At 44.3% G+C, this 144,179-nt stretch overlaps 5 protein-coding genes across 8 annotated transcripts in view; 3 read left to right on the top strand and 2 right to left on the bottom strand.

Moving 5' to 3' along the window:
- Positions 1 to 1,273: 1,273 nt before the first annotated feature.
- cort (cortistatin) lies at positions 1,274 to 3,338 on the top strand. The gene is made up of 2 exons (XM_036534192.1): positions 1,274 to 1,606; positions 2,827 to 3,338. The coding sequence occupies exons 1-2, from the start codon at positions 1,502 to 1,504 to the stop codon at positions 3,061 to 3,063; spliced, it is 342 nt and encodes a 113-aa protein (XP_036390085.1). The 5' UTR covers positions 1,274 to 1,501; the 3' UTR covers positions 3,064 to 3,338.
- An 18,295-nt stretch (positions 3,339 to 21,633) lies between these two features.
- Positions 21,634 to 32,648, top strand: masp2 (mannan-binding lectin serine peptidase 2). Its single transcript, XM_036534219.1, has 11 exons — positions 21,634 to 21,707; positions 21,985 to 22,201; positions 23,395 to 23,572; positions 24,578 to 24,709; positions 27,251 to 27,447; positions 28,989 to 29,136; positions 29,612 to 29,730; positions 29,886 to 29,964; positions 30,285 to 30,410; positions 30,699 to 30,773; positions 31,167 to 32,648. The coding sequence occupies exons 1-11, from the start codon at positions 21,697 to 21,699 to the stop codon at positions 31,949 to 31,951; spliced, it is 2,067 nt and encodes a 688-aa protein (XP_036390112.1). The 5' UTR covers positions 21,634 to 21,696; the 3' UTR covers positions 31,952 to 32,648.
- A 4,961-nt stretch (positions 32,649 to 37,609) lies between these two features.
- Positions 37,610 to 48,147, bottom strand: dffa (DNA fragmentation factor, alpha polypeptide). Its single transcript, XM_036533509.1, has 6 exons — positions 47,828 to 48,147; positions 46,610 to 46,768; positions 44,422 to 44,579; positions 44,108 to 44,300; positions 42,438 to 42,565; positions 37,610 to 38,934 (listed from the first exon to the last, which is right to left on the bottom strand). The coding sequence occupies exons 1-6, from the start codon at positions 47,919 to 47,921 to the stop codon at positions 38,731 to 38,733; spliced, it is 936 nt and encodes a 311-aa protein (XP_036389402.1). The 5' UTR covers positions 47,922 to 48,147; the 3' UTR covers positions 37,610 to 38,730.
- Positions 48,148 to 48,849: 702 nt separating this feature from the next.
- pex14 (peroxisomal biogenesis factor 14) lies at positions 48,850 to 120,755 on the top strand. 2 transcript variants are annotated; one of them, XM_036533991.1, is made up of 9 exons: positions 48,850 to 48,921; positions 56,066 to 56,110; positions 81,038 to 81,122; positions 92,559 to 92,684; positions 97,909 to 97,994; positions 103,888 to 103,990; positions 111,339 to 111,436; positions 117,171 to 117,265; positions 120,213 to 120,755. In XM_036533991.1, the coding sequence occupies exons 1-9, from the start codon at positions 48,886 to 48,888 to the stop codon at positions 120,697 to 120,699; spliced, it is 1,161 nt and encodes a 386-aa protein (XP_036389884.1). In that variant the 5' UTR covers positions 48,850 to 48,885; the 3' UTR covers positions 120,700 to 120,755. The 2 variants fall into 2 exon arrangements, with proteins under 2 accessions (XP_036389884.1, XP_036389885.1); XM_036533992.1 differs by having other exon boundaries at positions 117,174 to 117,265.
- A 15,366-nt stretch (positions 120,756 to 136,121) lies between these two features.
- The window catches only part of casz1 (castor zinc finger 1), an 87,664-nt gene continuing 79,606 nt past the window's right edge, over positions 136,122 to 144,179 (bottom strand). Inside the window, exons 15-19 of one of the 3 annotated variants that reach the window (XM_036532538.1) lie at positions 143,747 to 143,918; positions 141,701 to 141,849; positions 141,070 to 141,301; positions 139,472 to 139,789; positions 136,122 to 137,689 (exon numbers count right to left, since the gene is read on the bottom strand). In XM_036532538.1, the coding sequence (XP_036388431.1) occupies positions 136,440 to 137,689; positions 139,472 to 139,789; positions 141,070 to 141,301; positions 141,701 to 141,849; positions 143,747 to 143,918 (2,121 nt within the window). In that variant the 3' untranslated portion in view covers positions 136,122 to 136,439. The remainder of the gene's footprint in view (positions 137,690 to 139,471; positions 139,790 to 141,069; positions 141,302 to 141,700; positions 141,850 to 143,746; positions 143,919 to 144,179) is intronic. The other 2 variants (XM_036532539.1, XM_036532540.1) reach the window with 2 other exon arrangements.

Genomic DNA, 144,179 nt, shown 5'->3' on the forward strand with positions numbered 1-144,179 from the left:
AAGAACAAACTACCATTCCATTTACATTGATTTGCGGTCATTAATCAGACACTCTTAATGACATATAATGTAAGACTGAAAAATGCATCTAATGAATTTTACAGGGAAAATAGAACAGAGAACAAAACAGAACACACAATGGGATGCACTGAACATTCTTTTTGTGCAAAGAACACAAATAGATGAAGGAAGAGGGAGAAGACGCAGAAGCAGGGAGCGAATCAGGTAATGTGTATGGATTCAAAATCACAATGGGTAAGAAAGGGACATCATTTAGATTGGAGGGGGTGGGGCCCATTCCTCCGCTGAATGACATAATGCCTCAAGGCCTGGGCGACTCACTTCAAGCAGATGACCAGAAGAGTACGAGACAAGAGTGCAGTAGGGATAAAAAAAAATAAAAATACAAGAGACAAAAAAGAGAAATTAATTAAAGGGACAATGTAGGTGGTTGTAGATCTGCCTCATTTTGAACGATGTGTTATTACTAAATTAATTGTGTGTAGTGATGTATGCATTACCACTTCTAAATTATGCCTCAGAGCTTTAATTCTCTCAGATGCTTATGGAAGATGAGATGCTAAAGAACAATTTCATTATCATTTGCATCATGTCTTACATTCTTTTACAGTTGGGTTGTGTGGCGTGTATTGCCTGAAGTACTTTAAACTGCTGTGTGCTGGTAGTTTTTTATGCTGTACGTGATTTGCAAGTCTAACAAAATTAGCTCATTTTGATTGCATTCACAGTGCACAAGCTATTTTGTATCAATGAAAAAATCTGTACTTACAACATTTTAGAATTCCCATAGAATACCAAAAATGTATATTATTATAAATGCTTCTCAGAGCCTGTGAGACTGGAAGTTTTTTTCACATGAATTCAGCACATTCACTCAAAAACCAACCATTTCATTTGCCTTGGAGACTTGGTGACTTGTTTGACCCTTGTTAGAAAAGTTACCCTATTTGTCCTCATTTGTTTTTGAGATCTCGAGCATCATTCTTTTTCTGTTAGGAGCATCTCTGCGACTGTGATGAATTTGCAGCTCAAATCCATTCAGATTAGTTAAAACGGAAAGGGTCGTTAGACAAGGGGTTAAGTGTTCCCTGGAATTTAATGTGTGACTTATCGTCACTTGATTTAGGTTTTTTTTTGTAGCTACCCCCCCAATCACCCTCCCCTCTACACCCACCACCCCCATTGCGTCAGCAGCTGTCTGGGGGAAATGGGGTATATAAGAGTCCAGCGCCTCATAGCTGGAGCAGAAGAAACTCCCTCAGTCTGACTTAGAGCAGCATCAGCAGCAGCAGCAATTAGCAACAGCATCTCTCCTGGGCTCCCACCGCACCTCTCTCACGCAGAGTCCTCCCGCACACTCGTCTGTCACTCCTTCACTCGCACAGCATCCTCTCTCCCTCTCTCTGTCTCTGTTTCTCTCTCTCTCTCTCTCTCCGGTCTCTCCGACTCTCTTCCATCACCAACCACTCCATCTCTCAGCATGCAGCTCCTGGCCAGTGTGGTGTCCCTCATGCTGGTTCTGTACAGCGTGAGAGCAGCAGCAGTGCTTCCTGGAGAGGAGAGGAGCCTGTCACATGCGAACAGGGTGAGTTCACAGCAGCCTGCCGCTGTCACTTACAACTATCCTCACCGCGACAGTGGTGATAACGATCATGATGAGTATCGTCACTATTTTTTTTTTCTTTATCGCAAAGCAGTAGTTGTGGTGGGAGGCTGTGCATGTACAAAAATGATATAAATGTTCGCTCAATGTGTTACACTATTGTAGAATGAAGTCTGGACAGGAAATTCGATCTTCAAAACTGTATGAAAATTAAATTTGAAATGAAAAAAAAGAGGAGTAAAAAATTCACCAAATAATGTCCAAATAATGAAAGTCAATCATCAAACGTCGTGGAAAGGAGTTATTTTATTAAACGAAAGCAGCGGTATAGTTGATCTACAGAAATGTTTTGGAGAGCACATCAGTGATGTGATTTGAAAAATAAACAATGCGAGTTGGAAGCAGAAATAGAATTTTACATTACACTGCGTTGTATAATATCTGCATTTCCATGTTTGATAATTTAATCAGGGAGACAAGTTAAAATTTTACAAGCAGGGTGTGTATCAGTTTAAATTTAAATGGCGTTTACTGTATTTTAAAAAAGTTAAATATCTCTGTTGAAATGAAAATAAATTAGTCCAAAATAAATCTGAATAATTAAAGTTTTGATAAAAAATGATGGATTATACCCAAGAGAAAAATTGTAGATACACATACAAGTTGAGAAAAATTGTGAGATGCACATACAATCTTCTATTTTACTTGAAAAATTGTGGGTATAAAACAATGCAAATTTTGCCTCTGCTTTTAATAGGGAAACAGTGGTTGGAGGGAAACATTATTCAGTCTGTTTAAACCTTGGCTTTTCAATATGGAAATCTTGCATGCGTCATATCAATTATTATATTAGGATTAATAAACAAGGCAATTTGAACAGACATTTCAGGACACACTCACATAAGGAAAAAACACACACAAACAAATATGCACATTTCCATTCTACAGTTAAGTGGAACACACAGCTGAAAGAGAAGATGATATGAACCATTGAAACTCAATGTCAGCCCTGTCAGTCAGAAACGTGCGTTAGAGTCAGAATGCTTGCGCTTTTGTTGGAATCTCCCAGGGTAGTTGTAATGAAGAGTCCCTGCGTTGGTCTTAAAGATGTGGGTGTGTGGGGATGACTCAGTGTTGTTTGTGCACTCACGGTCCCTCTGTCTGTCTGCCCCCCACCCCCCCACCCCCCCCCCCCGAAACAGGAGCTGAGCAAAGAGCGCAAAGAGATAATCCTGAAGCTGATCTCGGGCTTGCTGGACGGCGGGGACAGCAGCATGCTTCTGGGGGATGCTGCGGTGGCGGCGCCGGCCGACCTGGAGGAGCCCCTCGAGTCCCGGCTGGAGGAGAGGGCCGTCTACAACCGGTTATCACAGCTGCCTCAGCGAGACCGCAAAGCCCCTTGCAAAAACTTCTTCTGGAAAACCTTCACTTCCTGTTAACGAAGCCAGGCTACCGACCCCCCCCCCCCCCTCCACCCCCCCAGGCGCATTTCCCTTCTTCCCGTCCCACTTGACACGAACTGTGGCCGTCCTCACCTGTACATACCATCCGTGCTGTGCAGAGAGGGACCTCAATGGACTTCACTGACGCAGTCTGTTTTCTCTGAAGAGTAATGATGATTATTATATTTATTTATCTATTTTATTTATTGACTTATGATGACATCCAATAAAGCATTATTATGATACCCGTTGTGCAGCGTGAGAGCTGGTTCATTTGTTTCCATTTGTGCACACCATTGCATTAAAGGATTCCTGCCTCCTGGCTTTGACCATCAGCCTGTACTGCTTTCCTGTCCTTTGTGGAATCAGACATATTTTGCTCTTTTACACTCCTACCGGCCTGTTTTTGTGCTTCGATCTGGCCTTTTCTGTCACTCAGATGTTTCTATGTTAGCACTGACGGACTAAAGAACAGCAATGATATGATACACATCTGATAGTCACTACCTGTTGAAACTCAGAAGGTCTTAATAGAAATTTAGTCTCAATCATACATTCAATTTTTAAACCAGCATAGCAGTCATATTTCAAGGTCATCCAAATAAAACACAATAAATGGAAAAAATACACAATTATGATGGTTAAATCATGAATGGATAGCTGAAGAAAATGTGTATAGTACCACTTTCTAGGGACTGAAAACAGCATAGCACTTAGCAGATGCTGTAAACCTAAGGTAGAGAAATGTATTATCAACTCCTGTCTGAAAAAGTTCATTATATTCCACTCACATGATATCACACTGAACTGAATGGGCCCGTCTTGGACTATCAGGTATTTGGACCTGTACTACACCGTATGCTATTGGACTACACTTAGACCCGGGTGGCTATCACCCGTGATGACTGTGATAGGAGGCTGATACTAACAAATACTCACTTTAAAATACCTCAGGCTTCTGAGCTCTGAGGACTGAAATTTTGACACAAAGGAATGTGCACCAGTAATGAATAATTTACTCCAAGGTAGAGAACAACAGAGTTCAGGCCTCTCCTTGTTAGCATGTGTATGTGTGTTTTTCCTCTCCTGCGGTCTGGTCTGTCAGCTCCTCTCATCACCATCGGCAGCGTCGCGCTGACATAAATTGGAACGGGACCCGGCAAGGATGCCCTTGACCATGTGCCCTCTCACTGTTTCTCTGCGTGGATATTGATCAGGGAAATATCTCATGCTTGTTTGTCTTCTTTGGTGAAACTGACATCTCTTCCCCGATGAAAACCTTCGATCCCAGCCCGGTGTTGTAGCGAGAATAAGGTCCTTCACACAGTTAGGAACAGCACTGCCAGAGGCACAACTGCTGTACATGAGAATCTTGCTATAAGTTTATTACTTATCTAGTAACATGACTCATAATAATGTTCAAACTTTCGAGAGACTTGTTTTTGTCCTCTCATGAACTCTGCCGAACATCACTCCTCTCCTTTTCAGAGCTGGCTGGCAGCAACCTAATATCACAATCTGTGCTCTGAGTATCATGGTATGGTCATTTTCCATTTAACTTTCAATCCATGAGCACTCACAATCACACCTCCCCCAGATGGAAGGGCATTTATCCGCCGTATGGTGCTCTCCTCTGCGAACTTTAAAAGGGTGAGGCTCTGAGGTTGCACAGAATAATAACACAGGGCCAGGTGAAGGGATAGTTTTTCTTTTTTTATTTCTCTCTCTCTCTCCCTCTCTCTCTATTATATTAGGCTTATATATAAATATATATATATATATATATATATATATATATATATATGCCTGTATATGTCACATTTCCTTTTTCCTTTTTCAATAAGCCAGCAAAGCCACAACGTCTAAATCTGATCAGTGACCTCTTTCTCTCTCTCTCTCTCTGTGTGTGTGTGTGTGGATACATTCAGTTTCAGCATAGTTTTATTAAACTCCGACGACAGCAAAGCTTGGGACACACATACAAACACACACCCACACACACACACAGACACACACTCACTGATGTTGTGCCTTTATGGGTTCATCATTTTGCCAGCGATGACATATATACTAATATATTTCTTACATGTGTTAAGATAACCGAGATATACTCGCAGAAAAACTGGTGAAGAGTTAAGATTGTAAAACAAACCCGGGATGTATGCGCTTGGCATAATAATAATAATAATGAAACACAGCCGCTCTATGGGTGACAGAATGTGCAGTAAATGGATGGCTTGGAACAGGGCAGCTGTTCATGGAAAGATAATGACCAGTCCTCAGTGACCCCTCCAACCTGCTGTTCGATCCGTGCCTCCCAGGACCAACACAGGCAATTTGCGGTCGGCAGTTTTTTAAGAGGCGCAAGATGCGGAGCTCGGAGCATTATTAGGCCTGTGTGTGTGCCCTGGGTGCGCGCTGACTGTCGGCATTGCACTCACGCAGCTCAGAGTACAGCTGGGAGAGACCGGTGCGCGGAGAGGCTCCTGAACTCTGTCTCGGTTTGTCAGATGAAATGACTGCCTGTTCCCGCTACGAAAAGGGCCGCGCTCACCCAGTCTGCGCTCCCGCTCCCGCAAATTACAGGATCCGACTGTGACCCTGAAGGACGAGAGCTCTGCAAGCTTTGTGGGTGGGACCTATGTGCTTGACAGATGGGAGAATGCAAATTATATGGTCTTCTAACTATTACTTTTACTTTTTTTAAACACTCGAAACATGATGCCAATTAAAATACGCAAATGGTGTCACGAGGGCTTGGATGCACTAAGCCGGTCTGTGTTTTGCTTCCATCTGTTCTTGTGGCCATTTGAAAGCAAGTTCTCTGTTGAAATTTTATACATTTTAGCTACTTTCGCAAACAAACAAAAAATGCTAAGCATTTTGTTAAGAATACATGTTACTTTCCACACGACGGCGGTGGCGGCGTGGGTGCAGCACTCAACCATGTCCGTCTGTCCTGTGTAAGGAGCTGACGCAAGTTCGGATGCGGACAACTGTGTCCTGTAAGTACCGTCTTTCGCGGCCTTTTATTAGATGCACGTTGTACGCCTTCATTGTTGCTCTGTTTAAGAGCGTCTATCACATGACAAAAATGCAAATGTAGGTCCGGAGGCCGTGGATTCGTTTTCTGTTCTAGGCGTGAGGCACGTGCACAGAGACGTATTCAGCTGTTGCAATTTTTCGGGACATCTTACAGACAGCGAGGACGGCCGGGCCAGCCGAGGCCAAAGACATTCCCTTCTGTTCGCACCTTGTGTGTTCCTTTTACCCCTGACCCTTGCACACTGTTCTATCCGACCCCCCCCCCCCCCCCTGCAAGGTGAGCAGCTGACAGGTGCCGGGAATGGGAGAGATTAGCAGATTCATGTGAAATTTAGCTCAGAGCATTTGGAGACCAAAGACGGGAAATCGAGACTAAACCTTGTGAAATAAAGCACGAAAGGCTTGACTCTGATGACGGCCGAATCCTTCTTTTACGATAATCATTACTTTGATAATTGTCTTACATTATCGAAACAGATCCAAACATTCTCACTTCCTATTTTTTTGTATTTGTGAAAAGAAAGCAATCAATGATGAGAGCACATGCACTTGAATTTTACAAATGAACAAAGCTCTCACATTTGCAGGTGGCTAATCAAAGGGCACTCACTTTCTCCTCTGTCTGGTCTTTTGAATTTGCCAAGCTAAACCAAGCAGAAAGAGCTTTGTGAATTAGCACTCTTGATTAGAGGACTGATTCACCTACTGGGCCATAGCTGTCTATATACCTGATCTCTTACACTGTCTTAATGTGGAGGAAAAGCTCTGTGGAACTCACAGCAATACAGTTGGAGACAATCAGAAATCATTACACTCTTCCTCTCACACCTTAATAGGTACTGGATCAAGATAATTGTTTTCCTGTAACAGTAGCCTTTGATAGTACCTAATGTCCTGAGACAATGTTCCCTTGAGAGTGTACAGCTTAAGATAAAGAAAAAAACATTTTAACAAACCTTCAGTGACCGGAATGGACACTAATACAATTAATGAATTACCTTCAGCGCAGAGTTAGTTTAAAGCTACATCATTATTTTCTCCAATAAAAATCAGGCTCTCTCCATTGTAACAACAGGTGGAGCCACAAATAGAAAGCACCAAATTAATAGAAGGAACCTTATGTCATTAGTACCCAGGGGATAAAATAAAGGGAAACTCCAAGGATTGACGCTTAAGCATAAAATTAATTTCCCACTCAAAATATAGCCCCTGAGCATGCAATTAATATTGATTTTATAATTAGCATTGATTTCTTTGGAAGAGTTTTTAATTTAGAGTGTAACTTAGACATTTTTTTCCCTCAACAATGCCCAGCGAAACCTGATAAATCCACTGAGCTGGTTCCGAGCAGGAATGGCAGTCACACACTGAGCTGCAGTACAGTTTCAGCTTTACTTTTTTTGCCTCTCCAGGTCTTAGGCAAGGGGTGATTCTAATCGATGTTTCATGTTTCTGGGACTTATTTTACCGCACAAAAGGACTTGATGCCAGGGGAGCAGAAGTCCGCATGCTGTATGACCCTCAGCAATAAGCAGCTTGCGCTGAGTGAACATCAAAGCCTGTGCCTGCAAGGGAAGAATTTTGATTGGCTTGCTTTTGATCTGTGGGGAAAGAAAGCAGTAAAATGCTCCCACCTACCTCAGTAAATGAAATATATATATGTGTGTGTGTGTGTGTGTGTGAGTGACTGCGTGTGTGTTTGTGTGTGTTTAGAACACAATTTAAAGGTTTCTTTTCGTTGTTTGATTCCTCCTTCACCCCTACCTTCTCTAACCCACTACTTCAAAGCAGGCCCTAACAGGGGGGACCAGCACTGTCTAAGTTCCATTCCAAGGGAAACCAGAAGTAACTCGACAGTGACTTTGTTTTTGCAGTTCTTTGAATAAATATGAAACTGTTGCCAAGCTATGGAGAGAGATGTGTGGCTGTGACTTACTGCCAACTCCCGTTCAGTCACCAGTGTGAGACTGCTGCCAGTTAAGGACAACAATACGCCGCGGATACAGTTCAAGGTCACTCTTATCCAGAGCAGCTTATATATGTTACAGTTTTTACATGCTATCCAGTTATACTGCTGGACATTCACTGAGGGAATTGAACCTACAACCTTTTGGTTACAAACCCTGCTCCTTATCACTGTGCTACACTGCCGTCCGTTCTCAGTGTACTGGCAGATACAGACTCTCCCAACGATGATCCCTGCGTGACCTATGTAGGGAAAATACCCCAAAAACCAATGACAGTACATCATTTTGATAAAGCTCCATGAGACCTTTCTCTCACCTTAGTTAAAGCTATGTATGTCAAGCTCTTTCCAAATTTGTCTTCTGGTTGGCTGAGCATAGGATTCACACCTCATTTTGGTGTGCTTTGCTCTCAGTGCTTGTGAAAAGGCAGGACTTTGCCTGGGGCTATTCATTTAGCATACGCTTTGGATCTACTGTCCAAAGTAGAACAACGTTGTGTTCCTGAGACAAAAAAAATACCTCATGGTAGACAAATGGATTGTGAAGGGAAAGGTCTTTGAAAAGGGCAGTAATTGCTAAATTTTCCCAGGCCAGGAGTGTAATGTTTACTGTGTGTTAACAGGTTTGGCAGATTCTGAAACAGCAAAAGTCACCGGTCCAAGGCAGGTCTAATTCAGCAGCATTTTTTAGAAAAGATCGATGGCGTAGTTCATTTCGGTTAAGTGCGTTTAGTAAAAGATAAAGCGCTGGACAGGAATTTGTGTTGTAAAGCCAGTACCTTTTCACAGAAGCTTTTCGAAGGTGCCTGTAAGAAGGCGTGGTGGAAATCCATCATTTGTTTTTGCTTCATTTGGTTCTTGACTGGTATGAAAACGGGTGTTTAAAAACAAGGTCTGTGGTGCTGCTGGAGGACCTGGTAAAATATTTTCCCTCTGTGTAATTACATCCTTCGGTAGGTTCAAGCGCACTTACAGTGCATTAGTTCTGAGTTTCCAGTGTTACCACAAATTCATATTGCCCAGAGCAGACTTATTCATCTCAGTCAGACATGCTCGGTTTGTTTGGTTGTGACATTTGAGATCCCTTGGCTAAGAAAGCAGAGCACAGAACGCACTATGGGTGAGTAGTTAAGACATTTCCAAATCAAAAATGAAATGCCATCAAAAGGGGGGGAGGAAAAAAAAACCCTATTGCTACCAGTAATAGAAACTCCATTCTTGGTGCATTTGATTTATTTTGAATCATTCTGCAGAGATGCTCATTTCTCTTCATTAGTCAGCAGTATATGTGAACTCCCTCAGAGCGGGCCGGGGAACTTTGCTTCAGATCCCTGTGTGTTGTGTCCCTGGGCGGACGACAGAAGCTTTGCACTTTTGTGCAAAGGTGTTCGCGGCACTGACGCGAGGGCTAGATGGGATGTAATTGTAAGGCATGTTGTCCTTAACCCTGAGTAACGAATATGGAGCAGCAAAGAGCGTTATGTCTGTCTCTGTTTTCATGATCATGCTTTTTGTGAAACTTTTCTGTTTAATTAAAGTATACAGAGAAATGGGAAATAAAGCAGTGCTCGCTCTAATCTGTAACTCGGATCTTTAGGTGAAAGCACTCTGTTGTTGGAGCAGAAGACTCTGCGGACAGAAAGCAACAGGCAAGAACGAGAGTGTCCAGTGTTCTCTTCAATGCTTTCCCTGTTTTGGATTTAATTTTAACATACTTTTTTGATGTTTCTGTGAAGCCGCAATCTTCACAGACCATGTTTTTCTTCCCTTTAAGTGTATGACCATCTGTGTTCAGGGCCCCATTTCAAAAATGTACAGACTTACAGACTACAGATATATACACTTTTTCTCATCACTTTCATGCTTGTTGGTCAGGAAGCATGAGAATGTGTGTGTGGCTTGACAGGCATTGGATAATTGTTTATTGTTTAATTGATTTGCCAAACCCACCAGGGGATATAAATGAGAGGTGCAGCAAGAATGGTAGGATCAAATTTTGTTTGAGGTTCTCTCTTTGATTTCTAAAATGATGTTCTGGGTGGGTTTTTTTTGCTTTTGTGGTTGTATATTTTAGCTGTTGAAGTCTGTCCTATTTTATTTAAATTAAGCTCCTTTGACTTTTTAAGAAAGCTTTTTTTTTCTGTTTGAAATAATGGCCAGCCTCTTCACGGTTGTAGCCATTTTTTATCAAGCCTTCAGAGCACAAAATTACCATTTTAGGTGAAATTAAACACCTATCAGGAAATTACTTTGCTTTGCTGTGCATGATACCTTTGCACAAGTAAACAATTGTTAATATTCAATTAAACATAAGGACTGCTGGCACTAAATGGATATAATGCATTTTTTAATGTGTTTATCGCACCACTGCCCTAGTGGTTTTTTTTTTTTTTTTTTTTTTCCATTCTTTGTGTGCTTAAGAATGCCTTTTGCACTGTGTTCTCCAGATACTTAGCTTATTCTGGGTTTACAAGGGGAAACTCCAAGGCAATGAAGCTCCTGTAGCATTCCTCTGGTTTCCACATCAGCTACGGTGTGTGAGGTGTTTCAGGTCTGGTTAAATGAATTCACGCGGGATCGAAATTGTGGGGCCCCTGTTTCATGTCTCACACCCTGTGAGGGACAGGCCACTGATGCCACATAAATTGGAATCTGTGATGGTTTCAGGGTTCCCTAACTCAAGACATTTCCATAGCAACCACAGCCACCCTAAATGTACATTGTACCAAATGCTGATGCCGACTGCCGTTCACTATGTGCATGATTCCCCCCTCAAGTGTTGAACTCTGTCTTAAAACTGAAAGGGGTGGGACTGGAGCTGACTCTTTAGAAACATTTCTGCTTTGGAATGGCAGCAGTTGGGGTTGCTTTTAGCATAGGGTCGGCCATGGCGGGGCCCCTTGGGGAGCCGGTAGCCAGCAGAAGAGTGAATCTGGCATCTCCGTAGCAGGCGCTAACGAGCCCTGATGGGTTGGGGTGTGATTGTTTTGTTGCTCGGGACCGGCTTAAAGCATATCATTACCACGCCACGCTTGCGCCGCTAAAGCGATCACTGAGAAAATTAGATGTCACAGCTGTGAAGAAGGGGTGCAGGACACCCGTCTCCATAGAGACCCGGGCCATTACCGCCAGCACCTGTCCAGGGGGAGAGGCGGGGCCCTTCGGCGATGACGCAGTCAGACTGGGGGCCACTCACTCACCGATCCCATGAATCAGTTCTTTCATAAGCATGCTGGGGGACTCCAGTGAAAACTGACTATTACATCCCACCCATTTAGGGAAACGCGCAAGGCATATACTCTCTGAGGCCTCCCACTATGCCGTGATTATTTCCTGCTACATAGCACAATGACACGACTTGTAATTAGAAATGAATAAACAGCTATTTCTGCTTTGTTCATGACTTATAGAATATTCTTGGCTTTCAATAGCAGATGAATCCATTGGATGTTTTGTCTAAGTCTGAGATATGGACTAAAGAGAGTTTTTGTTAGATTTTTTTTTGAGATTGTGGAATGTGGGTTATAAAAAGCACACAGTGTAATGATATAAATTAAAATCTGTTTCTTTGTAAGCACCCCAAATAAGACGTATTTTATATGTTACATGTTTAATCTCACAATGTGTGGAGTTTTTTTTTTTTTGGATCTTGTTGCTCATGCTTGAGCAAATTACAACTCACAGAATGGTGAAAATAATTACTGAACTCTGTGGAAAGTTCTCATCTAATATTATGAATCACTTCGACTTCTATCTTGTATTCGATTTTTTGTGCATGTTTCACCCACGGCTGACATATCAAATTAATAGTAATCACATCCAAATGTCATTCCACGTTATTATTGTTATGGTTTGTAATGTTACACACATGGGGTTTGCGTTCTTTTCTTGGTCAGTGAAAAGGTCATCATTTGTGTTTCATTTGTTTCTGTTGTTAACAAAGCTGGCAGGCTCCATATGAAATCGAGATCTGCTCTGGATACAATCTCCCGACATTAAACTGTGTTAACCAAGTGGAAGAAATAAGCCTGCTAACTGTGAGAATGTTGTGGCTTGAGTTCATTCGTTGTTCTATTACGCTATTGTCTCCGAGCTCTATTTTTCTCTGTGGTGTAATTACAGCAAATGGATCGAAGAGAGAGATGTTGGGGGGGGCAGTATTGACCGCGCTGTATAAATACAGCACTGACCTGTATGAGGTGTACAATAAAGGCTTCAATCAGGCAACCGCCTCTCCCACGCGGGCATGAAATTAGCCCAGGGTCCGTGTGTCTTTGAAACTGTAATAGATGTGTTGATTTAGCACGGAATGAGACTCTTACACAGGCTCCCGGAATGCAGCCATCACTCAAGACCGTGTGAGGACAATAAAGGTGGGTGGGGTGTGGGGGGGGGGGGGTTAGTAAAACAGCTCTCCTGATTCGAAGCTCTTTAAATGATGAGCAAAATGATTTTGTTGCAAAATGAGAAAAGAGTGACAGATCGTGATCAATTCCTGATTCAAATGCCACCACAAACGACCAGGAGCGCTCTTAAGGGTTTCTTAATGATGTGTGACGTTGACATGGACACTGTAGGCATTGTTCATTTGTCAGCACCTCAAAGGATAGATCATTAGAGTCCTCCTGAGATCAAAGGTGTGTATATCAAATTCTGAGTATGGCAATCCATTTTTTCAGACGGTGTCCACTTTATGGCTTATTTGGATTAATTACCGCGGTTCAGTCTAAGGGAGTACCAGATGCAAAGAAAAAAAAGGAAAAAAAATTGTCACTCACAACCCCTTAGCTCTGCTCGGAAGCAGTGACTCTAACAGCTCTGACTCTAACATTTAAAATGACGGGCTCGCCAGTAAAGCATTGTAATGCAAATGAATTTCAAAGCACTCAGCAGGGGCGTGCATGTGAATACAGCCAAAACCGCAATATCGCATTTTGTCAATGAGGAGTAGAGTTGCTCACAGTGAGACGGGGGTAGGTTGTCTGTGTGTGTGTGTGTGTGTGTGTGTGTGTGTGTGGGTGTGGGTGGGTTGGGGGGGGCGCTGCTCTGCTGACCTTTCAGCCACAACCTGGAACTCACCGTTTTATCAAAGACAGAGGCAACAGCTGAGAATTCCTGGCCTGTCATTACAGAATAATCTCTGGTTAGGACGTTGATTGTCTGCATACTAATGATTTTAGGGGGCAGTGGGGACGGCGAGCACCTGTGGACCGTTTCTCATCATTGCCCGCCCGCTCCCATTCATTGACCGGTCCACATTCCTGTGTCAGACGAGTGAATTGGGGTCTCAGCCAGGCAGCCAGGATTCCACGCGGACAAGCGGCGGTGGCCATATGGGGATTCTAATCTATGAAAAAAAACAGGCATCAAGGACCAAATTGAAAGAGTAATAGGCTCCTGACGTCAGGGATGAACTTCAATGCAAAAGATTCAGCATCGATTTATCAGAAGTAATTCCCCATCATTAACTTTTGCTTTAAAAAAAAGAGGGCCAGGCGGCGGCCAGAGCAGGATGGAGATTTCCACTCTGCCACGCTCCCGCATGCCCTCCTCATTTGCTCTTCCTGGTGTGGCCGCTGGCCTGCTGTGTTCCCCCGTACGTCTCCACATCAACACTACACGCCCACCCCCCCCCCCCCCCCCCCCCCAAAAAAAAAAAAACGTCTAACAAATCACCCAAAGTTTCTAAAACTATGCAAGTGGAAAGGGAATGGGATGGCAGTGTGGCATAATCGTTAAGGAGTAAGACTTGTAACTGAAAGGTTGCCAGTTTGATTCCCCACGGGAAAACTGCTGCTGTACCCTGGGGAAGGTACTTAACCCACAATTGCCTCATTAAATATCCAGCTGTGTAAATGGATAACATTGTAAAAACCCGTAACCGATGTAAGTCTCTCCGGATAAGTGCGTCTGCTAAATGCCAATAATGCAGAGTAGTGAATACAGATCTAACATGATTTATTCCAGTGTTTATTACAGGTCTAGTTACAGTCAGCTGGGTATCTGGAATGCGTTTTTGATTTTATCCTTTCTTTCCTTGTTATAAACAATGTAACCATAAGCCACTGCAATTTGGACTGGCAGTTTAAGAGGTACCGTAACTTTCACTTGGCTGAGTTGGAGTGCAGTTTGCTGAGAGTAGGTAACACTTGGTTTTGCTCCTTTATCATGGGATGCTATAAAAAATATCTTTTTATACAGCTGAAAACATGGTGCTGTAGTATCCGCCGTCGTGTGAGATATATGTGTATATGTATATGTAAAAAATGTAATAAAATGTATCATAATGTATACATTACATATGCTTAATTACTAAAACCCCATGCGAAAAGTATATTGATGAATACCCATGTCTGTTTGACAGATCAGAGCCGCTTTGAGTTTCACTCGTGCAGCAGGCCTAACAGGCCTGGCTTACCGCAGATCCTGTGACATAAACACCTGTGACACTGTGTGGAAACACAGTGCCCTCTCGGGAGATCGTGACTGAGACCTCGGACAGCGTCTGCCACGTTCCGCTCGGACGCTGTGCAACATGGAGCAGCTTTGATGAAATCAGGCATTTCTGTTGGGTGAGAGACGGCAGTTTGGCAGCAGAAGGACATGAACCTTTGAGGTGTATGAGTCTGCAGTTCTCCAATGTCTCACCTGCTGTTATAGGTCAGATCAATATGACAGTCACAATAATGGTCTGTATTAAGATATTAGGGACACAATCTTGAGAGTGTTTATTGAATGTGTAAATGCCATGTATTTAAATTTTGAAAGAAAATAATTCATATGAAGTAGGAGCTCTGGTTTATTTTCTTACACAGGCTGAATCTGAATTACCCCCACCTCAAATCCAAACAGTAACAGCAAACATAGCTCTACATAAGACCAATTATTAACCAAAGTTAAAAACCAACCTTGGCCCTGTATGAAATTACTCAAGCTGCACAACAATATGTGGTTACACAGCAGTTCCACAGTACTCACCTGGATTTCCGTGGTACGTAACTGAGTACCACATACTTACACAGGTAGCTTATTGCCCTATCATCATCAAATGTGAGCAAACATGTTAACACATTTATATAATACATTACGCATTCAAAGCAGACTCATAAAGTATTAGATTCAAAAGTGAAAAAAAGCACGGGATTATGATGGTCTGGCTGTTTTAGTGTTAAAGTGGGAGTTGCCTATTTCAGGAAGATAATTGGCTGATTAGCCAACCAGACAAGAGAAGGCAAGAGTGCAGCACTCAGCCAATCAACCAATTAGGCATTCCAAACATACACCCAATTACACAATTACAGTAGCCTCTTAAACAGCCTATGGCAAAAAAGGAAACCATGTGCTCTTCCATAAGGCACAGTTTGGAAACAGCAACCTTGATGTTCACTCCTGATAATGGACACAAGGAGTGTGAGGACAGATGGTGCATTAATGAAACACAGAGAGGGATATGACAAGAGAGTTTAAAGAAATATACATTTTTACACTGATCCCAGGTCTTCAAAGCAGCTCCCAGTTACAGACAGATATTACTGGAGAAGCTGCAAAGATGATAACAAAAATTCTCACAAAAACATCAAATTAAATTAAAATTACACGCCTGGGTTGGGGGTGAATGGGGGTGAATGGTGTGGGGTTGGTGTGTTTTGAAAAACATACAATAAACTATACTGGTTGAGTTGAAGAGTCAGCTCCTTATTTACTTTTTGGTATTTATTTCAACATAAATTAATAAGATGACAGCTTTTTAGCTATATCTGGTACAATGGTCTATGTTTGTATTGCTGAAATTTATGTTAAAAAGTACACATGGTCCCTCACAAATGACTTGAATAAAATAAAAAAAAAAATATACGGTTGAAATTACACACATGGCAATTAAATGTTCTGCAATTGTGTAACAGGGGGAGCCAGCCGCAGGTTTTTTTGAGATTAATAATTATCTTGGCATGAAAGCAATTTTCCTTGATAAACAGTTGTGTTTGCAATGGATGGAAAGGCACGACAGAGGGTAATTCCATTTACTCTCACATAATAGAAATGCCACGTAATTGCTCGAACCTGTTCCCGCAATGCGTCCAAAGGTCAGGCTCACCCGAAGAGGGCAAGGGAGCTTTGGTCTGTGATGTCACCGATTTGCTTCCAGTCGCTTTTGAGCTTGATGGACTGCAGTGCGCCCGCAGCTAACAAGCGAGACTGAGTGCATGTAAATGGCGCAGGTGCGTGTGGGCGTGAGCACAGGGTGCATTCGTGCTAATGGACGTTTTGCGCAGATTGCAGTCAGCTGTGGACGATGATGTCACATGCTGCGCAGCTGAAGGCGGCCGATGGGTGGGTAACTCCAAAATGCACGTGGCCGCTGGCAACCAACTTTCCCTCATGCACATACTAATTACAGCGTTTGTCATTTAAAGTACACTTGTCATTGAATTTTTTTGTTAAATAAGTATATACATACATTTTAAAATAACAGGAAAAGGATTGCCTCACATACCAAAGCACAGAGGTGTTGAAATGAAAAAAAAAACAAAAATTTGATCAACTTTACGCAAAACTGATCAAAACGTTAACAAAATAGAAAGAATTTTCCAAAGTGTATAGAAGTGGAATACATGTGGCAATGGAAAATGGGCCATGTCTGGTATGTGCTTTGGGGACCGTGCAGATTGCTCACCTCTACTGCCTACAGATTTACTCTGCCCCACCGTTCTCACCCCAGGTGTCCTGTTGAGCCCTTCCTGCATTCAGTTACTTTACCCTGAATGAAGTGGTTCAACAAAGCAAAGGACAAACCACAGCTTAATTTAGTGGAGCATGATTGGTCTGTGGAGAACGCAGAGCGCTGTGAATGCACCTTGAACCGCTGTGTCTTCGTATCGATTTCGTTGGCTACCCCTGTCTCCTGACATCTGGCCTCCGGGGGCAGCGAGAGCGGTAACGCTCGCTGGATGCTGGAGCTGAGGGAGGGGGGGGAATCTCACCGCTTTGACGAAAAGGTCAAGCGGGGCACCCAGAAACTGAACCGTCATTACGTTTTCCCCGACCGAGAGGAAATAGGAGGGAATGTGTTTTGCAAGTGAGGCGTTCCCCTTTTCAGGGACCCGCCGGGACGGAGCGGGAGAGGAGATCCGAGAGGAATACCAAGTGCCTTATCTGTGTTCTGCGTAACTGGTCTGAAGTGGGGCTCGGAGGCCCGGGTCCCAGCTTGCGGAATCACACTAATCAGAGGTCTTGCCCCGAGGAGGGAGGGGGGGTAGTGAGTGGGGGTGGAGGGGATGCTGAAACCTGTCAGTCTTTGGTAGTGTGTGTGGCTTCCGCCCATATTGGGCAGAGGTGCTTGTTAAAGCCTTGTGAAGCATGGGACGGGAACAGGGAGCTTCAGCGCTCGGGCTTTGATGTGTGGTCTGAATCCGCGCCGGCTCTTACGCAACGCAACGGCTGTTTCTGAGGAGCTCCAATCAAGTGACACTGTCGCCTCTTTGTTGCCGGCAAGACACTGTTATTAGCTTTGCAATGCGCCGGATCTATTCTGAGCATGCGTGGGCGGCCAGGTTAGAATGACATGTTCCTCTCAGCGCCGGCGATGGGGGACAGAGGAGAGAGGAGAAGTATCCAGGACAGGCATGGCAAGATGGATTCCACCAGATTACATCCTGACAACCGTTAAATGTCACGATAGGATCAGATCATGTCGAAAGTTTTTCTCTCTCTCTCCCTCTCATGTGCAAAGATGGAGACAGAAAGGGGGAGGCGACATCACAGAAGGCCGCGTGAGGCTGCCACAGGGGTAACAGCTAGATTTCCACTCGACCGCACCGCAGAGAAATTCAAGCTGTGAAACGTGTGATCCTCTCCCTTTCTTGTTACGTCTACATTGATCCGGCCTATTCAACCGGCGCCCGCGCCCCTTCCGCCAGGGTTCAGGCAGCCCTCCATCAAAACATAAGTTGTCTGTGTACTTAGTTTTTGAATCTGATCCCAGGCAGCCTGCTCCGGCTTTAATGAGGGGCTGAGTTCTTATGAGGAAGTACTTCATTACGTGTGGTACAACAAGCATCAGAGAGAGAGGGCTTCAAGGGGAGTTTTGCTTTGGCGGAGGATGGCGGGGGGTTATTTTATTGTTTCTGAATTGAAAGGCCCTGGATTGCAAGTTTGTGCGTCTGTGTGTATGTGTGAGAGAGAGTGTGTATGTGCATGCGCACACGTGTGTGTGTGTGTGTGTGTGTGTGTGTGTGTGTGTGTGTGTGTACAAGCGCACGCGTGTCTGTGAGTGTGACTCTGAACGCGTGCATGCTGTATGCATTTGTTCAAATCCACTCCACGTTCAATGGCACGGCTGATTAGGCTCCAGCCTCTGAAAAGCTCAGTGAGACGTGTCACCAGTGACTGGTGACGTGGCTGGACTCCGTCGTTTGTCACCATCTGTCTGGATCATTGCACTAAATCCCGGGCCAGGCCTTATTCAAATTCTTCAAGGTGGGAGAGAGAAGTTATATTCCATTATTTCCAATAGACACTGAAGATTACTATAATCTACTCTGTTAGTTGTTATGTACTACCGATAAATTAATAAATTAATTTAAAAGATATATTTAATATTTAAAGTAATAAAAGTTCATACTGTTTTAATTTTATGTAATCCTAGTCACTTGAAATACTTGAATTATGCTCATGGGTTATAGGCTTCATATAAGGATGCTGATGCATAATGGTTGTTATAAACCATTCAACAATGAAAAAAAATCATAAAAGGAAGAATTGTCCTGAACTTATTATACTGATTGCACAGTGACTCACATTATCATTACAGTTAGAATGACAATTACTCAACAGAGTGCTTGATAGTACTTGAGTTCCCTGTAGGCTGCTCAGTTCCAACTCCAATGCCGTGCACTGATGCACAGTCAACCTGTAACACTGGGTTTGACTAGAATAAAATTCTGCACACTGCTTTTTACAAATAGTCTAAGACCAGTAAAAGAAAATGATAACATGGCACACAAAGTGTTGAGAATTTATCAATGACCAAAAGTGATTTGTGTCGTTCTGTGTTCCCTTCAATAGCAATGGATTGTTTTCAAAGCAGGGAAGGAAATGAGATATTCTAATATATGAATATCTACACCTGACATTTTATTACAGCTACATCTGAGGGGCCTTTCCACTTTAAACACAACGTCAATAATATTTATATGTACTGTTTATCCATCGCACAACGTGGATTATTTGAAGTTTTAATGATTATGATGCAAGTACCGGGTTGTCAGTAAGACAAAACAGGCAATGTTATGGGCCTCAGAGTCATTTAATTACATCCAGCCCGATACAATTAATTCTTTAATATGATTTTAAAAAGTAAACACTGATTCTAAATTGCGAGGTGGCTGTGAATGGCATGCCGTTTAAGATTTCACAGATGGAAACGGGCAGACGTGCCCGGCAAGTGGAGAATTGGGAATTAAATGGAGGTGTGTTTCTCAGCCTGAAAAAGGAAAAGCAGTTTGGCGTGTCACATGTCTGACACTTCATTACAAAGCAGATTCAGGATATAAACTGGCAACTCTTAATTCCTTCTACAGATTCTCATTTTTGCTGTCCGGAGAGCAGCGTACAACCACAAACGTACTTTCCCTCTCCGGTCTACGGACGTCATGTTTTATTAAAGAATATTGGCTGTTCTGCTGAAAAGCGAAGGTGGATGAAGGATAATGAATTTGAAGGCAGTCTCTGCCATGTGTGTGTCTGTCAACTTCCAAATTGGATTTAAAACTATAGGGTTAATCTTAGGATCTTCAATGAATCACAATTAAGTGTGTGTAGGCATTTAGAAATAATTTAATTTACTTAACCAAATTGGGTTTGCCCTCAATATCAGCAATCAGATTGCGGCTATTTTATCCTTAAGTAAAGCTACACGACGCTTTGAGCTATCTCGTTATTCTGTTGTAATTCTCTTTTGCATGATAAAACAAAGGTATAATTAAAATAGGGTTTTTGTCTCATGTTGCTGTAGACATCCAGAGTAGAGCTAAATGGAGAACAGTCTTTTTTAATATATTCAAATGAGTTGGTGCATGTTCAACAACTGTAAATTAGTGCAGGGTTTCTGAAGGCGTATAAAAGTAACAGTTTGGAAAAGACTCCATACTGAGGAGTCGTTCCCACTTTTCAGTGTTGCCATACTTCTGAAGGCTTCGGAATGTCCAGTGTTGTACTCCCTCAGAGGGCTTTGGAAGATTGAAAACGTTCAGCACAGCATGTATCTGAGACGCTTCATGATCTTAGAGGACTTTGACATTATCCTGCGTTCACCTAACACATTAACAAAGAAACGGCGCACACCCGAGCGCATTAATATTAAAACAAAAGACACAGCGCCCCTCTTCTGAAATCACTCCAGTGCAGATACAGCAACCTGTGACCCTACAATCAGGCGAGCAGGAAGAGGTTAGAGCGCCATCGGAGAGCAACACAATCACAGAGGGCATTCGCAAAACAAAATTACCGTTGACGTTTATGTACATAATTATTATAATTCTCAACCAACGTCAGCCATTATCAAGCTAGTGTAATATAAATGAGGGTTTATTATGAGCTCGCTTGTGTTACATTTGTTGCATTATACGCTTTATGAAAGGCTCCATCATTTTTAATAACAGCGGAAACGCTGTTTCATTCTGCGCCACAAGGTAGAACTGAATGGGTCTCCTGCATTTCAAAAGCATTCTAAATTAATTCTGCTGTTAAGGTAATTGGCACTTCGCGCTGCAACAGGCTGTGTCAACTTTCTCTTTTGTTTTTCAACCGAGCAATCTGGTCCCATTCATCTAGAATACCTTGCCAGATTCCCCATCCGAGCCGCGCATATTCGGTCCAGCTGGCCCGAGCGCGGGCACATGGAGTTTGTCGCGGGATCGCGCGCGTTGATGACAATGCACTCATGTTTTAATTCGCGTTTTAAATCGCAGCATCGCGCGGGCAGAGGACCCCAATGCAGGCGAAAAACAACTAAGTAAAATGAAAACCCTGGAATCTGACTGCGTTACTGCTGTGCACTCTCACACAACGGGAGGTGCCGTCATGATGCCACCCGCTATTTTATGACAGTTCTTAAATGCTATACTTAGAAATGGTCATATTTATTAGTATAGGCCTACATTTAAAAGAGAATGTTAGCTTTAAATGTGAGGTTCTTTTTTTCCCTTTTTACCTTTTCTCAGTTTCTACCGACAAGGTAGACTAACAAAGTAGGTGTAATTGTGACTCTTGGATTGTAGAGGATATCCTCTACAATCCATTAAACACGAAAACAAACCCCCAAATGGTTCCCCTTGTCCTTCCTGCACTTGGTCACGTCATCCATCTATGTTATCAAGATATAGGCCTACAATACAAGGTAATAGCCTTGTTCCATTCCTGATTTCTAAGATTTGGAGAAAAAAATCATACCAAAACCAAAACTACAGAAATAAAATCAAACATTTGTTTTGCTTGTTTATTCAAAGTTGGCCATTGCAGGATATAAGTTCATTGACCTTAAGCACACAATGGTCAAAGGTCTGTCAAACACATACCACAAACAGCTCAATATACAGGTCTGTAGGGACTTAGAGAGGGGAATGATGATCAGGTAAGCATATAACAACTTAATATTTATTAAAAGCACTCTGCATATTTATAGTCACTTAAAGGGTCTATGGGGTAGTGGTGTAAAAAAAACTAACTAGTTTTTATCTGTGCCACAGTTTTAGGTTTGTGTGTGTTTTGGTTGGTTTGTGTTCCATGTTGAATGCTCAGGTGATCTAATGTAATGACAATGAAGGTTCTGTGCTCTGCTTGTCATGGCTGTCTGCCACCATGTTTTGAATGTGTTTCAATGGGTTGTGTATGTTTGCTGCACTGTACAGTTTTGTGGTGATTGTGGCCTGCCTGCTGCCTGTATCTCGGGGTTTGGAGCTGAAGGGGCTGTTTGGCAATTTCACCTCGCCCCAGTTCCCTAACCGCTACCCTGACAACCAGCACATGGTGTGGAATATCACTGTCCCAGAGGGGCATAGGGTCAAGCTCTATTTCACCCACTTCAGTCTGGAGCACTCTTACCTGTGTGAATATGACTACATCCAGGTACTCACCACCTCTCTTTTTCACCTGTTTGAATGGGAGTATCGCCTGTTTAATCCTCCTTTCTGTCTGTCTGAATAGGACTATATCCTGATGCTCACTTCTCTAGCTTGCGTGCCTGGATAGAACTATACCATTGACTTTTCTAGCTTACCCTCACTCGATATTTCCATTGAAGGGTCTCTTAAATACTTCAAAAAGTGTTATAGCAAAAATAGCCACCTGAATATAGTTCATAGTAGCAACCAGCTGGCTTCCCCCTCTTCTACACTGTAACCTACACAACCATTTCAGGCGTCACATCTGCTGTAATTAAGGTTGTCGCGTACAGGCTGAAATTATGTAAACCTTATAGTGTAGATCTTACAGCACTGACGTAGGAGACCCTCATCCTGATATGCTGGGGATTTGCTGGTTTTGTGTCATCTGAGCAAAGCAAATATATGTGACCATGTTGTTGTGGTGCTCAGAATTTTGCTAGTAAATATAAGAACCAGAAACAAGATGGAGGTGTCATGCCCTAATTATAGTATGTGAGGTGCCTTTGAGCCATGATAATTGCATTTGTGAGGACCTATGAGCTGTGATTCAGTTTATTTTAAATCAGGACATTTTGCCAAAATGTGTTGGGGTTTATGAGCAATGCTGATGAGGAGTGACCTCTAACCAGCAATGAAAAGTGACCATTCAACAATGTAATATTCAACCATCTATTTCTAGCTAGCTATTTCATGAATCTTATACAAACAAACAAACAAAAAAAAAAGATGAGAATGAGAGAACTGTGTAGGAGGAAAGACACAATGGCAGCAAGACATGACTATCAATGCAATATCTAAGCAACAACAAAAAAATAAGCAAAACACACACTGGACTGAAGGATAAACTGAGGATCTTATTGGGCTTTGGCAGGAACACAAGTACTTATTTGACACACTGTTTGGCAAAAATAGTATGTCTTGGCAATTATAGGTAGTAGGAGGTGATGACACGAATCATGACTCCACTATTTCATAATTTGAGAGGTTTGTCAACCCAGCCTCCCACAATTCTACAGAGAAAAATCATAACCAACTCACAGAGAATGACAGATACGGTCACGCTAAAATTGTTTACAATGTCCAAAAATCACACTTTCTTAAAGGCTTAGCAGAACCTTGGATATGTTAAAGTGTGACATTTCTTCCTGATGCTAGGTGTTTTCAGAGGGGAATGAGACGGTGAAGTTCTGTGGGGACGCTGACAAAAATCACGAGGATGCCCCGAGGAACACTGTCCTTTACTCGGCTGGTAACACCATGTCAGTGGTCTTCAGATCCGACTACTCCAACGAGGGTCGATTCACTGGCTTCCAAGCGTTTTACACCTCTGAAGGTGATGCACCACACTTTTACTAACATACTTTTTACTCCAGATCATGATGGTGATATTGCCATGGTTATATATCTTAAAGTTTTATTTGACATTCCATATCCACATCAACCTCTCCATCAGTGAAGAAAATAGCCCAGAAAGTTTTCTGATATGCGACTATGACGTTAACATGAAACTTGGAAAGAAAAAAAGTAGAACAAAGCAAAAACAAAGACAGATTGAAAATGGTTGTAATCATAAGCAACGGTTTTTTCAGCCATGTGGGGCGGAGAAGAAAATTGATTTTGCAACAGCCACGATTTTCAGTGCCCGGGAGGTGACAGCTTGAAGCCTGCTGTAACACAATGGCGTGCCAGGGCCCATTTGTGCAGGCTTTGTGTGGCGTGGAATGGGCCTGACTGCTTGCTTCTTCAGTGGCATCAATTAAGAGTTCAACAGATGAGGAGGTGCCACTGTTTCTGTGCCCTTGTTTGCTGTCCTGTGGGAAACCTGGCATTAGAGGGTATGGTCTGATTCTGAGTAGTTCTTGTCGGGGGGTGTGTTGGGGAAAGTTTGGCACTGGGCCTTAGAAATTAGCAAAGCGTCATTAGCTGGTGGAAGATGCTGTTCACTGCTTGGTTAAAAGTATTGCCATTTTACTTTCATAACAGATGACGCGGGTCCATCACTCTACATTACAGAGCTTGTCACGCCTTTCCAAAATAGATGAACCCTGAGTGAGGCAAATCAAATTGCTCAACTGTACAGTGGCAGTGACCCTCCTGTCAGTCAAACTGACCTCCGTCTGGAATCTGGAGAATGGAATCCCAGACCACTGTATCACAGCTGAAGAACCCACGTTAAAATGACACGAATCCCATCATACAATTTTCCCCTGTCTCTTAAGGCGGTTTAAATCTGTTCTGTCTGCAGCTGACATCCCCAAGGCGAAACATTTTAAGAGGATGTTATCAGTGTGAGCAGAGAGCTGATGTTAACAGGTCTCTCCTCCTTTTTGTTTCACAGACATCAATGAGTGCCAGAGTATAGTGGATGGAGAGCCTATATGTGACCATTACTGCCACAATTATGTGGGCGGCTATTACTGCACTTGCAAGTTGGGATACCTGCTTCATCCCAACAAAAGGGCCTGCACTGGTAAGGGTGATTTAAAGTGAAACGCCACAGACAACCTCTAAACGAGTCTGCCCTTGTTAGCCTGGTTCAGTCTGTCCTTATCATACCCACACATTGTTTCGAGCTCCACTGGCTTTTGCTAGATCTCTGTCTTTGAATCACTTCACTTAAAATAAACGGCCATTGTGAAACGCGTTTGATTTATTTGCATTTGTTTGAGAATTATTTCATGTTTTCAGGTTGAGAACAGCATGTGTAAAGATTACCCCCCGGGCTCAAAAAATAAATGTCAGCTAAGTAACCATTGCTGATGGGAAATTTCCACAAACACTCCACAAACACAAAGGCTTAATGTGAGATGGATTCATGTTGTGTACACCTCTATTCACATTTGGACAAAAAAAATAAAGCAGCACACCAAATTATATATCAACAAGTATTATTATTTTAATTCTTTATTTGAAGTAATAATACTTAATAATAATCTCAAAGACATCAAAACAAAGTACATTGCCTGTCCTTTAAAGAAAAAATTAAAGGCTTTCCTTTAATTTTGTCTGAATAGACATTGTAAAACTTTATTATCTTTGACTTTGACATGAATATGCTTATTCTTATGAATAATGCCTATGGCATTGTTATTTCTGTTTTAGAAAGGTAAATATGATTTGAAAATGCAATTTGCAGTTGGGTGAATGAATTTATTGTAACAGCACAAATGTTAGCTTTTCCCTAAAATTAATAAATAAATCTATAAAATTGCTAATACTACACAGAAGAGCCCTCTCTATGGTATTGTGATGAAAATTGCCCCAGACAGATACAACTGTTGATATTCCTAAAGATAAAATCATAAACCATTGATTTTAACTGTGCTGCTCTATTTTCGTGGAAAGTGCAAGCGTGCAGAAGTGTCCCCACACAGTTGTTCCAAGTCCTTTATTAAATTGTCATAAATCACAGACGTTACAAAATAATGGCAGATTGTATTGTGAATGCACAGGGCACAGCGCCTCCAGGGCTTGTGGCTCTCATCATGAAGGTGGACGGTGCTGCTGCCAAATCAGGTATAGGTGTGCGTGGCCATGTCCCCTAATGCTATGATGGTCTTCACAAGACAGTCATTAACCCGATAGACTGTGAAATGCAGGAGAGCACGCAGCATTCTGCACTGGGAACACTGCAGGTAGAGGCAGACCGTTTCTACATTTTTCAGCTAATCCATTTTCAGTCATTGATTCCTTGTAAAATGCAACAAATATAGATTGGGTTATGGTGAGTGTACGTATTTTGCAACGCATACTGTTTATATGTGAGGTATAAATTGTAGTTTTTTATAATTTAGGAGTAAGCACATTATATTAACATTTTGTAAGTTGTTCAGTTTGAATGTTTAGTTCAGTCAGACATCAAATCCACCATTTTTTCAAAGATAACTTCATGGCAAATTTAAACTGTAATACAATTATCATGGCACAAGATTATTTAAAAATATTTTTAAGCAACTTTAGGCAGCCTAGTCCATGATTTCTTACCATATGCTGCATATTTTTTTCTATGTATATTAATACCTTTTATGTTAAGTTGTATTAATTTATATGCTCTGGGGCATGATGTGTTGGTGTTATATATTTGTATCCAGGCCAACCAGTAATAGTGTTAGATATGGAGGCTTTAATAAGATGCCCTTGTTACGAACATGGCTGTTAAATAAAGACCACATTCGAGGATTGTGTCATTTTTCATTCTGGCATCTACAGGCGGTCGGTTCCCCGAGCATCCTCGTAATTCGCAGTTCTCCCGGAGTGTTAGCAGATACTGCGAACCCCAGAGTGACGTCACAACATATCGGCAGCTCTTATATTCCTAACAGCCAGAGCACACAGCAACACCGAGTATAACACAGTCATGGAGGGTGTTAACTCGGCTTAATCTCACAAACCACCGCACACTCTGTCAAGCTTCTGATCTCTGTCAGTCACTGTAAGGCCAGGTTAATTACCACTGGTACCTGGAGAGAGGAAAAAAACTCCTTGAAAAGCCATAGAAAATTGATACTTCCTCGCAGCTCTAATTCTGCTCTGACAGTGGGTAATTAATCACAATTACCGGTGTGGACGTGCCTTTTAATTGTTATTCTTTGGTGGAGAAAAATAGGAGGCATATTAGATCAGGTGCAGAATTCACAAAAAAGTGGTAATCTATTTTCCAGTTTTAGTAATTATATAGATTACCTGCACTCTGCCTGCCTGCAAACAGACTCTCCATTTATGGAGGGCTGTGACTCTGATCATCCGTTATGCAATTTAATGGCCTTTTATATATTGTTATGCCACACAAAGTACTCATGCGTCCTTGACAAATAATATACCTGCCAAGAGATTGTAATGGAAAAATGATAATGATCAAAATTTGCATTCGGACTGTGAAATGTTGGAATTTTCTCTTTTTTCTTTCGATCGCAAACAGGATTAGCAGAACGTTTGGTCTGCAGTAGAGAACGAACAGTGCTGATTGCATGGTGTGGTATGTGCCCCCCCCCCCCCCCCCCCCCCTCCATCGTACAATGCAGTGGCCAGGTGCTGACCCAAAGGTCAGGAGTGCTGAGCAGCCCGGAGTACCCCAGTCCTTACCCCAAACTGAGCCAGTGTGACTACCACATTCGCCTGCCGGAGGGCTTCAGAGTGGTGCTGGACTTCCTGGAGCCTTTCGATGTGGAGACCCACCCGGACGTCCCCTGTCCATATGACATCTTGAAGGTTTGTCAGCGTATTGCCAGCAGCGGTCTGCAGGCAGGAGCAGAAAAAGACAGGGGTGTTACATGAAGGGAGAGGAGAGCGAGGCCTCATGAACCCCAGAACGGGTGAAGCCATCAGGTTCCGCGAGCCGCTGGCTTGTATGAACCAATCAAAAAACTTTAGTCTCTGTCAGAAAACATTGTGATTGGTTCAAACAAGTGACTCTCTAATATTTTATTATGAATTATGAATTCACCCATTTTGGATGTTCATGAAGCTTCATTTTCCCCATCACTATGTACATAATGCTTCAATCTTTTTTCAAGGAAACTTTGTGTGATTTCTGCTGTGGGCTATGTTTGTCTTTCACAATAGTGTATTAAACCTGTAGTAAAATTACTTTTGACAATAAATTAAAAATATATAGTTTTGCAGCACAGCAGACTATTTATAAAATTGCATATAATTGCATATTTCATGCTATTGTTCATTGAAATTTTAAACATTGGCATGTTAAATCTCTCACATTTTAGATTCTGTATTTTTCACACTTTCTGTGAATTACATTTTTATAGTGAATTATTACTTTTTCATAGAGGAATGTGACAACAGGCCATCTGGAATGTATATTTTGTCATCAGTATTTATGAATTTTAATGCATCCCTCAAGCTAAATCAATAAAAAGACTGTGTGTCTTACGCAAGTAGGGAGGCTGGGACAGCACCCTATATGAGAATATACAATGAATGCACAGCGGAGACATGAAAAAACGATCTGTAATTGACAGGTTTTTCTTTGGATCCCCATCTCTTTTTTTTTGTTGGCCCAATGTGACCGCCGCATCAGGGTGAACCTTTAAAAGACTGTAGCAGAATACATCTCATGGTAGATAGGGGGCTTTGACCAGGATGCTGATCAGGGTTACCGATGTAGTTGTGTCCTACCTGGGCCTTCATCTTCAGAGAAATGGAGGTAAAAAAAAAAAAAACAAAAACAAAAACACGGAGGAGGCTCATCAAAGTGAACCGGGAAGATATGGGTACTCTCTAAAAAGCACCAATCAATGACTGGTTGGCTGATAAATAAACAATGTATTCTGTCTCATGCCTGATGAAACAACTTATCTCCGCCTGCCGCTCCCTCCGTCTCCTTGGAGACACACGTCCACGCTGTCCTCCGCATACATTGAGTTTTCCATCCATCTCAACCGGGGTTCAAATTACAGGGGGGGGGGGGGGGGGTCGAAACATTTATACATCCTTCTTACCTGTAATTGTAAATATTACAAAGTATGGTCCACTTTAGGGGTGTCTGAAATCCTATTACAAGATCCTTCCAGGCATGAATATGGGAAATATATTGTAATATTTACAGTTACAGGTAAGAAGGATGTATAAATGTTTCGACCCCCCGACCTGTTGTTTTTACCTCTTTTGGGGGAGTCCAAGTCTTAATTAGACTTAATTAGACCCCCCCCCCCCCCCCCCCCCCCCCCCCCCCCCCCCCCCCCCCCCCCCCCCCCCCCCCACACACACACACCGTCTCCCTCCGCTGTTTCCAGATTGCTACAGACAGGGAGCAGTACGGGCCGCTGTGTGGGACGACTCCGCCGGCCAGGATAGAGACGGGCAGCCATGACGTGCGTGTGCTTTTCAAAAGCGACTCCTCGGGGAAGAACCAGGGATGGAAGATCAAATACACAGCCACAGGTACCTCAGGCGCAAACACAGGCGCGTGCACACACACACGCACGCACGCACGCACGCACGCACACGCGCACACACACACACACAAAAAGATGCATCTTTGTAACAGGGATTGTACTGAACAAAGAGGGCCAGTAGTGATTGTACTGTAGAGCACTTAACAAATTCCACTATGGTACACAAACCACAATGCCCAAAATGTGAATCTGTGCCAGTTTAACCCTGGATCACAGAGCTGTAGAAGGCTGTGATGACTCTTTGGGTTTATCATCTCTTTAACTCAACTAATCTGCTCATTGGATCTAATTATACTTGTTACCTAAAGGCAGAAGAAGATGAAGTTATCTCTTTATATATAAGATGTCTGGCTGTGAGGCCTAGCTGCATATCTTATTGCCTGGGTTTCCCTTGTGTTGTTTTGGACTGACTTCTTCAATATGGTGTTGTTAACTAGACGTTTATTATTTCTGGTACACAGCCACACCCTGCCCAAACCCTGTAGCACCTCCTCATGGACAAATTCAGTCACCGCAACCTCAATACATCTTCACAGACAGCTTCGACCTGACCTGCGAGATAGGGTACGAATTATTGCAGGTAATCTTGCATTTTTTTTTTCATCTTGAAATCTCATTACAATACTGACCGCATGTTGTGTTAACAGAATGACCCGCTCTTTCTCTCTGAGCTGAAAGGGTTAATGCCCTGATGTTAGCTGAAGGCGGTTGAAGCCAAACCTTCTCTGTCTTTAGGGGGGGAGGTATCTCTCATCTTACCGAGCCACATGTCGGAAGGACGGGACGTGGGACTCTCCGATGCCGACGTGCACACGTGAGTAACAGCAGGCTGCAGCTGGCGCTGAAATAACAGGCCCTCACAATCAAAATGTCAAGTAGCTCCTTCAGCCATTGACATTAGAGCCTTTCATGGAAGTGCAAAAATAGGAGTAAGAGACGTGTAGACTTTCCCTGATGTGACCAATGGAAGTTGCATTTGTCTGAAAAGAGCCACGCAAGCACAGGTTAGATACGATGTACCACAGGGTGAGGTCGACCGTTATTTGATTTTCAACAGAAGACAAAACACACACCCAAAGGGTAAAACATGCAGTATAAGCCAGTGTGTTTTTTTTACGTGTTTTTGCTCCACAGTTGTTGACTGCGGTACACCTGATGAAATCCCCAATGGAAAGGTTTCCTTCAGCATAACCACTTACCAGTCTACCCTCCAATACAGCTGCAATGCCCCTTTCTACATCATGAAAGGCAGTGGAGATGGTGGGCACCACAAATGTTTCCTATTTACTTAGCAGTCACCTCTAGCAAGGGGGACTTATATTTTACCTTTGTCATATTATATAATCATACAGTTTGATAAGTTACAGAAAAAATGCAGCATAGGTACTTTTATCAAGGACAGTTGAGTCCTGCCTGGGTCTCGAACCTGCAACCTTTTGGCCACAGGAGTTCACAATGCCTCTATATAGATTGTGTGTACCACTATGAAAATTCTTCATACATTTTCTTCAAAAGTTCACTGTTTCTGCTTTAACTTTTTTGTCCCAGGAATCTACACTTGTTCCCACAATGCCAACTGGACAGATTCACTAGGAAGCACTGAACCCCCAGAGTGTGTGCCTTGTAAGTAGCTCTCAATGGAAAATAGATCCATCTTTTCAGACCACCACATGTTCAGCCATGTTTTATGGTGAGCCAATCAAATTCCAGTGAGTCACTTCTGAAAGCCTGACTAGTCAGTTCAGATAGAGGACCCTCATCCTTAAAGTCACAGTCATAGTGTTCTACCTGTAATCTGACCCCCCCCCCCACCCCCCATTTCTGCGGTTATGAGTCGCACCACAGCCATACAGCTGCTCACAGACTGTGCCACTAGCATGAAGGTGGATGTGAAATGCAGATGTGTAGCAGCATTTGGGGAGGGAAAAGACTCAGCTGTGTCCCCAGTTGCGCTTTTACTTCTCACTGTGACCTCTGACCCTTGCACTGAGCCAAGGCCGTGTTTTTCTCCCCCAGCCTGTGGGAAACCCCAGAGCGGCAAGCTGTCTCGCATCATCGGGGGCGAGAAGGTGGGCAAGAAGGAGATCCCCTGGCAAGTGCTGGTGCTCATGGGTGGCCAGTTCAAAGGAGGCGCGACGCTTCTCAGCGACGACTGGGTCCTGACGGCCGCCCACGTCCTGTACGGCTACCAGGAGCCCGCCAACTTGCAGGTGAAGATGGGCCTGGTCCACAAGAACGACACCGAGGCTGTCTTGGGCTTCCCGGAGAGAGTCTTCCTCCACCCAGGGTACCGGCACGATGGTGTCAACTTCAACCATGACATCGCCCTGATCAAGCTGGGCGGGAAGGTGCCCATCACCGCGGCGGTCATGCCCGTGTGCTTGCCTGAGCGGGACGAGCGCTTCACCCTCCGGACTGACGACCTCGGCAGGGTGTCGGGGTGGGGGGTGTGGAAGGAGGGCCGGCGCAGGGCCTCCCCCCAGCTCAGGTACACCGAGGTGCCCGTGGTGGACTTTGAGCAGTGCCGCGCCGCCTACCGGAACATCAAGGCGGATGACGGCCGGCACCTGGTCGTCACGGAGAACATGGTGTGCGCTGGACTCCCCGAGGGCGGTAAGGACGCCTGTGAGGGGGACAGCGGCGGGCCCCTCGTGTTCTACGACGACGTGAGCGCCAGATGGTTCGTCGGCGGCGTCGTCTCCTGGGGTTACGAGTGTGCCAAAGCGGGCCAGTACGGAGTCTACACCAAAGTTAGCAACTACCTAACCTGGATTGATGAGATAATGGAGAGTAATCGTTAATCCTTGTTAATGCACCGTCTTCTGTTACAAATTATATTGAACAGCATGCATATTTTTGCAAAGCATTGATGTCATTTTTGAGTCTGTCTGAATTTCTCAGAAGTATGTAGTAATTCTGTGCTTTTATTGAACCACAAGGTCCCCAAAATTGATTGCCGTGTGGATGGGGATTAAACTGAGGCCACCTTACTGAAAAGAATGTTTATCCAAACATTGTTACATAATTGATATCCACTGCAATTTCGAAAACCAACAATGAAGGTCATGAAGTGGAATTCAAAATAAAAAATTCCCCATCTCTAAAGTATACAACTTAGTTGTATTTCTCTTAAACGTCAAATACAGGTTTTCCACTTTCTATTACAATTCACAAATTCCAGTCAAATTCCATCTCTTTCATACTGCACTTGTGAGGTCATCACCATTATGTACCTTTTTGAATAACACCAAAGTCTGGCTCCAGCCTTCTATGAATATAATCTTATCCCATGGTGTGTCCGTCACATATGCTTTAATCTGGAAATACATGTGTTATAACTTATTAAAATTAATATCACCTGTCGATTCTTTTTTCTTTATAAAATTGCTGCTCCTCACTGTCTGTTGGAAGAAAGGATTTCAGACATGATAGTGAGCGAGCAGCAGTGTGGCATAGTGGTCAGGAGCAGGGCTTGTAACCAAAAGGTTACTGGTTCAACTCCCTGCTGGGACACTGCTGCTGCAGCCTTGAGCCAGGTACAAGTACCAAGAATTGCCTCAGGAAATATCCAGCTATATAAACGGATAACGTGTAAAAATTGTAACCTATGTAAGTTGCTGTAGATAAGATTGCTTGTTAAATACCAACAATGTAATGTAATCAGTGAGAAGGAAAAACCAGAGTGCTCCTGTAGATATATCAAGTGGAAAGATCTACAACAGTAGACGCAACCACCCCATTTGTTTCGTTGGCCTCCTCTCAGTGTTAAAATGAATGACTATGGAGAACTTGAGCAAAATAAAATGCTACTGTGTCCATATATCCCTTCATTATTTGTTCACACACTACATACTTAAATGTAAAACGTTTGTGGCAGAGCCCCGAAGCAGCAGGGCATGATGTCTTTAATAGACACGCAGCCATGTTCTTTTCATGTGAGTCTGACTTCAAAGCTGCAGCGAATGCCTCCTCATTCTGTGGAACGACACAAGTTTGTTATCGTACGGGCCGGGACACGAGTAACCCCGGTGTACTCCCACGTCGTTTTTTGGAATTGCCAATCGTTCCGTTTAAGGAGATTAAGTGCAAACGAGTGGCGCTTGTTACATTTTCGATTGTGTCCGGGGAGGAAAAAAAAAAAAACAGTTGGAGTTAATGCCGAGGCGTTGCTGAAAAGTCAAATCGGCCTATGTCTCACCCTCCGGATCTCTGGTGCCCGTGATTTGCAGTCATTTACCTCTCATCCATTATACATGAGATCTCCCGTGCTCCGCTGGCCGCTCTCCATCAGAAAAGCCATTAAAGGTTCCTCCATTCTGCCGTTATTACCTCTTCACTGTCATTTCAGCTGATACAGTCACAAACAGGGTCCTGCCTTCCTCACTCCTGAGAGTACACAGATCAACACCATCCAGCCGAAGCGTCACTTTTTTTTTTTTTTTTTTTTTGGGTTGAACATACATTTCATCTGTAAGGGGCCCTGGCTCATCACAGCTACAGTATTTGTGTAAATATACTGTATTGAAGCCCAAAAATCCAACAGCTTTTAAGCCGTGTGAGAATAGTGGAGATCCCACAGAACATGTACTGTGAAACAATTGAAAGAAAAAGCCTGTTTGGGCAGTTTGGGCAAAACTACATTGGCCTTTATATCCAAAACAATCCGTCTAATTATTATAATTATATTTTATATATTCATATATATACATATATTTTATAACCTCTTTCCTTTTTATTTCCCACTTTAAACAACATGCAAAACCTTGTTTTATCTACCGTCTTCATGTTTAGAGAGGATTACACTGTTATCACTGTAACATACATGGTAAAGGAGAGAATGGACGGGAAGCCAGTTTCTCTCCTGAAGGACACCTGTACCTCTGCAGTATATTCCCCAGCCTCTCTCTCTCCTCCGAAACACGGCGTTCTCTCCCTGACATAGTCCGTTCCAATCATGATCCGATGAGAATTAAATATTTGCTTGAGAGTCAAAATATTCAAATGTAATCACCCCTTTCCAGCTTCATAAATGTTTAATGTTGTCACTGCTCATGTGAATATAAAAAAAAATCTTGGGAGACACTCCACCAATAAAAGGAACAGAAATTGATATCGCGTTCTACATTGCATGTTGTGAGTTGATCCCGGTTACTGTGAACAGGACTACAGCATCAATGTCATTCAAAAATTCAAATTTTTATGAAGGATCTGATGACTAAGCCTCTGAAGTATATTTTAATAGATTCTGAGGATTTGCTATGGGTGTGCCTGACTTACCCATAGACACAGTAAGTTTTACTGTGACACTGGTTAAATGAACTGCTATTTCCAAGTGCTTTTTTTACTGTCAAACACTCTTTACAAACACTCATACCTTGCATGAACCTTAATGCAGGTAAACACGTAAACATCAACCACTCATGGACTGTTGTGCCAACTAATATGCCAATCTGAAAAAAATACTGTGGATTAATTCCATGCAGAAAGGCAACACCGGCAGTATTTATAAGGACATGTGCAAATGATAAAGAGAGACCAGAAACTAGATTCAGAGGTACATACTGTACCAGATCTCCATGCAAAGGCCTGGGATATAGCCTGAAACCTCCCCCCTTTTTTTGAAAATCCAGTTATCTCAAAAGCCATTTCATAATTTCTAAAAGCGCCCGACTGTGTATATTACCTCTAGGGTTAACTCCCCCCCGCATCCCACTAAAAAAAATCCACTTAAGAATAAGATGCTGTGGCACAGAGTAGTCACTGGATGTGAAAGGAAATGCTACAAGTGACTGATACATGCTGCTTTAGCTGCACACACTGCCCCTTTCTCGCTTTAAACTCTTGGAGGTATGGAGTTCTCAGTGCAAGTTTTGTTTTCCCTCTGGCAAAAGCTCAACTTTGGAATTTGAAGGCCGGCCACGCAGCAGTTCCAGAGATGGAAAAATTATTCGGTTCATTCAGTAGGAAGGGTCTGACCAGGAGTGGACGAGCACTGTGACATTTGGGGACGAAAAAAAATACTCCCGACACACATGTATGCAGGGACGCAGGCACACACACACACACACACACACACACACACACACAAACCTGAAAAACATTAAAGCAGGTCTGATCAAACATTATAGTACTGCTGCAGATATCAAAAAGTATATAGACAATACAGCAGAGGTTTTTGACTGCCATGGCATATGACAATTTCACTTTCATAGCAAGTTACTAATACTAATACTCTCTGGTTTTCATTTGTGTGTTAGGTATGACAAAACAAACCCTATAATTGTTGCCTGAAGTACTAACAGAAATAAAGCCAAGCATCATTGTTTTTCCTGTAGGACTGAGATGGAAATATTTCTGAAGAATTACTGCATGTCGTTTTGTTTTTGATGTTAATTCAGCTGCCAATGAAATACAGGTATATTCATTCTTTTTGTCACACTGCTCTGTTATTTAACTTTCATTTTATTGTCCCTGGGGCCTAAGGTCCTTAAATTCCAATTATTTTCAAGCTTTCATCAAATGCAGTGCAAACACAGCACAATTGCGGCTTCAGACACCTTAGTGAAGTCTAATTTCCTTTCGAAATTTTTCCCTCTGAAAAAGCTCCAAGTAATAAGGAGGCCGTATTACGACTACTTAGTCATACTCTCTAATTAGCTTCAGAAAAATGTGTGACATCATATGGTTTGGACTGACAGAAACACACAATCACACTTAACTCATTTGATGTAAGTTAACTAGCGGATTCAGACAGGCTGCATGACGTGGAACCCACTGGAGAACCCGAGGGAGCACCACTTCACCTCCCTCAGGCAAAATCACAGCAAGAATAATATCTCCTGCTCATTTGAAAACCTTCCCCTTCCTAACACCAATACATTCTTAATGATCCTCTGATGCACATTTGGTTGTGTTATTACAAGAGTAGGTGGGCTTTCACATTATTATGGCACAACTAAATCCAGATATTGATACACTGCACTCCAAAAGTCATTCAACGTTTAAGATATTTGGCTGGTTGAATTAGTTCTTAAGTGAAGACAAAGCTCTTTCAGCGATATTAATCCGTCGCACACGCGCACGCTATTTATGCTTACCACTGAGAGTATATTGCCACATTAACAGCCTGCTGGTAATGCAAATGGATGTATCTTTGGCCTCCCTGAACTGTAATCCCACAGGAACTACGCACCCCGTGATATCCATTACCTGAACCTTGGGTCTCTAAGCATGTCACATGAAGGACGCCCCAGAAAACAGACATGCTAAGAATCAAGTGAAACACACAGCAATTAACAAAAGCAAACAAACCATGCAGCTGGAATAATGCAGTTTTATTATGAAGATGTAAAAAATAATAATAATAATCATTGGTAAGTAACATTATGTTTCAAAAAAAAAAAATCTTACCTTGCTTGACAACAGTGTAGCTCACCTGTTTTTACATTTCTTAGAGAAAACAAGCTCACCCATCCAACCAGAAAGCCGAGAGAGACATTCATTATTCATGATGAAAACGATGGTGCCTGTGACGGACAAAGCAGTCAGCACGCCGCACTCCTGTCCCGAAGCTCTTTTCATATGTCAGGTGGATCATTCACGAGAACCGCTACGGGCACCAATCAGAACTAATGAGCCTCATTATAGCGGGAAGGATAACGTGATCCTGCACTTTAACAAGTCTGCTCCAAAATGATGCAGCAGCACCTCACAGGGCCCACACTTTCCCCTCATTAAAAATACATGGCTTCAGTTTATTATTATTACTCAAGTTTATGGATATGTGTAGTATGTCGTACACTGCCATACAGCTGTGCCATTTCTGCTTCATTAGCTCCTGTAAGAGGCTGTTGCACAAGGATGCAGGAAGACCACTTTAATCAACACAAGACAGTCGTAATGAAAACTTGGGAGACAGATTGTTGTAAAAGGTGGAGCTGACGTAAGCAAGTTCTACTTTTTGGCGAGAGTGACGTTGTTCCCATACTCGGATATTCTTAGTTCTTGGAGACTGAAACTGATTGCCCACTGACTTGGCTGACACTCATCAGCAAAGTCATGTGGCATCATCAAGAATCCCTGTATGCAAGTGGCTCAGTACACAATAAGAACTCTGTGAGCCTTTAAACATGATATTCCACAGTAATGAGGACCAAACCACATTAAAAAAATCCAGAGGTCGACAGCACCTTTTTTTTTTTTTTTGCAATATTCTGATTAGTGGGCAGGATGTAACGGCAATTTATGCGTAAAAGTCATTTTTCCGATTAAATATCATCGCTCCAAGTCATAAATTCCATTGTATTAATAAACAGTAAACATTAAATTAATAATCACAGCTTTGGCATTGCCTCAGGTAAATGTGCATGGATTAGAAGCTCATACAATAGGAAAAGTATAAATCATCCAAGGAATATTTAAAGCAACAAAATCCAATAAAGGACATTATGCACCAAGTATGAGTGAGAGGGGCGAGTAGAGCAAAGAAATAAAATCAATAATTTAGTGGGTGTTTTCATGAGTCACTGAAAAACACAGATGCAAACTTTCACATCTGACAGAAATTTCACCATTAAAGATCATTTAATTACCTCACTCACACCTGGCAAACATCGGTCTATCCCAGTGGACACTTTTTAATAACAAAATCCAGCAATTTATTGTCTGTTAAAGTGAGGTCAACAGGCACTGAATATACCATGAGGTATTTGGCATACCACTTCCTGTTTTTTTTTTTGCTTTTGGCAGATAGCCGCTCCTACCTGTCAAATTAATAGTTCTTTCACTTTCAATACAAACTATGACATGAGTGATCTTTAAAAGAGGTTAACCTTTCAGACGGTGCTGCGGTGTTCCCAGGAATCCCCGGTGGGGGCGGATTGTAATGGAACTGTCAGTGGACGCCAGTCTTTCCCCCTCATATCTAAATTAGTAGGAGTCCAGGCCAGGCGTATGAACGGCTAGACTGACAGGCACAGAATGACCCCTGTGTGCCTCTTTCACATTTCTTGAAGCACAGACCTCATGGGCCTTTCTCTCCCAGAGTCTACACGGATCTCCACTTGTGGAGAGAAAATGTTGGGAAATCTAAACGGTGAATACAGATCTAAGGCGCTGTTTCGTGAAGCTTCCAGACTTGACTGCATAGCTGTCAGTGCTTCAAGCCTTTTATAGAGACAAATCAATAATCCAGTCCTACAGTGATATTGTATTGTTCTTCGAACACTAAGAATAGGTGGACAGCCAAAACATCTGGTCCCTTTTTATTTTGCTTGTACCTTTTGTATTTTACAATTTAATAAATCTTTTTTTGTGCATTTATAAATTGCTGGCTTAAAAAAAAAAACCAGACTCTGAATTATGTGGTTAGTTTGATGTACTTAATGTACTCTGAAGCCCAGAATAAATGTGGCGTCAGACACACAAAGACAAAGAATGAAAGAAATCAAAGCCTCAGGAATAATACTTTGCTCGTGTGCTATAACACCTGTACCGGGAATGACTGGTCTGCTGGGCGGCTGTTATAAATGAGTTTGGTACAGCGTTGGGGTGGGGGGGGGAAGGGGGGGTGCGGAGGAGTCTATTTCTTGCGCTTGGCTTGCGTCTCGTCCCCCTCGGGGCTGGAGCTGGTGTTCTGGGAGTGGACGCTGAGGGACTGCATGGCCTGCACCTGCTCCAGACGCTTGTTCAGCTCCTCCTCACACGCCCGCAGCAACGCAGACGTCCGCTCGGCGTCCCAACCCAGCACCGTCGCCATGGCGCTGGCGCCCTCCTTCACCACCATCTGTGCATGGACACGGAGCGTCACAACCTGGGCGGGGGGGCTCTCGTGGATGGCGGCGCGAGGGCCGGTCCAAATACCTGCACCGCTGCCCGCACCCATCACCAGCTCATCTTACAGCAAGCATCCACACTCACCGACTGTGCCTGGGATTTATGAAGCACTCACTCATTCATTCCATCCTTACACCATTCTGTGTATGCGTCCTGCACTACTCTTGTTGTTTGTCGTACCACTACTGTGGGATGGCATTTGTTGTTGTCACCTTGAAAATCACTGTATGAATGCACTATGAGAGACACTGGAACCGTCAAATTCCTTGTATGTGTAAAAGCATACTTATACTGGTCAATAAAGTCCGATTGTGATTTTTTCCTGTGTGTGTGTGTGTGTGTGTGTGTGTGTGTGTGTGTGCGCGTTTTAGATATTCATTTTTACCATCATATTTTCAGCTTCTCCATTAGCACTGAAGTTCCTACCCTGATATTACAGCGGGAACAGTATTTGTACACCGTTACATCTATCTGTATACGGGTTGCATTTCCAAATTTAGTTACGAGACCACCTTCAAGTAGGTGTATGTACAGTATTGAGGTAGAGATATAAGCGTATGCATGTCTGTATGTCTGTGTGCGTGTATATAAATGTCCCTTTCAGATGGCACTGTCCTACATTTCATGGGCTCAGGTACACAAAATGAATTCCAATGAGCTGTTTCTCGTCATTTCATTTGCATTTAATTTTTACTCTTCTGTCGGTTTTTTTTAAATTCTGCTTTGTTTTTCCCTTCAATTGGCTCCTGTGCCATCCTACACTCCAGTCACTCCGGTGATAAGCACACTTAACAACCCCTCACTCCTGCATTCCCCCCTGTTTAAACCACTCCACTCACTGCCCATATGCCTTCTTTCATTTCCCCTTTCCATCTCTCTTCCTCATCTCAGGAAGACACACAAACCCTGTACACATAACAAATGTCTTCTATATGCTGTATGTATGTGTGTATTTATATATATATATATATATATATATATATATATATATACTATATGGACAAAAGTATTTGGCCACACCTGTTTTTCAGGGTTTGGGCTAGGCCCCTTATCTCCAGTGAAGGGCAATCTTAATGCTTCAGCATACCAAGACATTTTCGATATATATATATAAAATATACACAGTGTAGCATAGTGATAAAGAACAGCACTGCTGTTGTACCCTTCGGCAAAATACCTAACTCAGAATTTCCTCAATTGATATCCAGATGTATACATGGGTAACATGTAAAAAAAATTGTAGCCTATGTAAGTCACTCTGGATGAGAGCATCGGCCAAATGCCAAAAATGTAATGTACGATAAAATGTATATTTCACATAATATCTATAAATATATAGACTGGGAGAGAGAGAGTCAAATGTCTTTTTTCTTTTCTTGCAAGTAGGGTCTCTGGGTTACATGTTTTTTTCCATCTGACATATTTTCAATCATTTACCCTCTACACAGTACTGTACCACTGCAAAGAAGAGAAAAACAAAATGGAAAAGGCATTTGACTTATTTTGACATTTGACTAAAATTTGTCACTCCAGAATCCAAGAGAAAGAATTCCCTAAGGCTGAGGGAAGAATAGAAACTCACTGCAGGTGGAGCACTTCAGGTGTCATTATTGTGTTCTTTTCCTGATTTTTAGGTTGTGCCTCTGTTCTGCGTTGCAAGTTACAAAATTACTCTTTTTCTCCTTCAGGTCCTTGCTCCCGATAATGAAAAGAACTATCTAGCAAACACACTCAGAAGCAAGCCTATCCGCAGGGCACACTCACTCACACACACACACACACACACACACACACACACACACACACACACACACACACACACACACACACACACACCTGCAAACACTGTCTGTTCTGTTTACTCTCATTCAAATAGCTCTTTTTTCATTATCTCTACTGTTTATCATCTCTCCCTATAGAGGGACGGAACTATGAAGAGAGGAAAGGCTTTTCCACAAGGAACCTAAATCAATTTCGTCCTTTGGCAGTAAATAATCTGCTCTTTTTTCCCCTTTTACTAAAATCTTTTTGTTATTTCACTCCATTCAAGATAAGCTTATCACAAACTCTATGTTTCTTGGGGGTTTTCTGTAATCTTGTTTTAAGATAACCAAGGTTAAAAAAACAATGTGTTGTGTTACTATTTGCAGTTGTTTTTTAATGCAGGGTGGTAGGGCAGATTATTAAGATGCACAAAAGTGGGATTTATTAATTTGATACAAAATGGTATTAGCATGAGGTGGATCTGTCATATTAACGACAATTTCACAGGTCGAATGGACTGGTCAGTGCTGGAATCCTTAGCGTTTTAAAACAGGACGCCTGGTTACTGAAACTAAACACGTGCATGAATAAATGAATAGTTCAGAAGCACAGGAAACGGTAATGAGACAAACATAAATACTGTTAAAATAAATTAACAGACAAAAGCACCAGTGGAGGCCTTTAAAAGCATGTTTTCAGCTATCTTAATTGATCTTAATTGGCTGGAACAAAAGCATCATTATACAGACTTAGTTTAAAGTCTAGCTTTCTTGAGCAGCGCCAGTGAACTACAGATGTAAAAAAAGAGAATTTCACTCTCCCTCAGTTTTAAAACAGCCAGTATATGTTCCTTCACGCCTCTGACCAGTTCCTTAAGCCTTTAAACTGATGCTGATCCCCTGATCCATGTCTGTGTCGCTGTGATCCTAGCTCGCTGTAGTGCTCTGTAGAATCAGAGATTAGGCTTCTTCTAATGTTGTGAGAACGTTTTGCGGGGCTCAGACCACTAAACTCTCTACCTGGCCCTGCAGAGCAATCGATTCCAAATCAATACATATGCACGCTTTGCCCAAAGGGACATTTTTCACATGAATCACAGAACATTTTCATTTTTTGGTTGACTTAATCATTACAGCCCCAGGATTTCAGCTAGATGAATCTTAAGTAAAAAGAAAAAGAAATTAGAACATCATGGCTCAACATTATTATTTGCACATAAATAAGTTTAAATTGTAAAACAAAGACGCTGTCCTGCTGTCGGCATGACACAATGTTTTGGAATGTTTTTGCCTCAGATTTTTCAGTCAGCTCATGCATGTTGGAATCGGTCTCATCTCAAAGACATCGGCTGAGTTAGGAAAGAGAAATCTAATCTTGATGTCAGAAAAATGTTCTACGCTGCAACATCAGTCTGTTTGGACACGTCAGGCTCTGATTTGGACCGCGCCGCTTATGATACGCTTTGGCTTGCCACCCTGCTGACACCCCCACGTAACAAAACTAACGCGCAATGTTTCGGATGCATTCAAACGTGCAGGGAAGGAGAGGAGAAAGAAGGACAGTGCCATCTTGTGGACATTGTGTGAAAGCACACCCTTCCAGCTAGCCTCCAGAGGGCTATGCTCTCTGTAACACGTCACCCTTATCTGATGTGCAGTGTAGCGAGTTAAATCAGTGTATGGTGTATACCTGGAGCTCGGCATTGGAGAGGCGGGTTTCAGGACTGGTTTTACCCTTCAGGACCATAAGGGTTCTCGGACTGAAGCCTGAGGAAGAGTCCACCTCCATCCCATCAGGCTCGTCAGCCGCTTCCTGTCCTGTAACAGACGGCATGGTCTCTGTAATGCTCCAATGGACGCTCAAGAGCATTTAACAAAGGAATGCTTTTGGTTTATTTGTGACAAACAAAGGTATTGATACACGCTGCAGTATTCTTACAAAGGTGTGCCAAGAAATTCAGCCTTGAAGGAATGACAATATTTTCTTCAAGTGGAAAAAACACTCTGACAAAAGGGAAAAATGATTTCTATGGATGGACACTCAACTACAGCAATGGCCATAAAGAGCAGGGAAAGCTCACAATGATTTAACTACACAAAGCTGGACTCAACGCTTAAAAACTCATTCTTTAAAACTGTCAACGGATCAAACTGAGACACTGTTTTAACCTGAACTGCTTCAGTATGAATTTCAATATGCAGCTGTGTCAATGGATAATACAATAAAATGTATTCTGCAGCTAGTACCTAAATAAGTGCGTCTGCCAGGCGGATAAACCAACATAGTTGTGTAATGCAGTTGATGTGACACCTGACACTCAGTCAAAAGGTGATGTCACAGCTACGGTTATGTTCCATTTCCTGCTCATGGTGTTGCATAAGACCATATCGCTTACCACTAAACTATGCAGTCAGACTCAAAGCTAGCCATGATTAATTTTGTTTCCAAAATCAGGGAAATTGACTATTTGCAAGCCTCTCTTAAGCAGAGGACTCACATTCTGCTGGGATGCCATACTCAGTACTTGATGAAGGTACATTAATACACATGTATGGTTTAACTCCAAGCCACCCACCTGTTTTTTTGTCCTCAAGGTTCCAGTAGAGTAAAGGGTGATAGACTCTTAAATATACATGCCAGTTTAACTTCAGGCACAGTATACTGCTAATTTTACTCATTTTTGATAATACAAATTATATTATTTCTCACTTTGTGTTAATAATTTTAAATATAATCAATAAATTTAGCATCTCTATTAAATGTCAAGATGTTTGGCCACATTTATTAATGTATGCTACAGGTCTGGCAGAAAATCAGTTCCACATGAACATATGATGGAATTGGATTATTTACAAAAAATACAGAATTTTGACAACATAAGGCAATGCTGTTGCACTGTAAGGGTTTGACACCTTTGATTTAAAATTTCTGCAGTCTACTTGTCATAAATATTTGATATTGAATATTCTCCAAGCATATAGACTCACTCAGACAAAAGAAAATCTTAATAATTCTGACATATCCTGCAAAGAGCTATAAGAAGCATCTCCATCTTGTATGTCACTCTCAGTATCATACCCCGAAGACTGTGGTTATAGCTACAGAATATAGTTTAGATGAGAATCTTTATGATTGATGTCCATTCTTAAGAATAATTTCAATTTTTTATGGGCACGACTCCAGGGGATTTTGTCAATCTCTAATGCCCTAGCTCCACCTAGTGGCCCTGAATCCCAATAACATCTCACATCTCACATCTCAAAAAGAGTGCCTGCTATCCCACTCTACCTGCTGTACTGCCCATCCTAACCTATGAAGAGAAAGATTTTTTGTGAGCAGTGGGAGTGGCTGTGTCTTACCCTCCTGGCAGGGAACTTGCTCCTCCTTCTCCTTCTCCACGGCCTTCAGGTAGAGCTGGAGCAGCTCCTTGGACTGCCTCTCCTCCTCCCTGCGGTCCAGAACCCTCTGCAGGGTGGCCTGCAGGTCACCTGCCTTGCTGACCCCGAACCCGAGCTCTGCAGCCAGGTCATCACATGACACGTTCACCAGGCTCTGAAACACACACACACACACCCACATACACGTCTAGCACACCTGTCAAACATCCCCTTAGCTGGCCCTGGTGCTATCTGTGACCGTTCACCCAGGGGCCTAGAATGGCAGGAGGAGGTACCTCGAGATCGGCCTCGGAAAACAGTATGATGCTGGCCAGGTCCTGCTTCAGTTTGCTGGCCAGGTCACGCCAGGCCTCTGTGCCGCTCAGAGCGCTGTCCACCGTATCGCTGTCCAGGACCCGAGACTCCCTGGTCAGCCAGGCCGTGCCACCATCGACTGCAGGGAGCAGAAAAAACAGCAAGGAAAGATCTGCAGTTTAACCGATGTGCAGAGTTTAACCAATGAAGACAACCTACAAAGCATACGCAGATTATAACATACAAAGTTCACACAAATTAAATGGTGAAAGTGTAGCTGCCTGCTTTATACTTTCCAACGACTAAATGTCTGTTGTATTTTTTTTCACTTCTGCAATACCCGTCATACCATAAAACTACTCACAACTCAATCATTTGCCCATCAACTTAAAGTGAATGTTTGACAGTATACTGGTATACGCGTCAAGTAAACAGCAGTGTGTGGGCTCGTAAGGCTGCTGGTTCAATTCCCTGCTGGGGCACTGCTGTTGTACTGTTGGGCAAAGTACCTAACCCAGAATTGCCTCAGTAATTTTTCAGCTGTATAAATCGATAAGATTGAAAACGATGTAAGTCGCTCTGGATAAGAGCGTCTGCTAAATAACACTAATGTAATATCGAGTAAAGTAAGTGAAGCGGCAGACATAGCCACCATTATAATGCCAGGGAATGGTCACTGACCAGGAAGAATGGGGTGTTAGCCCAAGAATGGGGTTTTAAGCAGGCTTGATTCCCAGGTGGGGTAATGCTGTTGTAGCCCTGAGCAGGGCCCTTAAGCTAAAATACCTCTGTACATACCCTACAATAATGTGTAAAATGTCAGCTATCCAGTCACCTCAGATGAGTGTGTGTGCTAGGCAAACTCATGCTTTTGCCTGTGTTGACCGTCAGAGAGGACTTGGGGGAGACTGAGCGTGCTGGTCCAGCAATGCAAAACTAAGGAGCTGAAGACTGCTGTGTCACCAGCTTCCAAAGTGTAACGGCACCCACGTCAGGCAAAGCCCCACCACACAGACTCCAGGCTTAAGGGGCTGGTCTTCTGCTGAAACCAAGCCGTCTCCATGGCCGCATGGTGGCGAGGAGAGAGGAAGTTTCATATTCATAAACGCCTTGGGGACCCATACATAATTCATAACATCTCGGGGTAGTGCTCTCCTTGATTAAGTTGTCACTCAAGAAAATTTCAAAGTCAAAAGCAAATTTAATTCACACCTCATCCCTCCTCAACGGTGTGATTCCTCATCCTTCTTTGATGTGATTATTATGTATTCTGTATGGCCTTGTTGATATCTCCAGAATGTAAACAGAGCCCACATGATGATACAGACACTCAAATTACATTTATGGAAATTCCTTTTCGACATACAAGAGTGAGAGGGTTATTATCCGTTGGCAATGACTTAATGCTTTTGTCTTCAGACCAGTATAACACTGGGAATTATGAGTCCAAAGCAATTATCATCTGTCAGAATAAAAGTAAATCTATTTGCTGCATTATGAGGTGTAGTGGTTAGAGAATTGGGGTCTGGACCTAAGGACTGTGGATCTGTATTTCTCCTCTGTTGAATTTAAATCATTCTAGTAAAGCACCCAACTGTTTAAATGTTAACGTACATTTAAAAAGTAAAAATAAGAGCAAGTGTCCCTGTATAAGGGTGTGTATTTGGGCAACAGACAAAAATAATAGGTGCAGAATACACAATAGTCCGTTTCTTCTGAACAATGACCTGTAACTTCCATATCACAAAATGAGAATTAAGGCTGGAGGATGGTAAGAATAACAGCACAGTGTGCGAAGAAACCTATCAAGCGTATGCTGCAGATCCTCTCCATAAACCTAACTTTTATTATATCCATCAAGCGCACAGTACATTCTTTACTCAGAACAAGCTAGGTAACACAAGACCAGCTGGGCATGCAGCATAGTTATCCATGTAGTTAATACAGTTCTCCAATTTTTTGGAGTGAAATTTTTTGTCTGAAAATCAGCAGAGAAATGCCATGTGATGGCTGTAGCACCTGTTGTGTCTCATCCTTAATCCAACATCCCCTAAACACAAAACTAACAAGTCTGCATTTCACCTTGCATGTTGGGTTTATTTGCACATTTACAGTCTGAGTCACTGCAAATATGTGTAGTCGGAGCAGGCGTAGATGGACATGGCTTACTTTTAGTTGAGGGCGCCCACCTCTCTTTCTCATTCAGCAGCATGAACTTGGTGTTTGAAGGCAAGCACAGGAAATAGGCCTCGTCTTCCACGATGGTCCCATCATCCTCTAGAACCACCGAGACAGGGAGGTCAGGGGTGAAGCCCAAAGTCTCGCCTCCTGGGGTTAGGGAAAAAAAGGCAGGACTTTAATGTAGTTAAACTATGTAGAAAGAATGCACACAAGTCAGTACACCGCTTTCCTAGGGGTTTCATCTTTGAGGAATCACCATTACATAATTTCCAAATTCCAAGAGTTCCAAGAGGAATGTTGTTGCACCAGTGACACGGGCTGTTAAATGACATGTTAAATGAATGTGCATCATGCCATAGGCTGTTAAGCCTGCACTATTTTTAGTATTTATGTGAATAGTTATTTTAAAAGAGTCATCTAATATTAAAAATACATTTTAATGTTCGAAATAGAGTGCAAATCAGTCACAAGAAAAAGATCCAAACGGGTCAGTGTTCTACTAAAAAAAAAAGGTTAAAAACAACGCGGTACCAGATTTTCAGAAGATCAGTTTCTCGTTGTACAACGCTGGTTGCAATGCATAAAGAATAACTTACAAGTAGTTATTTGACTGCTAACTACAACAGATAAGAAAACTTTTGTCTCCACACCACGCCTTGTGAACAGCTAGGAATGAATACCCGGGGGGGGGCAGGGGGGAAGCTTAATATATTCAGCATATCTGTCATTCTGACTCCCGGCAAGTCAGTACAGGTGAAACCTCCGACGAGGAATTCCTTGTGACTTTAACACCGAAATGCGTATGCATTTGTGTCCACACAAACGAATTTAAGATAGACCTGCACCTATTAAGACATATAAACTGTAGGCTACCTTTCGTACTTGCGTCAAACTCAATTACGCCTGTTCAAGATACAACTATGCCAGCACTTGGCTGCTGGTCAATCCTAAATCGCATCTATTTAGATTAGATATGCGCAGACCGACTGATCTTGCCATGATCTGGACAGCTCACTGTATTATTTGAACCTACTGTAGCCAATCCACATGACATAACACGGTTGACCTGCGCAGATACGAAGCAGATCACACCTTACTGAACGCAATCCAAGTTCTCTGTCTAACTATATTATTCCTCCACCATATATTCGTTATACTACTGTTATATTGTATACCTATGCCACTTTGAACTGACAATACACTTACCTTTAACTTTTAGTTGATCCAAAGAAGAAACCACTAAACCATAAGACTTTTGACGGGTGTAGTTACAGACTTTACAAGGTTTCAGTTCTGACATTCCTGTGCTGTTATATCTAACTGAAAGTGTCCCGTCCTAGAAACGACTGCAAATTTACGCTTAACTGTCTTCTGTTACAATATGGTTATTTTCAGAAAGCATTAGCAACAGAGGCAATGTTTCCATCCATTCGCTTTCATTCTTCAGTTGTTTCAACGTTAAGACGATGGTGAATTCTGGGAGCTGTAGTATTGTTGAGAGACGTTGCACGTTTAAAAACTTCAGTGACCAGCATGCAGTACACCGAGAAACGATTAAAGATTTTTTTTTTTTTACAAATATGGCTCAAATGTAATCATTATTTCCATTGCAAATCATACAGTTGCTACGAAGATACTCAGTTGTGCGGCAAAAGCTACTCCTAAAGACCTACCTACTTCCTGTAAAATGTTGACGGCTTTACGTTACAGCAAAGACCCTAACTCGAACGGGAATGCTGAATCCCACCATGTGGACGTGTTCTGCTGTGTGGAGTGGAACCTCACGCCTGCGTGGAAGGATATGAAATTTTTGGCGACTGTAATTGAAAATACAACAAAGTTGGTATATATGAACAAAAACAAAACAAAGCAACATAAAACAAAACAAACAAAAAACAGACAAGGGTTGGCTATAATTTCCCTCCTTTTCGTCATAAATTCAATGTCACATCATGTCATAGCGTAACCAGTTTTTGTACATTTTCAAAAACACGTTTCCCTCATTTCCATTTGAAAAATCATCATATTTTTAAAGAAAACTAACGCGTTTCATTTGTTAAACAACTACTGGATGGAACCAAGCTCTGGTTGTCTGGCTATCTCCCCTCTGCTGAGCACAGTTATGGAGTGAGTTAGAGATCTCATTATCAACAGAAACATCTCTGATAGAAACTGAAGTTGCTCGTCCTTCGATTGCTCTTCCTGATGCAGACCAGAGTAGTCGAACTGGGGATGGGAAGGGTTGCTTGCACAGGCTGGAAAAGATGGCATCCTCTGATCAACCTGAACAGCAAGCACAGGTTACATTTTAACGCTTTCATTCAACATTGTATTACTGTTGACTGGTAATATGGTTTGGGCCCCACCTATGCAAAATCTAGATTACCTCGATGGGAGATGACAGGAGTCTTGACCTTGTGTTGGTGTGAAAAAGTTCATAGTGGTTCATCAACCGTTTTCGTGCTTGACAAGTGCAGGCCAAATACTATAGCTAAACATTTCCTCTAGTGTGTATACAACTATACATTTCGGCGCTTTAAAACGTAAACACTACAATACAGCTTATTAGACACTGAAACCAGGATTTATTTAGCAAAATCTACCATCAAATGATGCCTTTTATTGTGTAAGCACAGCCAGTCATGCGATACAAATGTGCTAGCAAGTTAACGTGCTGTATTGCGGCAGTTAACACTCCCAAGCACAGCGGGGAAGTAATCCCAGTTTGGTGCAGCATATATTCTTTCATTTCGGCATACTGTTCTTAAATACTTTGCTGGTGCAAACCGTGCTTACCATTGCTCGTAACTCGATGTTAAGCGTTAATTTAGCTGTTTGCTTTCGTTTGGTAGCGGAACAGAACACAGGTTGCAACTAACTTTAACGGTAGTAAAACGTTAGCAAGCTCGCTAAAAGCTACTGTTGATTTTAAAATTCTTTCTTTATTGTTATTGCAAAAATATGCTGTCCATATTGTTTGAAACTCGGACTGTACATAACCCATCGTTTCAAGTAGTGATCGATTGCTTGTAGACTTGGCACACTAGCTGAGGAGTTTCACTGGAAGTTTTTTGGCTCCCACTATGGTGGGCTAACGTTAAACGGTAGCTGTAAGGAAGTAAGGATAGGTCAGCTGTTGAGAATTTTCTTAGGAAACACTGCAATTTTAAGTAACTCTGGCTGTTATACTCTCATTATAGTTGTTCTTGTGGTGTATTAAACATGGCATGTACGCCAGACAAAATGTAAAACATTAGTGAAGGAATGGTTTGTTAACCTTTTTGCATAAAACCTACCAGAACAATGTTATTATATGAATGTTGCTAAAGTGTACTTTTCCTTGGTATGTATAGTGATGACCTTCAATTTTTTGTTTCAAAGATAAGTTGTTTCACCCTATGGCCAGGGGTTGTTACGTGTCAAGACAGGTGTATTCTTATATACTGAATTTTGGGCCCTCTTTGTAAAGAATTGTCACTCAGTCTGCTAGATGAAGATATACTTAACTTTCAAGAAGTGTATCAGAACAACTTTAATGAACTTTAATTAAACATTTACTTTTTTGTTCATGTTCTACAAGCCCATTCAGCTCAGATTAGTTAGATTAGCATTCAGTGTTATTTATTTATTTTTTTTTTACCAGCCTTTTAGCATATGCTGTTTTGAGTTTAATGTTCATATCTGTAGCACAGGTTCATATAAAAAGCAAGAGGCTTTAGTTTACATAATGAAGTGTATATGCAACTACCACAACTCTTTAACTATCTTAAGGAGGAAATTAACTGTGTAAGCCAAATATCTTAGTGATATCAGCAGTTTGGTTTAATTGTATGGTCAAATATTTCGTTCTTAACTCCACAGGTTATGAATTTTGCTTTAAAATGACTATTCTCTTTAAAAGGGGAGTATACTCCAACAGTTTTTTTTTTTTTTTACAAGATGTTGCTATGAGTGAGCTATTTCATATATCCTTTGAAACAAGACAAAGCAAATTAGATCATTTTATTGGAACGTCACACATTATTATCAAAAATAATCAACTAAGGTTTGTGTCAAACAAGAGATGGTTTTTAGAGTGGTGCTGTCTGTTGGGGAAAGATAATAATATTTAGACAAAAGTTGACCTTTGACTGGTAGATATGAGCCTATCATTTCAGTGGGCAGTAAGTTAATACTTTCCTAATTGTGGTGTCAGCAGTAACACTGTCTCTATGCCTCCTCTTTTTGTAGCAGAGGCCTACTTTGGAGTCAGAAAATCCGGCTTGTGCTCTGTTAGGTGAATCTTTTTGCATTCAGTCCAGATTTATATGAAACCTTGCAGGCTTATTGGCTTTTAAATCAAATTTTAAAGTTGGAAAAATGGCATCGTCAGCATGCCCCGGTTGCCTCAGCCACTCCTCATTAGAAACAAGTGGTGGAAAGCTATAAGATGTACAAAAGGTGCAGCTGCAGTAAGTAATGACAAAAATATACTCGGCTGCACCTGCGATTTGTTGCTTGCAGGTATAAGGCATTTTGGTGTGTTCTGTGCCTGTGAGTTGGCTGTTTGTTGTTTGTAGATAGGGTAAATTAACTATATTTTAGATAGACAACCTTCTTCAACGCTTGTTTTATTGTTCAGTTTCTGTTGGAGTTGCTTGATGAAATAACCATACAGCAAAAAGGAATAGCAGGACCACTGCTCATAGGGTGTTACGGCCATACTTGTAGATTCCCCCGGTGAGCTTTGTCAACAGGTAGACTCCAGTCACAGCACCCTCAGACAGGGTTAGCTCCTGAGAGACCAGCGGTTAGGGCCGCCGTACATTATCACCCTCTGCGAGATCAGTATATCTGGTTGGGGCACCTCCACGGCTGACATCTTTCCTGGACCTTAGTGCAGAGGCACCTGGGTGTCACTGTGGCTAAAATGGGTCCTGCATAGCCTATCAGCAGCTCCAGGGACAAGGCAGGGCTCACCCTACTCCTATTGGCTGGGTGCTCCCTAACTGCAATGGATCGTGCCGGGCACACAGACCCTCCAGCTGTCACCGGCCACATGTACGTTGGCACGGTGGCACATTCAGTGACAAATCTCTGTTCACTGTGTGAAATCTCTGTTCCAGCATGAATGTAGGTAGTGGGTGTGCCATCCACGCTGTGCTCTGCAGGAGGGCTGGGTGGAGGTGTGAGGCATCGCACAGTATCGGGGGAGGTCACAGTGTTTGGTGGTGGCTCCTTGACTGTGTAATAGAGGCCATGTTCCTGCCCTGCGCTCCGCACCTTACCTTGCGCAGAATCATGCCTTTCTCTGCAGTCATGACAAAGCATAGCTCCATGTGACTGTGTGTGTCAGATTCTGGCACAGGCAATTGTGCATGTGAAGGACAGGCCACCCTACCCTGCCAGCATGAATCAATAAGAACTCCTCTGGGACGCCCTGCATTGGGTTTGAAAAAAGCTGTCATAAGTAGCCCGTGACTGTGCACAATGTGACAAATTTTTTTTTCTAGTATTTTATTATTTGGTGGAGGACAAATTCACTTTGAAGTTTGACCATTTGGGCATTTTTCTTATTCAGCTGCTTCAGGCTTCTTATTTCTTGTTTTTACTGTTTTTCAGGATTCTTTTGTAATCTTCTCCCATTAATCTGTCTCATTCTGCGTGTGCACTTTGTCCCATAATTGAAATCGCAGATCGTACTCCTTCTGAGTCATTTTAAAGTGACTGCTCAGGCCAAATATTAAGTCATCCTAGCTTCATGCTTCTCTCATGCCTCCTGTCTCATGTTCACACAGGTACTGCACAGAAAATAAAAATGATGGGTTTTTGTATCCTCTATCTTGGAGAGAGATCTTTGTTTTGAGTGTGGCTAGGCAGACAGACGCTGATGTCATAATGACGACAGAGGATAAGATTGCCTACTTCAAGGCCAGCTGACTGTCGTATGTGGGGTTGCTCAACATACTGTTGACTTTGATCAGTTTGCTGTGGAAACACCTCTGTTTTACCTCATGTCCAGATAACTTTCTTCGGGTGTGGTCTGTAGATGTGGTTACTCAGTGAACCACAAACCCAGTCAGTCCAGCCAGAAATATGTTTTGATTTTCTGTAATGATTAAGGAGCGGATGAAAAGATGTGTTTCATACTGATAAAGGCATGTGCAGGATAAAATTTCAGCCCTGAAGTGTCCCCTCTAAAAGTGAGGCCAGAACTTAGAACTCAATGCTCAGTGTTCCTGTGAGCATTTTAAATGCACTGCCTTGACTTGAGGTGAAGACTTGGCCATTCATCAGTACGTGAGCATTTGGAGACCAGCCCAAAGGAAACGGAGTGTTTTGTCACGTATCATAGCTGTGGAAATAGCCAGGTAAATTCAGCACGTACTGTACCAGTCCAACCTGAAGATAATGGGGAAAAATGCATTCAAAGGCATTTTGATTTCTTTCAAAAAAAAAAAAAAAATTAGTATTTTTAAAAATATATTTTTTTGGCTACTTTGAAGAATCAGAAATATAAGTGTGTTTTGGTATGTTAACATTTTTTTGGTCACTGCTTAATTCCATTTGTGTTATTTAATAGTTTTGATGCATTTACTGTTATTCTAAAAGGTGGAAGATAGTAAAAATAAAGAATAAAAGTTGTGTACGCTCTTTTGAGTGGTACTGTATATTCGGATTCACTTCTGCGTTCCCCAGGCACAACTGGCATGTTCATTCTCTGATAGCCCTATTCTGCAAGCTTTTCTCTCTGCTTCTGTCTGCTAGTGTCCTCTTGCCACCAGGGGAAACCTATGCCTCATTGCTGGTATGGAGCAGGCCTGAACAGTTGGTGGCACAGCCAGGAAGTGATCCGTCCATACGTCAATACATAAAGAGACGCAAAGAGTGGTTCAGTAACTCCAGTCCGGTCTCACCGCAGGCTGTCCAGTGTCTGTGATAATCACTGATATCTTTTTTGTTTTTTTTGATTATTTTGATTTGTAGTATTTGATTTGAACTGTGGTCATTTTTGTCTCAAACACACATTCCACTTTAACTGACCGAGTAGTATAACAGAAACTTTTCCTATCCATGCTAGCTGTTTGACGTTTCTGACAAGTGAGTCTTAATGCATCTATTGTAATTCCACCAATGCTACACAATGAACATGGGATTACAAGAATGTCTCAGTAAACCAAACTTTTTGCCTGGTCAGCTGTAATGTTACATTCCAAGCATTATTTTAATGTCTTTATTTTGCAACAACATGAGTAAGTACTATATGGACTGTATATGATGCTGTATATGTAATGGTCTTTATGATACAGTCCTCCATAAGATAAAAAACACTTTACTGTGTCTTTTATTGCTTGCACCATGATACATCACAGATAGGTATTTGACTCCCAATCATATTGTCTTCAGCTTTGTGGTGATGGTGGAAGGGGATACCAGACCTTGATTCTGTCTGTGGAACTTGGGCTTCCAGCTGCAAGACATCAGACAATCCCCAAAGTGGTTCTAAGGTATCAGTAGGGCTTTGCACCCAAAGCAAACCAAGTATAAAAAAAGTTGTGCATTTAAAGTTGCGCTTGTAATGCACACAGATTTGTGTCCTCGGCTATCCTCTGACTTGTGTCCTTGCAAAGGTGATCCCGCTGTGTTATTGTTTTACACATCCTAAAGGTGTCCTATAGAGCTAAAGAGATGAGGTGGGGTGCGGCAGTCCTGGCCAATGGGGGGGGGGGGGGGTGGTGTTCGTCTGCCTCATAAACTTCTACCTCTTGTACCCCCACGGTTTCTATGACGACTGCGAAAGGTTCAAGTCCGGGTCAGCAGCCCGTAAAAACAGCGCTGGCTGGAGCCACCAGTCACTGTCACATCAGCAGACCGTTTGAAGCGTGTGACCCCCCCCCCCGGATGATTGATACCATTATTAATTATTCAGTAACGGCAGGATGAAATCCCTGGGTAAACTGCGGTGCGGTTCCCTGCCCCTTGTTTCCGTCTTGCGTTTCTGCTCCGCCTTTAATTTACTGCCGTTGAAAATTCTGCCCCCTCGGTTATTGCAACCCGAGTCGGAGTACAAGGCAACACAACACGGGAGAATGCCACGGCCCCCATCGCTACCCCCCCAGAAGCGCTCGCTGCCAGTTCGCGCTGGCCTTTCAGACTTGCGGTCACGTATCCTGTTCTGCTGCACGGCAAGACGACATGTTCAAGTTCATGACTGAAATCTGACAAGTTGGTGAAATCAAAGACACCCCCCCCCCCGTGCAGGGGGAAGCGTTTCATCGATGCGGGCGCAGTGGTTGCGTAACGTGGCTCTTAGCGGTGCGTCATTGCTGTCCATGTGCTGACCTTGTGGGTCCTAATTCTCCACACCTCTTCCATTTCTGAGCAATCCTAAATGAGTCTCTGCAGCTGAGACTCTGAAATACATTTGCTCAGCATGGACCTCAGTAACACTGTTATAAAGAGGGAGCCAGACGCCTCTGTAGTTTATGGTTGAGATCGCATTGCCCTTTGTTTAATGGTTGGATCTTCAATGCCCGTGTCATAATAGGAGATTTAGGCTGCTGCGGAGACAGGGCGGGCAGTGTCCTGTAGCAGATTGTTCCACTTGTGTGAAGAGAGCAGAATTATGATCTGTTTGGAGCTTGCAAGGGTGGCTGGAGCCATCTTCCCTGGAACAGTCACATCACAGAACCGGTGAGGGGTATCTTGTGGAGCGCAATTGAGGAGAAAAACAAATATTTCAAAGCGTGCACTGTGCTCACCTGTGATTAGCTGTCCCCAGACCGTATCGGGGATGTCTGCCACCGCGCTCTGAGGACTGTTACTAGGATACAGGTCCTGACGAGGCCCTGGAGGCTGTCTTGGGCCGTTCTGCGCAGAAATATTGGACAAATTGCCTCTGTATTGTTCTGCTGGTGATACTGTTAGGATTTCATGTGTAAAATTCTGATCTGTAGGGCATGTTCACTGACATTGGCCCTTGGGGTCTCAGGGACTGTAGGTCTACCTAATGTCAGACAATCCCGCTTATCTCATGACTTACTCCAGTCTGTCTCTCTTTATCTGTTTTTACTTAAATTACATGATTTCAGTAATTCTGTATGTTTATTTTAAAAATATGAACAAACCTACTTTCTATAAGAGAATGCAAGAGAACTTTTTAATTTCAGTGGTTTTTTTTATATTAATATTGCATATCCTAAGACACATTGTAAAAACTGTCTTTATCAAAAAAAACTGTTTTTTATCATTTTGCAAATAATTCTAGTCATGTGATTAGTTAAAAACCAAGATGGGCAACTACCTTATTTAGTTGATTGTACAAGCAGTGGCTTAAGCTCTGAAACATTTTGCAGTGTGTGTGCATGGCCGGTGATCGATTAAGAGTGTCCAACGGTCTGAAGTGACAGTAGCTCAATGTGTCCAGTAGATGGAGCTCTAATTTAAATATCTCTGGTTTTGCAGACCGGCTCTCCCATCAGAGAAGATGCTTCCCCGAGAGAACCGCTGGTAAGCAACACTGTGCCCTCCATCTGGCCGACCCGCTTGCACCATGCACTATTAATGACCTGCTAGTATTGTGTGCCACCTTGTCCAGAAGACACTGAGGCTGCAGTCACTTGGCCATTCTGGGTCCATTCCCTATTCATACCTGGTTCATAGCCGGGGTTGCTGGCTTTGCTGCTTTTGGTCTTGGCCGTCATGGTGCGTTGTCATGTTTAATGCCACCCACGCCACATTCAGCACCTGCCCTGTTCCCCACTACCCACCTTTGCTTTGTTTTTTTGCAGACAAAATTCTTGTTGAATTCTTCATTGGGAAAATAAAATGTTAGATGCAGTTATTTGAATACTTAACAATAACAATAGCAACCCTATCAATCCTGAGACCCAGTAATTATTCTTTTGTTCTGTGTGGTTTTTATGTCGTTAATAGTATTGGAAAACTATATTGATTGTTACAGTAAAAAACTACATATTTGAGATTTAAACTACAGGCATTGCAGAATCTGAATCACTTTTATTTCCCATGTCCGTTTGCACAGCATCACACGCAGTACACAGTACTTCTTGACACACTTGTACGAGGACTTGGAGGACACTACAGTGCGATAAAGAGGTAGTGCAAACAGAATCGCACAGTACCAGACACGGTGAGACACGGACTGTATGTGTTTTTATCGTAAGCAGTCTGTTTGAATTAGAGATGGTGCTCGGTTTTAGCTGTTTTAAGACAAAAGTGGCTTCAGTTTATTTTGTGACACATTGGAAGTGGGGCTTTGTAAATGTGGGGCTATTATTAACATAAAATCACAACCTTGTGGAACACAGAGACAGCCAATCACGTGGGCACGCTCTCTGATCTGGGGCTCTGCCAGCGAGTTGCCCTACAACGGGCCGAGGCGCACCTCAGGGTACGGGAGCAGCCCCCCCACTCTCTGCGCTCCCTGTTTAATTTCAGCACGCATGCACCAGCTCGCCTTGTTCCATTGGCCGATTATTGATTTAGGTGTTTGTCCTCTATAGTCTTCCTTTCATTTTGCACACACACACCACACCCGAACGCGCTCCCAGCTATAACCTGAAAAAGCAGGAAAATCTCGACCGTTAAGGTCCCGATTCCGAATGGGATGACAACTTTTTTTTTCTTTTCTTTTTTTTCCTCCTCCTTCCTTCTTCCCCCTTCCTCTGTCCTTTTGATGAGCTGCTCTTTCCCAGTTAAGTGGATTATTACAGTGCGGGATAATTCGTGTCACAAGGCATTATTTGGATGAGGTGAATAATTGAAACTTGTGTCTGAAAGGATTTTAGCTGGATGAGAGGAAGGGGGCCGCTGGCGGGGTTGGCGGGAGGCTTGGCTCCTTGGCTCAGGGGCGCTGGGCTGCTGGGCTGCTGGGCCCGGGACACCAGTAACATTAACAGGTTCTGACTCACCTCAGCGGATCGACGGACCCTCTGTAGAAGGCAGGGGGGAGGGGGGTGCAGGCTGGGGAGCTGTGAGGCGGCCGGTCTCCAGCAGGTTTGGACCTGCAGCTTTCAGAGGGCTGGCGCGGGTGCCCCCCCCCCCCCCCCCCCCCCGATGCTGCTGAGCACCAGTCACTTAAAGCACTGACATTTGCCTCCAGGGCTGTCCTTCCTGGGTCTCTCCCTCTCTTCCTCTCCCTCTCTCTCTCCCTCTCTTTCTCCTTCCAGCTGTGCTATCTTTTGCTATCTTGTGCGTATCTTCACCTGTGAAACACAGACTCGGATCTGTGTGGTTCGATCAGATATGAATCCCTCATATCCCCCAGGGTCATTTCATTCTGTCCCTCACGTGACACAGGCTGGGTTGGTCACCCGCCCAGTTCTCCTTTAATGCACACTGCTCTGGGAATTTGACATTACTTTGCAGTATTAGCTTAGCGGATGCACTTCTCCAGAGCCACTTACATAGCCTGCATTTTACATACTGTGGATTTACACACCCGGATATTTATTCAAGCAATTCGGGTTAAGTGCCTCGCTCAAGGGCACAGCAGCTGTACCCTCCTTGGGATTCAAACTGGCAACCTATTGGTCCCTATCAGCAATGGGACTCATTATAGCTATGCCACATCGCTGCCCCAAAAAACGGTCCATCTTCAAAAGGTATTTGACGGGAAGGCATCTAGAATTTCATGGACGCAGGGCAAGTATGAAAGCGCGCCGCTGCTGTCCTGCCAGGTCTGGGGTGGGCGGGGGGCACGACTCTGCCCCCCCTGCAGCAAGGGGGTGCACCACACGGCTGCCCCCGTGGGATGGGGGGAGGGACCCCAGCTGGCCGGGCCCGCTGCGCCTCCACCGCGCGCTTCAAATACCACCGGCCTCCCGTTGGAAGAGTTTTGGGGGTGTGGGAGGGAAGGGAGGGGGGGGTGGGGGGCGAAAGGGAAAAAAAAAAAAAAGTTGTCAAAAGAACATCCCGGTCTCACAGCAACTTCAAAAGCTCTTCTTCCCCAGGATATTAAGCGACTGTGATGAAAAATTTAGCGAGCGTTAAAGAAGGCGCTTTGAAGTGATCTGTTTTGGCTCAGTCGTCTCAGAGTTTCCGGAGCCCCTCTGCTCTCACCACCACGCTGCAAAAACACACACACACACACACACACACACACACACACACACACGCACGCACACACAGGCACGGGCACAGGGGGCTGGCTGACGAGATGCCAGCATTAACATTACAGCCAGTGGCATCGGCCGGGAGTTCTGCTGCTCGCTCTCTCTCTCCCTCCCTCTCCCTCTTTCTCTCCTTTTCTCTCGTTTTCTTCCCCCTTTTTCTCCTCTCTTTCCTCCCTCTCTCTTCATCCTCCCAGGCCCTGGAGTCAGGGTAGACATCTGTTGCTCACATGTTGGTTTTGAAAACAAAATTTCCATTCCGTGGGGGTGTAAAGATAATATAAAACAATGGTGGTACCAGGAAGTGCGGAGGTCCTTTTAAATCCGAGAGTGACCCCTGGTCACCTCAGCACCCCCCCCCCCCCCCCAACATAACAGTGAAGCATTCATCTTCTCTTTGTCCCTAATTTGGGACAGGGACCACAGATTCAATTCTCAGATTGCATTCTGTTATTGTTTTCCTCCTCAGAAATTAATATTGGGAATTTGGATCGCGAAACTTCGGAATGAATTATTAACAGGACAGGAAACGGTAGCCACCGATGCCTCCAAATGGATCCTCCTCATTCTGGAGGAAACTGGGCTGCAGTTTAGCCAGCCGGGGGAATCATCTGCCAGCTTTTTCTCTTTCTTTTTTTTTCCTCTTTGTTCATTACTTTAATTGTAATTGTAATCCTTTATTGGAGGTGCCTCCAGTAAAGGTGAGTTATAGCCGGTGCGGGAGCGTGGGCCGCGAGGATATTTCATGATTATTGGAGAGGACGGTCACTAGGTGGCGGCGAGCACTTCGCCTCGGCGGTAATTGCAGGGCTGGGAGTCGCGGTGAGGGATCGGGGCGCGGCGGCAGGTCTGGCCGCCTCTTTACACGCGCTGACATCACGCCGGGGGGAGAGGGGTCATCGCGGAGTCTTAAAGACGCAGTCGCCCGCTGTGCCTCCTGAGAGCACCGGCGCCTCGTGTTCCACACAGGAGGGCGCAGTGAGATGGCGGTGTGTGCTCTAAGGTTTCACAAGCGATGCACCTCTCCCGGTTTAGGGAAAGGGGGCGCGGGACATGGTATGATAAATACATTCATTGCAGCCTCTGTGTGCTTCCCCAGGGACGGGGCCCCACCCTCCCGGTGGCCGGAGTGACTCAGTGGCGCCCTCTGTAGGTGCCCGCCGTTGGCTGTCCTGGCCTAACGATCCGCTGCAGGATGCGTCCCGGTCGGTGCGGGCCGGTGGTTAATGATACAGGAAAGGGGGCCGCTGTTTTATTGTTGCTCCGCTGCAGCGCCCCCCCCCCCCCCCGCTCCTGCCTCCCTCAGAGGGGGGGCCCCACCGTATGAATCCTCACTGTCATGTCCAAGGACGAGCGGCGCAGGGTCAGCTAATTGCTTTTATGATTATGATTTGGCGTCGGATTTATCGTGCGTGCTGCGGGCGCTTTCTGCGCGCGGACGCCCCTGTTCGAAAACGAGCTAGCGGCTCCTGGCTCGGACTTCTTGTTTCAGCGCGGGTCACGCCGTTTTGACTCATTACGCCAGGATCGAGGTGAATCACGCCGCTCTCTTCCTGTAAAAGCCTCGCCGCCCGAGAGAAATTTCCCCTCTCCGCCACAGAATGTGCCTTTTTGGCTCCTTTTTTGCGTCATCTGTTTTTTTTTCTTGATTTTGTGATTAATCTCTAAGGCGAATGCCTAGCTCATGACCCGTGTGTGACACAGACCCAGAATCTTAGTTTTCTGTTTGAACTGTGAAACGGGGCTGTTTCCAAACCTTCTGGCTACATTTTTCGCATATGATGTCACAAAGAGTGGTTTGAATATTTTTGTGTCATTGTTGCCAAAAGCTTAATTGCCTGCTTTTTTCAGGACTGTAAAAGTCCCATTCTATCTTTTTCAAAAGGATGTGCACTAGAGGCTGATGAAGCAAGGCTTGAATAGCTACTGGGCCGTGCCTCGCTCACAGGGCAGAAAAGAACTCCATCCTCAGCTGCTGAATTCTGTAGATACATAACCAGCGGTGCTCCCACATGGAGTTCCTCCCTCTTTCGGTAGTCTTACATTCTGCCTCTTGTATTCCTACAGTAACGTTCTGCCAGCAGACACACTGAGTCTATCAGTGATCGTCCTCCGTGTCCTCAGACGCTGCTGAATCCGGCTGCAGGTTTGCCAAGTTGGCAAGGCAGGATGAAGTGCAGACATCAGTGTGGAGGAGTGCTTCTGGCCCGGAAGTCCCACTAATCTGATAGAGTGTGAAGAATGCAATTATGCATTTATGCGGGCTTAAATATACCAGTCAGAGATGAGTAGACTGTTCCGTTACCTGAAAATTGGTTGGAAATCTGTCACCTAGGGAATTTATGCAGACAATTTAATAAGTCTTGAGTCTTGAAGGTTAGTAAACGGTACCTTTTTGCGAGTTCTCATGTGAGAGTTTAGTATGCGTGCTGGCTTTTCGTGTTGTGGAAAATTACATTGGTGAAATATGAAGGAAGGCACGGAAAGACAAAAACAGCGTGTTCTGTTTAACCTTCCTAGTGCAGTCTAGGACCTGAGGAACTCATGGCTATTTTTTTATTGCTCTTCACATAGTCACGGCAGGCCTTGTTTTTGTGAAGTATTCTTTTTTGTGGAGAAAGGCAACATGGCTAAAAGTCTGAAGTGTTACGAGTCTCTGTCTGTCTCCTCTTGCCTGTGCAGTCAGGAGAGACGAGCTGAGTGCTGAACATTCAGGTCAGCCAGTAGCTTTCAGAGCTTCAGGTGGGCTGTGGGCTGTGCATGGCCTAATATTGCCGATAACATTAATGGCAGAAACTTAAAACATCTATTTCAGCCTGTCAGCTTTTCCTCCTGATGAAACGAAAAGGCTGTTCAGATTTGAACCCAGAGTAGCCTGGAGCATTGCACCCCTCGGGGTCTAACACATGTAAGCAGATTGATGAGGCTGTGCGTGTAGCTAAGCTTGTGTGTTTGTTTTGAGGAACGTGGGCGCGGTTGGAGTGACAGCGGCCCCGTGGGGAATGATGGGAAATGCTTGCCCTTGCTCAGCCGAGTCGCTGTAGCTCCTGGAGAGGATCGGTGTCGTACCGGAGGGAGGGAGGAGTTCAGAACCATGGCAGAAACAGACACCCAGCTGGCGGTGTCTGTGTCTGTGTCTGTGTCTGTGTCTGTGGGTGTATGTTTGCATATGTGTGTGTGCGTGTGGGTGTGGAGGTGTCTATGTGTAGGTATGTTTGTGCATATGTGGGTGTGGGTGTGTATGTATGGGGTGTGTGTGTCTGTGTCTGTGTGTGTAAGGATATGTGTGCATATGTTTGTATGTGCCTTGGTGTGTGTGTGTGTGTGTGTGTGTGTGTGTGTGCTTGTGTGTGCGTACGTGTGTGTGATTGTGTGCACAGGCACGGGGGGGTTCTGGGAGCGAAGGAGTGGGCGGACACAGCTGCCGCTCACTCCGCGGTTCTGCTGACCGCAGATTTCTGGGCGCCGGACGGGTCGTCCTGGAACATGCAACATTTTAATAGAATGTTTGAAGCCCCCGTGGGAAGGTCCAATTAGATTTGTCAGATGAGTCAAAAGCTATCAACGTGAGAGGGTCCTCCGGGTGACTCAGCGACCAGCGCGGCCAGCACACGCGGCTGATTCACCAGTAGCTTCCACTGGGCAGCGAATCAGGGCGGCAGCCCCGCTCTGCACCTCACCTGCCTCATCAGGAGCTGCTGTCTGTGTGCGGTGCATCAGAGCTCAGCTGTCTGCTGTGTGTCATGTAAACAAGTTCAGTGGAGAATGAGGTTCCTGAAAGGAAACATGGAGCAAGATTGTCTAAAATCCACAGTTTGGTGAAGTTTCTGATGTTTTTTTTTTTTTTTTGCAAATTACAAGCCTCGATAAATAATGGCTCTTTTTATCTACTAGCTTCTGCCGAAAACCTGTCGCTGCGTTAATGGCTGGATTTGACTGGTATGGCGACAGTTTTGGGTGTAGTGCACAGTGTGGGCCTCCAGAAGGCAGCGCTTTGAGGCCCGTGTGGCCTAGCTGATGACGAAAAGCCAGGGCCTGTTAGTGGAGGAGCGGCCAGCCTAGCGTGGCCCCCTGCTGGATGCCGCCCTTGCAAGCCTCCCATCCCACTCCGCGTTGCACTGTGGCTGGTGGGATTGGCTGACCGGCTTTTGGACACTTTCCTTGTGCTGTAAAAGCTGGTTGCACCAGGAAGGATTGTTCATTCAATAAGCTGGCAGTGACCTGATTTCTTGAGTGGTGCATTATGGGAGCCTCACTGGCAGTGCTGGTGAGAGCAGTGGAGGTTTCCCTTCCCAGTGACCCCTGAACTCTGTGTTACACTGGGCTTTGGTTCAGGAATTCTGTTTTCTTCCCCCCTGGGTGTCCTGTGATACCCACGTCACAGCCACTTTAAGGCATCTTCTCCCTCATAATGTTTGAACTCTGTGATTATGCAAAATTTATTAAACTTTAATTTGTATGTAGAATATATTTGGAGACCTTTTAATCCTCGAAAATGCATTAATGTAAACAAAATGGCAACAGAACTATAATTTCCATTCTGTTATAACTTAGTGAACTGTGTCATTATACATTTTTCTTGAAAGATGACATAAATACGACACAATTTTAATTACAGTGTAGTTTTTTTTTTTTTCCGTTTTGCGATGTGCCTGGGAAGCAGTCTTCTTCGGATCACCCCGTACGGTCTGAACTCACCAGCGTTTCACTTTGTAATTGCAGCCACTTAATTTTATTAAAGTTTCTCCCCCCACCCCCCCAGTTCATGTCCAGAAAGAAAGGTGTTGCAGCAGTGCCCCCCCCCCCCCCCCCCCCCCCCCTTCCTGTCTTTCCACCGTGTGACAGGAAGTCTCAGGGACAATCAGAAATACCTCCCCTGTCAAGGCTGTTCATATCGCTCTCGGCCTCCAATGTCACTTTCAAGGCGTAATTACACAAGTTGCGTTGATTAGTGTAAGAAGCAATTATGCCGGCTTTCCGCAGTAAATGAGGGCCGTGATGGCTTTTGATTGACAGGAAACATCCCTGCTTTAATAAGTAAATGACTATGGTAATTCAGGTATTGAGACCCTTTGATTTGTCAGCATCTTTTTCATTTCTGTAGTGTCCCCTGATTTTAATGAACAGGAGTCTGATTGAAGTGTTTTGTCTTTCTTTTTTTTTTTTTTTCCTTCTTTTTTTTCTGGTGCACTGGCAAAGTGTCGTCTGTCGGGAGCCCTGCTCCAGACCTGCTAAGTTTCATATTGAAAGGGTCCGCTGCTGACGGCGAGACTCTGATTTTTTTTGAGGGGAGTTGATTAAATAAGCGAGCGGCTCGGCGCAACGGGAACGCTGAATTTTCTTCATAGTATTACTTTACAGCAAGGCAGTATTTTTAGAAGTCTGGAAATCAGAGAAAAATGATCCTTAATTGACACATTGGGAGTGTTCTTTATCAGGCTTCCCAGTAAGTTATTAGCTGTTAATTCATCTGCCGGCTCCCCTGCAGCGGCAGTTATTTGTTTAAATCGGGGGATTCCCACGGTGCGTTTGTAACTACACCACCGAAATGCCTCTCTCTATAATTATTTAACATTACACGCTGGCTTAAAATGGTTATCAGTTGAGGAATATTAGCCAGGGACAAGGGAAAGTTATTTAATCACGGATGAGGCTCAGTGTGTCTGTATCCGGGAGGGGTGGTTAGCTTCATGGTTTTGTGTGGAATTGACTCAGATATTTTCTCTTTTATTGAACAGCGGAGTTTGTACAGCGCAGTTTCCTTGAACTGAAGAGGAAGCTCACAAAGACTTAAAGCGAGTGCTTTCTCTCTGTTTTATAGAATGACTGTTCGCCTTTGGTTGTGATCTGAAAAAATAATCAGTACTTTACCTCACCGTTATCAGTAAATGCAGGCGCACTTAAAATGTCCCCTGCTTGTCCCTCATCTTGACCCAGGGAAAGTTTGGGTATATTTGCATACCAAACCTACCAAGCAGACAGCCAAATAGGTGTTCTGATGGAAGGCTGATAGAAAAGTACTTCGTATTGTATTTTTCCTGCTGTTTTTCCTCAGGAAACAGAAAACATTGCTGGTGAAGTGGTTATTAGAGGCGCTTTAAAAAGCAGCGTATGTGAGTGTGAAGCAGATGCAGGGTCTGCTCCTTCCCACCCCCCCCCCTCCCGGGCCCCGTGGCGCGGAGACGCGGAAGGAGCGAGTGAGGTGCAGGAAGTCGTTCGTTTTTCGCGGAGCGAAAAGGTGCGGGGGCGCGATTCTGCGCCGGGAGCCTCCAGGTGCGAGGCACCGGAGATCAGAGTTTTCACCTTCAGCTGCCGCTGCTCTCGGCCGCGGCCAGGGGAAGCGTAGAGGGTCCCAGCCACATCACACCTCCGCGGAAAGAAGCTAGACTTCAGCGGCACAAGTTCAAAAAATCTGTTATCTACAAATGCGGCAGGTCATACGATACAAAACTTAATATTTATTAAGGTCTATGCTGTTTTCTGGTCTACTGCAAAAGACAGCTTGGATGGAAACTGGGGCCATTACTGACACCAGTGTTTGTTAGCCAACACTTGGGGACACCAGTGTTAGTTAGCTAGCTGTATTGTTATCTTTTATCCAGTTATCCAACGGAATACCTGCTGGCTGGCTAGCTGACTTGCATGTTGTAAGACAAGTAAGCTGCTGTAGACAGAAAACACCTTTATTTTACATTGCTGTCAAGTGTAAAAGTAGCTGCTATTTGCTGTGCACTTCAGCTGGCTACTTATCTGATTTCCTTCCTTGTTTCATTATCAGGTTACTAAATGATAAAAACTACACATAAGATTTTAGTTTATGTTGTGTTTTCTGGCTGTTTAAGTTCTTCATTCTAAAACTTCCTCATTTTTCTTGTACAGTACCATCAACAACCACTGTCAGTGTGGTCTAAACATAAGGTATTTTTTGTACCACTTTAGAAAGAACAGACTGCCAGGGTCATTGACACTGTCGCCATCCCTTTCCACATGAACAGGCTGAATTTTTAAGTATGCTCGGAATTTTCATCTGAGAATTTGAAAATAATTTTAGTGAAAATAATTTTAGTTGACAGTGTTAAATGATAATAAGCTAAAATACAGACAGTTTATCAAAGGAGAACTGGGTTCAAACAAAAGGCCTTTTACTCGGCTGGTGCTGGAAACCCCCACGCACTCGCGCACGTGCAGAATGAATATAATAAAATAATTTGCACTTGCACTCACTATCCCAGCTGTAATTTATATGGATTGAATGAGTGCTGCATTGTGGCAAAGCATGAGTGGACCAAACGTTCATTTGTCACCTCTAATAAATGTTGGAATGTAAATTATGAAGTTATGCTTCAGAATGTAAATGCACTTTATTTCAGTCCCTTAATGCACCCCCCCCTTCAATACATTAGAAGAGGGGGGGTGGGGTAAACATAAAAATTCTGACTGTTTTAACAATCAATAATAAACACAAAAGACTGTAGATGGGGAACATTATAAAATATCTGAAGTCTGGTTCATAAATTATTGCTTGAAAACGGGCTTGTACACTAAAAATGTAAATACATTAATGTTATTAATAATGTAGTGACTAATAGTTCTATCAGGACTGTAATAGTAGTTTAATGGAATATGACAGCAAGAATATATTACTGTTCTTATGTTTAGATGGGACCCCAAAGGACATTTATCAGTGTGTGTTTTTTTTTTTTTTTTTTCAAACATACTTTTTTTTTTATTATTTTGTTCAACTAATTGCTCAATTTTTCCCAACATCCCATGTTAGAAAAACATGTAATAGATATTAATTAATACTTGCCAGTTTTGCCGGTTTGATGAAAAAGAATGAAAGCAAGGCGCTAATGGGATTTTCGCGTTCCTCGGCGTGTGGCGGGCTGCGATTAGGGCTCTATCTGCTGGCATCAGGAACGCCGATACCGCCGCGTCAACGAGGCAGGAGTGAAGTGGGAGAGAAGGGCTGCCTCGTTAGAGACAACACTCCTGGAAAAGCCCTGGAATGCTGGTGTGGGTGGGTGGGGGGTGGGGTGACTTTTCTTTGAAATGCTACAGCTTCCTGAAAACATCCCTTCGCAAACTGCCCGGGCAGAATGCTGAGAATAATTCTGGAACCCGCCTGGGCCTGGCTCTGCCACCTGTCCTTCCGGCCCAACCTGACTGAATCAGTCGGTGGAGATGTTGTGACATCACCTGTTGCTGCTTCCTCCTTTGTGGCGCTAGGGGCTGCTGGAGACTGCTACCTGTGCCTCGGACTGAGCCCGGCTCTGAGAGCCTCCCTCCCTGCCACTGGCCAACGCCGCAGCCCCACCGGAGAAGAGATCTGCTCTCCATATGCCCCATACAGAAATCCACCGCATGCAAATGCAGCCGTTATTTCCTCTGCCCCTGGGCTTTAACCGCTGAGTTGTTGACAATTTGTATGCTTTGTATCGACAGTGGGAACCTCTTGGTATTTGTGCCATGATCCAGGAACTCCAGGCTTTGATGACTGGACCCTGATACGTTCTTGGATAGGGACTCGCCAGCAGTTCACTGCACTTCTGCGCTCTAACCTGATAGCTTTTTTCTGTTGATCTTCTGATTTGCTAGTGACGTGCTCTGCTGCGTAGCACAGTCTTTCAGACCGTCCTATAATCTCTGAGGTGTGTTCAGCATAGCCAAGGAGGAGGTACTTGACAATACTTTTCTGTACCCAAAGGTGGTCTTTAGCTATAAAACAGCTGTCGTTAAGGTGGGGCCGATTCGTAGGCTGGTTGGAAAAAAACAGAGATGGATTTATTCCAGGAGCCACTGGCACCACGGCAAAATTAAGGCACACCTGGATTAGCCCTGGAGTGGGGGGAATGTAATTGACGGTGTGGTTGGTGCCCATGTTATTTTCAGCAGGCACACAGGTGGACAGGTTGTTTTCCTGTCTAATTCCATTGTAAACCCCCCCACCCCACCCCCACATCTTTCATGGTTATTTTTGTCCCGTCTATGAGATACAAGTGAAATGCAGTATTCTGTCGTTTTGTTTCTACAGTTACAGGGGAGGCAAGTGTCTCTGAAATGGAAGTATAAAATTTCTCTCGACAGCAAAACAAGGCCACGTGACCACCAACAAACAAAAAAAAAAAACACACACACACAAAAGCTCTCCTTTAAAATAAGAAGTCCAGCTGGTGCCTGCTTGGGGATTACCACAGCAGTGTTTCAACACAGACACAAACCCGTTGTCTACCTGTCTGTTAGATTGAGCACACCTACACCAAATCACACTGCTTCCAAATTGCTCATTTGTACATGTGTCAGGTGTAGCTGAGTGTTGCTTAAAGGGTTCTTGGTTGTAGTCCTACTGCTCTAGTTCTCGGCGCAGCCAAACCACAGCTGACAGCAGGATTTCTGCATGGCCGCAAGCCTGCTTCAATTCACACAGTTATTTCACACAAACGCACTGTTTCATTCATCTTTTTTTATTTCAAATCAAGCATTCCATTTTAAAATGAGCTCGATCCCATTTGCTTATTTCAATTAACGGGTTTAAGCCATATCAATCACTTTTTACCTCAGCTAGCTAATTTATTAAATGGAAGTGCAATTTACTCAATTGCTCACTTTTCACTTTCATAGTTTTTTTCAGAACTTGGGTTGTTTAAAATGAGGCAGACTGTTACAACTGACAGAGATAGAATCTGTAATTGCTGGAGATATTGATAGTTTCGAGCATAAAACCCCACAACACAACGATTTCTGTGCTTAGCCAGCTAGAAAGATCAAGATCATCACTGAATTCAGAAATTTGGTACTTGCTGAAATAAAGTGAAATATATAGGTGGCTTTTTTGTAGTTACTCTGCAGTCTTTAACATGGGTATTTGCTGCAAAATATTGTTTGTTACCATCCAGAAAGACAGACATGAAATTCCACCATACAAGTGGAAAACACAGTATTTGAATATAGTATTACATATATATAGGAAGGGGGGGGGGTGATGGGAGGGGCTAGGGGGAGTCTGCCAGGCAGGGGCCAGGCAAAGGCTCATGGGAGTGGCCTGCTGACCTTGCTGTCTCATCAGGCCTCTTCATTTGCAAGGAGTCAGAGGAAGAGATGGATGTTATGTGCCCAGCTTTGGAAGCTGCTAATGCAAAGAGTTCTGCTGTCAAGACAATGGTGTCTGGAAACGCAGGGAGAAGGGCGCACACATGCCAGGGCCTGTAGGGTCCCTTTGGCACCTGACATGGAGGAGTGCCACTCTGTTTCATACACAGATACCAGAGTGCCAGTCTCTGTAGTGTGTCACAGGTCCCCAGCCTGTACCTGCAGTCAAACCCTTGCATGCGTCCATTGGTTAGCATCCTGTGTGCTGCATGTGGTTTATGACCACCAGCTGTTCTTATCTCTTTTGTTCAGTCAAACCCCCCCTGTATTCATGACTCCAACTGAATCATTTTCTTTATTTATTACTGCTACGTGACTGTCCTTTGTCTCCCTAATCATGTGTTATGCCGATGTGCTCTTTTTTTCCCCCCTCTCTCTCTCCCTCTCATGTGGCGAGTGGTTTTAAGTGTCGGCGGGTGAGGGGGCGGGTGGTTAGAAAAGGGAGGAAAGATTCAGGAAAAGCCTCCCCGTGGGGAATGTGGAGAGTGGTATTGTCATGTGTTTTCTGTGTCAAGGTCGGCAGAAAATGTCAGAACAGGTGTGTGTCTATCATTGAGCAGGCCTGCCAAGTCAGCCCCCCAACACCCCCCTCAAACATGCCACAGAGTGACACTGGAGTGGAGCGGCTCATGTCATGCCTCTGTCTTAGTGCCCAGGGTCCCATTCAATGACACTCTCCCAGCATTGGCAGGGAGTCTAAGTGGGGCAGATGCTGGAGACACCCCTTACCAAAACACCAGAGCTGCCAGATTTTGACTCTACCAGGAGTGGGGTTTTGAGTCAGAGGTCGATCTGATTCTACCCTGTTCAGATGATATGACGATCTGTGGTCCACCCCACCACTCAAATGCGCCCACTCTCACCTCTAACCCAGCTTTCCCTTTTGATGGCTGCTGGCCTGAGGTTTGTGTTAAATAAAGAGTCCTCCTCATTGTCACAAGGGGAGAGGGATCACTCTTATCCAGCTGTCCCAAGTGCTAACATGTCAGACTTGATGCAGTTGCTATGCAGTGCAAAAGCTGCAAAATATTCACATAGCTACACGGGAAAAAAAAAAAAAACAGATCATTCTTGATACCGATTTCACACTGCGTCTTCATTTTTCTTTCGTGTGGAATATTGGACATCTTCCCCCCCCCACCCAAAGCAGCTTTAATTTTTTGAACGAGCTGGGCGAAATGGCAGCCTTGTTTTATGATTTCCCTTGAAATCTAATTTCTCTTTTTACTGGATCCACAGGGTGTCTGTAAGCGCTCTGCGTGCATTTAGCTGTGGCTGAATATTCTTCTTTTTCGAGAACACAAGCATGACAGATGTACCTATCTGTGCTTTATAACATTAGCCCCTATAATCCTGCAAATATTTATTACTTTCGTAATTGTGTATGTACCTATTTGTACAGTATGGTTATGTTCCCATTTTCATAAGTGGTTGTAGGAGGACCACCTGCTCAGTCCTACACCGAGACCTACTTCAGGTGGCCTTTCATCTCTCTTTGAAGGTACATTCGGTTGATGCATCAAGGACATATTTTAGTACGTTACAAATGAGTTATTCCCCTCTTTTTTGGAGGTTTTTTTTTTTTTTGAAATGTCACTTCAAGTGTAATAATTACTGGTCCTTTCATTTGTGATGGAACAGAAATGCCGATTTCCGTCAGAGGTGTGAAAACCCGCGTGGTGCCATTGCAGGGCCTTGCTCTGAGCCAGGTATGCAGAAGAACCTGAAAATTTTGGCTCAACTTCTCGGAAAACGCGAACCTCCTTCCAACAGACGTGCATTTTTTGAAGCTTGTGTGACTGACACAAAAATTGCGAAGTGCGTTTCTTAATCAGCGAGCATGACTCACTCTCCGTCTCTGCAGACGACGTGCTTGGCTGGGCAGTGTGTCACTGTAATGTCGCTGTACAGCAGTTAATTTGGCTTTCGCGTGGCCCCGTCTGAGCTGTCTCTGAGGGGAGGGGAAAAAAAAAGAAAAATAACTTTTATTTCAGGTCTGCTAGAAAGGCAGTAATGATAAGCTTCACACAGGTGTGTCTGGCCAAGTGCAGGTATGACACCGGAGTAGTGTCTGCAGAGAGAGAAATCCATCTCAGATTCAGAGGCCTTTTGAAGTGGAGAGACTGTTGACACTACGCCTTGGCCACGCCCTGATCTGGAAAGGCCTTTTTGGATGACTCAGGGGAATGGTTACCACTCCTTTTCCTCTCACCTGCCGAAAGTAATGACCTAATCCGACGACTTTTAAAGGAAAAGCAGCCGTCCCCCCCTGCCAGGACATGAACCGTGTTTCGTACGAGCTGTGCGGGGTTTCCCCCAACGTTTGCCTCAGTGGAATGTTGAGGGAATGTTTCCGACATTTTCAGGGTGTTGGAAGGTTGTTGAACCGGGGTGGGGGGGGAGTTGGATGGGTCTTCTGGGGGAGGAAAGGGGAAGTTTTTGTTCTCACAGGTCTCACAGTCAGTCTGAGAGCGTGATGGGAAGCAGAAACGGCCAGCCCGCCTCGCGGTGTGTGGCGTTGCCGTGTGTGAGCGACCATGGTCCTCCCCCCCCCCGCCCCCCTTCCTGATCATGTGGCTGTGATTTTCGGCTGAGTACCTCTTTAAATGTGAGGCCCATTGTCTCGGGTCGTGCCTAATAGGTCCTGACAGCGCTGGCTGGGAGACCGAGCCGCTGAGGCCCCGGCAGCTCGCTGGGCCCGTCCGCAGCGCAACGTCCGGCCAGTAGATGGCGGTGTTAATCTTCTGTGGCTCAGGCCCGGGCTTGCTCCAGCTCTTCTCTGTGGCATTCGCCGGGGGCAGGGTCACCCTGTGAGAGGGTCACGCCACCAATTCTTAGCCTTTTGAGGGCCGCGCGATTGTTGATCCAAGACTGGTGATTAGCATCTTTCTGTTTCAGAGCAGGGGGAAATCAGGCGCGGGAAGGGGGGGGGGTTAGCCGTCAAGAGACACTGCTTTAGAGGAATCCTAAAACGATAATGCCACCAGAATGCCACAAGTCGGGCTGCGTGTCGTTGTGTGGGCAACGACTCTGGTTGTCTTGCGTGCTCAGAGCAAATCGGCAGTTCAGCTGCCCACACAATTCTGGGTGTTTTGTCACTGTACACTTATGAAATGCCAGATTTGTAAAATGTTCCTGGACTACAGCCTCAGAAATACCTGCTGCACCCCAGTAATGTCGGGTTCTTATTGACAGTGACATCACAGACAAGAGGTGGGGGGATGGGGGGGGGGGGGGGGGGGGGGGGGGTCTTGTCAGTATGAGTTGCCTTTGACATTGTGGTTGCACTCCGCACTCCACAGCACAAACTTGTGTGGTGCGCCATTTGGACACAGCCTCCGCATTGTAGCCGGTGGTGCTGTTTTCATTTGGCTTCAATCAGCTAATTGGATGTGAAGGGTTCTAGTCTCTCACCGACGTGAAGGACAGAGATCCAGTGCCACTGCGTCTGTGTGGCTCTGCAGTGAGGTTAGCTCAGTGTGTGTGTGTGTGTGTGTGTGTGTGTGTGTGTGTGTTTGTGTGTTTGTGTGCGGGAATATGTCAGCACAAGAAGGTTTGTTTCTTTATGTAGATGTATGTATGCGCAATATGTTTGTGATGTGTTTCTGCGCAAGTTCTCTTTGCAGCTTCGCTGACATATTTTCCCCAGTTGTGTATATGTACCTCTCTATCTGTGCATGTGTGTAGCTGTTTGTGTATTAATGTATGTGGTCCTGCTTGTGTGAATGTACCTCTGTGCTAAATGTGTGTATTTGCATGTGTTAAAGAACCTGCACATGCATATTTGTATGTCTCTGTTAGCATGCATCACTCAGGCCTGCATGTGAATGTCTATGTCTGTCTGTACAGGTGATGAGTCCGTGCGTCTGTCTGTGTGTTTGTGTGTCCATGCCTGCAGTTCACGAGGCCCTGCTCACTCTCTGCACTGAAAGACACGTGGTGCGGCAGTCTGTCACCGAATGTCATCATTGACTGTAAAAGTTTAAAAAAAAAACAGAAAGCTCAGATTACAGGAAAGCAGCACTGCATTAAAGAACAAAGGAGATCGATGGCAGTACATTAAATTTTATGCGATTGAAAAAAAAATCAACTAATTAAAATTGATTACTCTTGCTTTGTAAAAGTGTTTCTGAATTAAATTATTGTATGAAAACATTTTGACCAATCGAGGAGCCGAGGAAGTATCCATTACTGGATTGCCACTGAGAGGCCGTGGAACGCTTTGCGGCCACCGAGCGCCCGGGTTGTGCAGCGTTGCTCTTTCTGCCGCTAAAGTGGCCCGGTTTAATCTCCGCTGACCTTTATCTGTCCGAGCTGGGCCCCGGCCACCGTCCCCGGGCCTTCCTTTACCTGAGTAAAGAGGAAGTAACGAGACATTTCTGTGAAAAAGAGAGAGGGAAGTGATCCTGGTGCCCGGCTCTGATTCATATGTGCTAGACAGGGCCGGCTGTGGGGGGGTGTAAATATTCCCATAGGTCAGTCCCCTTCTGTGTGTTCCGGGACTCTCCATTTTAGAATTCTAAATCATTTAGAACAGGTAAGCTCATTGACAGTATGACAGTTGTGTGTGTCTGCTCTGGACGTCCATCAAGATTAAACGCTTTCAAGGTGTGAGGGGGAACTGACCATAGGTCGGCTGCAGCGTTAGCTGAAGTTAATGTTGCATGCTGCGAGTATCAGCAGGAAGTAGCCCAATTTCCATGGCGAATACCTTTAAGCAAATCTCGAGCTGACAGATGTCTTTTTTTTTCCCCATTTCCTTCCAAAGTGATTTGTTCAAAAGGCAGACGCGTGCAAGCTTTCTCATTTCCCCCAGAATGCCAATACGGTATCGATGGGCCTTTTCCGTGTCAGGGGGCTGCGGTGAGCATCCTCTTAATAAGCTTGTCTAAATCGTTATGACATGGAATTGGCCACACGCGTGTCCCCGGCACGCCTGCGAACAGCAAACAGACAATCGATGGTGAGGTTCACACGTTTTTCTCGAGTGTTAAATTTGCAGGCGAGCGTAGGCCCAGAGCCACGCGTCCGGCGAGGCAACTTCCAGCGACTGCCATATTGTCGTGCTTCGTATTTGTATTGTAGTTGTACAAATTAGATAGCAAGGTCTGTTTGAGGACACAGTACTCTCAGCTGAGAACTACTGTCTCATTGTGGAACTGTACACATCCTGTCTCCGTACTGTCGCTTTACTTACTGTATGAGCTTTTGTACGTCGCTTTAGATAAAAGCGTCTGCTAAATAAATAAATAAATGCAAATGTAAACGTATTTTTCACAGAATCTACTTAAATGAATGTTTCGTGTTTATTTTTGCAGGGAAATTTGAGCGTTTCTACATGGGACTGTGGTGGTTCCCCATAGCTGTGACTTGTGAATGGGAGGAGGGTGGATCTGGCGTGGTAGGAGCCCAGTGCTGAAAGGTGGTTGGCTAATCTGGGTGTATTGTATTGTGACAGACAGCCTGTCAGCATCCCAGCACGGAACAGTGACAGGGTCTCACACAGCCAGATCACACTGTCGTTTGCTGAGAGAGAGGCCCACCAGGACTGCACTACGGTTTAAAGTTTAGGCCGCAAGTGCGTGCTGGTTAAAAAACTAGAATTTTTTTTCCTTTGGTCTGAAAAATTGCGTAATGCGTTCACGTTTGCGGCCGTACCTAGCGGGGCCGGAGTTATCACAGAGATGCACAGGACAGTGTTGGTTTGTTTTTATACCCTCGCAAAGCAAACGTCAGTACTGTTTTCCGTGAGCTTTTTCTGCACAGAGATGGCTCCTTTTCTGACCTTTCATTTCAAAAGAACTTTGAAGCATTCAGCGAGTTGAAACCGCAGTCTTGATAAGTTGTGCTGGCCTAAGTCTGGTATTTAAAATTAAGGACAAGGTGCCATATTGGTTAGACCAGTCTGCTCTTTCTCATTTTGTTGCACTTCTGGTTGTTAATTAATCTAGAGCCATGTGCTAGAGAATTAATCAACAGACTGCAGATTTCTGTCCATCAAAGCAAGTTAAAAAAAAAATCATAACCAGGATATATTCTCAGTAAACAGTTTACACAACTGCAGTAGCAGAAAAGTGTATTGATGGCCCTTTCATACACGAGGAGATGACTGCACACGTATGCTGAATCTTTATGGAAAAACAATAGAGATTGGGGGGGGGGGCGGGGTAAGGTAAGGCAAAATGCTATTACGGGCTGCAGCTAAGCAAAGCAGCTTTTAAACCAAAGAGCTGGAAAGGTCACTGCAGGGCGCGTGGGGAGACGGTTTCCACGGACACACCTACGTGTAATAGTAGCGCCCGCGTGCGCTGAGTGGGACGTGTGATGTTCCATTTCGTTCGGGCGGGGCGGGGCGGCATCACTGGGATGCCCCTCTGCTCCCAGGAGGTGCCCCTCCCGCTAAAGGTCCCTTTCACGCTGGAAAAAAGACGTGTCATAATTAGAAGGCCATTTAAAGATGTACTTTTAAAAGATTAAAAACACCGTTCAGTACATCAGCTTGTTAGAGAGGAGAAGGAAACGCCTAATTGCATCAAAAGCCCATTCCATCTTCAGGGTTCCAGTATCAGAGACCCATCGGGCTGAAAGCGTCTGAAGCAACTTGGCCCCCCGTTATTGAATCACTCACGGAGCCAGCTAATTAAAATAGAGCTTCATTTTTTTTTCCCCTCTTTCACTCCTTCTTTCTCCCTCACTCCTCTAAACCATTGTTTGGGAGGAATTTGAGACCAGCTTAACACAATTTCCCCATGTCTATGAGCCTTTTATTATATCAGCGATGCCTCTCCACAAATGTACAGGGCAATTTGAAATGAATTGATTCGCACTGAGGCTGGATCCCAGACTTGCTAATGATTTCCTTTTAGCGTCCTCCTCCAACATTCCCTCGGCCCGGTGGCTCACTCGCTCACTCGCTTCACTCGCGCTCACGGCCTCTCCGTCTCAAGCGGCGTCCGTAATTACGCACACGCGCGCGCACATGCACACGCGCACACGCACGCCCTTTGTCACCTCAGCAGCAACAAAAGAAATGATCTGTGCCCCATGTGTGCAGGTTGGATTCCTGGAACAGGTGCAAAAAAGGAAAAAAAAAGTTTGGATGGATTAATTATTTTTCATCCTCTCCTCTGGTAGTCTGGTGTGTTGAGTCTGGATTTGTAACCAGAAGGTTATAGGTTCATATCACTGTATCATTGGAGCACTGCTACAGAATCCTTGAGTAAGGTACTTCACCTGGGTGGCTTCCATAATGGATTAAATATAAGCTGTGTACGTCACCCGGGGTAAGGGACGTTTCCTAAGCAAATGCATATTGTAGTAATAATAGCATAGTGTGATCATCTAATACTTGAAGTGAATTTGAAAAAGAAGATGGCCTAAGTTTTTCTCACCAAATGTTTTCCCAGAGAACCTAATGAGCGATCCAATCCAAAAAGGTCTTCCTGAAACACTATCTTGAGCTAGGCTTCCACATGGGCTTCCTTCAGCATTGCCCTCGGTCAGTGTTAGCTGTGGTTTGGAGGAGTTGCCTGTACCCTCTGCCCCAGCATAAGGGTACGTGCGGGCAGTGATAGAGAGGCTCTTAAACTTCCTGATGGTCCTGACAGTCAAGCCTTGTGTGCTGGGACCATTAAATGATTTTGTTTTGTCATTTTTTTTCCACCAGTGATTGAGACTCCCAATGGTGAATCTATTTTCTCTACAAAATAGTTTGTCTTGGATACTAAAACTTTGAAATGAATATGGCCTCATTTGACCTCACCCCCACTCCAAAAAAAAAAAGCCACTCAGGAAATATTCCTTTTCATATGTGGTCTTTCTATGGCAAATTTTCTGAGTGGAACGTTCCTTTTATGTTTTATGGTTCAAAATTTTATTTTAAAGAGTTCATAATCATATATTAAAACATCAAATACATTTACTGGCAGAAGGAAATTGCTAATAGAAAACATATCCCCTCAGCCTTACCAAAAATGTGTTTTCCGATTCTTCAGAAAGTTTGATTTAGGCATAGTTTAACCACTACCATGATATCAGTTCTTTACATCTTTCTCAGTTGTAAAATGGCTACTATTAGCACAAATTTGTAACCCTTTAGTTTCTTGAAAGGGTCCTTAAAACCAGTAGAGAAGAAACTGTAGTTATGTACTATTCTACCAGTCCATACAGCATTACTTGCATTAAATAAATCGTTGCAAAGTTAAAAGTTCCATGTAATATTGAAATAACTGAAATGCAAAAAGTGCAAAAACAAAAGCACATACTCAAGCACATGCAATCAAAAAGAGCATCTGCTGCCATGTAATGTCATGAAGTCACTTCCTTCGAGGAACTGGCCTTATTGGCCTGCTTTGGCCTAAATTAGATTTGCCGGCTATTTTTCCTCGTTTCGGGTATAAATTTTAGAGTGAAAATGTCAAGAAAAGTGCAGCGTCGAATCTCGGTCCAATTCAAACTTAATAAAGGCCCCCGACGATTGTGAAACCCTGTTCTCTCATCAACCTCGCTTGTCTTCAGGCCCTCTGTTTAATATGACTCTCCTCCAGTGATTGAGTTTTCGCCTCTTTTTCAGTTATACCTGACACTGTATTGCTTATTTCATTTGTAAAGATTATTGGTTAGGATGGGGGAGCACTTTGGTGCATTAGCAATTTTAGCCTTACAAGAAGCATTAGAAAATAATGGTTATGAACCAAGAAATATATTACCGGTATTCGCAAAAGGCTGCCGTGGACGGACCCCGCCTGACAAGCTGACATTTAGTCTGTCCAATCAGATGCGTAATGGTACATGTGAAGGCGAAACAGAGAGTCTGTGTACTACCTTACACTACAACAACAATGATCTATAAGTCAATAACTAGACAAGACTAAAACCTGCACAATGTGGTTATAATTGATTGAGATGTCTGGGTGCAACTTGTCTAAAGAGGCTACGTCATCTGCTAAGAAATAGCACTTTTTGCGCCCCAGAAGATTCCATGCAACACTATGCCGCTAATGGACATTAGCCAGGTTATAGTTACTTCATTCTCAGTTTGATCTGCTAGTAAAGCAGAGCTCACTCAGGCAAACACACAAGAGAAATTAGCACAACACCCGTTTTTTTTACAGCAACAAAACAATGGCTTTTGCGGAGGATATCGTTTTTCCTTTGATCGTCTATAACCAGAGTACGCATATTTTGTTGTATTGAAATCAATTGTTCATTCAAGTTACTGTATCTTTAAATCCAGTAGATATAACTCTTTATTTTTGATAATACAAATAATAACAAATAGTACAGTCAGTGTTTATAAAAGTTTATGAAGTGCAAAAAAATATAGTTGTGTATACTGTAAGTGTATATCAAAATAAGAATTGCACCATATTTGGCCATATGTCTTTAAGATATCAACAGAGTCAAACAAAATGGTTCTGATTTTTAGGAATGAAATTGAATATTATTCATATATTTGTCATGTTCATATTTCCTTTCAATCTAAGTGATATTTAAAGAAAAATACTTATTTATTTCTAACATTTGCTAAATAGTATCAGCCTGTCCATATTGTGTGCGAAGTAAAATTGTCCTGAATTAAACATGTAAAGTACATTGACAAATGAATAACTTTAAGTTAGGGGAATATAATACTGTTAAATGTAGCTTAAAGCTTATTTTAAATTTATGGAAAATTTTTTTACTAGCATTTGTAAATGTTCTAATCCTTTTAACATTCTATTGCAAACAAAAGTACAAAAAAGAATTTCTAATTCAATTTAGAATTACACAAAATGATGGCAGTTCAGTTAAGGAATTGAACATGTTATATTGTAGATATAGAGAGGAACAGAGAGGTTGAATACCCTGAGTCAGTCTACTTTGTCTGAAACAGTTTGACTGTATTTGTGATGTGGCTGCACTGTTTCCCTGTTTCCTACAGGTAAGATTTTACATTAGCCATTTCGTACTGTGTGTACCACACATTTTTCTAACATCCTGCCACGTACCCACCATCTCTGTCCTGTGGCTTACATGATGTCACAGGAAAATGAGGTAAAATATCACATACTTCCTAGTGTTAGATTGTCTTTCAGAAACCCTGCATATTCCACTAGCAGTGGTTACAGTGATGGGTTATTCTGATCAAAGTGTTAGTCCATGGCATAATCATTTCAAGCATGGAAAATTTTGTAAAGTTTGAAGAAACCTAAAATCGAACAAAAACATAAGTCATGGAATTAGCTGGAAGTTTTCACAGTTATCTTTACAGTAAGAGGAGCTTAGTTTACATCACACTGGGTCTTTTTTTTTTCTTTTTTTCCCCCATATCTCACATACTAATAACTTTGTTCCCACATTGAATCAACAGAGTGAATTTCGTCAAATGAAAGCCCTCAGAGCAGAACTTGAACCACCCTGTTACCAAACAGATAGTTGATCCTGTGTTTTTACTGTAACCCTGCTTCTCGGCCGTCCAGTAGGGGATTCACCACGCCAGTGCTTTAATGTGCTTGTCACAATGAAGGTTCCGGGTGACTGGCTTTAATAAGCCCTTAGCATATAGAGATCCAGGAATTTCCGCGCCCCTTGTGTAACCCTCGTGTACTTTAAAGGTCACGCTAATGTCATGGTAACACTAGAATATTCCCGGACTTAAATCTTTTAAATGTATTTATAAAGTTTGAAACGTAGCACTGATGACTGTTTTATATGCCGTGTCTCAAGGGTGTGCGCAGTTCTGCAAAAATAATCTGTCCCATTTAAGAAGAAAATGTTCTGAGTATTTTCCTTTACTTTTTTAAAGTTTAGTTTCTGCATATAATCGATTTGTTTAATTTAGAATGGACAGTTATCGGGCAATACTTTTATTCCCCATTTGCTAATGTTTTTTTTTAGCAAGGTGATGCTGCTTGAATTGATTGGTAATGATACTCTTATAAGTTGCAAAAAAATATATATATATATATGTTTGAATGGCCTTTATCACCACCCATCTCTGCCACATGATTTTTCTCACCATGTTCAAGCTGAGGGATATGGCTCTTCCTCCAGCCTCCACCAGCATGTGTGATCCTCTGCCTGTTTCTGAAAATGTAATTCTTTTTGGATTTAAACCGGTCTTTAGTATATGCAATGCATTATCCAAAACGAATTACCGCCGACAGGCATGCTCAATCACTTTTTATCTTTTGCCTGCTTTAAGAAAAGAAACAGTAATCAGAACCTTTCAACCTATTAGAGAGATGACTTTTACAATTGAATCACGGGGGACCGCAGGTGCGATAACGAGTCGTCTCAGCCCCACCTTTCAGTGCGTATTTTCCCCTCTCCCTCCCCATCTCCGCAGACGTCAAATAAGGCATCATTTCGCCTTCATCCGTCTTTTAAAAGCACCACTTCAGGCCTCCCACTTCAGATTCATGTTATTAATGGCATTAAGGGAAGCACTTTTTTAATTCTTGGAAAAGAGCGCCGAAGTGGGGGAAATTAGGATGTTACAGCTTAGGTAAAAACAAAGGAATCGATGAACGCCACGCACTTACAACTACAGGTGTGCTGCCTGCTATTTCATTTTCTAGTGCATTAACTTTTTAAGTCATTACAACACCCCGGTTTTATGATTTGATCACGGTGTATTTTTAACCTTGGGAATTACCGAAGTTTTTTAGCAAAGTATTCTGTAGATATTAGATACAGATGAGCACTCCAACATTAAGTATAGATTTTCTCTCCCCGCGCACTCTAGGTGGAGAATTTGTCTTAAAGAGGGTAATAGCAAATTAAACTCCAGACTCCATTTGTTCACCAAACCCTGATGGGCTAATTCTATAACTGCTGATTTGTTCATTTCCCAGCTTTATCAGGAAAGTGGGGAAGGAGCCTTCATACACACACTGTGGGGAATTTGTCAGAAGTTACTGACCAATTAAATCGACTAATGGAGTAGGCCTGTCTCATAAAGAAGCAGCTACCAGCTACATGTCTGGAGCCTCTGTTTGCTGCTGTAGACATTTTGTCTTCCGCGTTTATTCGAATGGTGCTCGGCCTTCGCCAGAAATGACTGATCTAAGCAGGAACTCACTGTGTTGGGTCCATGGTGTCTGAGACCAAGGCGTCAGGTTCCACTTCTCCAGCCTATCGTAAAATACATTATCTCTCCTGTTTTTCACAGATTGCCACAGCGGTGAAGTTTTTGCAGAACCAGAAAGTTCGTCAGAGCCCCCTGGCCACCAGAAAAGCCTTCCTGAAGAAAAAAGGTGAGGAAACACAGAATCCTCATGACAGTGTGGTTATGAGCGGGACACAAAGACCCAAGTAGACGGAGTAGCACAAAGGCACTCTCAACCTGCAGGATTTAGACAATAAAAGCTTACATCATTTCATTTTATGGAGGCATTCAGCCTGACCTCTTTGGCGCTTGGTACCTGACTCAGAGTAGCACATTTCAGTGAGTGTGCGGTGGTTTTGGATTTTGACTCACGAAAATGCTTACGAAGTAGATGATGTGTAGGAATAAAAAAAGCAGTACTTGCTTGAGCCGCATAACTCAGTTCAGGATGAAGTGCCATGATGGTTAGATTTAACCCCTCTTCAATTTCATATTTCACATCACCTGCCCTCTTGAATAAGTCATAGAAGTCAAGAATATATATATATATATATATATATATATATATATATGTATATATATATATATAAATGGGACACAATGATACAAACGGCACTTACAGCACACAGCTGCGTGTCTTGCACGTAGATCCTCTGCTGAAATCCATTATATTCCAGGAGAAAGGGCCGTCTGATGGACCCCTGACTTGAGATGTCCGTCTGATGAGGTCATCCGTTTCCAAGGGTCAAAGGTGGAGGCCGTGGCTGTGGGCCCTGGGGGGGTCAGGTGGGGGTCGAGCTCACCCAGGGAGAGTGCCTGATCCAGGCACCGTGGATAAATGACCCACCAGCCGGGACGCTTCTTTGGGTTACGGAAAATTAATATTGACAAGCCCTCCTGCACTTTCAATGGAATTGTCAATTATGTTCGCTCCCAGCATTTTAAAGCTTTTACTTAATTTAGTTGTTATCATAAGTATAAGGCACTGTATGGGAAGGTTGGGTTGGACGGTTGTGAGGAAGGAAAAGAGGCTAATTTAACTGGTTTGAGTGCATATAGAACACACCTAAGCTCAGAATAGGGGCATTTCCCTAGTTTTGTGCCCCGCTTACAGTGTATGGTGTGTGCTGTGCATTTTCAGGGTATCCTAGGTTACAGAGATTATTTGACAAACAAATGAAAATGATGTTTTGTTTTCTTTTGGAAGAGGAAACGAAACATGTTCCAAAGTGCATGAAGCCACCAGCACGTTCCAAGAGCATTCACCTCTCATCCCACTCATTTTGCCACACTCTCGCAAAGGGGCTTTAAGGCTACGTGAGGGGAGGGTGATGATGATGACATCCCCATGTTCTAGTATCCTACATCTCCACAAGAAAGGCAAATTAAAAGGGTCTAAAGATTCAAAAGGGCCAGTAGTCTATGCCCACAGCTGGTAGTGCTGGAGCCCAGACTGGCCAACCCAGGCAGGTGTGGAGCCAGGGATATTTGCTTTGTTTCAGTCTTTCATATCCGGCTGTTCTGCCACACAACAGCAGCTCTGTATGAAATCTTTTTTTTTCTCCTTTCAATTCTTTACTGAAAGAGTTGTGTACTTTGGGGACTAATTAATCATAAAAGCTCTGGGATTTGGGCTGTATCGTCAGAGCAGCTAGGCAGTGAAAAGTGAGCCTAAAAGCTCCATGACTAGAGGAGGTAACCTGAGACAAAATCTATTGTTGCCGGCTGCTATTCTTTGCATCGGCAGGCTATTATGACTTGGGTGTCTTTTGAATTTTCCTCGATCTGTGTTTCTCATTATCAACAATTTGGCTTTATTCATAATTCAAGACCGTTCTAACATAAGTTGCACAAATAAAATATTCATTTTAAAAAGACATTTTTAGATTTCTTCTAATGGCTTAGCACATGCACACACACGGACCATATTTAGTTTCAGATAGCAGTGCGGTTTGTATTTTGTTTTTAAGAAAGGTGTGTTCAGAAAAACACAATCTATTTTAAATTTGTCTCCTGCAAGGGCACTAATAGAGCATCAAATATTTATGTTCCATCTTGCCATGATATTTTAGTGCATAAATTTCCCTAGTCAAATGGGTTCAGCTGCAGCAGACTGATCCACAAGATCCAGAGTTCCACAAAATTACACGTTTTGCTGGAAAGTTGGAGTTCACTGCAAGTGAACGCTGCCTTTTTTTATTTGTTGTTAAAAATTGGTTCGAGGAACAGAATTGCGCCGTATGTAATTACAGAGGATGTTTTCTCCATTCGCACATTAACGGAAACTGACAGTCATTTGCATAAGGTCCTCCTGCCAGAGAAGGACAACTGATTAAGCTTCTACTTCTTTGTTCTGCTCAGCGGAATGCAGGCCCTGTTTTGGTAGAGGTTTCTCTGTGAGGGAAAACAAGGGCATGCCGTTGGTACTAGGTGAAAACACAAAATGTATACTTCTTTATTGCTGTTGTGTAAGCACCTATTTTATTCAGCTAATACATTTCTATTTGTATAGTACCCTAAGAATTTAGCAATCATACCATACCTTTGCGTTGTAATAAGTACTCTGGCCTGCTCCTCTAAAGAAATGGCACTGTATGTTCTTTCACATTATCATATACAACAAAAGTATATCCTCTTGTCTTGTGTGTTTGTAGCTTGTGTGCATGCGTGCCTGAGTTCTCTGATTGTGACACCCTGTGGGTAGATTAAAAAATTTAAGTTGAAGGTGGTCCTTCAACAGAGATTAAAAAAAAAAAAAAAAACTCAGATAAAGTAGCTGGGTCCCTCCCGAGTGAAGCTTTTTAGGTTGTTAGCTGTTTGTATTGTATGCTGTGCACAGCTCTAGGAAACACAGGTCCTGATGCTGTTATGTATAAAGTGAGTCTGGGTGGGCATTGTCTTGTGTTCGTCAGTTTTTGTCTGTGCCTCTGTCCTATTCAAATTCGCACAGCATTGATTTCATTGGCTGAGTCCCAGCAACACTGAATTCGAGTTCAGTCTGCAGTCCTGAGACCCAGGTCAGCTCTCTCCTTTGAGGAAGTCGACCTGAGGGCATGAGGAAGCCACATGTGTTTGTGAGGTCAGTGCCTCTGTGGCAGTCGGCTCCGCTCAGAGCTGAGAAGCTGAACAGAAGCCAGCTGCTGTGTGCGGAGGCCTTGCTAGTGCAGCGCAGAGGCGGGAGTTTGTCCCAGGAGGTTTCCCATCTCCACCCCGCTGTTGCAACCTCCAGCAACCCCACCTGCCCTTTCTCCATCTGATCCTCATCCATCCATTGGAGATTTCAGATCTGTTTCTGCGTCTCAACCACAGCCATGCTGACTGAGGGCTGCTGTCAGACGGTTTTCAAACAAGTATGGTGCCAGCCATGCGCATGCAAAATGCAACAGTCGCTAGTTAAGCTGTTGCAGTTTTTATTGCACTGTTGCCTCTTTTAGACTCCATAGAAAGCCGCTCTGTATGAACAGCTGAAGCTGTGAACTTATAGCCTGTACCCCCCCCCCCCCCAACCCCCCCATCAGTGAACGCCACCGTGTTGCTTGAACTCCCAGATATTCTTGGGTCACCTCCTGAAGGAAAGATGTGGCGAATCTGCACTCTGTGGCAATCAGAGCTGTGCATTGTGCGGTCTCCTCACACGCATTTAAGCGTATTTGTTTAAGTCTTTTTTTATTTTTTTTTTTTACCAGAGCGCCTTCAGGAATCGGAGATTAGCCAACTGTCACAATTATGCGATTCAAACGTCACATTAGCTTGGTTTCGCCTCATTATTTTACATTTTCACCCTGGCTCCGGTCCAAGGCAACATCAACGCTCCTCTCTTTCTCACTGGGAGGAAAAAAAAAATCCTCCAAGCAAATTGAACATCTTGTTTTGAACTGTTTGTTGCTCTTTGGGTCTAATTAATACGCCAACCACTGGCTGGAAATAATATCACAATGAAGAGATGGTCTAAGGCTATAGGGAGTATCAGAAATAGGGTACACAGAAATGAAATATAAATATGATAACAACAATATTAGTGTTAAATGAGAACATATGTAAGGGTTTTTAATAATAATGTAAGGTATGTACACAGTCCTATATTGTTTTTTCCCCCCATTTAATTGTAAATGTATGTGTAAATAATTATATATTATACGTTTTATTATAATTATTGTCATTTAGCAGACGCTCTTATCCAGAGCGACTTACAGGCAATTGCAGGTAAAGTACCTTGCCCAAATGGTACAGCGGCAGTTCCCCAGCAGGCAATGAAACGGACAACCATTTGGTTATAAGCCCTGCTCCTTACCTCTATGCTACACTGCTGCCCCAAGAAACAAGGATTTCTGTAACTGACTGTAACAGTCGCTTGTGATTAACCACTACCTTCGGACCAGTTTTATCTTTTTTTTATACATTTTTATATATAGGCAGAGAGATAGCAGCAGTATATTATTTTGGAGGCGTTAATGTTAGTGGATGTGAATATTGATTTTTTTCAGATTCCTGCGCATCCATAGAATAGCAAGCTGAGACTGGGAGTCTGTAACTTACATTATGGAGGACATAATCTAATGGGGGTCAGTAAGGCCTCCCCCGGGGTCTTCATCCAGCATCAATACATCTATAGGTTTACCGGCTCAAAAACATAATATTGCCCATTGTAATTTAATGTGTGTTTTTTTAAATATATGGAAGAGACTTCCTTCAAATGAGGGCACAGTTTCCAGGCCACTAGCCTTTTTAATTACCAATCCTCGTAACTGCGAGGTTATTGATGTCACTGGGGGCTAAATGTCGCCCACATCCACCGTCAGGGAATGCCAACTCTGTAGAATATTGTTTATTCATACCATGCGTTTCAGTCAGTCAGCCTGACCTTTTTTGGGGTGGTTGGGGGGGGGAGTTAGCCTGAATCAAGCAACACACCTCGTCTGGTCATTAGCATCTTTTGGGTTTTTTTTTTTTGGATTTGTTTTGTTTTTCTCATCAATAGTGTGATGGCAGCTCAGAGTGGTAAACTGCCAGACTTTCCCCTCATTTTGGATGGGGTCACCTGGTGCGGGAAGATGAATTGACAAAAACAGTGATTAAAACAGTGCTGTTTTAATCGATAGGAGTGACGCCAGGCCCTGACACGCAATTCGCGGCTTCAGGCGGACAGGCGGGCTGGGTTCAGCGGCCAGACCCAGGGTTTTCCCTCCGATTCCTCTGTCCCTGACAGACTTGAATAATGCTGGGTTAAGAAGAAAAAAAAGAGATCAGATCTGTCTGTAAATTTGCATGTTTGAGAAAATGGCCTTATGTCAGCAAAAGGCCACCCCCTGAGAACTTCACCTTGAACAATGCAATCATGTCACAATGCTGTATCACTTTGTAAGTGACTCCTGTAATTTGAAGGGTGGGTGGGGGAGATGGGTGATGGGGGGGGCGAAAGTAATCTTCATGGGCAAAGTGCTGACTAATCTCCAGCCAATTTCAGTTTATTAAGTTTCACATAAAATTTACCTTTTTTTTCAGTATCCTGCTGAGTTCACAGAAGCGATTTGCCCTCTTCCCCGATTCGTGTCATCGTGGCTGACTTCCCAATAAGTCATTCGTGTCATTTGAGTTTTTTTATGAATACACTGCAGTCCAAATTCTGTTTGATTGGCGTGCTTCATATTAAAGCACGCCTTAAATACTGTACCAGGAACGGCAGCTTAATAATTATGAGGATGACCTTTAATTTTCTCTGTTTATTGCTAATACCCATTAATTAGGGTTAGGGTTAGGCCTAGGTCATGGTAATAAGAATTAAATATAGCAGCTTTTTGTGGCAATGATTCATATTGCTTAAACTGCAGTCAGATTTAAAGTTGTGTGGCACAAAATCTATCTTGTTTATGCATGTTCCCGTGAATTATGTGCTGCATTTAAAAGTTTCAATTTATGCAGATGTGTGTAGCTCTTTCTGTATTGCATTGATGTAATTGCCTAATCAGTCTTCACTCTTCCAAACTTTAAGCCTCCGCAGTAGGAATTGCATCCAGCTCGCTTTTACCAGATGAAATGAAGATGGAGATGTTAAAAAAAAAAAAAAAAAAAAAAAAAGAGTGGGATGTGGGGCAGAAAACGTTGGTTCAGGGCGGGTGTCTCTGCTTGGACCGGGCGTCGGCCTATCAGATCGGCGAAAGTGAATAGTAGCAGAAAGAGGCCGAAGCTTTCTCATGTTTTCTCTTTCTCAACATTTTGTTTACTGGAAGGCACGATAGGCCCTGTTTGTGTTTACGCTGACGATAATGGGTCCACGGTTGTGGTTTTTGTTTTTAGTCAGAAAAAAATTTGCGCGCGGCAGTCTGTACACAGGCTTCTCAGAATCTTCACCGGGTTGTAACCGTGACGACAGCAGATTTCCCATGACGGGTCTTAGCATGATACGTTTTTAATAAGGGGCTGTTTATATTTATCTCTCAAAGTCTCTTGCTGTTGTGGTTGTTTGGCTGTTGGTTCTTTTTGCCTTTACTTACTGTGTGTCATGACTTCGCTTCTTGTGTGTTTGTTCTGAGAACTACAACAAGGAGTCTCCCCTTGCACAGTGATGAGGGACTGCATGATGGGGGCTCTGAGGAGGAGGTGCCACCTCTCCCCACCTCCCCCAACCTTCCCTGCGACCATGTGAACACCGTCCTCTAGCTCAATTGCACACACCCCCCCTCCCCCCCCCCCAACCAGTGCTCTCCACAGACGCAAGCACAAATATATGTCCCTCTTAATTCCTAATACAGCTTAATGTCATATTTATGTAAATATTTCCTGATTTCGCTCCGTATTAACAGCCAGAAATGTCAAAGCTCACATAAAATGAAACAATACCATCTCCTGGCGGAGTGGAATTTAAATTGGATTCCTTCGCGAGCTCGCGTTTGGTGCTGGACACTAGATGAAGGCGTGAATGGGCTGCACTTTGATTGCGTGCTGCAGATTCTTTACACAATAATCTCTCCTCCTCATATTATTTACTTGCACGTTTGTGCTTTAATGTGCTGTAGGAGGGCTTTTTTTTTTTTTTTTTTTTTAAACCCCCTTTTTCCCCCCCCTTCAGGGCCTCAGCATTGTGGTCGATTTCAACATGCCCACATAAATATGTGTCGATGTTTTGTAACTGACAATTTCACAGCTCACGTTAGTAAACATGTTCCAGCACCTCTGTTTTATATTGCTTTCATTAAGACTGTTAAAATGAGAAGGAATTTTCCATTATTGCTCTGTGGAGAGATTTTTTGCGAGCTTCTTAGCTCCATAGTAGGTCATTTAGGTAGTCATTTCAGAAGCAGAAATGTGCAATAGGGATAGAACGTTGAAAGCTAATGTGAGGTTGCAGAGGTATACTGTATGGACATATTTTGACAGAGTTCCAGCCTTGCAAGGACATGCAAGCTGCTGTCTGTGAATACCTACCTGTGAATATGTGGAGCTGTAGCAGGGGGCTATACTGCATTCTGGAAGCTTAGAATGCCATGACTCAGCTGCGTTCTAGAACCTTCCAGTCACATGCGTGTGCAGTGGGGTTGAGCCAGAGATAGGGGAAAGTATTTGAAACCAGTGTCAATGTGATACTCTTCACAAGTGAGTCTGCAGTGATAAAAGGATTTCAAGTATGATTTAAGTTCTGCTAAGCTGAAATGGTTTGAGTAAGGGAAGTATGTTTCAGTGATGTCACTTTCGACCAGATGTGTGTGTAAAATGAGGGTGTGAAAGTGTGGGTACGCATTATGTGTAACACACCGATTTACAGAAAGCCTAATTCGCTGCTTTCCAAGATGCAGATCACTTCAGCCATCTGCTTGTCATTTCACAGGTAGCTATGCCCAAACACCTACCGACATGTGCTGACTGTCCCGGTATTTTCACTGTCAAATTGCATTCAGAGCATTGATTCAAAGCAATATTTAATGCCTTCACGTGTGAAATCAGAAAAAAAAAATACATTTTGATTTTGTTGGTCAAATTACAATATTGTCAGAAAATAACTTCCTTTAAAAGCTTTAAAAGCTAGTAGGACACCCTTGTCGCTAGTTATGTGTGCATATGTCTCACAGATCTTGGCGTTGATAGGACGGTGCTAGGATGAGGGGTCATGTGACTCACCTCTCGGACAAAGATAGCTACGGCCAAGGCCTGCAGGGACGGAAAGGGGATTGATGTGGTTATAAATTACTCCACGGCGCCACCTAGCCCAGACTCTCCCACACTTTGTCATCAGCACAAGGCGATAAAGCAGGGAAATGAGTGCAGAGCCCTCTTTTTAATACATAAATGAATAAGCTATGAGAGCGGTCATTATTTAGAGCATGCAATTGTCAAGCAATGGTGCAATTCCCAGGGACACAAACTGCCTATCTGGCCATGTGGAATCAGCATGAGAAACGGGTTAAAGTTGCACTCCGGCTCTCAATAACCCATTGACCTCCATCTGTTTACAACCCCTGACATTTTTTTTTTTGAATTTCATATTCAAAATGTAAGTAATCTTCATTCAAGGACAACTTAATAATTCAGGCCATGCGGGACAATAAAACAGCATTCACCTTTTAGCACCCAAAATATTTTAGTAAGCAATTTTATAATTGGCTGTCCGAGCTTGTTCTTAACCCATAAAGTTCAGAAGTGCCAGAATCGGAGAAATGCTTTTTTATGGAGGGGCCCTGTCGCCTCTTCGCCTTTGAAAAAATAGCCTGGGAATAAAAGCCCGGAAAATAGAGCCGTAAATAACGGGACGTGCAATGGGTTTTCCTTTAAATAAATACCGATCAGGTTTATGTTGAAAGACAATAGAAAACGTTGCCCAGATATGCAGTTTACAGTATTTATAGCTGTAATATCGAGGTGCCACCACCGTAATTTCATGCCCCAATGAGAATGGCAAGGTCAAAGCAAATGCTTCGTCTGAGCATCTGCTAATACGGTGACTCATAAACAGGCAGTGCCTGTATCAGGTGCACCAAATAATACAGTATAATGAAATACAGAATAGCTTTCCATTATTGTTCCTTTTTACGGTGTCGTCATTAGATGTAATTTATATCTTTAAAAAAATTCATCTCGGAGCAGGTCGATCCGAAATGAGGGTCTGAGGGGGTCACTCCACAGGTTTCGGAAGCTGTAATAAATTTCACATTTCCTATTTCTGCCCTTTTGCTTTTTAGTGTAAAAATTCCGCTCTCGCCTTGTTTTCCTTTTTCTTTTTTCCTTTTTTTTCCGTAAAGGATTTTCAAAAAGACCTCTCATTTGTTGTCCCCTCTCCTTGATAATAAACGGACCTGGGTTTGTCATGAGGACGAATTGGCTGCACGAGCTCTGAATTTTACAGGAGGAATAAATTGCTTTATGCGTTTGCATGAATTTTATTTTAATGTACAGCAGCTGCCTTTGATGTAGTAACGTGCGCGGAGCCGCGGAAGAGCACCCTCGCGCTCGTAGTGTAAATATTTTGCAAGGGTTAAAATTATGCCGGGGTTTAAAGACGGCACATATCTTAAGGCACTTATACCCTGTGCCTCATCGTCTTTTATGAAGAGTGCATCCCTGACGCCTTTGTTGGTCGTCAGACACTCTGGAGTCTGCTGTGGTCAGTTGAATCTGCAGTCCAGGGACGCGTTTTTGCTTACTGGACGCTGCAGGCTGGCTGTACAAGCTGTGAGCTTGGCCCGGGCGCGGGGGGTGGTTCTTCCTGGCATTGCACTTGCCCTGGCCGAATATCTGCCTCCCATTTTTAAGGCTTTTTCATGACCAGTTTAACCCCTGAGTGTGTCCATGCATTGTCCACACTACGCCAGAAGTGGATTGCTTTGTGTAGGATGCTGGTACCAAAAGCCTTTGGCTCCTGCGTTAAGATTGCTCAAAGAGTGTTAAAAGCAAGTATTTGTTCATTTTTGTGAAACGGGCAATTATGAATTCTGTTAAACCACTATGCAAAAGTACAAAATGACTCAGCTGCCCACATCGAGTGAGAGCTCTCCTTTGTTCACACCTGTGTGTTGCAACCGCACTTGGTTTACAGGTGTTCAGCGTTCAGAGGTGTTCGGCGTTCACCTGCTTCTCTTGGACAGATACACTTTCATGCCTTTCAGCTGTGCAAAGTGGAAATGACGTGGACATAAAAACTTTACAAATTGCTCTTGCGTTCGGCACAGCTGTCTGCAGCTTTCTGTCTCTGTGCAGGGAAGACGACAGGAACTGCCCTCTGTTTCCTGTCAGTGAACTTGCTCTTGCAACTCTGTAAAAGGAAGTAGTACTCGGGCTGTAGCCACATTTCTGATGTGTGTCAGAAAGAGACAAAAAAGAAATTTTTGTCATTCCTTTTGAAACTGCTCCATTCATGTAAACCTCTCAAGGTACTTTTTTTTTTTTTTTAGCTTTTTAACAGTGGTAAGCATGAGCATTGGGGTTTGTAAGTCTTGAAGACCTGGAGGATTCTGGGAGCAATTTCACCGGGAGTGGACAGCCATAATTTAGATAACAAACTCCAGGACCCCCCCCCCATTCCTACACACGGACACACACACACACACACACACACACACACGGACACACACACACACACGGACACACACACACACACACACACACACACTCCAAGCGTGCAGCATACAAACAGCACTCGGCGGGGATCTGCGTCCAGGGGAAGCTGTCTTTGAGCTCTCCGTGAGCGTGCTGTTTCTGGGTCCATATCGCACCATGGCTCGGCCGACTGTTCTTTTGTAGAGGACCTTCAGTTAGCCAATTTGCTGGAAATAATAGCGCTCGTTTACTGGAAAAGTGTGCTCAGAATCCTTATGTGGCAGCTCTTTTTACCTGCTCCTCCTTGAGGCATCTGGACGATGTTCAGGGTTTGGTTTCGAGCACCGGAGTAAACAAACAGTGGTTGGCGGTCGAGGATTTTTTTTTTCTTCTGTGCTTATCGATGTGGCTCTTTGTTTAGAAGGCAGTGCTCGGTATAACATGCCAATGACTGCATGTGATTGGAAGTGAAATTCCTTTCTTTGCACAAAAGGAAATGTTCATATTAGATTTTTTTTTCTTCTTTTTTTTTCCACCAGGGAGCTCTTTGCAATTTAATCATCACTAAAATCATTAAAAAAGATCTGAAGATTAAATTATATTGGCATTTGCAAAATTATGTAATACATTTACATCACAATGAAGAAATTAAAATAATGCATTTTCTGTGTCTGGGGTTTATGAAAGCTCCAGCTGGGAAATATAGTTCTGTAAGTGGACAGACTCCTATTTTGCAGGCCCTAGTGAAGCAGTAATGGGAAGCTGGGTCTGAGTCTTTATAGTCCAAAGGGGGTCAGGACTTGTCAGGATTCCTCCTAGAGGCACGAGCAACGCCCCTGGACTGGAGGGTTGTTACGGGGCGGTTGCCCTCTGCGCCTGTGTAACGCGCAGTTGTGTTGTACTGTCCTTCCAGTTACGCTGTATGACTCTGCAATTCAGAGTGGCAAGGCTTTGGTCTTTGGTCTTTCTGAGGCCTGTATTTTGCTTTTTTCTGCCCGTGTCTCTTTTTTGTGTCAGTTATCTGTCCTCACAGGTGCGTTATTGTCCGTGTTCCACGCAGGTCTCACAGATGAGGAGGTGGAGCTGGCCATCCAGCGCTCAGGCAGCACAGAAGACCCCCTGGCCTTGGCCCATGCGGGACCCCCCCATGTCCTTCACCCCACACAGCTGACACCCGTCCCATACAGTAAGTGGAACCCCCCCCCCCACCCTCCCAAACGTCCACCTTTACTTTGTCTCTTTCCTATTCCTATATGTTTCATCATACAAATAGTGGTATGAATGTGTCTACTCTTCCTGTCCAATAACAGTTCCCTCCTGTGACTTTTCAAACTGGAACTGAGAGTGAGGCCCACGCTCAAGTCGTCTTCAGCTTTTTAAAGAAGGCAAAGCTTGCCTGTCCTGTCAGGCGCCATCAGCCGCTTAACACCATACCAGCGTTTCACATAAAATACGCTTTCAATTCATTGGGGTTGCGTGACCCGTTGATGTAAAACGCTTACACTGTCATGTCTGTTTCTTCAGTGTAAACCCCATTTAAATGAAAGAGGTTGTCATCACCAAATTTGTTCAGATCGGTAATTATACCCCGAACGTGGTGGCAACGGGGGGAGATCCTTTACCGTGGCCACACTGTCTACCAGAAACGTCCTCCCTCAATCCTGGGGTGGGGGGTGCGATGGAGGGGGGAGGGAGGAGGACCTCGGTTAGGCCTGCAACCTGTATCTTTATTACCTCAGTGGGTTATGAGTGCTGTCCGCTGATTTACCAATGCAGAATGAAGTCCGCATAATGCTTAACCCGTATGACAATGATTCCAGACGTATTCCACCCTCATTTATTACCACACTGTCCTTGACTCCCCCTGGCATCTCATGTTTTGTAATGAAAGTGATGTTGATGGGATGGCCATGTAGTTAGGCTCCAACCCCACTATAGTGGGGGGTTTTATATCAAAACGGCTATAAGAGAGCTGCATAATGAGGTGAGAGCAGGGAGTCTTGTACGGGGGTCATTCCGAAAAGAGGGGGCTACCTCTCTTTGATGTCCTTGTTACGGAAACGACGCGCCGAGACCCGCATCCATCTCTGTCGGAGTAATGGATACTCTGATCTCTATTTTCAACCCGCGGAAGGACAGCCAGGCCTCCACTGAACCCAATAAATTTGAGAGGAGATTGGAAAAACGGCGGAATGGAGACCAGCTTCCACCAGCTTAAGTGACCAAATAAAAAGTGGTTCTTGGGAGGAAGGAGAGGGAAAATGGGCCGGTGAGGGGAGATGGGCGCTCGGAGGCCCCCCGGGGGGTGGAGAGGCCTGAAATGGGCGGGTGACGGACTTCAAGGCCTGGCTGCCCGCTTGCGTGCCGCTGTCCTGCTTCGGGCTGTGCGCTCCCTCACAGTAGGCGGCCACAGCCGCGGATCTAGAATGCAAATCCGCAAAACGCGTGAAATATTTTAACAGGAAGTGATAACAATGTACAGTAGCGATAATGATTTTGCTTTTGTGATGGGGACAGCGGTAGATCTTCCTGGTATGCCGCTGTTCTTGTTTGGCCTCTGAGGAAAGCGCATCACCTGAACTCACCTGCGGCTCGCAAAAACATCCGTCTCTGCTTCTGAGTTTGATTTGTATTTGAATCATTTTAATAATTGCTCTTAACGTAGATCGTGTGTAGTGTTTCGCTTTGTGGATGTTTTCCCGAGATCAAAATATTTCCGTAACATTTACATGGGTCGGAGTCAACAAGAGACATGTAAACATTAGTTATGTGGTGAGGAGGAGTTACAGATTGTTTTCTGCATACCACCTTTAAGAAACATCCACGGTATTTTAATTATGCAAATACACAACCTCATTTTCATTTCACTGCCGCTTACACCTGCCCACAGCTGTTTCCGTTTATGGCTTTTAACAGTGGAGGCTGTAGCCTTGTGTGGACAAGTGAGGCTGTCAGTGTCTGTGATAGCCCGGCTCTGAGTGCCAGCCAACACTTCATCAGGGAGCCTTCACTCCTGGCGAAAACGAAAGTTTCGAACATTCTGAAGACTCGAGACTTTTCCCGGAACGACAATAAATCTGATAAATGATATTTCAATTAGTCGAGGCTGTAATTTATAACGCAAAATTTAATTTATTTGACACGAGATTATTTGTTGGAGGCATCAGTCAACCTGACTAGTTCAAACAAGCTATTAGCCAAATCCTTGGAAACCGCGGCTGTCAGTATTTCCAGGGACACAAATCCTAATTAGAAAAAAAGGAGCAAAAAAGACAAATGATTTTTTTGGGAGCGTGTTCTTTTGCGTGCCCCCCTGCAGTGGCCTGGGTAATCTCTCACTGTCAGGCCTGGGGGGTCGACCGACCAGCCGCGCCTCATCACCCCATTCTGCCACCTGCCACGCTGTGCTTTACGCAGTGCAATACTGGCTAAGGCAACGCTGGAGCGTCAGACCCTGACGAGGGGCTGTCTGTGTTCTGTAGTTGGTCAGTCTGTACCTTTACCCTGTAGGTGATGCAGTGTCCAGAGCAGCGCTTGTGTGCTGTACAGTAGATCTTCTTTAAAGTAGAAAATCTTTTCCTGGATCATCCTTACAAAAGGCATTCACACGCGTATGCGTGATTTGGTTTAGTCTGTGTACCATGAGGCGATTTGCAAATTAATGCACACTTCTCGCCACAGGGAATATAACGGTTGCACCTGGTCACACCTTGAATGAAAGTTCAGAGTTTCCTGTTGGTTTCTTGTTCCACTATGTGGTGGGATTGCAGGTATACCATCCCCTGTTGTGATACCAGGTATACTATCCCCCACTGGGATGGCACGTATACTACCCCCCATTGGCACAGCATTTATACCATCCTGCAGTGTGATATCATCTCCCAGTGAGACAGCAGGTATTTCATCCATATACACCATACCTATATAGCACTTACCCTGCAGATATAATCTTACAAAGCCTGACGTTTGACTCATTGCAAACCTTAACGCTTATTCCATCAGACCTCTTTTATACCTACAGAATTGGGATACAATCTCATACGGCCAATAAATGCCAAATTTGTACCATTTTCACTTTCCTTTTTCTTAATTTTCCTGATACATTACACCTCTGAACATCTATCACATAATTATCACTATCCCAGTTCAAACCTGCCCGATATTTCCTAAATTTTTTGCATGGTCTTGGTCCTGTGTTTTATTCATCTTGCTGTCTGAAGAGGGTATGGGTGTCCTCTGTGTGTTGTATGGCCATTATATTCACTGGAAGTGTTTTTTGCGTTGATCCATGCTTGTGCCATCTCTGAATGGGCTCTCGGAAACTTGGAAATGGTCTATTCGTTTAATTCTGTCTTTTTAAAAAACGTGTCTTTTTTATTGAATCCACTTCCGTTTGGGGTTCAGAAATTACATCCCGCACAAGGGCATAGCTCTCTATAATCACCTTCTCCTTGTGCCGTGGAAGCAGCTGGGAATTTTTTATTTCACAACCAGTTTTGGCGGGTTTCGCTAAAATCACCCTGAACCTGTTTCGAGTGGAAGAGAGCATTAATCTGCCGTACCCATAATGCAGTGGAGGGTAGGTTTTAAGTGTGAGTGTGTGGCGCAGTTAAGTGTGAATGTCAGTGTGCCTGGCACTCTTTGGATTGTGCCAGTGGCTCACCTGCGCTGACCGCCCCCCTCCTGCACGCGCGCACACACACACGCACACGCACACGCACACACACACACACAGCCCAGCGCTGTCAGCTGAGCAAACAGCAGCCCACTTTATCGGATTCTCTCAGCCTGTTCGGGGAGCGCCGGCCTCCTTTTGTACTGCTCTTGTGCTGTACTTTACTGCGTCAACAGGGAGGGGCACCTCCCCACCTGAGGCAATGTGGGTCACCCCTTTGCCTGCGAGAGGCTCCATGGGGGGGGGGGGGGTTCATCTGTGAGGTCTCTTTTACCTGAAGATAATACTCGTTAACCCCAGATATCAGAGACATGCCTCAAGTCAACTGTGCACGCAAACCTGTTTGAATATTTTGAATATTTTTGACATATTTCTTTATCATCAGTCCTTTTGCCTAGAAACTCCTGTGTCATTTTGCTTTTTTCCCCTGGTGAAATGACTTTCAGATGTAGTGACAGTACTTAAAGCAGGAATTTCCACCAGAGGAGTTGTGCTGGAGTCGCCCTGCTGAATCATGCAGGAGGGAGACACACTTTCACACACTTTCACACACTGTAATCCGGTGATGCAGGGTGTACCGCCCTTTCTGAACCATGTTACCTGCACCTTCAGTCACAAATCATTAACTACTTCATTTAACCATTTAAAAGGAAGGACTATATTGCTCCATAGTAAATTGCTGGAAAAAATACTTGCTGATGTCATCATACTGAAACTTATATTTTCTTGTGTCCACACGAGTGTCTGTATATGCATTAAATGTGTAGATATTCTGGCTATACGTCCTAAGTAATGTGTACAGTACTTCTATAAAATGATAAAAATCATGCTGTGTTTTGAATTGATGAAGAGCGTTGTAGTCTGTACAGCCTCCCTGTTGCTTTTATGCAGCTTATGTAGAGCAGAGATGCCTTGGGGCACATCCTGATGCCGGACTGTGGTCCCCTTGATTTCTGCAGGGTAGAGACTGCCAAAAGCATCAAAAAAGTACCATCAGAAAATAAAAGTACTGTGATCAACATTTTTATTTTTTCTCTTGTTCAGTGCTGTACTGATTAAAGAAAACAACAACTAAAAAAACCTTGCATCATTGCAAAGCTTTGATGCCCACCTTTTTGTCTGTGAAATTCAGGTCATCAAGTAATGAGAGGGAACATTCCTCCTGGGATTTGACTGAGAATTGTGAAATTGTAGCAGACAAGGTGTTTTCTCAACTCGTTATTTTTTCTGTATGCAGTTTAGACTCATGTCATTGAAACCTTACATTCTCAACTCTCCAATGCAATATTATTGCTTCTGCAAAAGGGTTGCAAGGTGTTGGTTGAAAAGGTTGTCACATTGTCAGAAATATGATTTAGAAGTGCAGGAAACAAGGGTATAATTTTGAGTAATTTTTATGGCAACATAGTGATTATTCACGGACTGTCGGGCAGTACTATGCAAAAGTAAAGTATTGTTTGCAGGTTGTATTTGGGTGCACAGTTTAATTGCAATTTCATTTTCTGTGGAAAAATGAAAAAGTACTTTCTCTCCAAGTTTTGAACTGTATAACTGCCGGTGGAGGCTCAGTTTGGGAGAACACTGTGGCCCTTGACTGTGTCTGAGTTGAGCATCCTTGACACAAACAGAATGCAGCCTGCTCTGTGGAGTTCCAGTCCCTCTGTGTGTGTGCTGTTGATGTTGGCCTTCTTTCAGTGATGATGCTGATGTGGTGGGGGCGTGTCTTTTGTTGCAGGTGCTCCTGGGTACAGATGGAAGGACTACGGCGCGCTGGCCATCATCATGACGGGCATGGCCTTCGGGTTCCACCACCTGTATCGGGTACGTCCCCTCGAACACGCTACCCGAAAACCAGGCGCCCGCGCAGAGAGACCGTGCAGATATTATCAGCTGCCCCGGTGTCAACGAACGGAACGTTTCTATTTAAAACCGTGACATTTCCCTACAGGACGCGATTGCTGTTGTGAGCACCAAGCCCTTTGATGTCGGCCTTACATTTTTCAATTTTGCGGTTGCGCGAGGGAATTTTAGGCCTCCGTGGGGAGAGACCAGAGCTCCAGATGTTGGGTAGATCACCGAGTTTGGGGTGGCTCACGTCATTACCATGAGCTCACCCCCCATCTCCCCCTCTCTCTCGCTCTCCCTTTCTCGGTGGCCCTCCTCCGCTCCACAAAACAGATCTCTCTGTGTCTCCCTCCTCTCTCTGTCCAGCTTTGATTTCAGAAATAAAATGGCTCTGGTTTTTATCGCGCGTCCAGGCCAGGGGTACAGTGGGATCCCAGCCGCTCCCTGCCGAGACCCGTCCGTCTGAGTGGCAGTAATCCTGCCCCGCCCTGCCCCGGCCGTGGAGCCAGCGGCCAGCATGTGGACTCCATTACGCCGTTTTTATAGGCGGCTCCTCCTGCCGTGAGCCGTCGCCCCAGCAGCGTGTAACTACCGGATTACACTGCCCCCATGATGTCATGGTGCTCGTTTCATGTGGACGGCGCGTTCGGCGAGTCCGGCGTCCGTCTGTGCGGACAGAATTCGGCGGGGCCTCCAGCCCTCCCACCCCGAGCCAGACCCCGCGCGCTAGGCCCAATAAACCCCCCGCCCCCCGGAGCCAATGGAAAGAGGGGTCCGTGACAGAAGTAACCATGGTAACAGGGATATAACATTTAAGGAGGGCCGCGTTTAGCCTCGGTGTAATAGCGAAACTTCTATTTTGGGTGCTTGTGCAGGAAATTTAACTTTAGTGATGCGACGAGGCGATATGTTAGGAGTCAAGGCGGCACCGTGCTCTGTGCAGGGCAGAGAGCAAGGTGTCAAAACAAAAAGGTGTCAAAGCAGAAAACAACCACTTCCCCTAAACCAACAAAACAAAGGCAGGTTTTGCAGCACTGCTGGTCTTTTATTACCCCCCCCACACTATTCTCTCGCAAGCACTTCACTCTCGGTCTCAAATTCAAAATTCAGATATGCGTTGTTGGCATGACTCTTAAACTCTTAAAAAATGCCATGCAGCCTTTCTCTCTCTCCCTCCTGCCCTCTCTTTCCCTCTCTCTCTCTGCTTATATCTGCTTCTCTCGCTGCCTCTATCTCTCTCTCTGCCTCTCTCCGTGCCTCCCTCTTTCTCCTTGCCTTCCTCTCTCTCTCTCCCTGCCTCCCTCTCTCCCCTTCTCTCTCCCTCTCTCTCTCTCCTTCCCTCTCCCTCTCTCTCTCCTTCCCTCTCCCTCTCTCCCTCCCTCTCTCTCCCTCTTTCTCTCTCTCTCTCCTTCCCTTTCTCTCGCTCTCTCTCTCTCTCCTTCCCTCTCTCTCTCTCTCTCGCTCTCTCTCTCTCTCTCTCCTTCCCTCTCTCTCCCTCTTTCTCTCCCCCCCTCTCCCTCTTTCTCTCTCTCTCTCTCCTTCCCTCTCTCTCGCTCTCTCTCTCCTTCCCTCTCTCCCCCTCTCTCTCTCCCTCCCTCCCTCCCTCCTGAGAGTCTGCAGGTTGTAGCAGACGAGGTGGGATTCCCTGGCAGGAAGGCTCACGCTGCTGTCATGTCTCTGTGGCGTGGCACCAGTCGCGCCATATGCCCCGTCTTCTGCCCGGCCTTTATTTATGCTATAGAGCGCCTTGTAAACACCGCTCACAGCAGCCCACTTATTAATTACTCTTGTGTTGACACTCATTTAATCTTTTTCAACTTTTAAGTGTTTATTACTTCTGGTGGCGTCAGCTTCCCTGGCGCTGTGGCGGAAACCTGGCCCGGGCACCTGGCGCCCGCCACCAACCGGCGAGACCGAAACTCAGACCTTATAGACGAGGGCCTATTCACCGATCAAAACAGGGAGGCGACGGGATTGATACCGAGGGCATTGATAGTGCCCTCTTTTCATAGGAAAACTGCATTAGAAAAGGGCTTCGCTGAGAGAGTGAGAGGAGGAGATAAATGAAATGGAGGCATCTGTTACATAACACATTTGTTCAGTGGACACGCTCATCCATGGTGATTTGGGTGTCTTCAATTTTTTCGACATGCGATATTGTTTGTGGAGCTGGATTTTTTACTGAAACTGTTCAGGTTCAACACAGGTTCCAGAGACAGCAGCAGTGCCTCCTCGGGGAATCAGACCCGCCACATTGCCCACTTGTGCATCACTTAGGGGGGTCTTCGGTTGCACAAACGAAGCGGTTCCGCCCTTCCCACCTGTGCTGTGTGCTCGTGCGAGACACGAGGCACAAGACACGAGACGCGGCACGTAGCGGTAGGCATCCTCTGCCAAGCCCCCCCCCACGGCCGTGCGGGCCCAACAGCAGAGCCGGTGTTGTGAAAACAAGCGGTCCTGTCGGCTCCTGACCCGTTTGTTTATTCTGTTACCATGAGACCGCCATTCCGCGCGGCTCTCCCCCTGACAAGCAATTGTGTTCGGGAGGTGACGTGCTCCAATAGAGCAGCGGGGTCGGGTTTGGGAGCACAAAGACTTAATGAATTTGAACCCCGAATCGCGCCCCCGCTGCTTGTTCCTTGGCCTACACATCGACTATTAAGTCAAATTACACTGAATGAAGTGAGGGAATGGTGGAGCTTTCCAGAGCTCACCAGGAGAAAGAGGCTGGCTACATGGGTAAAACCCTGTGTTTTATGGATTAATGAGAAGGACACATGAAAAATACAGCTGTGCCGAAAAGGTACTTTTTGCGATTTTCTGGTAACGTCAGTGCGCAGGGAGAAATGGACCGACTGAACTCTTGAAATGTACTCCTATAGAAAAGTTACACCCTGAAAGCCTTTCAAATGTAGCTCTTTTGTGTGAAGAAGGAGAAGGTGGTGCTGTTATTTATAATTCAGTTAGTCAAACATTACATTTACATTTTGTCTTTTATCGGACGCCCTTATCCAGAGCAACTCCCGATGTGCAAATACAAAGTGCGTTTACTAAAGCGGCATGAAATATTGTACAAAACAAGGACATGTACATGAAATGCAATATTTCCATTATTATGAGAACCAAAAACTACAAAACTACAAAAGACTGGAAAAACAAAACTAAAATATATAAAAATATTACAGAAAAGTGAACAAGTTCACCCAATAGGGTAATGAGTGGGAAATGAGGTAGTTTGACGGGATGGGTCTTCAGTTAGTGGTCACATTCAGAGTGATATATACACCTGAAGATTGTGAATGTGATATGTATAAAGAGGGATATAGGCTTGGGGGGAGTGATCAGTGGGGTGGGGGGGGGGGGGTGGAATGAGCATTTGTTTTGACTTGAGAGGTTTTTAAACATGGGTGCAGCAGTAACCCCCCAGTGGCACCTGATCCCAGCAGCAGCGACGCCCACTTTAATGACGAGCGGTGTGGTCTTCTCAGCTTTTCTCCAGCACATCCTCTCATTCTCAACCTGTCAGCATCATCAACAATACTGAAGAAAAAAGAAAAGAAGAAAGAGAGAGAGACACCGAAGCTGACCCGAGCGTGCCTTCGAATACGGCATTAAAGCGCGAACCCGTCACATCCCGCCCGCCCGGCTTAATTGTTTCCAGTGCATTATTGATGGGGCACTGTGTATTGTGGCACACAGTTTCCACATTTCATATTCTGCCTTTTTTCTCTTGTCTGTGTGCGGAGGGAAGACGATAGCCTCGCCTTTCCCATCCCTGTTCTGGGCCCTGCCTGCACATTCTAGATTTTGTCTCTTTTTCTTTTTTTTTTTTTTTTTAGTGGGGGATGGAAATTTTTACATTTTTATGACTTTAATCAGATGTAAGAAAAGAGGGAAAACCCTTCAAAGCATTTCTCTCTACTCTCTGTTTACCAAAAAAAAAAAATTGGGCTCTATGCACTTTATCTGTAATATACCATAGCAAAAACAAAGAGGGACATGAAAGTGGAGCAGAAGAGCTGGAAACATCGATGATGATTAATAAAAGAGGACCTTTGATTTTTTTTTTTTTTTTTTTTTTTTTCACTCTGGGAGTTGCCTTTTAATTTCGGCCAAACGAGTAAATAACGATGACAGCCTACAAATTGCTGTGGGGATGGAAGCCGTTCCATGGATGGAAGCGATTCTGTGTAGAGCGGTCCAAGGCTTTCCCGTCGCGGGAGTCACCAGCCCCATTCGCGGCTCCACTCGGTCCGGCGCGTTGGACATCGCTTGTCTGTCGGCCCTCGTCCCCGCATTGATGCGGAGCCAGTGACCCCCTCCCCCCGGTTTTCCTGACCCAGGCTGGGGAATCTTGCGGTGCCGTCCCTACCCCCCCGCCGCCGCGTGCCGTCACTCCTCCATCCAAGCCGCGTTTCATTCATGCGTTTCTCAGATTGGCACCGTCCCCGTTACTCCGTTTTCATCCCGTGTTCCCTGCGGCGCGGGTTCGGCACGTGCGCCGGCTCTCCCTCGGCGGAAATCACTTCCAGGTGCCCAGCGGGAGATTAAACGGCCGAGACGCGGAGCTCTCATCTGGGCACCACGCTCTGCAACTGGGACGACAAAGGCGCAGGATGTTTCCGGATTCGTGTTCTGTTCGGGGGGCACGGTCACGGCTTTTAAAACGCACAAAAACATGTTCTTATTGAGATCTCGAGTTCGCCTTTTTTTTTCCATTGGAAGCTCCCCATAGAGCCCCTTTTGAAAGTGATGGTGGGAAACCAGAATTTTACTGGGGTATTTAGCTGTTTTTCCATGGGTGTGGTGCGGACGTGGCCGGTGGTTTCTGGAGCCTGCCAGCAGGACGTCCCCTCCTCTACTGTCTCGATCTCTCGCTCCTGCTTCCCGACGGCTGCAGAAAAGCTCTCAGACCGCTGACGGCCTGTGGCCCACGGGCCTTCTGCAGCTATCTGGTGTCTGTGGGATGTTGTGAGGGTGGAGTGGGGTGCGGGGGGGAGTGGGGCTATAACATGGCCTTGCAGCTTGCAGCTCGGCATCATGGGTTGTCATTGGAACAGCAGGTTGTGGTCTGGAGCTGTATGTAGGCCTCCTCTTAGTATATGCAGTACAGTGCTCTGTGTCAGTTGTGACAGGCGGACATGCAGCACACTGACACTATGCACAGTGAATGAAAGGCCAGGGCAGAGCGGTCCCTCTCACTTGTCATCTTTTCCTGTCTTTTGAAGGTTTAGCCAGGGTGGTTTTACATTACATATACATTACATTAGTGTCATTTATCAGACACTCTCACCCAGAGTGACTTACATAGGTTACAGTTTACATGCGTGTTATCCATTTATAAAGCCGGATATTTACTGAGGAAATGCTGGGTTCAGTACCTTGCTCAAGGGTACAACAGCAGTGCCCCAGCAGGGAATCAAACCAGCAACCTTTCGGTTACAAGCCCTGCTCCTTACCGCTATGCTGCATCGATGCATCCTAAGAGCAGAAAAAAAATATTAATCTTAGTTCCGCTACCATATCCAGCATTGCTCCTCCTTTTAGCCCTGTGACTTCACAACACAGACAAGTGCCTTTTGCCTCTGTTTGCTGCCAGTGTGTGCTGTGCTCAGGTGAGCCGCACAGTTCACATGTGCTTTGATAACACCCCTGTTCCTTGTGGAAATTAGAGTGGTTATCATGTATTGTGGGGACGGGGGCAGGGAAGTCGAGCCCGGGACTCAGAGCGGGTCTCAGAAGCACCCGCTTTGTTCCTCCGACCGCAGACCCGCCAAACCACACGCCTGCTCCCTCCTTCCCTCTCTCTTTTTCCCCACCTTCTTCCTGAGGAGAATTCTAATAGGGGTGTCATGTTTTTTAATTGCAGAAATACATCCTTCCTCTCATTACGGGCAGCCGGGAGGACAAGAAGCACCTGCAGAGGATGGAGACCCACATGGCCGAGATGAGTGGCACGCTGACACAGACAGGTGAAGATTAATATCTTCATCGCCTCTTCCTCCTTAACATTTTCCTTCATTTATCTGTCGCCAAAATCTGCTCACATTTTACAAATGACGCCGCCGTCATTTCGCTTTAATTTGAAATTGCTTGTTTACTGTCGGCTCAGCCTCAATTAATTACGTTTCGCTGAAAAGCTCTTAACCTCGGAATATTAATGAGGGGAAGGGAAATGACAACGTTTCTGTTTTTTTTTTTTTTTTTTTTTTTTTTTGCTCAAACCACCCCCCCCCACACACACACACACACACACACACACACACACACACACACACACACACGCACACCACCCCCTCCTCCCTTCTCTCTCCGTGGCGAGAAAGTTCATTTTAATTTCGGTGAGGAAGTCTCGGACCGGTCTCGGAGCACGGTGTGATTAAGTGCGTTGCCTGACAGGTGTGTCTCCCGTGTTGGACAGGTGAGGAATCTCAGCCTGCCCGTCAGCCGAGGGAGGCCTCCCGCTCCGAGCCCGAGTAATTAAACATCCCCTCCACCGCAAAAAAAAAAAAAAAAAAAAAAAAAGCCGGACACTTCTGAAGGAAACTTAGCCTGATTAGCATAGACTTTTGCGCAGTTGGTATGTCAGTGTTGTGTCGCTCTCTCTCTTTTAATTAAAGGCAAACCCGGCTTTAAGTTTTAAAGTCCAATTTAGTTCGGGCGCATTAAATATCCCAACTTCTCTTGGAATCTGTTCCGTTTTCGTCTCGTGGAGAAAAAGTTGATGAATATGAGATCAGAAGGAGCTATCATCTGTGGATCACAGCGGAGAGTGGAAGTATTGGTTGAGGTTATGAAAAAGTATATGCGCTGCGGTACAGGGGGCCGAGGCACTTCTCATGCCAGTAAAGCGATTCTTCTGTGCGTGTCGAGTACAGTCAGTTCTTAGCTGATAAAGTGACTTCTGTGCGTTTTGTTTAGCTGCTATCCGAATGCCATCTCAACAGCTTTGACTGTAGTGGTCACTGGTAAGAACCAAATGTTTAGGGTTGCAGTCCTTGTTGGCTCACAGAACAGCCATTGTTTTTTAGGGCTTCTCGGTAGAGCCTAAATCAAAGAAACAATTACATGAGGGCAGGATCTCCCTGTTGCCACATGAAATTCACATCCATTCACTGCTTTGCTCACTTACCGCAGCTAATGTTACAGCTCTTCAGGTGGGGTATTAAACTCATGCTTCTGCTCTTTAAATCTGGCTGAAAATTCAGTAAACTTTCAGTTTTATCAGAAACTGAAAGTTTACACACATATACACACACATACACACACACACACACACACACACACACGTACATTGGGGTAGGAGTATGACTTTGACCTCACAGTATGATTGTGTGCGAAGTTGTGCCTTCAGAAATCTGCCTAACAAATTAGATCTTTTATTGTCATTTTGAGTCATGTATGCAAAATCATTTCCTCTGTGAATGTTACCTTTTTCTCTGTTTTCACGGCAGCACAAATAAGTCCTGTTTTGTTTATCATTCCAGTCAAGATTTGACGATAGCAGCGCCTTTTTTATTCTGGGCACAACAGGTACTCTTGATCGTAACAGTTTCCTCATACAAAGCCGCCTCCCCTGTGCCCCCCCCCCCCTCAGCCATGGTAGTGTTCCAATTTGCTGTGGCTGGAATGGCCAAGCTGCCATTGTAGTTAATGACTGTTTCAGTTAACAGTTGGGAGAGAGAGGGGGGGGGGGGTTGTAACGTGAGTAATAGCAACTAACTGCCTTCCTGCCAATTTCCAGAGGCCTTTGTTAAAGTTCATGTATTTCTCCGGCGCTGAATGCGCTGAAGTGATGTTTCCTTTTGAATAAAACTGCATTACTCTCCCTGCTCTGAGTAGGCCGTGGCTCCCATTATAATTTCCTACAACTTCACACGGACAGTTAATGAATGGATCTTGGAAGCACTTCAGCGCAGCGCGGTCTGTAATGGAATTGTGGCGGCTGTTCGGCCCTCTTTGTCGGTGGGAGCCATATTGGTGACCAGCTGGCCATTAAAGGCAGAGTCAGACCCCGGACATATGTAGTGTACACTATATCGAGGTATTTACTGAATAATTTACTCAACACATTTTGTCTGCCTGGCCACAGCAGCTGTGAAAGCACTTATAACCTCCAAAATTCGCTTGTTCTCAACAGAAGTGCTCTTAGCCTTCAAGCTGAAGCCGTGCTGGTCAGTGCCTTACCACAGAGCTAATATCCCTCTTGAGGAAATTCATGCATCCTGTCATACAGTATAATACAGATATTGTGAAAGTGTAACCTTCCAGGATTTTTTTTTTTTTTTTGCAGTAATTTAAATGTGTTCTGGCAACTCTAACAGGCTGTGTACTGTACTTCAAGTTCGCAATGCATCAACATCATGCGTGTTCACCCTGACAGATCCTTGTGGTTGCAAATTCTCATTACGCCAGTGTCTGTGCACTAATTTATTTATTTGCTTATTTATGTATGTACGTATATGGCTGATGCTTTTATCCGGAGCTGCTTACCGTACAAGGCCGTCATGACGAGGTGCATTAAGTGCATGTCATAAGAGCTGCAAGGACAAGGGCATCGGTGCAGAGGAGCAATCTGGAAAAAAGCAGGATGAAAGATGAAAGACGCCAGCATGAGAGACAGCAAGCACAAGACACAAGCATGAGAGACAGCAAGCACAAGACACAAGCATGAGGGACAGCAAGCACAAGATAACAAACATGAGTGACAGCAAGCACAAGACACAAACATGAGTGACAGCAAGCACAAGACACAAGCATGAGAGACAGCAAGCACAAGACACAAGCATGAGGGACAGCAAGCACAAGATAACAAACATGAGTGACAGCAAGCACAAGATAACAAACATGAGTGACAGCAAGCACAAGATAACAAGCGTGTATCATGATAGAAGCATGAGACAGCAAGCACAAGTGTAAGATAAGCACAAGAGACATACATGAGACAGCAAGCACAAGATACAAGCATGAGACAAGTACAAGATACAAGTGTAACTAAATCTTTTATAAATGTATACATGGTACTCTTAATCAGAAAAGAAAATATTGTCTTATTATAACATAGATTTAGTGCCTATCAGTGAACCACACGAGCAGCACCCCTACTGTCAAACAGCTAGAAACACATCCATCCATGTATGCACTACTTATAGGAAGTTTCATTGGCAAAATGATCACAGACTCAGGAGAAAAAAAACAAAACAAAACATTGTCATGTACCATAGCCGCACGGCTCTGTAGTATGTCCTAATGTAACACTCTCTGTGTCTTGTCTCTTGTTTTGATGTCAGTGAAAACCGGGTTCTAGGGTCACACACGCTGAGTTTCGAGGATCCCTGTAACCACTTCTCGGAAGGCCGCGTGACACCCTTTACCCAAAGCTGCTCACACCCCCTTCAAGTCCCCCCTGGGGGTGAGAGTCTCGGGACCAGGGGCTGGTCTCAGAACACCCTGGGTGAATTGTACCGCTCCTGTACCAGCTGTTACTGAGACCCCCTAACAGCTTGTGTGAGTCATTCCGGGAAGAAAAGGCGAGAGAGAGAGAGAGAGAAAAAAAAAACGATTTCATGTAGAATACCTTGCATGTATAAAGAGAACTGCATTGCAAGGCCCTAAGCCATCCACTCAAAAGCCAAACAGTGGGGAACTACAATATCTCTTGATGTTAAACCAATTAGACTTGATTTAACACTTTGCACAGGATGATTTATACAAATGTTTATTGGTTTTCTGTAATATAATCAGTTTGGAAACTTAATGCATTGTTTGGGAATACGGGTGTGAGTGGATGCGGGGAGAATCCAACCGTTCGCAGTGTTATTTGAAATGATACACCATTTTATAGCACCAAGCGCCGCTATTAGTGGTGTTTCTTATTATTGCTTTTATTTGTCTCTGGTCTCCTGTACCTTCAGTTGATCTTGGAATAATTCAATCTTCAAAGTCAATGTGAGAAGAGCAATATTTATTGGGATTAGGAGGGACATTTCGTCTGGATCTCTTCCCCCCTCTCCCCCCCCAAAATGAAAGGATGTTTTTTTTTTTTTGCTGGTTGAATGTTTGAAGGTTTTTAGATGCATTAAGACCAATGGTTTGCCTGCTAATGGAAGTGTTCAGACAGTTATTTAATATAAGGTCAGACACCAGATTAGAAATTTAATCAGTTTATGTTGCTCAAAGAAAGTTCCATTACATTCCCGACCTAGGTGAAAGTGCAGCATTACAGCCTAGATTCTTCCAAGTTTATTTGAGTATATACTAAATATTTAAGATGAAATGATACTGTGTTTGTAGTACATTTTCACAGATTCAGATGATTATTATCATTGTTATTTGAAAGATTTTTAATTTGATCGAGCTGGAAGGTTGTTAGAGTGAGTGCAGGGCGGTTTGTCTTCGGTACCCAGCACTAAGAACACTTCTACTCTATTTTGGCAGAGCCAGTGAGCACAAAACCTCCCAAGTTTCCCGAATGTGTATGAGGATTTCCTCCGTTCTTCAAAATGAGGAAGACTGATTTCCGTGGCAACCAGTGTAAACACTCACAACACTCTTCAAACCTTTGAGCGCAAGCTTTTCCTCCCCTTTAATTTTTGTGCCTTGTGTTAGAGGTTAATCATAACTACCCAAACCAACCTACCCAACCTTTTAACCTCTCACAGCTTCTTTGAAGTGAGTTCTGCAGAAACTGGGGCTGTAAGTAAATTATATATATAATGCATTTCCAATACAATGCATAATATTTCATTGCAGTATTTTAGCCCTTTGGACACAACTAGCTTGGCCATCACTTTTCAGGGAAAACCAGTTTTCTTGTCAAATCAGATGCAGGATGTTCCTATGTTAACATAAATATCCAAGTATTGTGACAGTGACATGAGTCATGCAGACACATTATTATAATAACCATTACCCGAATAAGCCAGTACCTCTGTTGAACAGAATATTGAGTGAATATGTCCCTAACCAGGGTTAAGGAGCATTATCCAGAATACTGTGTGTACGTATATTTACATAATGTTTATCAGATGCTCTTATCAACAGTCACTTGGAAAAAAAGCACATCCACAAGGTTGTGTTAAGACATGTAAACGTAGTCATTGCAATTGTATAATTTTATATTTGAATTACAACGTCACATTGTGTTTAAATATCACACATCCTCCAGACCACACACACAGCTGTTTCTAATTATGGTAACCTAAAACAGTCATGGGATTTGGCCTAGCTGGTAGCATTAGGCCTAAGTCTGCAGCACACCTTTTGCCTCTAATGTGGTTTCTGCACCATACTCACCATGGGGATCAGAGCGTGGGGTGCTGCTCTCATTGGACCTGGAATATACGGCAACCTTCCATTGTGAGACCCGAACTTAGACGTAACTTCAAGCTGCCACTGGAAGTGAATTTTGTGAGGGAAAAAAATGTCTCCCAGAGCCCACAGAGGACAGACAGAGAGAGTCGTGCTTTGATTTAGTTCTACGACAAGCGCTGCAAGGCTCTTTAAAATGTTTTGCTGCCTATTTAAAGTAAACATTTCGTTTCCTTTATCTGGCTACAGAAGGTTGTTGTCTGTCATTCCTTGGTGATTCTAATAGTGGTGTAGCCTGCCATGTTTGCAGCAGTACTGCCAGTCCTTTCACTGTGGCACATATGTAATGCAATGCACTGATAGAGGCCTAGAGGATCCAAATGCTAAGCTCATATTTTAGGTCACTGCTGTGGATAGAAGGCTCGAGTAAACAGCGGAAGGTTATGGCTGACCACAAGGGCCTGACCAGTATATGGTTTTACAGATATACCGCTTTTTAAGACTTTCTGGACCTTACTCATGGCCTATGAAGCCACATGATTTTTCTGTTTTCTTCTATTTGATTGACTCGTGGTGGTGTTGAATTTTTATTACAAACGGGACTTTTGGCAGTGTAAAATGTAGTTGAACAAATTGCGAGTATGTTATCGTAGTCATTATTCCTATTGTTCACCCAAAGCTATTATTTAACCTATTAATTTCTGGCCCGTTAAGTGAGATGGGCTTATGTGCAATTTCTGAGTATTGTTCTTTTAATTAAATCTCTTTTTTCAAGTACTTTTCACTTTTTTCTTCCCAGTCTCAAAATGTGAATGAAAAGTAAATGCCCATGTTTTTATGTCATTATTTCTATGAACCTCAGGTTCCAGAGGAAAGATTCAGCTCCACTCATTTGCATTTGTTTCTGCTGATGGGGAGTGGAGCCTGGCTCAGATTCTTACTCCCTGCGCTCATTGTTTCAGGTTTTGTCACATACAGGTACATGCCCACGCATTCCTACACTTAACATTGTCCTCTTGAGTGAATGCTTGCAGGTGACGTGGTCACGTATTCCAAAACCAAACTGAAACTGACAGCTCTTTCATGATGATGCGTGGGTCGTGAGATTCGGGTGTTGGCTCCGTGGGTTGGTCTGTCGGGTTAGTTGTAGACCCGCACCCTTTGCAGGGTAGAAATAGGCACATGACACGGCAATTTGCGTCATCTGGATGATTATGCATAAAGGGAAATACTGTATGGCGACAGATTTGGGCGGTATACAAGACACCGCTCTAACTATGATGGAACGTGACTGTACTGTTTAAAAACCAGTGGAAACTGCACCTCAGCTTTTAGCTCTGTTTCCCACCAGGGCTTCAGGTGTTGGCGGGGGGGGGGGGGGGGGGGGGGGGGTGGTGGGTCTAACCTGTGTGTTGGCTGGGTGTTCGGGTGTTGGGGGAGAGGGGGGTGGTGGGTCTAACCTGTGTGTTGGCTGGGTGTTGGGGTGTTGGGGGAGAGGAGGGGTGGTGAGTCTAACCTGTCTGTTGGCTGGGTGTTCAGATGTTTGGGGGAGGGTCTAACCTGCATGACGGCTGGGTGTTTGGGTGTTGGGGAAGGGGGAGGGATGGTGGGTCTAACCTGCGTGATGGCTGGGTGTCCAGGTGTTGGGGGAGAGGGGGGTGGTGGGTCTAACCTGTGTGTTGGCTGGGTGTTCGGGTGTTGGGGGAGAGGGGAGTGGTGGGTCTAACCTGTGTGTTGGCTGGGTGTTCGGGTGTTGGGGGAGAGGGGGGTGGTGGGTCTAACCTGTGTGTTGGCTGGGTGTTCGGGTGTTGGGGGAGAGGGGGGTGGTGGGTCTAACCTGTGTGTTGGCTGGGTGTTCGGGTGTTGGGGGAGAGGGGGGTGGTGGGCCTAACCTGTGTGTTGGCTGGGTGTTCGGGTGTTGGGGGGGAGGGGGGTGGTGGGTCTAACCTGTGTGTTGGCTGGGTGTTCGGGTGTTGTCGTGACGAAACGCATGCTTTTGTCTCTCCGCAGTCACGCAGCTGCAGATGACTCTGGCCTCAGTGCAGGAGCTCCTGGTACAGCAGCAGCAGAGGATTCAGGAGCTGTCCCAGGAGCTGGCTACCTCTGAGGTAACGCGTCCTACACCCCTCGCACCACACATCCCCACTCTCTTAAAAGGCCTTAAAACCACAAACTGAACCACAGGATACCGCTGTTGCTCCACCTCACGACCTGTAGTCTTACCCTGGAGCGTGTGGGCTGTGAATCTGTGCCCTTTGTCAGGTAACGCCCTGTTCTCATGATAGGGGATTTAAACAGTGCAACAGGTCAGACCCGGTAAATTCCAAAAATCACAGCATCAGTAGGAATCCTCAGCTCAATTAGCATACATTTCACATACCTGTGAAATGATTTCAAACACGTCGGCACCAGTCCTCCTGAATAGTTGGTTTGGAGCTGGCTGGAGATGGGTGTGGCAAAAACATCATGGGTTTGACCGCCAGTACAGGTTCTTCCAAGAAGTTCAAATTAGTTTGCAATATATAATATGTGTATTTATTACATATGCAAATGAATTTCCTTGTGCCTTTGAGATGCTTGTAAAGCTGTTTTAGAAGGGTTCCCTTAAATCAGCCTGAAAGTAGAGAATCTGCCACTGCGCTGAAAGCACTGACTGCCAATGCCCCCCCCCCCCCCCCCCCCCCCCATCTTTCAGCCGACGACGAGACGGCTTTGTCGAGGAACGTCACAATGAAAGGGAGGAAATTAAGAGGTTTCCACAAATGTGATTAACTCGCTTGTGAGTGAGATATCCCGCTTGCAATTGAACGTGTCCTTCGTGATTGAAGGGAAGTTAAGAGAAATGCTCTGTCATATTATGGTAGCTATAGTGTGCTTTTTTCATGGGTTTAATCCAAGGTTATACAGGCAAATATATTTCCACATCCAGTGACAGTCGTGCAGTTATTGCCTCCACCATGTGAGGCTGAGTTGAGGTTGTGTGATATGATTGACCAAAACGAAATTAACTTGATTTTAGGGCTACTGTGACACCCGTTGAGGGTGGTGGAGATAGAAGGCTCACTTTTATTAAAACTGACCAGTGTTAGATCCAAGCCTTCATGCCAGTGTTCCATGGATAAATGTCTTAAAACTACTGTGAGCCCCCAAAACAGAATACACCTTTAGAGTTGCAGGTGGTCACTGATCACTCTGATTACTGAAAAACCAGTGACTTCAGTCATTTTCCTGTCCTGAAGCATTCAAAAGTAGCTGAGTAGTTGTACATCAGAGAGGAATCAAAATTACCGAGTTTTGTAATGTTAAAGGCGTCTTGTTTGTTGTGGGCATGTTATGAGACCCTCCTTCCCCCTCCCCTAAGAGGGTCTGGGCGAGTTTGAGTTAAAACAGCAATTCAGTTTTCAGCAACAGTGGAGATTGATGCACTGCCTTGATCAAAACATTCTTTCTGGTGAAGGTCAAGTACTGTGTAGTTCTAAAGACGTAGTGAACATGATGACTGAATGGAGTGTGAGGTCGCCATCTCAACATGGACAGTCAAGCCAAAGTGGACAGAACCAAAGCTCCAGAGACACCCTGTTCTTGGCGGCCATTTTGGCATTGACCTTTCTGAAGCAAAAGCCTTTATCTGAGGCAGTTTATTAACTTGTTGTAAACGGCACTAAACGAGATGCGCTGTAACAAGGTTACCCGGCAGCACTTGAGTTGCACAGCCTTCTCGTTCGTCATTTGGTTGAGGGCGGTCTCTGCGTCTTCCTCAGTAATGAGCTCTCTCCTTTAATTGGAGCGCCGGTGATGCGCTGTGTTTCGACTCAGCGTAATTTTGCCGTCCATGTTTATAATCCGTAAAAAGTAACAGCCCTCGGAGGGAAGCGCTGGGTGCTGGGGTTGGGTAGGATTGATAAAAGCCCGTCCACAGCACTCATCTCCATACTTTTAATGTCCCGCAGCAATCACGTTTTGTCTTCCAGCTTCGCCGTAAATCACGCCGCAATCAGCCCCCAAAAAACTGCGGCGGAGAGGAGACTCAGGCAGTGTTTTATGCCCACAGCTTGTTAAGCACATGGGTGTTTGAGTGTAGCATCTGGATCCTGCAGGAAGCCATATGCGAACACATCTGTCTCCTTGCAGATCGGAGAGAGAGGAGTATGGATCCACCTCCGGTGTTGCTTTTATTGAAACTGTGGGCTTGAGGCTCATTTTGAGCTCAGCCCCCCCCCCAAACTTTTTAAACTGAGCCAAGAAAGGTGTGAGTGAACCATCACCTGTGGATGAGGCAAAGTTGAAGACCTCTTGTTGTGAACATTTTCCCTTCTCTGACTCATTTCTCTCTGTTGGAATCCCAGCTAGCTGTACTCACATCCATCTATTGTTGAGAACAACACTCAAACAACCGCCCAAACAGGCCCTGAAAGGAAAAAAAAAAAAAGAGAGACAAACTTTTTTTGTCAAAATATAAATTAAATTAAAAAGTTTGTGCCTCATTTGCCATGAGTGCCTTCTTGGAAGGCAGCAGTGTGTAAAAAGTATATTTCACATCAAAACACCCATTAAACAAATCATAAACTGCACTTTATAGCGATAGTGTTGATCTTAAATTTTCTTTGGCGACACAGAGCTCTGTTGTCTCGAGCCATATGGGAAATTGGAAAATTGTTTTCAGGTCCGGAGCGTGTGATTAAGAACACATGTTGGGCTGTTGAGCTACTTATCATTTTCAGTTAGCGGTTTTTCAGTCAGGCTTTCTGGGTTTCTCCTTGCAGTATAAAGTGCGCCAGCCGCGGCAATTAAACCTCTTAACACGGAAATGCGTATTTAACCCAAAACACATGGTGACTTCTGTTTCTTCAGCTGCTAAGTAAACATTTCTTATGGTCCCTAAACCACCAAATTGCTCTGTGCGCTCTCCACCGTTCTGAGGACTTTTCTTGGAAGCCCGCTCAGCCGACGAGGAAGCTGTGGTCGCCCCAATTGCAGCGTTACAGGAACGCTCCCAAACGTATACTCACACAAACACATATACATTCGTGTGCAAAGGAAGGGCATGTTACGTATATTCTGCAAAAAAAAAAAGTGAGTCATTCTGCCAATATGTACTGAATGCTTGGCTTTATTGTGGCTTTACCTCTGCCTGAATTAAGTGTATCTTGGCAAGATGCTGTTTAGACACATTCCCAGTTGTTAACAAGTACACAGTTCTTGGATGAGATAATCCCAAATATTTAGCAGTGTACAGAGAATGCTCTGTTGCCTCACTTGAGTGATTCTTGCTCTTTATTAGCTTTAGCACATAAAAGATTAGGAACTGCTGGATTCGTAGCACAACCCTGCTGTTTCTGGGATCGTGAATAAATACAGGAATAAATTATGCCATCTTGTGCACTTGAAACACTCCGAAGGGATTTCTTTTGAGGCTAATTCTACCGTAAATATACATACATTACGAGAAAAAACACATCTGTTAGTCGCTGTGAATTAATTTGCATTCAGACATTTAAAAGCATGCTCGTTTAGGTATTATCTGTTGCTAATGGTCTACAGGCGTTTATCATAATTTAATTTTTATTGTACTGTCTGTAGTGGTGGAGCCGATGCTGTGTTTGTGTTAATACCCTCTCTGTAGGGGCCGTTTTTAAATCCCAGCCCTGCGTTTCCTCTCCTTGGTAATTTTTGTACCTTTCCTTCCCACGTTCACAGCAGATCTGAGAGACTCTCAAAAGGGGGAGGGGCCCCTGGCCAGGGGGGGGCGGAGCCCGCTCAGAGGGCACAGCTAATCACAGGAGGGGATTCCAGATCTTCTGCCCAGCATGTTCGGTAGATTAAATTGAAACTCGACACCGTCTTCTCGGCCCGTTTTAATGCCCCTCTAGCACGGCGGAGAAGCTTTAGTTTTATGGGTCCCGCCGTAGGTCTGATGTGGGGTTTTGTTGAGAAGCGGGTGCTGAAATGAACATGCCGCTCCAACGGTACCTGAAGTGTCAGCAGAGGAGAGGTGCTTGGCCGTTTTTTTTTCCTTTTTTAATTTTTAATTTTTATTTTATTTTATGGAAGTCCAGGCCTCAGCCAGCCTCCGAAGCAATTAATTTTTTTTTTTCCAAAGGTAAAATTAGAGAGAAGTACATTCCAGCCTTATTATGTGTGGGCCTTGGGGAACGGGGGATTACGATGGCTGTAATGAGGTGAAGCCTGTAATAAGAGTGTTTTCACAGGGCCCTAATGCGGGGAGGTGAGATCAGATGTGCCCTCCGAAAACACAGGCCAGGTTAGGAGTGGATAGGAGAGAAACCTACCCCCCCCTCCCCTCGCCCCCAACCTTCCCCACTTTGCAAATGAGTCTGATCCCTTTCAAATGTGATTCAATTAATTTCTATAAGATTTAATTACATGTGAAGGAGTCCAAGTTATCCCACTTTTCTCAATGGGGGTGGCGGTGGTGGGGGGCGGGGGGGGTCTCTGCCTCCTAACTAGCCGCTGCTGGTGAGACAGAGATTCTTAATTACAGTTTTATTTTCCTTTTCTCCCCTCCTTTTTTTTCCTTCCCAGGGCTTAATCTGTACCTTCCGCCTGGCCCGTCTCCCCTGCACTTCAGAGAGCCGGAGTTTTTGGGGGGGGGATTAGGGTGCAGACCAAGGGCGTTTGCCTATGCAACCTTCAAAGCGCCAGGTGCCCCCTTTGACTCGGTGTAGGGTTACCAGACACTGCACACCCCCCCCCCGTAAAAGACCTCTGCCAAGGATCTTCACCTAATCTGTCAGAGCGTTTACCGTGAACGCCCCCCCACGCCCCCCCCCCCCCGCTTACAGTGCTCTCCAAGGGTGCCCAGTAAGGCTGCTTCAGAGGAGCATGAGCGCTGAGGGCCAGGAGATGGGTGGTAAGATTAGATGTCCTCTGATGTGAAGCGTGTCCCCACGACCGCTGCATTCTGCACTGTAGGTGCTGCTTCGTGAGATGTGGCTGCTCTTTGCGGCCTGTTAGGCTTAATAGCTGAGCACTGTTTTTAGTCTCGTTTTGGAGGACCTGTGGTGAAGGCCCGCTCTTCAAAATTCCCACACTGTGATTGGCTGCGTTTCTGGTACCTGGAGCGTTCGCTGAAAGGGATGGGCGGTATCCCATGAGCCTCATGGGTGCCAGGACGAAAGTGGTGTTCTTGCCGTGTCCGTGTGGATGTATACAGCAGTTTGTGTTTTTTTTTTTTTTTTTTTCTTCTTTTTTGAAGTGATTTGCTATTCAAATGTCTGGAGGCCACTACAATTAGCCCTCGCCCATCGTGGCAATTCATCCCGTGCCAAGCACTGCGTGATAAGCCTCTCTTTTAACAAAACCCCACTGACTTGCGGGAACTCCATCAATGCTACCATTGTTGTGCAGCAGGCCTCTTATCAAACACTCTTGTCCTGCACAAATCTCCAGTCGGAAATATGGAAAAATTATGTAAAAATGGCATGATTCAGTCCCATTACCTTCTGGGAAAGATACTGGTGCAGGGCAGAGAATGAAGTCAAAGGTTTGTTTTCCTGTCTTTTTATGGTCTCTCACCTGTTTACGGTTTCAGCAGGGGCTTTATGGAAATTACAAGCAGCTGTGGTTCGGTTGGGGTGTGGCTATGTGTGAACCTATGTTGGATATTTTAACAATAGGGAATAATTTGTCAATACGAAGAGATTGAGCAGAAATGTGACTGATAGTAAGAGATATCTGATCATCGTGGTGCCGTTCCACAGGTTTAGCGGGAGGGCTGACTCAGCCTAGCTCCGACACACACCCTGGACCCTGTCTGTGACCGTTATCTTTCTCTCTCTTTCTCTCTCTCTCTCCCTTTCACTTTCTCCCTCCCTTTGTCAGCAGGCTTCCTCTGCAGCCAACCGCATGCTGGAGTCCCAGACCATTAGCGAGCTGAAGGCTGAGATCGTGTCTCTGAAGGGTCTCCTGCTGAGCAGGTACCACAGTGCTCTCACACTCACTCCCACCCTGGGCCTAAAGGGAACCAGTGTCAAGCCTCATCCATACCATAGATTATCAATAAATTAACTTCACAGCCATCCCAAAATGTGTATCCAGTGGGTGCTAGAAATTACTTTGAGGTTTGCTGGAGAAAATCAGCAAGTTTTTTTTTTAAAATGAACCTCAGTTTAACTGCCAAATTCACACCAGTTTGGTGGCTTGGTAAGGGCAATTATTTTTATGGTTATCTAAAAACATGCATCTTTCTGTACCTTCTGCAGTTGTACAGGTTAGCTTGTTAGATTAACATTAATTGGGCCACTTATCACACACCATCTTTTGCTTTGTTAGAGCCTTGCACTCTAGATTCAGAACTGAATATCTTTATCTGTACACATCCGGGTTTGAGCAAAAGCTTAAAAAAAGTTTTCTGAGACTGAATTACCATAAAACGTTGCATTAATAAGGATGCAGTGTTTAACTCCAACAAGAAAGGTCTTGTATTTGGTAGAAAATCACAAAGAAGCATAAAGGTCCCTGAGTGTAGTAGTTGTAGATATTTGATTTAACAATCTACTCTGTCTGTCAGTCTGTAACATTTCCTAGCCTGATTCTGGTATGCCTTACTCTCATTAGACAGTTCAGCAAAACAAAAAGTATGGTCTCCATAGCTCTGACGATCAATCCATTTCCTCAAGGTATTTGTTCTTTGAGGTCCCACCACTCAAAAATTGCTTCATATATACTGAAGAAAAATCAATACCATGTTTATTCAAGCTGTTTCTGGTTAGCCTACAAACTGTACGCTTCCTGAATGCAGCTAATGACTTTGAAGATGTGATTTGTTTATATAGGCACTTTTAATGTTACTGGTGAATATATTGCTTTGTCAGGAAAAACGAGGTAATTGTGGCACACATGTAACTACCAACATAATCATAGTGCTTTTAAAATGTGCTCATATGCAAATACACTAACCTGAGAAATGTACTTTCATAAAATAAGATCAGAACACTAGGTGCAGAAAAGTCAGGAAATGTCTCATTAGCTTTCAAGCTATTTTATGAACTCAGAAACTCAGAATCTTCTGAGTGTCATTGTTTGTTATTGAACTTAGAAGCCTGAGGTTTCTGAGTTGATAGCTGTTCACTTACTATCTTGACCCAGATAACATCTTTAGCTAGCTGCAGTCCAAATGGAAAAACGGCTACATGAGTGTTCTATGTTTGTTATGGAGCAAGACACTTAAACTTTCTGTTTTCCACTACAGTGAAAATAATAATCAAACAGTTTTTGCAGGACTGACCAGTAATAGCTAGCTAGCTTTATGAGCAAGTGCAATCTCTCCAGCATCTGGCTACATCATCCTTGTCATTACTGGGATGTGTATCCATGCACTCTCTGCACTGTTCTCACCCAAGACAGTGGCCAGCACCAGAGTGCTGATTGTGCTTCTTGGAAAGCCAGAAAAAAAGAAATGCAGTGAAATCACAGCTGGGCCAGTAGTGTAAAAAGGCCAGGAAGTGTTGTCAGATGTATTTATAAACTTGAATGTAAAGAGAGAGACCGCATGTTAGTGTTTTGTGATTTTGCCAGCTAAATAGCTGGTCGTTCTCCAGGTAGCTAAAAGAAAAGTGTTGAGTTCCACAGTGTGTCTCAGTCAGCAATGTCATGTTTTTGGTGAAAGGTCTAAAGATCAGGCAGAAAAGGTAGGGGGAAATCGATACGCTGCCCTGCCGCACATTTTATGGACTTCATTTTTTTTTTGTTTTGTTTTGGTGTAAAATTTAAAGTCACTAAAGATTTAACTGCCGTTCCATATTTTCACCTCCGAATCGAAGAGAACAGAAGGCTATTACGCGCCCTGTTGGCGCGGCTAACCAAACACTTTGCTTGAGTTTTATGTTCTCATACAGTAACATGCTGCTGTTTGTAATTCATGGATGTTCATTCCAGAAAATGCATTTTTACCAAAAAAAAAAAAAAAAAAGTCTGAAATATTGCTGTCATTTTCAGGGGTAGTTGTGGGAACCGGCTTGTTACTGGTTAATGAGCCCTGATACATATCCAACAGTATTTCTCATTTCTTGAAAATGTATTCAGTTCCAGCTTTATTAATATTCATTAGATTGTATATGCATAATGCAAATTAAGTTCTAAGTAATGGTTACATCTGAAAAATCATGAAGATTAAAGCTTTCTCCAGGACCCTTAGTTTCTACATGGTTTGTACTTATTTTACATATTAATCAGTGTTTTGTTTTCTCTGTAAGTCTCATTTTTCCCTGACTTGCTCAAGATGTTGGGTTGTATCAGGGGTTAAACACTGAAACAAGGCAACAAAGAGACACCATCTGTCACTATGCTTGTTCCTTTCACAATGGAAACTTTCAAAGTTTCTTTCAAACATAAAATAGTTTGCATCTCCTGTGAACATGTTTTATTCCTTTGGTATTGATGTCTTATAAGGAGTGCCTTTGGATTTGACCTACATAACTGAGACAGGTGTGAAGAACACTACATAAACCAGAAACATCACTGTGATGCTTCTTCTCCTTAAAAAACATACTGTCCTCAACAGTGTACCTACCAATCACCACCTTGTAAGTTCCTCGGCCCTAGGGATATTTTCTAGGGACTCAACATAAAGCATAGGTCTCAAAATAAAGCAAGTCTACATGTGGTGATGTGCTCAGTACTCCTGTTCTGAAAGCTGCTTCAGTCTCTGTGGTCTCCAGGGCAGTAGGGGGCTTCGAGATTACCTTTACCAATCTCATTTTGGTTAGTTTTGTCATGTTTGGGTTGTTTTGATGTCTGTTGTGGGTGGTCATTTGGGTGAGGATGATGATGGTAGTGAAGAAGATGAGGAAGAAGCACAGCAGCTGCGGCTCTGAAGTGTAACCCCTGCTCTCCATCTGTCACCTCCCTCCTGCCTCTCTTTAGGAGACAGTTCCCCGCGTCGCCCTCCGTTCCCAAGATCCCGTCTTGGCAGATCCCCCTGAAGCCTCCCACGCTCTCCGGCTCGCCCTCCGTCAACCACAACAACAGCAGCAGCGACATCTCACCTGTCAGCAACGAGTCGGCCAACTCCTCACCCATCAAGGAGGGCCACAGCCCGCAGGGCCCCCAGGCCGGGCCCCACGGCCTCAACGGGGAGGGGGGCCTTGGGGCGGCGCTGCCTCTGGACTTGAAGGACCAGGTGCGCATGGAAGTGCAGGGGGAGGAGGAGAAGAAGGAGGTGGAGGAAGAGGACGAGGAGGAGGAGGAGGAGGAGGAAGACGAGGACGACGATGACGTGAGCCACGTGGACGAGGAGGAACGTCTGAGCGTGCAGACGGAGGACCGGCGGGGAGGGGACGGGCAGATCAACGAGCACGTGGACAAACTGCGGCGGCCCGAGGGGGCCAGCAACGAGAGCGAAGTGGATTAGGCACCGCCCCTACTCCCCCACCTCCCCCTCACCCCCCCCCCTTTTAATTTCATCCACTGCTATTTTTGATATCCACGTATATTAATTTTCTTTATTATATAATACTCATCTTGAGCATCCAATGTAAAAGTAAAAAAAAAAAAAGCAAAAGATAATAATAATCAGTGAAAAGCGAACATTGGTTTGTAGTGCCCTGTTATACCTGTGGCTTAACCTCATTTACTTTTCTACATGCAAACTCAGCTATGGCACAGCGTTATTGCATGGCTGGGCAGTACGGTAGCCTAGTGAAATCTTTGAACCTGCAGAGTTAAATTAGCAAGAGATCAGCAAAAGTCGACCCATTTCATACCATCTCTCTTTTTTTTTTTTGAATTGTTTGTTTGACACCAAGCTCCGCTCAACACGAGAAACTGGTCGGACAATCCTCGTGACCGCTAGCTACTTCATCTGACGTCGTGTCTAGTCTCTCTCTAGTCTCTAGTTCCGAATAGCCAACATGTAAGGATATATCTGCTACTTAGGGTATCTGTTCTCTTTTCAAATTAACAGGCTGTAGGACATAAAATCTGGACACCAAAGAAGTAGAATATCAACCCCACGCACTTTAGGTCCAGTTCAGGTGGCGGGTATCACTCTGTCCGTGTCACGGTTAGTCTCGGTTTGGCCTGAGAGTCGGTTGACTTTGCGGAGAGGATCTCTTTTTTCCAGCCCTGACAGACGCGCACATACACACACATCCTGTTTGGAAGCGGAAGATAGCTAGGCTGTTTGGAGCTGCACAAGTCTTTCTTCCACCTCACGTGTGGCGATTGTCAGTCAGCAAAACATGAAGGCCTGTAGGCAGCCTCTCTGTTATTAAAAACAAGGAGCCCTGAGATTTTTAGATTGATGTGATGGTCATTTGGGTGCATGGTAGCAAGCCCTGAGCCACGTGAAAATGGAGAAGGATAAGTGCTGTGTTGGTGGAGGGTTGGTCCCCCTCTCTCTCTCTCTGTCTGCATAGTAGAAGAGGCAGGCCTCCTCCTCAATCTCCAGCTGGGCTGCTGATTTGGTTTATGAAGTATGTTAATAATCGAATGATCAACAAATAACAGATGTATTAGCTCATGCAGCTTGAAATGTCAAGGAGGCTAAAATCGGAAATCTAATACCGAAAGCCTGTTATATTATATTATATTACATGACAAACCCTCCAGTCCAAATTATATAGCCCTCCTACAGTGAATAATCTTAACATGAAACGGCGCCAAGGTTTTGTAATTAAACTGTGTAAAACAATGGAGGTTCCAGTCGAACCGATGACAGTTCTGCCTCTTTCCGGGTCTCGGATCAGAGTGGGGGGTGGGGAGAGGGAAGAAAAATGCCCCTTAATGCAAATGGGGAGTAGCATATGAATACTTAACTAATGAAATTACTCATTCACACAGCTGACGAAAAAAAATCCCTCAAGTGAGAATTACAGGAGCGGCTTCACGGTGGCGTTTTTCACGGTAAAAGAATAACGAAAGAGTCCTTGGTGGAGTGGCATGAGCTGCTGGTCTGTGGCTGAAGTGTTGGGATAAACCGCAAGCGTGTTCTTTATTAAGTCCACGCTCACCTGAGTTACCTTAACGATAATGGTAATACTAATAACAATAATGATGACGAGGATGATAAAATGAAACTTCTGGAAGGTTAATACAGTGATGTCTCAGTGTTTCTTTCGGTGCTCAGTGGATTGCTGTTAACCCGAAACTAGTCGATAACGTGAAATAGCAGAACTAAGCAAGACTGACAGGGAAACCGAGAAGGGTGGGACTGATGTAACCGGGGGTGACCCGAGAGTCACCTACGCCCCATCCCAGCCGCCAGCGCACTGAGAGGGAAATGGGCGGCCCTCGTGTGTGGCGGGAGGGTGTCCTTTCGACCCTCCGCACCCCCGCAGGTGGAAAAGGGGGGGCTGAGTTCGCTCACCAGCGCAAAGAGTAAAGCGCAAAGCGTACCGCATGCTGAGGGCTCTACACCTCGCCGTTCTGCCTTTCAACCACTGCAGTTTCAGTGTATGGTTCATTGCCGATAACACGCAACGGTGATTGTGACAGTGTATAAACTTCTGATATCAAAAATAAATGTATATAATTGTAATAAATCTGGTTTAACACAACCAACTATACATTTTGTTGACTGTTTCTTTCCTGTAATGCAGTTAGTACATTTCAGTGGCCTGTATGAGAACAATTACGGTCTGTGATTGTACTGTGCTGTCTACTGATTAATCATAAGTCAATATACAGTCCATATACACATTTATAATATCTACACACAGAAGACATATTCAAAAGAATTATCTCATGATGCTTACATTTAAGAAGCATTTAACAGTTAATTATTTGAGTTATTTATTCTTGGAATTAAGAATAAAATTTTTAAGGATTATGATTTTAAAATCCCGGTTTTTAAAAGGGAAACCCGTCATTTCATTTCAGCAATCTTTGTGACATTTTCAACAGGATCTCTATTAAGAGTATTTAAATCAATAAACTGTGATGCTAAAGCACCATTCTTGAAAGAAAGAAAAAGACAACAAAAAATCCCTATTCCACTAAAGTAAGCAATACAAATATTCCAGAGCATTATCAAGTTTATGAATTTAATTTGTCTGTCAAGCTCTTAATGATTGATAGCGCGGCACATATTGATGTGGTGTATAAACTTCTGGAAGGTTCGATACCGCATCCCTTTGTAATCCATTAACCTCTCCCAGGAGTTCAGGCCTACCTGAGATTTATAGGGGCTTCTCTAATAAATGCACTTGTACATCATTTGGTGCCCTGTGGGACTTGCAGTTGCACGCTTACCCAGAAAGCCTTGTCTGAGTACATCACTGGTCCTTATCTTGCGTTTTTTAGGCAACTGTGAGTCACCAAAGTGGAGACATGGCTTCCATGTCATTTAGAGCAGGAGGGAAGGACGATTCCCTTTTTGGCGCGATGGGGGGAGGGGCGGAATCCAGAGCAAGCCGGAGAAAAAGCCATAGCTAGATAAGATGATGACTTGCCTCCTAAAAAAAAAAAAACAAAAAACAAAACAAAACATTGTGCGAAAGCGTGTCTTTTTTTGACACTGGTCTCCTGTGTTGCTTGGAGGGTCTGGCGCTTTAACCTCATCAATCTGACTGCTAAACGGAGAGCACTCAATAGGATAGTGTATCGATGTGGCCTGAACTCTCATTGTTCTCCTGAACTGAACACTCAGCAGGTTAGAAGGCTGAGTGTCTCCCCCGATCAATGAGAGGGTAGTTATCCTTCTCTCTGCCTAGGGTAGGAGGGTGGAGGTGGAGGTGGGGGTGGGGGGTCTGCTTACACACGGACAGTGTACCATGACAGGGATGTGATACAGGGTTACCTCCCAAGGTCCACCCCATCCCCCCCCGGCAGCCCTCACCCTGGCAGTGCTACAGAGGAGAGCTCATGGAAGCGCCCACGAAGAATCAGGCTTTGCATGGGGAAAGGTCAAGGAAACCGTGGCCTGGGAGTCGACCGCGGAACACAACTTCCCCTTCCCTCTCCGATAAGATACAGACAGGACCGTGAGGAATCCGGGCTCGTTAATGGTGGCCTGATGGGTGCCCGTCCTCCCTGGCACTGAGAGTGGCATCTGGTTACCAGGAGGGACTTTCTTTCCCCCCTGGGAAATATCCTGCTCTCCAGGGGAATTCAGTCAGACCGATGGTATCAGAAAATACTGAACTTTGGAACATTATTATTCAAATGGGAAATCATGGAATACCCACACACGTTGGTACTCTGGAAAGGTCAGCGTTTGATATATACAGCACGTTAAGACCCTTGCTTTGCAGTTTCTGCCTGCCATCTGAATTGCTCTGTAGCGGAAACATTTTGGTTTCGCGTTACAAATCTGTGTACGGTACACTATTTACACGACCTCTTTGACCGCACTTCTGTACTCACATTTCAGAACAGCGGTTATGAGCGCTTTTTTATCCGTGCGACGCATTTAAAAAGGTCATAGTTTGATTTTAATCTACTTAATTTGTACTTTTTTTTTCCGTGTGCCACTTTCTCAGGTATCCACTGCTGCCCAAACATCTTGACGTAAAACCACACAAAGGAAAAATAAAAAAAATTCAAGCGTCATCTCAAAGGTTCAAGAAGCGTCTTAAAAAAGAAAAAAAAAAACACCACTTAATTTCCTCCTTGTAATGCGAGTAGCTGCAGTTCTCACACCTAACAGCATGGACAGCAGAAGCTTCTGCTGGCTCATGTGCAACATTCCCACATGTATGAAGAACACATCTCTGAAATAACCAGTGCGTTTGCATGTTATAAAGGAGAACCTGCTGTTTACACACCGATTGGGGTGAAGCAGTTTCCTACAGTCTGAAAACAGAAACGGACAGGAACGAAAGCCGTAACTGCTTTTTCTTTTAGGCCTTTCAGTTGCCGCCATGAGAGGATGGAGCTATGTGTTAACCTCTAAAGGACCTTTTTTTTTTCCACAGAGGCCAATTGCGCTTTGCAGCGCGGGACGCCAGCCGAGCCGCGGCCCCTCTCGCTGCAGGAACGAGCGCGCGTGCGCTCACCCAAGGTCAGGTAGGGGCTGCTGTTTAAGGCCTCCGTCGCAGGCCCCCCAGAACACTGCAGAGTCATAAAGCACTTTGTCATCACTCGTTATATAAACTCTGAACAATCGAGCGGGCTCGCGTTTCTCCCACCCACCTCCCCGTCCCCCAGCCCTCTGTGTGGCCCCGTGTCATTTGATGTCCTCCTGGCCCTGTTTCAAGTTTAAACGGATCAAATATGTGCCTGCCCCCCCTCCTGCACCCCCCACCCTTCCCGTCGTGCGGGCTGTGTGTGTGGCGGCCGTCGGCGGGGTCGGGCGCGAGCAGGCGGGCTCACCAAGGTGTCGGAACACGGGGAAAAACAGGGTAAAAACAATAGCCGCCTGTAAAAGAGGTCAATAAATCTCCCCGCTGCCGAGACGCCCCTGGAAGTGGTAATACTGGAGACAATATTTATGAATTGCCCTGTAATGAGCCATCAGGAGCTCGGGTGGATATGAGAACGCAGGAGGGAGAAAAATGCCCTTGTGCTGGAAGGAGAGCAGAAGAATGGATTATCCAGGGCCTCTCGTCTGCCTGTTGAGTGCTCAGGACTGCAGGCGGTGCCAGGGCAACAGGTGTGAAGCTCGCTGGCGTCGGAAAATTAGACAAATCAGGCACCCGTGTTAGCAGCACCTGGAGCACGGAGATGGGTGGGTGTGGGGGGTGTAGGGGGGGGGGGGGATAACGGGCTGTGATGAATGAATGATACTTCAATCTCTCTCTTTCTCCTCCCTTTCACTCTTGCCTCTCTTTTTCTTCCTTTCTTTGTGAGGTCTGCACACACACAGTCACACACACACACACACACACACACAGTCGACAGTGGTGCTAGGGAGTGTGTGTCCCCTGCGTGTGAGAACTGTGCGGGAACGACACTGTGCTATACACAGCGCTCCGCGTGTTGGTACAGCACGCCTCAAAGCCAGCAGTGAGGGCTTGAGAAATGAGCCTGCAGATTTATGTCTTAATTAGGATTGTGAACATCACCACTACCAGGTTTATTACTCCACCTGTAATTACACACAGCTTCTTGTCTGTGTCATATCCTGCAGCGTAACTTTCAGTGATTAAGAAATGCAGAAAAAATAAAAAAAAGAAAGAAACGCAACGCCCAGAGATAGAACTTACATTACCCAGACTCGTCTTTCGGGGCAATCTTCACTGACTGACGAAAGCTTTGCACGCCGTACCTCACGGGCTCTGAGGAAAATGTAGTGAAAACAATTCAGCTGTGAACCCTGTCTCGTTGTTGTCGTATCGTGCAGTTTGCAGTGATGGAGTTTTCCGGGCAGAGGTTTGGGGGCGTACACAGGACCTGGGGTGCAGGTGATGACAGATGAAACTGGAACCCGGGGATATACACTGGGTCTGTAGCTACGCACCCTGTCCTGTCCCTGTGTCAGATTTTCACATTAGCTGTGTTCTGGGTTTCGGATGTTTAGGACAGCCGGACTTCCGTGCTCACACTCCACGTGTGCGCTTGTGTTGATGGCCCAGGGGCAGAGGGGAGGAGGGTGGGTTGCTGGATGACCTTGTCCTCCAAACTTGGCCTGGATTGTCACTGCGAAACACAATCCAAAATTTTCAAGCCCTGCGGGGGAAAAAAAATAAAACAAAACAATCCCAAAATCCCTCGCCGGGGCCGGCATCGTCCAGTTTGGAAGGAGCGCAGGACTCGCAGAATTCCTCTGGTAACAGAAAACCAGCCATTGGTGCACATTTTCTATTCTTAGCTTGGGCAGAATCTCCCCCAACCTTTCCTTCTTCCATGCTGCAAATGTCACATTGCTGATGTATTCCGTATTAAATTACAGAGTTTTAAGTGAGGGGGGTTAGGGGGTGGGGTGGCGGTGGGGGAGCCGTGGTGCTATCAACAACCATAATGTGGAAGATTAGCGTCGGACGCATCACACCTGTTTCCATCCTTGTTTTTTGCGAAGGACGCAGCTGTGACACCAAAAATGGTATTTTAAAAGGCCTTGGTCCTTATTTAGAATTACCCTTTCACTGTTGCCCATGTCTCTGAGACTCGCACCGGGTAAAGCTGTTCGTGGAGCGGAGAGGAGAAAACAGGGAAAAAATGCGAAGATAAGAGGAAGAAGCGACAAAGCCTGGATATTTCCCACTGCATTCTGTTAGTACAGCTGTATGCTGGGAAATGTAGTTCCTGTCCACTCTTTCACATTCTCAAGTGCAACACACAGGTCAACATTGCCATTAAGTAGTGATGTTCATTATTTTCCCCCCTCCCCCTCTCCTGACCAGGTGTAAACGATAAGATTCAAGTTATGCTTACTGTAAAAGTTTCCAGTTTGTATTCCAGAGTAGAGTAATGGGACAGGTAGACAGTGGATACAGCACACTATATTACCGTGTAATTAATCCCACAAACAAAAAAATAATAGGCCTGTATTGTGCATTCCTCTCCTTTCATGGTTATTCTTTTTTTTCTTCCTGACGGTGAAATTAATTGAGTTCGGTACTAACAGCATTGATGCTGCCGCGTGGTGGTGTCTCCATGCACCCCGCTCCAAAACCCGGCTGCCAAAAAAAAAAACAAAAAAAGAGGAGAGGGCCTTCACGGCTCTGTCACGCAGTCAATTTGCGTTCCCGTTCTGCGCGTCCCCCTCCACGACGGCACGGAGAGAGACGGAGTGCATTGTGCCATTTCGGCTCATTGTCAACACATCTCGCCCCGGCTTCTCTCTTTTTTTTCTGCGGGAAAACGATCCCATTCCCCTCTGACTCGTGTCAAATTAACCAAATTTACAGCTTAGCACTTAAGAAGTTCCTCGGTTGCCAAGAATGCGGGGGCCCCGAGCCGCCGTGTGTGCCTCGACGGCTCCCGCCGAATTAGAATCGCTCTGGCTCCCCCCAGGACCCCCCGGTATTGCGCTGGGTTTTTTTTTTTCCTCCTTTCCCCCAGCACTCCCCTTTTGGACCGAGTTATAAAGCGATGAAACAATTTCCCCTCGGCTCAGGAGACCGCCGCTTGGATTTTTAAGCAAACTACTTGAAATCTAATGGCTCCCTGGCCGCGGGCCAGGGCGAGATTAACAATTTTGTACGCTTGTTTCATGTTGCAACTCGCCACCGGTTTGTTTGTTCTCCGGTGGAAAGGGCCCTTCAAACACGGGGGCTGACTAATTTATGGCATCAGGCAAACTTTGAAACAAACTAAAACAAATAGAATGTAATGTTTGGTATTTCTGTGTAAACATTTATGTAACAAACTTGACGGGGCATCTCGCTTTTCAGAAGCCCGTTGCTCGGGGTCCGGCTCCAAGCTCTCCTTCGGACGGTGTTTAAATCTGAGGAATCAGAAGAACCCCCTTTTATTTACTTGTCCCCTTTCTGTTACTAAAACTAAACGTGACGAATGCCCATTGAAACGTTTTCATAGGTCAAATAAATTAATTTCAGTCATTAAGCAACTGTATTTGGCCTGAATAATTGTGTGTGTAAAATATAGGTGTTTGTTTGTACAAATAGAATGCACAATGATGTCTGTAATCAAATTTTGAACAGGTGGCATTGCACTGCATATTTATTAAATATGTTATACATTTCAACATATAGAATAATAAAAGAGGGAAACGGTATTAATGATTGCAAACCTTTAATTAAATTTAATTAAACTTTTAATTTAATTAAACTTGAGCCCGCAGTTGTGTTGACTTGCATTCGATGCTACGCTGCAAAATTAAAAACAAAGTTCAGTAGCATGTATTATGCATTGATTTCCTTCTTCTTTCTACGATGCACCTTAATGTTTTCATATTGGCTCGCAAGTTGGTACAACTCTGTGTTGTGCAACATGTCACTTTTCTGAGGCACTGGCTTAGTCTAGACTGCAAAGTGGTTGTGGAACCTGCAAATTCAGTCATCACTGGTCATCATGACAAAGCTTTGCTTCGTTTACTCACTCTTTACTGTCCTACACTGTAGATGGTAGATTGTAAGATGAAAAGTAGGCCTGTAGATTCAGTTTAGATTACCTGGAACAAAGTTCAGCCCAGGTCTCTGGGCCAAAAAAAAAAAAAAAAAAAGCTTCAGATTCCACTACAGCTTTGTGAAGTGTAACGATGACGGCATGTCAGAGAGATTCTCTATCTGATGTTTGTCTACTGGAGGTCTTTGTGGAAACTTTTTTTCCCCCCCTACTTTCATCAAATTTGACTGTCAATTACATGACTTGCGTAAGTGAATGTCACCAGATTCAATCGAGGGCGTGTTTGTTTATCCTAACAAAGAATGTATTTATATTTTTGATATATGAACATGAAAACATATTGTTCCTGTCGAGGTTGGATGATGGAGGACAAAAAAAAAAAAGCTTTTCTCACAACGATCTGGCATTTCTCCATACCCATTAATGTGTGGCAAACAGAGTTTTCTCAAAAATGGAAAAATGTTGCAGAACGGGCTCTGGCCCACATACCAGCAGCAGTGCATCTTTCAATGAAATTCCTTACTTGTTTATCCAAAGTTGTGCAACTGTAGACATGTTTCCTTTTGGTCTGCTTATAATGGTGCCAAACGAATTAAAAACTGGCCTTTAATCTGTTAATACAGATTTCGCACGCAAAGTTCTTTTGTGTTTTCCAAGTTTCCAAGTTCCCAGTAAATTAAAAAAAAAAAGTATTTTTTTTCTATAAAAGGCCAAAAAAAATTTAATTCAAGACCCCTCTGACTAATAATTTGTTGCTATAAAGTGATGAATAAACACATTGTTCAGCTGGTTGGCCAATCAGATGCTGGGAGTCCAACAAACATCACATCAGACTGGGGGTTATTGCTTTTGCAGTTGCTTAAAAAGCACTTTAAAGGCAATATTAAAGTACTTCTGATTACACACAGCCATTTCTGCCTTTGTTTCGCTGAATGGGTGTGTACTTCAGGGAATTCTGTGGTGTTTTCTGGAAGAAATTCACCACAAAATGAGGTTACTAAAGCACTGACCAATGTCATGATTTCAGTCATTATGACCTCTTGTGTTTACATTTTTCATCCCCAGTGCCAATTTCACCCCCCTGCTGTGACAATTCAGTGTGAAACCGCTGGTAATTGCATGACAATCTCTGAGACTGGCATCAATTTTAACACCATTACCCAGCTGTACACACCAAAGCTAACGCACAGCTGAGGGAGAAATTTCCCTTTAAATCAGACATTCCCACTGTTCTTTTTTTTTTTTGCACCAACCGATTTTGATACTACCTCCTGATACTACCGTCAGGGCCATCTGTGTAGCACGTACGCAGACAGGCAGAAAAGCCAGGCAGTGGGGTGCATTTCTGGCGTGACACACTGCTTCCAATAAGGTCTTGTTAATGTTAAATTGGCTGAATGTGTGTCCAATTCCTTTTTTCCTTTGGGGTCCCTGATCTTAATTTTTCATTCATGCAACAGCTGCTCTCAATGCCAAAGTGGCCTCCCAGCGAATTCTTTTTTTTTTTATTTCCACTAAGAGCCTCCCAAAATAAACACATACATAAATGAAAATAAATAAAATAGAGATGACAATGAAATCAAATCAAAGAGGGGAAAACAAGGAATAGGCTGGCAAAGAGAACAGTGAGGGCTGCCTACTTTTTACATTATAACCGGCATTTCAAATGGGGAAATCATCACCCTTTTAACAACTTCAAATTTGTATTTTTGTACTATGCATTTAAAGGCAGATGCAGAGATATATGCTACAGGGTATGTATGTATGTATCTACATATAAGCATGTGTGTGTTTGACCATGATTCAGGTGCCTGACAGCACTGTCAAGAGTCAATAATCAGTCAGGTTTCAGGTGTTTCCTTCATTTAGCGGCTGAATGACGTGCTGCTGCAGATGATCTGAGTTCCTGTCCATACACTCCCATGGCTTCCCCTGACCCAGCTTCTTTGCCACTGCCCTGGCCCCTGACGCAATCCTCCCACAGAATACCCAGAATCCCCGGCGTATCCTCTCACGAACATGCTCTCCCTTCTCATCCTTACAGACAAGGCCAACTGCCTGCCGGCGCTGTTTTTTTCGCCGTGTGACCGTAATCAAAGCCGCCATTAACGAGGGGGGTTCATCTGCTCAGGCCCTAACGCGGCGTGTAGCTGCCGTGTGACCGCTGCCGTCGGCCGAGGCATACGCAGGGTGCACCTGTCACGCGTGTTCGCGATTGTTCTCCCCTCTCCCGCCGCTGCCATCTCTCTCTCTCTCTCTCCCCCGCAACCTGTTCCTGGCACGTCAACCCGCGACGCGTCAGGCCAGACCGGGCCCGCACCCTGTGCCTGCGCGTGTGCGGCCTGTACATGCATCAAACCGCGTGCAACTCTAACGAGAAACGCAAACACGGGACCGCAGCCGAGGACTGCGGACAATTTCAGAGAGCAGCAGAGAGAATCTGAGAGGAACAGACCACAAAAAAAAAGAAAGAAAAATTAAACAAGCCACTGGCCTACAGTTTTTGTCAGTATATTTTTATTTTATTGAGTGAAAATCTCAACCTTGCATCAGTCATGCAGAAAAAAAAATAAATAAAACACAAATTGCTAACAGCACTAAATTCAAGTGGAAAAATATTCAGTTATTAATAACATAGGTGCAGAGGGAGCAGATTCAAGTATCGGAGAAAACCAATTCCTTTAAATTATTTTTTTACTTTAATCATATAAAACGTCAGAGTTGTCTCCATGTACAGAGTGTTTGTGAATCAAGCCTTTTTTCCCCACAGAAAGAAAAAAAAATACACATTAATATTCAACATGAGCTAGAGATGGCTTATAGTCCTAGTGTGCAATATATATTACAAAGGCTAAACTTTTTTTCCGTTTGCTACATTGTAGTAATCTTTTTTTATTTCACTCTACAGAGAACAGACATTTAATCCAGTTTCTTTTTTTTTTTCTTTTTTTCTTCTCTTTGTCGGCTAATTAAAACAGTAAAATGATCTGTCATTTCAGCAGCAGCCAATGCAGGATTTGGAGGTCGTTTCCGTCTGGTTTTTGTTTAATATAATTTTCATGTTTATTTTTTTTTTCTCGATTATATACAGGATACCAGCTGGCTGACAGATGGTGATGCCTTTACCCGTTTTTTTTTTTTTTTTTCTTTTTTTATAATAATTTTTTTATTTAAAGAAACATCACAAGGAGAAGGAGGAGGAGAGCTGTGAGCAGCAGTAGGTGTGGGGGGGCGGGGGGGGGGGCAGAGCGCTGGCCATTGTGTGAGTGAGTGGAAGTGGAGTGTCAGAACAGCACAACAGTGACTCTCCTTCACAGGAACCCGGACGTCTAATCCCACTGGCACTGGCAGGGCTTCCCTTTTTCGTCAAAGAGCGTCAATTTCAGACGCACCGAGGAGCCCTGCTCTGATACTCTCTTTTGAGCGGCCTGCCTCACCTCTGACCGGAGCCTTTTTTTTTTTCATTCAGGAGGCATGGAAGAAGTCCTCAGAAAAAAAAAAAAAAAAAAAACGTCCATACCCCAAAAGACAACAAATATTGTTGATTCCATATCTGCACGGAGCAGATGTTTTTCTTCAATTTCTCTGGGGACAGATGAGTGACAGACATACACACATATTTTAAGTACCGTTCGTCCTTGAGAAGACATGCGCATGAAGGAAAGGAAAACAAAAAAAACCCAATAGAATGTGGTTGAAGGAACTGACAACTTTCCACAACCGGACCAGTTCTGCATCTCAGAAGCTTCTCTCTGCTTTCTGCGAGCCTTACGCCAGGAGACACAGCCAAACCTCACAGTGCTGCCACAGCGGGAGGAGGGCAATTTATGAACTGCCCTCTCCGAGCACCCCCCTGTTTGCACCCCGTCCTCTAAATCTCAGTGGTCTGACACCCCACTGCCCCACCCACGGGCTGGGAGGGGGAGGGAGGTCCCCTGAGAGCCACGTGCCGACGTTTCCGAGGCGACGCTGTCACTCAAGACGACGCGCCTGCACACACAGTGACTCCCCTGTATGCGCAACACCCCGCATCACACCCCTGGGCTGAAACACTAGTTTGCACATTTGTATTGTTATAATAATTATATTTTCTTTATTTTTCACTTTTTACAAATCCCGCTATTTTACACACATAAAATGTATTCAAGTGCACAATATGCCTCCCAGCCCAATCGCTATTCCAACATTTCTTAGAAAAAAAAAAAGTCAAAGTGAAGCGCTGCCTTGTGTCTGAGGCCAGAGAGGAAATCCATTAAATCGGCTAAGTGAGAGGCATGCCCAAAGCCAAACAAATGTCAACAAAATAACCCAATTAAATAAAATGAAAAGCACACAAAACAATGACAAACAAAATGAAGTAAAATATGGTATTAAATTAACTACTGCAGAAACATCCATTAATAAATCTAATCAGTGTGTTTTCGTATTATTTCTTAAAATCTTTAGAAAATTGGATTCTCTAATGCAAAATTCAAGTTACAAACTGAATCCCCCAACCGTGTTCAGTGCTACCGTCAGTCAAGGGCCCTAAATGATTGGCTTACTTCTAATTCTCAATCTAAGGGGGAGAAAATTAAAATAAAATAAAAAAAGTTCACGCACACAAGCAAACTATGATGGGACTATTTTAAAATTTGGATTTTTTTTTTCCTTTTCCATTTTCTCCTTTTTTTATTCTTTTCTTTTTAAGGGAAGAATTTCATCAAAGAGCATTTTGTTCATATATAGTTTTTTACAGAAAAAAATACTGTACAACTTTTTTCTTCTTGAAACAATATTTTGAAGATCATCATCTACACATTTATTTACCTATATCATTTTTTTTTCAGAGCCATGTTCAAGAAATTATCATCTCAATATAACAGTTTCTGCTCCCGGACTTTGTATACAGTTGTTCCAGAGGTCGAAAGACACAGTCAACCAAGAGACAGGCTCGGCTACAAAAAAGTTTTTTTAGTAATTTAGATCTATTTGAATATTTTGATATTTATTTTTGTATTTTATAAAGCATTGAATTAATCACAGTTCTTATTAGTGTTTCTCCTTAGGCCACCGCAGGTACATCCGGTGGGCCGATTTCACGTTGAATTCACCAAATTATGGAAGCAAATAATAGCAAACCTCATTTTTAAATAAAACACAGAACAACAGTTCTCGTCACACTAAACAATTATTTGTGCATCAAAGCAAACTGAACTGAAACAATAATGTAAAGCAATTTCCCTGTTAAAAGATATATGTTGAAATTTTTATAAAGTAAAAATGAACCTAAAAAAGTGCAAAACACCCTAAATTCTCATTGCAAGGTCACATAAATATTAAATAAAAACCATTACAATTGAGGCTCAGCCACTGTCTTGGCTGAGGGAGAACAACAAAAAACATAATAAACACGTTTTCTTTCTGTACATTTCACACGACCCCACCCCCACCCCTCACCAATTCTTAGTGACTCCTCATTTCTGCTGTTCAGTTCATTGAAACTTTCAGAAAAATTTGTCTCACAAATGCTTCCTTTCCTTTTTGTAATTCGATATGAAGAGGTTTCTGAGACAGAGAAAACCCCTGGAACAACCCCCCCCCCCCACCCACCCAAACCCCCCAAAACCCGCCATCTTGTTTTCATCTATTGGTTCATGCTACACAAAAGAAAACAAAACCAACCCCCCCCCAACTTCCTCATTTTTTTTTCCTTTCTCTCTACATTCAGACCGTGAAACTGCTGTTTGGTGAAAGACACTCTAGTCCACACACGCATCCTGAAGAACCTGGGAGAGTGCACATCCCTCCCTTTCCCCTCCTGGGCAGTAGCACCATCGACCACTCTAGCTAACGAGCCAGTCCGTTGGCAGGAGAGCCCTGCCCCTGCATAGCCTCTTCATTTTTACTGCTCCTCTGACTGGCCTACTGACTGGCCACTTTTGCAGGGACAAACTTCTGATGAATAAAATACAAAGAAAATAAAAAAAAAAACAAAACAAACAACAGGAAAATAACTTGCCTTCAATCGCATCATCCCGGTGCCAATGGAAAAATGTCGCAACAGTGATGCAATAACGATGCAAACTTCCGGACAGTTACAAAAAAAGAAAAACATTTTAAATATATGTTCTTAATGTATTTAAATATATAATATATATATGTTCATCCACATAAAAGTGCACTATCCATACGCGAAACCTAGGTAAACAGTGGCTATTGTTACACGGGGGGAGGCAGGGAGAAAAAAGCAATACTGAGAAAGCTCAGGTATGGTAGCTTTTGGTTAGAGTTGCGCTTTCTGAGAGCTGTACGCATGGAGAACGGTGTGTGTGTTATCTGAGTCTGAGGCCCCTACCAACTGAGAACGTGACCCTGGTGCCTGGCTGTGGAGCAGGCACGGGGAAGTCAAACACGGCCATCTGGAATGGAATCTTGGATCCTACTCACCAAGAGATACGGCGTTTCTAAATGAAGAAATTACGTTGAAAAAAAGAAACGGAAGAACAAAACAAACAAAAAAAAAAACGTTGCAAGGGACAAACGGAAAGGGAACAAGCCAAAGCACTAATACAGAGCCCCTGCACTTCAATAATAATAATAATAATAATAATTAATAATAATAATAATGCATTGTGTTTTTCATTTAAATCAATTATTCTAACACGACCTCTTCAATAAATCTCCCTATGTATATTTATACAGTGATTTCCCTTTTACCAGTATCAAGGGATCAGCAGTTCATGTAATGACTGCACTGACAAATTCCTTTTGTATGTCAACGTCCACACACCTAGGGTTTACAGCTATATATATTCGCTTTTTTTTTTTCTTTACGGTGTTTTTTTTTTTCCACACACGAAAAAAGTAACAAATAAAAATAAAATAAATTAAAGTCAAACATGCACGCACACAAAAAAGACTGATGTGTAGGAAAACTTTTGAATTTCCGCCCGTGTGTAAAAAGAGGGCCTCATCTGTTTGCTTCTTCTCCTGTTCGTTTTGTTATGCATAATTAAATTAATAATGTTGGTCATCTTGTAAACATCATAATAAATCATTTTGGGCCGTCAGAATTTTTTTTTTTGTTGTTGTTTCTTGTCATCGGCAAAGTCCTTTAGCGTGATAAATGAGGCGCCTGTCGTTCCTGTTTGTTCACAGTACACAGGGTTTTTCTTCTGCACTTTCTCCACAGTTTCTCTTTCACGGGTCGGCCTCTTGCTTTTCCAGTTGGGAAGTGTCAGCGTGGTTTGTGGAAGCATCGAAACTCTCTCCATTGTCCTTGTCGCCGTCCAGGCCCTCCGGCTCCGGCATAGAGTCTTCATACGAGTCTGTGTTGAGGTCCTCCTCCCCCTCCTCTTCCTCCTCCTCTTCCTCGTCCTCCTCGGCGTTGATCTCCTCCTCGGGCGAGAGGTCGTCCTCGGCGTCACCCGACGTGCCGGTGGTGTCGTCCTGAGGCCCCGGCAGGCCAAGCGGGGTGGGGCTGGGTCCGGCCAGGGCCAGCGGGTCGTGGTGCATCTTTTTGCTCAGGTCCAGGGAGTCGTTGAGGCCCAAGCCGCTGGGGTTCTTCAGGAAGAACAGCGAGCTGTTGGTGTCGGTGCCCAGGTTCAGCGAGCCGTCCAGGTTGATGGACGAGGCGGGGTGCTCGTAGTCGCCGATGCCCCCTGCCGTCGGGGGAAGGAACATGGGGGCGCTGTTGAGGGAGAGCCCCTGGGCGCCGGGGGAGGCCGGGTGGAGGGCGGCCGAGGCGGAGGGCGCGCTGGCCCCGCCCATGAGGTGCGCCTCCTGATTGGGTGAGACGGAGGGCAGCTCCCCGCGCTCCTGCTTCTCATGTTTGCGCTTGTGCGAGTCCATCTGCGACATGCCCACCACCGTGTGCTTGCACTCCGGGTACGTGCAGTGGAAGTGGGAGCACTTGAGCTTGTACTTGCAGTCGGCCACCTCGCAGTCGGCGCTGGAGCTGAACTGGCAGAAGCCGGCGGCGCTGATGACGTCCTGCTTGCCGTGGTGCTTGCGGTGGGCCGTCACCTTGGTGCTGTCGGTACAGCGGAAGCCGCAGCGCAGGCAGTGGAAGTGGGTGCTGTTGCCGGAGAACTGGCAGTCGGGGAAGTTGCAGCTGAGCGAGGACTTGAAGCGCTTGAAGTCGTCCAGCACCAGGTTGTCCACGCGGTCGTGGTGCTGGGCGTGCTTGTACATGTGGGTGCGGCCGCAGAACTTGTAGCCGCAGTTCTCCCGGGTGCAGTGGTAGTGCGTGACCTTCAGGGAGAACTGGCAGCTGGCGTCCTTGCAGTCCTCGTACAGGTCGTAGCGCCGGAAGCCCTCCAGCATCATGCCCTCGTCCAGCATCTTCCGCGACGAGGCCGTCTTGCGCCGCTTGCCAAAGGGGGACATGTCCTCGATGATCCAGAAGCGCTTCTTGGCTCCCGTCGCCGTGGGGATGGAGATGGTGTTGCCTGGAGAAGGGGGGTGGAGGTAAACAGAGATGTCAGTTTCACCGAGCGGATGGCAACCGGCACTTAGGCTGGGTGAGCAAAGGACAACAGGAGCTGAGTGCGTCAGAGAGTTAAAAACAAAATGCCTTCCTTGGCTCTTTGGCCCGACTCGAATGCTCCCTACACTGGGTGGGGGAATGATTCACGTCCCTGCTGACCCGCTCAAAATCTCACAAGTGCACATGAGCGCTGAATAATGAATACCGGGGGGCACAAACATTAATGGGTGTAATCTGACGACAATGGAAACTTGACGTGTTTAATGGATGTCTGCAGTGTACATAAGTGAGCCAGGGGGGCCCTGGACACCCCTGCTCCCCTTGGTTTATGGGGAGGGCTCGCCTACAGGAACGGCTCGGGGTCAGTGCTAACGATCTGATCCTAGGCCCGTCTGACAGGAATCACAGGTCTCGATAAAACTTCAGTGTGATTAAAATAACGGGATGCTAATGGAGGCTGCAGCGGTCTCTGCTGGGTTTGAGGGGGGCAGCCTTCATCCTGTTGGCCCTTCTCACGTGGGAAATTAGGTGAATTAGGTGACTCTTGGGGGAATGGGGAGGTGACTGGTCATAAAACATCAGTGGCACCTCCACCAATCTACCTTCTTTCAGTTTCTTTGGCCCTTATCAGTCCCTTATCAGGCCTTTATGTGGTGGCCTGTTATCTCCTTATAATGAAATGCTGGATGTACACATACTCTGCGCCTAGTCATACTTTAATCCCCCTGACCTACCCCCTGACCCCCTGTGATATGCACACTCTGGTTAAGGGCACAACTTCATAGCAGCCCTGAGCATGTGCAGTTATCAGGAGTACTATACCACTATACCATGACACTATACCACTTTTCTGGATTTTACATATTTTTTTGCCACTTTTTTTTTAAATTACAGAGACAAATTACATCTGCCATATGCATGATTTTCCTCCATGCACTGCTTATGTTGGCTGCTTTTACAACACTCAGCTTTCTTCCTGAGACAGAGTCAGAGTAAAAACATTGCGGACAATGGGGTAAGTAAGACATGGGTATTTACTGGATGCACTTCTTTCTTTATAAGTTGCTCTGGAGAAGAGCTTTTGCCACAGGACAAAATGTAAACCGTAAAGGTGGCTTATGAGTGTTAAAGTTTCTGCACCTTCACCAAAGCACTGCACAGCAACACAGTTTGGTGTGCAGCAACACAGTTTGCTTTTACACTATGATAATATATTAGCCAATGGAAAAGAGTGAGGTGCATCTCTGCAGGTATGTTTTTGTGCAAACAAAAAAAAAAACATGGGTGGCCTCTTTCACACCTAGATCGTTTATCACACCACCTCATTTCACAAGTACCGCATTTCCCACTGCTGTTTTCTGACAGGAACGACAGATTAGCAGATAACACAACTCAAGTCAGATTCTGCTTTCTCTTCATCGCTTTACAGATCACTCCATTACTCTTAAATCATAATCATGCAACTTTGTTATTAATTTTTTTTTTTAAAAAAGCATGCTACCAAAGAGACTATTTTACGTTACAAGGATGAGAATGAATTAGTACAGAATGCATTTGGTTTAGCTAACCTTAATGTGTAGGCACGGAATTCAGAGTTAGCAGAGCACATAACACTATCCACTTATATATATGTAGCCAGGAGAAGGACGCAAAGTGGTCAGACAGGTTGCTGCTAGCCTACGCCAGCGCCAGTCTGCAGCACCAGCTACTGTGTTTGTTTGTTTGTTTGTGTCGGGATGAGTACCTGCAGCATCCTGCACTACAGGGACATCGTTTTTAACCGGAGACGGAGCGGCAATGATCGGACTGAAAGCTGGCGTGTTGGTTGGCATGACAACACTCCGAGTGGCTCCGAGAGAGGCGCTGAGCAGAGAGTATGACAGACAGGATGGAGAGAGGAGGTATGGGAGCGAGGGGAGAGGAGGCCGGAGGAGAGCCGGAGGGAAAGATGGAGGCGGAGCCTGAGGCTGGAGCTGGGGCAGAGGAGGTGGAGGTGCATTGTGGGTAGCAGTAGTGTCAGCGGGGGCTGTGGTGGCAGGAGCAGTGACCTGGCAGCCTGATCCTACGGAGACAGGTTGTCCAGGATGGTGGGGGTGGGGAGAGGGAGGAGGAAGAGGAGGAGGACGAGGACAAGGAAGGGGTGGGGACACATAACCACAGACAGGGGTGGGAGGTACACAAAGGGAGAAGATAAAATAATAATAATAAAAATAAAAAAAAAGAAACCACAAAGAAAGAAGCCAAAATGAAAACAAGAACCCAAACAGCCCAAGCAACAATGGTGAGAATGGAAGATACCATTTGAAATGAAAAAAATTACATGGAAAAAAATAATGATGCTCATTCAATGAAGGCAAGGCAAGAACTGAGAGGTGAAGGATAATCTTTGGCCTCTTTCTAGACACATCCTAGTACACTCCTACGGCTACAGGAAGTCCTACTTCTACATTTCACCCTAGGGTTTCCACAGGGATAGCACATAAGTGAGGGGAGGTGGAGATGACTGTAAAATAAATTTACAGCGTCATGATTTGATAAAATGTCATAAACTACAGAAAGCCTTGGCCGGGTGCAAAGTTTTCTAGACAAGAGGTGCTTTTATGAGGTAATTTTAAGTAGGACTCAACCGAAAGAAAGTGGAACTGAAATAGACTACTGCAGTGCTGTCAGCTTTCCCATCTCACCTCACCCAAGCGAGAATATGGAAGTGTTTCTAAAAACAATGGTTTGCAAGCAAACTTTGAATGTGTGGTTTTGAAAGTGATCTTTAGGCCTCAAAACAAAAAAATAAATAAAACAGAAGCAGAACTGCTTTGACTCAGTATGATGTTGAATGTCAAGTTCTGTCTCAGACATTAATGGAGAGTGGTGTGAATAAGACAATAAATCAGAATAAGATCAAAATTCCAAGATGTATTCAAATAGCGAATATTTCTTTTAATGCATAATGTGTCTGGTTAAAAACAGCTAACAGGATTATCTTTCTTAAAGCATAATGTGGTTAAAAAAAGATAACTTGGTCGAATGAATGCGTCGTCAGAGACAGATTACTCTATATTGGCCTGTGTGTTAAAAACACAATGCTATTCTCAGAGTACACTCTCATGATTATGCTTTGTTCTAAGAAATACGCTGCCTCATGATGTATTTATGCTAAGTGGAGCTGAATATTTGCTTTGGAAGTAGCCTCTTCCTAGACAGCAGCATTACCAGTCAAAGATGCTGTGCTTACTGCTATTATTTGGGTTGAAATGATAAGCAGATGATATTAATTGCACCAGGCTGGCAGTGCTTTCTGAATCCAGCCTGAGTAGCGTCCCCCTGTCCCCCCCGTTGACCTACCTGCCGGGGAGCTCTCGTTGCCCACGGGGGTGCTGGTGCAGCTGCGATCCTGATTGGAGGACTCGGAGGAGAGGCCCAGGGGACTACCCCCGCCCATGTAGTCCATGTAGTCGTCGGTCTCCTCCATCATGCTGGAGAAGCCGTGGCTCAGGCCCGAGTGGCCGCCCATGGCGCCCGCCGTCATATTGGCCATGTGCTGCATCTCGTCCGACCTGTGGGCGTGGGACACCACCTGCGGGGGGCGCACATGAGCACTCAGGGTCAGGGGACCTCGTGGGGGGACGAACCTGGGCCAACATCGGCCCAAGCCATTTCACCAGCCTGGCAGAGCACTTCTTCACTGCACTTTATTTGCCCTCGGGCCTACAAACACACCGAGTGCTGGGCTGCACCACGTTTGGGAAAAACACCAGTCACCTCCTTACGCTAAGTGATGGCACCTCCTGCTTTTCAAAGGAGACTCTCTGTATACCTGCCTGTTTGCATACTTACAATATGCAAAGCATTGCCGGTAACGTTCCAGCGCTAATTTCCTGCTCGCCGTTTGCATTTCTCTGCGCGTAACCCGGGTGAGCTAAACACGTCAGGGCTCCCGCTGGCCCAGAGCAGGACCTGTTGCCGCCATGATTACCTGGGACGGGACCCGGTCGAAGTTCTTGCCCAGCATCCTCCTCATGTGTTTGCGGGCGTGGGAGGTCATCTGGTGCTTGAGCAGGAAGGAGAACTGGCAGCCCTCGCGGATACAGTGGAAATGACTGTTAACCTGGTTGTACTTGCAGCCTGAGTGGAGAGGGAAACCACACACATCCCACCATTAGACTCAGACTTGCATGAATGACTTGCAACCCGTGTACAACACTGAGCTAGATCACAGGAAGTCTGATTCTGAAGTCCGAGGTACAGAACTGATAAGGCCTGCTTGAGCTTGTGTCTTCTTGTTTACCACACATGGCTGTCTTGCTTTATGTATTTGCAATAAAATTTATTCACGTGTTAATATTTATGAACACGTGTTGCTACATTGTAGTTTAATGTGTGGTCTCAACAGACACCTACCATCTGAACTTCAAGTACACAGTATTTAAGTGCTTGTAGTGCTGCTGCATTGGGTTTTCAGTGTACAGGTAGCACAAATACGTTATGATGGCCACAACAAGAGTCCAGCGTCACACTGAGTAATTAGAGGCTTGAATTAAAAAAACCTGTGGAGAGATTTCATTATGGGGACATATTTTATTCAACTGGCATTTAAATAAATTCTCATATTTAATGAAACTATAAGCAGACCACTGCCATCTGAAGTAAACATACAATTATTTCTATATTAAATTAAATTTTCAAAAACTATCCATCGCTGCATTTTTTTCTTTTTCCTTTTTTTTCTATAGCAGCCATACAGATTCTAATTGCTATATGAATTCAAATTAAGTTTCTGCTTTTTTTGTAACTTAATCAAATATTGTGGCAAGCTAGTAATAATTTTATTATGAATCGCACGCACTGAAATAATTGAAAGAGTAACATGCAGGCCAGGTGCTGGCTCGTTGGTTGCCATGGTGCCCAGTGCTCTGCACAATGCCACGTGTCATCGAATAGCTTTTGTGCACGCCAACTATAACATTAAACACGCAAAGTTGAGTAAATAGTGGTAACTGCTGAAATATCAGGGCTCTTTGTGGGAGCTGATTCCAGGTAACGTCATAACTGAACTTCTGTTTACCGCCGCTGCCATGGAAACGGCTCTTGTCGTCCTGCTGAACCATCAGTTCTTTATGGCTCCGGTGTTTGCTTTTGTAAAAGTTGAAAAACATTCTTTTTTTCCCTCCCTCCTCTCCCACTCTAATAATACAACTAACATATTAAAACAGGAGGCACAAGGGCATGGGCACGTTGTCTGTCGACCTCCAGCTACATGTTTTTCCTGAGGTGAAAAAAAATAAAAGCTCCCTATTTATCTCTGTGTAATGAAGATTCAGCTCTGGAAACGTGTGGCGGCACAAACAGACCGAGCCAGACAAGCCCGGTAATTAACAAACTCGTTTAATTGCTCGTTCTTGGCAGGTTAAATACACATAAAAAGACAATGTCAACCTGATTGCCTGCCATAAATACGTACATTTATTAATAAAACAAAAAAAGAGGCAGGTAGGTGTTCTCCTGACTGCTTGCTGTTTCATAACTATGTGTGCTTTGAGGGCGTAAATAGATACAGGAGAGTAATATAAATAGCCTGAGCAATCCTGAAAAAGCTTATCAACTGAAAATATTCCTTCTATTACTGTAAGGAATGATATAATCACTGCGGTTTCAGCCAGGGCCTTACTTTGTGCTTTTCACATGAACATACAGCTTTGTACCGGCGTCGGGAAAGTGAAATACCAAAGAGCTTGTTGTTTAATGCTTCGATCCGCACTCGTTTGAAAACGAATCGCCCGGGTGGTGGGGAACCGAGCTCTGGGTAGTATATGAAGAGAGTGGAAAAAGTGGAAAGCTCTGGGTTTACAGTAGATGGCAGGATCAATGTGTAATTACCATTACGTAATGATTTCACCCCCAAACCGGTTCATACTCGCTGACGCGCTAAAAAGCGGGTCTCTTTACGCGCGCCGCGGTGGGGCCATTGGAGGGGTTTACGGCTTTATTAGGACGCGCACGGGTGCCGTCACACTTAGCTCACCCAGCCTGCCGCACTCCTCCCGCTTGGTGAAGTACTTGAACCCGTTGGCGGCACGGCGCTCCGCCTTCTCGTGCTTCTTGATGTGCCAGGGCAGCTTGGTGGTGATGTTGGTGACAAAGAAGCAGCCCGGCCGCAGACAGTGGTAGTGGCCCCTCATCCGGAACTCACAGTGCTGCGAGGGGGGGCAAAGAAAAACATGCAAGTTAACGTCAGTAGGTGTCCTGTAATCTGGCTAATGCGGAAAGAGAAACGACAGCCAGTTTGAATGTAAATTAAAGAAATGATTAAACAAATTACTTATACGTGTCATTTAGAACAAACTAGAAGACACATACATTACCTAATATTGCTGCATATTATACAAAGGTTAAAAAAAAAGAATTGACTCTAAGTTATCTAACAACCAGCCTGTTAATTCATCAGATTATATCCC

The sequence above is a fragment of the Megalops cyprinoides genome, chromosome 7 (assembly GCF_013368585.1).
Source record: "Megalops cyprinoides isolate fMegCyp1 chromosome 7, fMegCyp1.pri, whole genome shotgun sequence".
NCBI lineage: Eukaryota > Metazoa > Chordata > Actinopteri > Elopiformes > Megalopidae > Megalops > Megalops cyprinoides.

Excerpts from the sequence above, each read along its gene's own strand:
- cort (XM_036534192.1), top strand. The coding sequence starts at position 1,502 with ATGCAGCTCCTGGCCAGTGTGGTGTCCCTCATGCTGGTTCTGTACAGC. Across the intron at positions 1,607-2,826 it reads GCCTGTCACATGCGAACAGG|GAGCTGAGCAAAGAGCGCAA; the intron begins GTGAGTTCACAG and ends CCCCCGAAACAG.
- masp2 (XM_036534219.1), top strand. Across the intron at positions 24,710-27,250 it reads CAACAAAAGGGCCTGCACTG|TACAATGCAGTGGCCAGGTG; the intron begins GTAAGGGTGATT and ends CCCCCTCCATCG. Across the intron at positions 29,137-29,611 it reads GATCAAATACACAGCCACAG|CCACACCCTGCCCAAACCCT; the intron begins GTACCTCAGGCG and ends TCTGGTACACAG.
- dffa (XM_036533509.1), bottom strand. The coding sequence starts at position 47,921 with ATGTCAGAACTGAAACCTTGTAAAGTCTGTAACTACACCCGTCAAAAG. Across the intron at positions 44,301-44,421 it reads TTTCCGAGGCCGATCTCGAG|AGCCTGGTGAACGTGTCATG; the intron begins GTACCTCCTCCT and ends TGTGTGTTTCAG. Across the intron at positions 38,935-42,437 it reads TCTCCAATGCCGAGCTCCAG|ATGGTGGTGAAGGAGGGCGC; the intron begins GTATACACCATA and ends GTCCATGCACAG.
- pex14 (XM_036533991.1), top strand. The coding sequence starts at position 48,886 with ATGGCATCCTCTGATCAACCTGAACAGCAAGCACAG. Across the intron at positions 92,685-97,908 it reads GCTGACACCCGTCCCATACA|GTGCTCCTGGGTACAGATGG; the intron begins GTAAGTGGAACC and ends CTTTTGTTGCAG. Across the intron at positions 97,995-103,887 it reads GGTTCCACCACCTGTATCGG|AAATACATCCTTCCTCTCAT; the intron begins GTACGTCCCCTC and ends TTTTAATTGCAG.